Raw genomic sequence first — 127,315 nt, 5'->3', positions numbered from 1 at the left:
AACTGTTAAATCCACACCCTTAATCACATTCTCTCACCAAGCTCAAACGCATTATTTAACCCAAAAAAGAACTATTATCAAGAGATGGACACTATAAATTGAAACCCTCTAAAAAAAAATTATTAAAAGTTAGAAGAACATCATACTATAGCATTTTTTGTTTGGGTAAATTATACTATAGTAGTTAATTACTTATTATATGCCATAATTTTTTTTATGTACCATAATTTTATTGTTTACATAGCAAGATGAAATTTCGTCCATCCGTAATAGTCCAACCAAAAAAAAAAAAAACCTATAAAAAAAACAAAAAAAGATCAAAAGAAATAAAAACAGAACAAAATAATATTCGGAAGGGATACTTTCTAAGAAGAAAAAAAATATTCTGAAGAGATCCAATTCACAACTCATCATGATCAATTTCTAAACTGTATTAAAGATTTAGAAGTGATCTCCTTATCAAATTCGAAAAGTTTAAAATCTTATCAGTTATCTTTGACTCCTCAACTTTAGAGTCCTTAGTCATCTAGTATTCGACCTTGCTCTATATATATAAAAATATTCACGTATACCTTGCTCTACAACACATACACTGTTCACGTAACTTGCTCTACAACACATACACTGTTCACTTAACTTGCTTTCTCTCTAAAGCAAAATATGGGTTCCAAAAATATGAGTGCACTGTGGATGGTAGCTATGGTGTTTGTGTTGCTGAATATTGGTTTGTGCAATGGAGGGAAAACAAGCCCTTATGTTAGGAAACTATACGCCTCTGTAGACTTGCCAAAGGATACTTTTCCTTCTCCTCCAGGTTTCAATGCACCAGAGCAGGTATTATCATCAACCTTTTTCATGTTTTATTATTATTTTTTCATGTTTTTTTAGCAATCAAAAAGTTTCTTTATGCATTACAATGTTTTCGATCGGATCTCATATTTTTTATTTAAAAAGTACCGATTACATATATTTTTCTACTCAAGATTATCTTATTTAGTATAGATTGTTAGTGTTATTTACAATATGTTAAAACTATTTTGATATATGTATTAGTTAAATTTGTATTTTAAAATCATGACCTATTTTTTTATTGATCAGTTTATTTCATAGTTGTATATTTAGAAGTACCGATTGCATATATTTTTCTACTCAAGATTATCTTTTTTAGTATAGATTGTTAGTGTTATTTACAATATGTTAAAACTATTTTGATATATGTATTAGTTAAATTTGTATTTTAAAATCATGACCTATTCTTTTATTGATTAGTTTATTTCATAGTTGTATATTTAGATTTTTTACCGATTGCATATATTTTTCTACTCAAGATTATCTTTTTTAGTATAGTTTGTTAGTGTTATTTACAATTTGTTAAAACTATTTTGATATATATTAGTTAAATTTGTATTTTAAAATCATGACCTATTCTTTTAATGATTAGTTTATTTCATAGTTGTATATTTAGATTTTTTTTTTTTTTGGGAATATAGATTTTGTTGAATAACAAACTGATTTCCCATGTTCCCATCTTGGTTGATCTTTTTAAAAATAAAAAATTTTCTTTATGCCTTAGAAATTTTTGGATCACATCTTTTATAATAAAACTTGTTTATGATTTAAAAAGTGGCTTATTGCAAATATTTTTCTACTCTAGGGTTAATTAGTTTTTTATAATATATGTCAAAAGGTTAAATTCGTATTCTTTGATTTTTTTAGTTAAGTGGCTATGCATCAAATTACAATTAATCAATTATCAAATCATAATTATATATGTTTCTTTTATATTTTCAGTATTTATTTATTTGAAATATCATTATTTTAAATAAAAATTATAAATCGGTCAAAAATATTCCTATAAGATACACAATTTTGCATAAAATATAAATAATTTTTTTCATATTTAAAATTAGAAATTAATTAATTTTAAAAAAAATTCATATTTATGTAATTTTATGTGGTGTGCCTTTAATTTTTTGTTAGCTAAAAGATTTTTTATACTTTGAAGGTTCATATAACTCAAGGAGATTATGATGGGCGAGGTGTGATCATTTCATGGGTGACACCAGTTATGAAACACCCAGATGTTGTGTCTTATTGGGCTGCAGGAGCAGAGGGCAAGCACAAGCATAAGCATACAGTTCACTCTGTAACCACTACTTACAAATACTATAATTATAACTCTGGCTACATTCACCATGCTACCATTAAAGGATTGGAAGTAAGTGATTGATTTTCAAGTCTTAGTATGTTTGGATACTACATATGCATTGTGTTTCTAATGTATTTATATGAATTTATATTTATTTTTCCCATTGAAAAACCAATTCCATCAGTCTTGGTGGATTGGATTTACTTTGACATTGCCTATGGCAGCAAATGTTACTTTACATGCTTAAGTAAGATAGGTTCATTTTAGGCCATACTTGTAGTAGTGCTTTGGGAATTGACATGATTTTGATTATATTCTTGTTTGTATGATCCTCAGTATGACACCAAATACTTTTATGAGATCGGGCAAGGAAATTCAGCTCGTCAATTCAATTTCACGACTCCACCAAAAATAGGGCCAGATGTTCCATACACATTTGGCGTTATCGGTCAGTACCAAAAATTACATGTTATGAATTGTATTGTTGATCTATTTTCTTAATTTTGTGCTAGCTAGCTATAAGATGTAACATGTGTATTGTGTATTGTGCAGGTGATTTGGGACAAACATTTGACTCTTATGAGACATTGAAGCATTATATGGCCAATCCAAAAGGCCAAGCTATGCTGTTTGTGGGAGATCTTTCTTATGCTGATGATCACCCACACCATGACAATGAGAGATGGGATGAATGGGGCCGGTTTGTAGAGAAGAGTACTGCATATCAACCGTGGATTTGGGCTGCTGGCAATCATGAGATTGATTTTGCGCCAGAGTTGGTAAGAGCTTTATCAATATTTGCCTTCTAATATATAGATAATCTTGGTTTTAATTGTTGATTGTTGATGGTACTAATGATGGCTCCTGTTCATGTAATTTTTCAGGAAGAAAATGTTCCTTTCAAGCCATATTTGCATAGGTACCATACACCCTATCAGGAATCACAGAGTACATCGCCGCTTTGGTATTCTATTAGGCGAGCATCTGCACACATCATTGTCTTGTCTTCATACTCTTCATTTGGTAAGAAATTTTCCTCCAATTTGTTTATGATATTACCTACAAAGTGATAAAATTATTGAAATAAAGCAGTTTGATATTGATGATATATATCTTGTTTTACAGCCAAATACACTCCTCAATACACTTGGCTTGAAACAGAGCTCTCAAAGGTTAATAGAGCTGAGACTCCATGGCTAATTGTTCTTCTGCACTCACCATGGTACAATAGCAACAGCTACCATTACATGGAAGGGGAAGCCATGAGAGTGACATTTGAACCTTGGTTTGTTCAACACAAAGTTGATCTAGTATTTGCTGGTCATGTTCATTCCTATGAACGCTCAGTAAGTTGTTCTAATTGGCATTTAGTAGATTTGTGTCAATCAATGATTCAATTTTCTAAGTCATTCTAATGCATTGCAGGAGCGCATATCGAATGTGAAGTACAACATAACAAATGGACTGAGCACCCCCGTAAAGGACTCTTCTGCACCAGTGTACATAACCATTGGTGATGGAGGAAACATTGAAGGCCTTGCTTCTGGGTGAGCCTCATTCATTTAGTCTTAAAAATGATTTCTATGACCCACTAAAATAAAACTAAGTAGCAGTACTTATTTTATACATGATTATTTTTTGTGCAGTTTTGTTGAACCACAACCAAGTTATTCTGCATATAGAGAAGCAAGCTTTGGGCACGCAATTCTCGAGATAAAAAATAGCACTCATGCCCACTATACTTGGCACCGTAACGATGATAATGAAGCCGTTGCTGCTGATTCAATTTGGCTCTTCAACAGACATACTTATCCAAAAGAAGAGCATCATTAAACTATCACTACGATTTTGAAGTGACTTTCGGTGGTTCTTTTTAGTTTTGTCTAGCATTTAGGTGCAATAATGAATTATGAATTTGGTTTTAGAGTTTCTTTTTTTAGTTATTCATTTTAGTAGTTTGTCATCAATAAAATCATTTTTTTATACCCTAAAGCTGTCATACAAGTTGTGTTTATAACTGGCTATTAGAATTTTGGCTAGAAGGCACATTGTTCTACATTATTGCTTTAGCACTTTGGCAGGTAAAAAATTCACTTTTATTCTCAACCAGTTCTCCAGTTTGGTCTTCAGAAACTTTCTGTAGCTATTCTGTGATGCAAAGTGATAAGGTTCCCAATTCCTAAAATATAATTCAATTGTTTGGACAACAGAAAAAAAGAAAAGAAAAAAAGAGCCTGTTTTTTGACTAATGCAGTAAGCTAAACAAAGTTTACAGTCAAATAAGCACATGGATTAGTTCCATGACAACTAAGTAAAATTTAAAGATTCATTTGATTTTCATATGTTGAAAAGAGCCTGTTTTTTGAATCCATAGGACATGCTACTGAAAGAAGCAAGCAGTAACCTTATAATACATCCCTCACACAAAAAGAATTTCAAAAACTCATACATCCCTCATATGAAATTTTTTTTCAAAAACTATATAAGTTCCTTCATTACTGTGATCTAAAGCTTTGAAGTAAGCCTAACAAGTCTTCTCATTAAAGAATATGCTTAAAAGGAGAAAATTTTCAATTTACAAATTGGTAAAGTTTGGTAGGTAGTGTATGATCCTTAGGACTGAAGGGCAGGGCAATCACATAAGGAAAAGAGAAAGTGTTATGGCATTACGAAGTTCTTGCTTCGCAAAGTCTGTCAAAGGAATTGCAGATGCCTGTGGAGAAATTCAATATCAACAGTTAGCAAGGAAGTGGAGGCATTATCCTATTCACCAAGACCAAAAAAGAAATAAAAAACAGATCGTAGATCAGTGGCACATATTTACCTAAATTGAAATGAAGATGAAAAATAATTGTAATCACCAGATTTGCCAAGTGTGTTGAATTGCTTTGCCATTTACATGTTCTCACTGGTTCTGAACATCTATTATAACTGGTTAACCTCCTTTAGCTTGAATGACCAATGAAAAAATTTGCCTGAAATTTTACAAATAAAAATTAAGTAACGAATGACACCTTGGTTTGTTTTTGTTCTATACTGCTATGTGACATTTATGGACATAAAGGTACTGTGGGGTCTTGGGCTTCGGCTGAGAGCGTAGGGCTTTGGCCACGAAATTTCATTTCATACTATAACTGCTTTGGAACCAATGAATATAATTGAGGCTGTTTAGTGGTTATAATACCATAGAGAGTTTGTACAAGTATATTGGACTAGTGTGTTTATTCTTCCGAAGAAAGCGATCAGGGCTATTGAACCAAAACTATGCAGCTTTTTATGGATTGCGAAAATTCCACAAGGCTACTGTTGGGGATGGAGGAAAATACTAAGGCTTATAAACCTGGTGAGGACTTTTATACAATTCTAAGTGGGTGATGGTTCAAGTTTCTCCTTGTGATGATCACTAGCACCTTGATAGTCCTCTCTACCCAATTCAAGGTCATTGTGTGGCTTATGGTGCTGCTAGTTCCATCAATGCTAAGCTATAAAGGATAAAGCATGGTAGTGGAATCCTGCTAGGTCTGAAGACCTTGTCAAAATACAGAGTAAACTGTTCTTCGTTGAGTTTGGAGACTATGATAAGGCTGTGTGGACTGCTTCAAAATCAGGAACATACTTGTGCTGATACTTGGAATCAGTTAAGAACCAAGGCTCCAGTTGTAGACTGGTGGAAGGTGATTTGGTTTTCAAAATCAATCCCCAAACATGCATTCATATGTTGGTTGGCAATGAGGAATAAATTAACCACAAAAGATAGGAAGCTATTTATTTATGGACTTTCAATCAGACAAGGAAAATGGGTATAATCAAATCACTATCGGATCATTAAAAAAAAGTGTGATTCATTAGAGATTGTAGTGGTAACTATAGATTGAGCATTTGACCAATACCTTATATTTATGGAATAACTGCCAACTGCAGCAAAGATGACAATGCATCGATTATCTGTGCAAATCATATTCTTTGGCTGAAATGACAATCTCCTTGGGCATAGTATTAAAAATCCAACCAGCATTATGTGCATATCCACTGATCATCATGTCCCAAACCATGTTTCCTAACCTGCAATTATCAAATTCCACAATACAAAATCTCTTTCAGGCATTTCTTTGAACAGGTGTGTGTTCTTACATATAAAAGGTTCATATAATTCAACTAAATTACAAACTATAAGACATCATACTACCCAAAATTTAATGTACCTCTCTGTTCTGAAAATTTGAGAACAATTTTTAGGAGTTAGATTCCACAATCATATTTTTGCAATTACATACATAGAGTACTGATTTTGTTCTTTCATTTGGGTTTATTGTTTTAATCAGCTTTCTTCATCCACAATGCAATGAACACTATTATGTAAAAAAAATTTAAAATATTTTTTTCTTTCCTTTTTAAATGTTGTATCTGGAAGAAGTAAATATCTAGACTTCTTTTCGTCTCTGTTGTACTCAATTATAGCTCCTCCTCTTCCAACTCATAGACAGACCTGCCATCAATCTGAACGCGAGGGATGTGGGCGATCTTGTACCACTCTCGCCCTTTGCCTTTCTTGCAGTGTTTTTTCAGAATTGGACACCCAATAACATTAAGTTCTAGAAGCGAAGGAGGCAGACCCTTGTCTGGGAGGGTCTGCCTCCCACTCAAATAACACTTGCTTACAAATATTCATCCCACTCAATGAAAGTGATGTTAGGTTGGTGGAGTAACCCTCTTCTGGAAAGGATGTGATGCTTGGACATTCCCTTATTGTTAATTTTTCAAGATAGGTGAGGTTAGGTAAGGCCTCTAGTTTCACAATATGATATTGAAAGCTCTTTCAGGCTGGTGGGGAGTGTCCCTCCATCCAGGAAGGAAACAAGACTAGAACAGCCTCATATGTCGATTTTATTGAGATGGTAGAGTTCTTGTAGGCCCTCAGGTAAGGATTTAAGCTTTTCACAATTCCAGATTTCAATATGTTCAAGAGAGGCATTATTTTGTAACTTGTCAGCTACTGACTCCAGTTTTGGACAAATCCTTACAACAAGACGTTTAAGGGCTGTAGGTAACTGGTTTCTTGATGACAAGGATGTCAGCTCTAAGCAACCATGAATCTCAAGGTGTTTAAGCATGGTAGGTAAGTCCCATAAGCATTTTAGAGATGGGCAATCACTAATCTCCAAGTGCTCAAGAAGAGACCCATGGCTGTAACTGTTGCTGCAAAGATTCTCCTTGTTCATCAATATAGAAGGATGCAAAGAAGAAGCCTCTCCCTCCTCATCTACCACAAACAGCAATTTTTCACAATATTTTATCTCTAACCTTTTCAAAGTTGGAAGTAACTTTCCTCGTGAAATGAATGTCAAAGAACCACATTTCTCAATAGTTGCATTGTAACGCCCCAAAATCAATAGTAATAAAATCCTATTTAACCTGAAAAATTCATAAAAATATTAAATAAAAGTATTTAGTAACTTAAAAATTTCATCACAAATATCAGAGCTCTAAATTCACCAAAAATTAAAAAATATTTTTAAAATAATTCTCCAGTACAATGTTTAATACCATAAAAATAAAAATAAAATCTTCAGTCCCACAAATACTTCGTAATTGTTGACTCCCAGTAATCTTTAGTCCAATAATCCCTCTAATATATCTATAAGAGGAAATAAAGGGGGTGAGATAACTCAATAAGTGAAATTCACTAACATTGGGATGTGGGAACAACCTTTAAAAAATAATTCTTACAAACAATTTATTACTCATACCTCATCAATATTTTATCATCAAATATTTCATATAAAAGAAATAATAATCTTTAGATAGTGAGCCATCATAGTGTGTATATATATATATATATATATCAATACCATCACAAACACAATTTCCTAGGCTTTATTCATGGTCAATGTTTATGCCCCGTTGACAGGATTGTGCTATCCTTTTTTCCGGGACTGGAACCTCCTTTTCATTTCCTTTCTTAATATATATATATATATATATATATATATATATATATATATATATCAATACCATCACAAACACAATTTCCTAGGCTTTATTCATGGTCAATGTTTATGCCCCGTTGACAGGATTGTGCTATCCTTTTTTCCGGGACTGGAACCTCCTTTTCATTTCCTTTCTTAAGGATGGTTCCTTTGGAACCTAAAGGTGCACTCCCTTGCTAAGGAGTTTCCTTTTTGGATCCTCAATAGTATACTCCCTTACTAAGGAGCTTCCAAATGTGCACTGTCCCATTTTCTGGGATCGTCCCTTGTTAAGGACTAGCTGCAGTATGATTATCCCTTGCTAAGAACTAACACAATACTGAGCTTTTTAATCACAACTTGCCATAGGTTTTCAAAACATATTCAAGATGCTCACATAAATAATCCATTCATAATTCTCAAAATATAAATATATATTCACACATACAAGTTTAAATAAATTTAGGTTGTCCTACATGTTTTTCATAAAATGAATATTTAACGTGCACATCAAGCATTTATAAAGTATCAATTTATATACAATATCAACATATTTATTTGATATAGAATAGTTTAATAATCAAACACTGTTTTGAGAAAACTCCTAAAATTAGCAAACACCACTTACCTCTTAGTTGCAAATATAAAGGAAATCAACCTCCCTTGAATCACAACAATTCAGTAGAATTAGAATTTAGCAACACCAAAAATAAGTTCATCAATACACAATTTCCCACTTAAAAATCTATTTTTACGCTTAAATGGTTTTATCCTAGACAATATTGATATATCCAAAATCCTCCATTTATTCACTTAACTATCCAATTTAATATTGGAAGCCATGTATGACCCTAATTTATCCATCTAGTTGCTTAGCATCCCCACTTGATGTTGATGGATATCTATTAACTCTAATATTTTATATATATATATATATATATTTATATTTATATTTATATTCAATCTAACATGGAAGTCACGTACAAGCCTTACTAGTTGCCTATTGTCCCTTTTAAAGCAGCTGGACAAGTTTTAGAAAATAAATAAAAGGGTGATAGTTGATTTGGTCAACAATGAAGACTATGTGTGAATACATATTAACACAAGCACCCTTATCCCTTTAACATAGTCACAAAGTCCAAGCCTATTACTCTATTTGTTCAATTTCAAAGTCTATGGTGACCATATGGCTATATATATACAATTCCTACTACAATAATCATCATGGTCTGCTAGAGAAGCCAAAACTCCCTTTTAAAAACTTTAAATCTTCATAGTAAAAATTATATATACATATATATATATATATATATATATATATATATATATATTCAATCAAATATAGGAAGCCATGTAGAAGCCTTAACTATCAATCTAGTAGCCTATAGTTCCCATGATGCCATTGGACTTGTTTTAGCCAATAACAAAAAGGTGATGGTTGATTCGGTTAACAAATGGAGGCTGCACCCTTTTCTATTAGTATAAAGATAGTCTAGGTTCATAACAATTTCTAGCTATGACTATTCCAACTTCCTAAATTTAGAGCAAGACAAACCATACCTGAATATTTGTGCACAGCCGTAGAGAAGAAAAGAGAACAAAGCTCAAACGTGTGTTGCGGCTGAAAACAAAAAAAAGAACTTTCTTATCTGCATACATGTGTAACTTAAAAGGGTAAAAGGCTAGGGTTATCGAGGCTCATATTTTACTTATGCCACCTCACTTGGGCCTTATATCTCAAGCACTTATTTTATTTTTAATGTCTTAGGCCCAAATCAATTCAATCCATTTAATTGTAGGCCTCATTTTTAATTTAGGTATAATAATTAAATAAGTAATAAAATTATGGGGTGTTACATGCATATTCCAGACATGTACAATTAGACATCAGCAAGGTTTTCAAAGCACTACAATCTCCAATTCTTAGTATCCTTAAAGTAGACATCAAGAGTTGATGTTGACCAGACTTGGGCTTGATCTAATATCTAGTGTTACACGGGAATTAAGCCTATCTTGCCATAGAGATAACTCTTTACAATCCCTTATTGTCAGATTTTCTACCTTTGCTAATCCAGGCATGAGCTTCTCCACCAAGCTTTTCAAATCTGGAATAGAAAGAACCATCGACTTTGGCAAGTATAACTCAAATTTGCTTATATTCACCTCTTTGCATCCCACAATTTCAAATTTATGAAGCATTGGAAGGCTTGGGATTGAAACAACCAACTGCTCACAATTATAAAAAGAAAATTTTTCCAACAATTGGAGATGGCAGGGCAATTTTCCTTGCAATTTGGGGCATGGAGAGATAGAAAGCTCACGCAAGCAAATGAATTCTTTGAAATCATTCTTGCAAGGAATCCAATCTTGCCACTCTTGCATATCCTCAAAGCGAAGTGTCTCTAGGGATTGAAAAGACTTCAAGCAACCTTTCCCATAAAACTCAGGACCAAGCCTTTGCACCTTGGCCATTCTTGTAATGACGAGGTATTTGAGAAAGGGTAGTTGTCCTATAGCAGGTAAGGACACACATTTTCCGCATCTGTCAACCCTTAGCTCCACCATATTAGGAAAGGAAGGATCTCTTAACCACATTGGGAATTTCACACTAGCATAACCTTCAATGAAAAGTGTTTTCACTGTTCTATGAGGTTTTAGCATGTTACAAACATCTTCTGCAATTGTTCCATCCTGTAAATCATCTACCTCCCATTTCATCACCAATGCATCTAAACTCTTCTTACCATTTAAATTGGCCTTTCTTGCATTTTCAACATCAAGCACGTTCTCCAAGTTTGAAATACAAAGTCTTCCCTGAAGAAACTTCAAGTTCATCAAATCTCCAATCTTGGATCCAGTATCTTTCCCCACAACAAAATCATATAGGGTTTGTAGGCTCTTTAATTCTTCTATTCCCACTGGCATCTCTTTGATTGAACTCACATCTGAAATATCAAGATGTCAAAGATTGACTAGATTCCCAAATTTCTTTGGTAACGTTGTGAGAGAAGAACAACCTTTCAATATCAGCGTCTGCAAATTATATAAAAAATTTGTTGATTCTGGTAACCTTCTAATTGAAGTATTAGAAAGGTTGAGGTATCTTAGGTGTTTTAAATCACTAATTGAATTTGGTAGCTCAAAGATTTCATATCCACTTAAGGATAATACCCTTAAGTATCTTGATTGTGGCAACAAACAACTAAGAACATAATTTGCTAAATAGCCCCTCTTTTCAATTGGTAGTGGCAAGAAGGTTCGTAGATGCCTATCTTTGGGGAAAACTTCAAACTTTTTGATTTCATCAAACACAAATTGAATGTAAGAGAAATGCTGTACCATTGTAGAAATCTCGGATTGCTTATTACCGCTCATTGTATCTTCCAATCTATAGCACAAGCCTCTTGCTGCCAATTGAGCTATATCATTGATGAGATCATGCATGACAAAGAGTGACTCATTATTATTTGATCATTGAAAAAACAATCTCATAAGTAGATCACGAAAATACTCACTACCAATCTCTTCCATTGACTTGGTTGTTTTTGTTTCTTGAACCAAACCTTCTGCCATCCATAACAAGACGAGCTCTTGCTTCTCAAATTCATAATCCTTTGGAAATAGAGAACAATATGCAAAACACATTTTTAAATGTGAAGGGAGATATTTATAACTCAATTTAAGAATTGAAAGAATATTGCTTTTCTCTTCTGGAATATCCCAAATCTTACTTTGTAGCACATTTTTCCACTCATCATGATTGTTTGTAGTGCGTAAAAGACCTCCAAGTACTTTTGCTGCCAAAGGTGAACCCTTACACCTATATAAAATTTTTCTACCAATTTCTTCAAGTTCTGGATGCATGGTAAAATTTGTTGCCCCTAATGCGTGTTGGGTAAATATTCGCCAACAAGCATTATTTGACAAAACTTTTAACTCATAAGTTGGAGTAGTTCCCATTGTTGATGAAATGCCATAATTTCGAGTTGTGACAATAATCTTACTTCCTGGAGCTCCAAATTCAAATGGACTACTTAGTTTAGTCCAATTATCGCAGTCTTCATTCCAAACGTCATCCAAAATGAATAGGAACTTCTTGCCAAATAATTTCTCCTTCAATTTGACTTGTAGCTAGTTCAGATCATTAACATCGTAAATCTCTGGAGCAATAAGAGATTGTAGGATTACTTTTGTCACCCTTACAATGTCAAAATCATCAGAAACACAAGCCCATGCTTTTAAATCAAATAACGGCTCACAACATCGTCATTGTAAACTAGTTGGGCAAGAGCTGTCTTGCCCAATCCCCCCATACCAAGTATGGAAATCACAGAGAGTTGAGCATCACCCAATTCACGGCTCAACAGCAGCTTCACAATAGCCTTTTTATCTTCATCCCTGCCGTAAACATGACCCTCATTCACTAGAGAAGTTGTGGGCACCCATGATCTTGTTGTTCTAGTCCTTCTCCCAGTATTTTCTATCAATCCCAAACCATTCATCTCTGTCACAATTCTTTGCAGTCTTGCATCAACCTCTTCAATCTTGGACCGCATATTGGCATCGAAAATAACAGAACTTGGATTGAAACCCACGCAATAAGTAGGGATGAACTTTCGTACCTTACTTGTAGCAGCTTCTGCATTCACCTTACGTCGCAAGGCTTCAGTAGCACACTCGTCCAAGATGTTGTCTGCATCATAAGCCAAGTCTTCGAGCTCATCCAACCAGATCTTCGCCAACTTGCTTGTCATCTGCTTTTCTTCTGCGTCATCCAAAACTGCACGTATTTTCAGTAACATTGTCTTCCACTTCTTGAGGTCAGCATGAAGTCTCTCTTGCGCAAAGATCTTCAACACATCAGAGGAGGTTAACTTTTCAAACAGCACCTCAAAGAAAGCAGATAAAGCAGCCTCTCCGATAATTGACATGATTTGTTCGTGGGAAAGAAGGAAATATGGGAAATGAAGTAACCAAAGAGACTCCTCAGAAAATTGGAGTTAGGAGTGAAAGACTGAAGAGAGATTTACTTGGTTCTGCGAGAGTTCAAGAAAACTGCAAGTGTTTTTGTTATTTTTTGATTTCTCAATTGGTCTTGGTGCGAAACACTTTTTTCAGCCTACGCAGCTTTTAAAGCATAAAGCATTAAAGGGTGGAAAGATACCAAATGGAGTATCTGAGTCTGATTTTTTTTTTTTGGGTTAAAAAAGGAAATTTTATTAACCACAAAGGCTACATAGCCAAAATAGGCATTGTTTTGGGCCTTTTGGCATAGTGCCTTATACAGTACACACTACACACCATTAGCATCAGAAAAGAGGAAATATTAGGTGATGGGGGACTGTTAAACACTACAAAATTTTCCTCCCCAATCTAGCCATAGCATTCGCGTAACTATCCGGTCCCGAGCATCTGACTCTGATTAACAACACAAGCTTTTGGTCTAATTTAGAATATATATATATATATATATATATATATATATGAATTTTGCTAATGTGTGCCTTAAAGACACATAATAATTTTTATTTTTGAAATTTTTTTCTTGAGAATTGAAAAAGTATTGACAGTTTTTTCAATTCTCGAGAAATTTTTTCCAAAAATAGATGGCTTAACGTGTGCCGTAAAATATATATACACACACTTTTTAAAATATCCAACATTAAATTATTTATTTTATATTATGTTTTATTTAAATGTAATTTTAAAAAAAATTAATTATTTTTTTTTCTTCACACACAATAATAATATTAATTCTCTTCTTTTATTTTTTAAATACATAAAAAGATGTATAAAATAAAATACAAAATAAAAAATAAATAGTGATGATGTAAATTTTTATTGTTACTATTTTTAATTTTTTACACAACTTTATATAAGTGAATTTTTAACTTTTCCATGATTGTAGTGCTAACAAATACTGGGAAGGATCATGTAAAGGAAGAAAGAGAGAAAATGCAGCATGTTAAAAAGTGCAAACAAATACTGGGAAGGATCATGTAAAGGAAGAAAGAGAGAAAATGCAGCGAGTTAAGAAGATTGATTGTTTTTTTTGTTTTTTTATTTTTAAGATAAAAATTCTACTATAATTTAATCTAAGTGTATATGTGTGTAACGCTCCTTCGTAAAAACTTGAACCTTGGCCCTTGTCCCCTCTACACTTCACTTATAGAGTAATCATCGCATTAAGAGTGTGTGACGGTAAGATTGACTGCTTTATTGGTAGGAAGTGCTCAAAACTTCCGTAAGGCAACCCTAGTTTTGCTCACGGTAGGAAGCTTCAAAAAATTCAAAGTTTCTAAAACAATGGATATACTTAACCTAATAGAACCTTTATCTTTATCTTAACTTTTTCTTTTTTTTTTTTCTTTTTTTTTGGGAGAGAAAAGATGGGAGAACCTTTATCTTTATCACTTTGCGGCACTAGCTGACTGCTCCAGCAGTCAGCTAAGTGACTCACTGACAGAAATTTTTACCATTAAGATTGAGTTTGTGATTGCAATTGCTTATATTTAACAGGTTTTTTTTTTACTATTTAGCTAATTTTTACTAATATTTATGGATCTTATTGTATTTTTTGGTAATATTTATGAGTTTACTATACTATTTCAGTTAACTTTTTACTTTATTTACAATACTTTCAGTAAAAAAATTTCTAATTTCAGCTATATAAGCTGTTTCCAAACTGACTCTAAGTCTTGTTGCATGAGAACAAAAAATTTTGTGCATTTTGGACAAAAAAACCCCATAGATTGTGTTTGGCATTAGCTTATAAGTTCAGCTTTTAACTTTTAGTTTTTATGTACAGTTTCTTAAAACCTCACTTTTTCTTGCATTTTCTCACTTTTTAAAATTTTTTCAATGTACAAGTATACTTTAGCACACTTTCAACAAAATTTTTTTTAGCAAAAAGCTAGATAAGTTGTTTCCAAACGGATACTTAGGGTTTGTTTGGATACCGCTTATTTTACTGAAAACTGAAAACATTGTAGCAAAATAATTTTAAAATGCGGGTCCCAGTACATACATGACATGACAAGACAAATTGCACCAAAAATAAAATGGTTGGGTGTTGAGCCAAAAAGTTACTAGAATGAATAGCTGAAATTTACTTTGATTAAAAAATTATATTTCAATGAATGATTGGTGTTTAGTGTATTTGTGTTGTGGATATATAATAATATAATATTGATTAATACTGTTGAATATTTTGTCTATAATGCTACCTGTGAGTTTGTCTTCATTTATGTGCACAGTGCTGTGGGTCCTACTAAAAAAAGCGCCAACGCAAAACGTGCAATCAGTGCAATCCAAATGGGTACTTAATACACTTTTATACCATGAGTAATAATCCCCACGTTCTACCATGAGGATCCCTCTTTCTTAAAGCATCATGTTTTAAAAATATGCTATTTTAACATATAAAAAATGTTACTTTATTATTTTAACACATCATTATACAATTCATCGTACAATACATTTTCTATTATTTAATTCTACACATTAAAATAATATATACAAATTAAATGCAGACATGTAAGAGGGAAGAGAGAAAGTGAGGAATAAAAAATAAATTAGAAAGAGAGAGGGCCCACCAGGTGAATAAAAAAAGCAATAAAAATTTAAGATTTTGCTATAGTGCCATTATATTAATAGAACGGTATTGTAGCATGTTGGAAATTTTTTGAGATTTAAAACGCCTTATGAAGCTAAGATTTTAGTGTTTGGTGTGCCAAATGACATTTGATATACCTCATGCCAATATTCTTAGGAAAATGCTAAATTTTATACAAGTTTTACTAAAAAGACTTTAGTGTTAGGATTGATTTTTTTTATTTTTAATTTCAATAGCTTATTTGCATAATTTGAAATTAAAAATTAAAAGTTAGTTTATTTCAAAATATTGGAAACTTATATTATTAAAATAAAACTAAAACAGAAAATAATATAAGACCTGCAAACAGTGAATAATTTAAGGAAAAAACTAACTTTTTTTTAGGAACAAACTATGGCAAATTTTACTACAAAAACTTCCTAATTAATATGAAAGAATATAGTTGATACTACTTGAACAAACAATATAATAAATGAAGAGAAAGTGATGATAAGATAGGAAAAATTTTACTCTATAACATTTATAAAATAATGTGTCTAATCACATAAAAATAATTGTGAAATTATTTTATTATGTTTTTTACTTTTTTTAGGAACAAACTACAACAATTTTTACTACAAAAACTTCCTAATTAATATGAAAGAATATAGTTGATACTACTTGAACAAACAATATAATAAATGAAGAGAAAGTGATGATAAGATAGGAAAAATTTTACTCTATAACATTTATAAAATAATGTGTCTAATCACATAAAAATAATTGTGACATTATTTTATTATGCTTTTTACTTTTTATTTTTATATTTATAATAACATTCATTTATTATGTTTTTTATAAAATAAGAGTTGTAATATATTTAATATTTCTCAATCTTTGTACTTATTGATACAACATCCATATTGACTAATCCTTGTGCTAGGCAAGAGGCAGTGGCCTAATTCCTACATCCACATGATTGCCAAGTGATATCAATCTTGCATCCTAAGGCAACTCTCTTACCATATTCTTGGATAAGGCAAAAAATCTTACCATCTTCAAATATCAGTAGAGGATAACACAAAAAAACAGAGCCACACCCACCTACCCATCCAATCCCATGGCCACCATATTCTCACCCTCAGCCCTCTTCTCCTCCACCACCACAACCCCTACAAAACCACCTCAAACTCCACCTTCAACCAAACCTAACCTCCCTATCCCACCTTCCAATCCCAAATCATCCTTAACCACCACCTTAACAACCACTTTAACTGCCACAGTCCTTGCCAACACAATTTTAACTACCTCTCCTCCTTCACTAGCTCACTTCAACCTACCAGCTCTACTATGGCACTGCTGCTAGTGCTGCTAATTATGGTGGCTATGGTGGCAACTCAAGCAAGAAAGACTCAGCTGAGTACATCAATGAAGTCCCAGATGGTTGGAAAGAACGCTTAGTTTTAAAGGTTGAGAAGGGTACCAAACTACCAATGGACTGACACTCTGACAGTGAGTTCTACTACCCAAAGAGAAAGTCAGAGAGAGAGTACCTCACTTTCCTTGCTGGGTTTAGACAGGTAGCTCCTAAGGATGTGGTTTTGAACTACTTGGCATTGTCAGACGTATACTTGCAGGACTTGATAGCAAGTGCCGGCAGGACTTGACACCCCATTCTTCGGTTTGGTCTTCAGAAACTTTTTGTAGTTACTCTGCGATGCAAAGTGACAAGGTTCCCAATTTCTAAAATACAATTCAATTGTTTGGACAACAGAAAAAAAAAAATATATAGAAAAAAAGATGTATGAAATTTCAATTACAGAGCGTCAAAGCTTGTGGAGGTTAAAAAAAAAATTGTGTTCGGTAATGATATTTTTTTTAAAATAAACTGAGTTAACATTCTCAAATTAGGTTGTTTACAACACGTATATTAAGAACTCATTTTCCTTCTCAAAAAATAAAAAATAAAAAATAAAAAATAAAAAATAAAAAATAAAATTGAGAACTCATTTTTAGTTTTCAAGTAACATTATTGTAGTTTTTAAGTAACATCGTCGAGTGGTCTTTTTATAAATAAATTAAAGCCACACCTTTCCAACTTTATGGGAACAAAGAGGACTCAATGAATTGGCGATTATCTAAGGATGGCGAGTTCACCATGGCAACGACTTATAATCTCGTGAGGGCTGAGGAAGAACAAGTTTCGGAGTTCAAGGGTAGATGGATTTGGAAGATAGATACTCTTCCTAGAATTTGCCACTTTCTTTGGCTTTGCCACCACAACAGTGTGCCAGTTAGAGGTGTAGTTGCTGCGAGAGGAATAGATTGTGATGTCTTGTGCCCTGTCTGTAAGAATGAGGAAGAGTCCATTATTCATTTGTTGAGGGACTGCCCTTTTGCGAGGTACCTCTGGGGGCAGTTGGGAGTTCCTGGTTCACTTTCATCTTCATTCGGTGCAGAGCTTCAGAATTGGCTGCAAACCAATTGTATGTGCCACCCTCTGATCAAGGCTCATGGTTATCCGTGGAAAATGTTATTTCCTTTTGCAATTTGGACCTTATGGAAACACCGGAATAGAATAGTGTTTGAGAATACCACTATAAACCCAAAACTCCACGAATCATGTCTAAAGCAAACCATTGACTATTTATATTGTGTGGCAAAATCTTTTAGAACTAAGCAGATGGGCTGTGTCCAAGTTAGGTGGTACAAACCTTCTGAAGGGTGGTATAAACTCAACACGGATGGAGCGTCTTTTGGAAATCCTGGAAAAGTAGGGGCTGGTGGTGTTATCCGAGATCTTGAAGGAACCTGGATAAGGGGATTTTGCCGCAGCATAGGAGTCACCACGAGTGTCATGGCAGAATTTTGGGCCTTGCGTGATGGCCTTACTCTTGCTTTTCAATTGGGATTGCCTTGCCTAGAAGTGGAACTAGATGCTAAGATAGTTGTAGACCTGGTCCTCTCGAGCACAGTGACTAATAGAGACTACTCTTCCTTTCTAAATGATTGCAGGTACCTGCTCAAAAAATATCAACAAGTCAGGGTGAAGCACATATTTCAAGAAGCGAATCGGTGTGCTGATGATTTGGCGAAGAGGGGCTGCTTGCAGCAAGAGGATTTTGTAATTCTGTTATTTCCCCCTTCCCCTGAATTTGTGTCTTTTGTATGTATGGATGCTGCTGGTCAGTATGTATTAAGGCAATCTGCTTGTACTTTGCCTGTTGTGGCTGGTTTGTTTTAATGCAATTCTCCTTTTAACCAAAAAAAAAAAAAAAAAAAAACATAATTGAAACAATAGTTTCACCTTTCGACCTCTTTCTTTTTTCTTTTCTTTTTCCTTTATCTCCCATGTTCCCACATCTTCTACATCATCTATCATTCTCTCTCTTTTTTTTTTCTTTTTTCCCTCTTTCAATAAAATGGCATACTTTTATGGTATAGTAATCACATTTAAAAAAAAAAAAATACACCTACTAAACACACAATTATATTTTTTTACATTTTAAAATACTTAACACATTTTTTGCATTATAAGTACTTTAAACACATATTTTTACAATACTCATTTCGAACTAGTGCCTACTAATAGTTGGGCAACTGGGATTAGTTGCCAATTTTGGCCCAATTTTCACATCATTTCGAACTGGTACTTAAACACCACTACCAAACGGCCCTCAGAGACTAACTAATTGTTGGCACTTTAGACTTTTGTGAGAGAGAGGTCAAGCTACATGCACCGACTACTCTACTTGTATGTGAGTCAAAAAAAAAAAAAATTTATACATGCAAAAAAAATTTATATAAATAATCATTTTAACTAATATGTTATGTGACCACCTTGACTTGAAAAAAAATGGATATATATACTTTAAAAAAAGAATTTGAGTTCAATAAATATAAGAGTAATGTTATATCCACGACATTTTCACAATAATTTGACAATAAATTTTATGTAGTAAGCTATTACTTTTTAATTCGGGTTCAACATTGACATATTTTATCTAAAAATAACAAGCTAACAACTTGTTGCATAAGATTTGTTATGAAATTGTTGTGGTCACTTTATTATTCTTGTATCAGCATTTTCAATTTGCACTTTATCTTTTATTAGTTTTTTTTTTCTTATTCTCTTTTTTAGTACAAAAAAATTGTAATATTTCATGTATTCGCATTTTTGTTGTTGTTGTGACATTCATATATTCAAATTGTCTTTTTATTAAATTTTGTATAATTTAAATTTCTTAATGACTACCCTAAAAATAATTCCTAGAGCCGCCACTGGCTACACGTTATAAATCACCATTTGATTTAATTGCCCAACTATGTGATGTATGCACCTAAAGAGAGCCTTAAGCATTGTGATTCTGGTAACAAATAAAGAGAACCTGTATTGTTTACATAGCAATATGAGCTATCACATGCCTTTAGTCATAGGTACTTGGCTAAAAAGAGTAGGAACTAAATTACACAAGGTTTATAATACACCTTAATGTTAAACAAGATAGAGCGCAGTGTTCAACATAGACTGGGTGTACCTGTAAACATTTATGTGGTAAGCTAAACAAAGTTTACTGTCAAATAAGCACATGGAAGTTCCATGACAAAGTAAAATTTAAACATTCATTTGATTTTCATATATCAAAAAGAGCCTGTTTTTTGAATCCATAGGGCATGCTACTGAAAGAAGCAAGCAGTAACATTATAATACATCCCTCACACAAAAGGAATTTCAAAAACTCATACATCCCTCACATGAATTTTTTTTTCAAAAACTATGTAAGTTCCATCATTACTGTGATCTAAAGCTGTGAAGTAAGCCTAACAAGTCTTCTCATTAAATATATGCTTAAAAGGAGAAAAATTACAACTTACAAGTAGGTAAAGTTTGGTTGGTAGCTTAAGATCCTTAGGACTGAAGGGCAGCGAAATCACATAAGGAAAAGAGAAAGCGTTATGGCATTACAAGTTCTTGCCTCCAAAAGCCTGTTATAGAAAATTGCAGATACCTGTGGAGAAATTCAATATCAACAGATAGAATTGGAGGCATATCCTATTCAACAAGACCAAAAATGAAACAAAACAAAATACGTAGAGCAGTGGCACATATATACCTGAATTGAAATGAAGACCGAGAAAAATATTTGTAATCACTAGACTTGAAAAATGAGTTACATTGCTTTGCCATTTACAAGTTCTCACTGGTTCTGAACACCTATAATAACTGATTAGCCTCCTCTAGCTTGAATGACCAATGAACAAATTGCCTGAAATTTTACAAATATAAATTGAGGACTAAAGACCTTAGTTTTTTGTTCTATACTGCTATGTGACATTTATGGCCTACACTAAATTAAAACAAAACAAAAGAAAATCAAAGCATATCAGGGTCCAACACAAATTTCTAGTAGCTATCTCTAACTTCTTGTTCTTTTAAAAGATGGATAAGACCAAAGAAAGAGGCACTTTACTTGAACACACATGAAAAGTTCATTGGTTGATTGCCCTTTGAGACTTTCTTTCCTCAGCTATAAATTCACCGGAGATTGGACCACAATGCTGAGCAGACCATAAAATGTGCAGCAGAGAGAAACATGGAAACAAAAGGAAAAGAAAAAAAGGATTAAACAATCAGCTAATAATATGTGCCTTAAGCATTCTCCCAGGTCCATCATCAACAATGAAATTTTATTTTTAAAGATCAAAGAATAGTAGGGAAGGTTGTTTCCCCTGAAACATAATCATGTGAATCATCTCACCATGCTAAAACTAACTTAAATTCAAATAATGAGTAAAAATATGAGCCAAAGTTTTCCATTTCTATATAAATCTCATATCTATCCTATAATTAGACTTTGGTTTGGAAAAACTATGTATATTCAGCAAGATACAAATTCTTTCTTGGGTGTTGTTTTCGACATTATAGCTTCTGCCAGGGGGATGGATCCTTACAAATAGCTAGACTGCTTCTTTTCATTCAATGTCTGCAACAAAGTCCCTCCTATTAATTCACATTAACTAAATAGAACTATTAAATAAGAAAAAAAATTGATGGTTTGGGTAATATAGTGGGAGGGTCTAATATGTGCCCGAATACAAGTTAAGAAGTACTATAAATATAAATAAAATGAGATAGTAAATAACTTATGCAGGAATCAACTTTTCATAAAGGGCATGTGCAAACTGAGAAGAATGTTTTTGAATTATGGCACAAGCCTCCTTTTTTGTTGTGTCCCTTCTTTTATAGGTCCATTTTGAAATCTTTGAAAGTGAACATGATCTTTGTGGAAAATGATAAGAAACTATCAGCAATAGACCTTCATAGTTAACAATGATTACAACCTATCAGTCTATCACAACCCAAGAGTTTATCACCTGATCTTCAAATTTCGCTAATGCGACATTCTCCCCAAGATTCCAATAAAAATCAATGTAATGCAGGGTAAATATTTCACTTTACATCCAATTTCAATAGTAAAGTAGCTGAAATTCTGAAATGAAATTGATTTAGACAAAATTATCAAATAAAAAGCTAAAATTCCATGTTTCACTATGAATAAAAATTTAGGAGGAAAAAAAAAAAAATGAAGATGGGCTTACTAGATAGTTCAATTAATATAGTACTCACTATGGTGGTAGGTAGATCTTAAAGCTATGATTTCAAATTTTTATGTACAATGTGCAATGCCGAGTGATTCTTTTATTCTCAACCAATTCTCCGGTTTGGTCTTCAGAAGCTTTCTGTAGCTATTCTGAGAGCTCTCCCTCTCTTTGCGCCAGTCAGACTGATACTCCACCTGGTTGTAATTTTCCAGCTCTCAGCTCCAATTTCTCCTTCAATCTCCTCTCGTCATCTAATTTCAGAGTCCCCAAATCCTACTGATGCAAAGTGACAAGGCTCCCAATTCCTATAAACAATTCAATTGTTTGGACAACAGCAAAAAAAATTAGAAAAAAGATGTATAAAATTTCAATTACAGAGAGTCAGAGACTAACTAATTTTTGGCACTTCTGACTTTTGTGAAAGAGAGGTCAAACTACACGTTATAAATCACCAATTGACAACTATATGATGTATCCATCTAAAGAGAGCAACCCTGGACCTGTGTTGTTTAAATAGCAATATGAGCTATCTAATACATACCTTTAGTCATAGGTGCTTAGCTAGAAAGAGTAGGAACTAAATTAGCCAAGGTTACTCTTACAATACACCTCATAAAATTCTGCTAACAAAATAGAGTGCAATGTTCAACATAGACTGTTTATAGCCGTAAACTTCAATGCAGTAAGCTACGAAAAGCTTACTGTCAAATAAGCACATGGAGAGTTCCATATGTCGAAAAGAGTGAGTTTTTGAACGCCACAGGACATGCTACTGAAAAAGGCAAGCAGCAACATTATAATACATCCCTCACATAAAAATAATTTAAAAAACTAAAACATTCCTCACATAAAAGAGTTTCAAAAACAATAAGTTCCATCATTACTGTGATCTAAAGCTGTGAATTAAGCATAACAAGACTTCTCATTAAAATACATGTATAAAAGGAGAAAAATTACAATTTACAAGTTGGTAAAGTTTGGTAGGTAGTGTATGATCCTTAGGACTGAAGGGCAGGGAAATCACATAAGGAAAAGAGAAAGCACTATGGCATTATGAAGTTCTTGCTTCCAAAAGCCTGTTGTAGGAATTGCAGATGCCTGTGGAGAAATTCAATATCAACAGTTAGCAAGGAAGTGGAGCACTATCCTATTCACCAAGACCAAAAAGGAAAAAACCAAAACACATAGATCAGTGGCACATATATACTTAAATTGAAATGAAGACAAGAAAAATATGTGTAATCACCAGACTTGCAAAATGAGTTGCATTGCTTTGCCATTTATATGTTCTCACTGGTTCTGAACATCTACAATAACAGGTTAGCCTCCTTTAGCTCGAATGACCAATGAAAAACTTGCCTGAGATTTTACAAATAAAAATTAGGTGACAAATAAGACCTTGGTTTTTTGTTCTATACTGCCATGTGATTTTTATGAAAATAAAGGTACCATGGCATACACTAAGAATTGGCAAGCTTACAAGCATTACTGAGGATTCACCTAGGGACCTGATGAAAACAGTGCTTAGAAAATTGCAAACGCAGCACATCAATGCCTTGAAAGCTCGTATCTTGCAGGCTCACAGCTTGGTGTTTGCATTCCACAACAAAGGCTGCAAACCCATGTTCACGCCTTTCATAATTACACAGGACAAGGCTTCAGGAATTGTCTGACAAAGCTTGCAGCTGACCAGCAACTCTTTCGTTTGGTACTAACTTCCACTAAGATCAACACTTGTGACACTTGACAATAGGCAATCAACTATCAACAAATCATATCCAATTGCACACAGGAGGTTTACAACTTCTTAGAGAATGATTCCCAACCATTGCTTCTTGACAGATCGTGACCATATGGCTGCAGTAGTTAAGAGTTTGAGAAGCATTGACAACCTTCCCTTCAAACATGCCCACATTCTTGCATTTCCATATAGCCCAAAGAGCTGCTGCATTAACAAGAATAACAGAAGAAAAAAAGATCAGTATCAGTAAGACATCTCTCCTCCCAAATAGAGAGCCAATTACCAATGGAATTTGATTCAATAAATTAAAGGGCTGACGTTGAGATACGATCCAAACCAAAGGGCTCTTGCATTCTAATGAAATCAAGATATAATGTTGGTACACAATTTAATGAAACTGTGAAATTTCATTCAATACATTTATGGAATACCTGCCATCTGCGGCACGGATGTCAATGCATCGATTACCCATACAAAGCATAATCTTTGGTTGAAATGACATTCTGCTTGGGCATAGCATAAAAAAGCCATCAAGCAATTATTTGCATATCCACTGATCATGATGTTCCACAATTTGATATATATATACAACCTGCAAGCAGCAAATTCCAAAATTCAATATTGCTTTCAGACATTTCATCGAACAACTACGTGTCCTTAACATAAACAGTTTTCATATAATTAAAATAAATTACAAGCTATAAGAGATATTGATGAGCTAAAAAATCAAAGTGCCAGAAGTTCATGTAACTTTTGAAATTTTGAGAACAATTATAAAATCATATTTTTCTAAATCCACACAGGGATACTAATTTGTTCTTTCATTTGGGTTTATTGTAGAAATCAACTTTTCTTTATCAACAATGTAACCAGCACTATTATGTGCAAATTCTTATACCAATACGTTTAGGATTTAATATATATATATATATATATATATATATATATATATATATATATATATATCTTTTCCTTTGTAAATGTTATACCTGGAAGGAGGAAATATCTGTACTTTTTTGTCTCTGTTTTACACAATTATTGCTCCTCCTCCTCCTCTAGCTCATAGACCAACTTGCCATCAATCTCAACATAAGGGATGTGGGCGATCTTGAACCACTCTTGCCTTTTGCCTTTCTTGCAGTGTTGTTTCAGCACAGGACACAATCTAATATGTAGCTTCACAAGTGAGGTAGGTAGGCCCTTCTCTGGGAGGGATGCGAGTTTAGGGCAACTGACAATTGACAGTCGTTGAAGAGAAGAGAGGGTTTGAAAGTCCTTGGAGGATAGGAATACTATATTCTGAAAATTTACAATTCTCAGTTCAATGAGAGAGGTAGGCAACATCATCATTATCTTCCCGTCTTCCTTATCTGGAAACGACTGCCAATCTAGAAATTCACCATAAATGCAAAGATATCTGAGAGATATGAGTTTGTGGAATCCCCATTCAAATACTTGTTTACAGATATTCACACCTTTCAACCTAAGTGATGTTAAGCTGGAGGGGTAACCATCTTCCTGAAAGGACTTAAGGCTTTGACAATCACATATGCTTAACTCTTGAAGCAAGGTTAAGTTGTGCATGCCATTGGGCAAGGCCTCCAATTTCTCACAGTCTCTAATCGAAAGCTCTCTCAGGCTGGTGGGGAGCAACCCTCCATCTGGGAAGCAAACAACACTAGGACACCTATTTATATCGATCTTATTGAGATGGCACAATTTGTGTAGACCCTCAGGTAAGGATTTAAGATTTTCACAATTCCAAAATTCAAGCTGTTCAAGAGAGGCATTATTGAGTAACTTGTCCGCTATTGACTCTAGCTTTGGACAAAACCATACAATAAGGCTTACAAGGGCTGTAGGTAACTGGTTTCTAAATGATAAGGATGTCAACTCTGAGCATCCCCAAATGTCAAGGTGTTTAAGTGTGGCAGGTAGGTCGCATAAGTACTTTAGAGATGGACAATCTCTAATCTCCAAGTGCTCAAGAAGAGATTCATAGTTGTAGTTGCTACAAAGACTCTCCTCATTCATCAATAAAGAAGAAGGTGACGAAGAAGAAGCCTCCCCCTTGTTTACCACAAACTGCAAATTCTCACAATCATTTATCTCTAGCCTTTTCAAAGTTGGAGGTAGCTGGCCTCTTGATATGAACATCAAAGAATTACATTCCTCAATAGTTGCATATTCTATACATGTGCAATTGGACATTGGCAAGGATTTCAAAACACTGCAACCTACAATTTTCAGTGTCCTTAACGTAGACGTCAAGCAATTGATGTTGATGAGACTTGGGCACGATATCATATGTAGTGTTACAAGGGACATGAACCTATTCAACTCCTTGCAACCATTTATTGTCAGATTTTCTACCTTCGCTAACCCATGCATGAACTCCTCCGTCAAGCTTTTCAGATCTGGGATAGAAAGAACCATGGACTTTAGCAAGCATCACGCAACCGTGCTCTTGTTCACCTCTTTGCATCCCACAATTTCAAATTCGTGAAGCTTTGGAAGGGTTGGAATTGAAACAACCAATTGCTCACACTCATGAATAGAAAATTTTACCAAAGATGAGAGATGGCAGGGCAATTTTCCTTGCAATTTGGGGCATCGAGAGATAGAAAGCTCATGCAAGCAAGGGAATTCTTCATACTCATCTTTGCAAGGAATCCAATCTCGCCATTCTTGCATATCATCAAAGCAAAGGGTCTCTAACGATCGAAAAGGCTTCAAGCAACCATCCCATAAAACTCAGGACCAACAATTTGCACACAACCCATTCTTATAATGACAAGGTATTTAAGAGAAGGTAGTTGTCCGACCGCAGGTAAGGACATGCATTTTCCACATCTGTCAATCTTTAGGAGGCTAAGTCAGTCGTTGACTACCAAGCCTGGTTAGAATATGTTCCTGAAGACAGCCCTTCTCACGTTTTGCATGATATTCACCAATTGATTTGATTGCGCACCATGCAATGTATCCGCCTAAAGAGAGCGATTGCGATTCTGGTAACAAACAAAGAGGACCTGTATTGTTTAAATAGCAATATGAGCTACCTAATACATACCTTAGTCATAGGTACTTAACTAAAAAGAATAGAAGCTAAATTAGCCAGGGTTAATCTTACAATACACATCATAAAATTTTGTAAAACAAAATAGAGAATGTTAAACATAGATTGGTTATATCCGTAAACTTTTATTGCGGTGAGCTAAACAAAGTTTATTGTCAAATAAGCACATGGAGAAGTTCCATGACAACTAAGTAAAATTTAAATATTCATTTGATTTTCATATGTCGAGAAGAGCCTGTTTTTTGAACTTCCATAGGACATGCTACTGAATAAAGCAAGCAGCAACATTTTAGTACACCCCTCAAGTAAAAAATAAATAAATTAAAAACTATTAGTTCCAATCATTACGGTAATCTAAAGCAGTGAAGTAAGCCTAACAAGTCTTCTCATTAAAGTATATGCTTAAAAGGAGAAAAATTACAATTTACAAGTTGGTAAAGTTTAGTAGGTAGCGTATGATCCTTAGGACTGAAGGGAAGGGAAATCACATAAGGAAAAGAGCTAGTGTTATGGCAGTATGAAGTTCTTGCTTCGCAAAGTCTGTTGAAGGAATTGCAGATGCCTGTGGAGAAATTCAATATCAACAGTTAGCAAGGAAGTGGAGGCATTATCCTATTCACCGAGACCGAAAAAGAAAAAGAAAAGAAAAAAAAATCATAGAGCAGTGGCACATATATACCTAAATTGAAATGAAGACAAAAAAATATTTGTAGTCACCAGACTTGCCAAGCGAGTTGAATTGATTTGCCATTTACATGTTCTCACTGGTTCTGAACATCTATATATAACTGGTTAGCCACCTTTAGCTTGAATGATCAATGAAAAAACTTGCCTGAAATTTTACAAACAAAAATTAAGTGACGACTAAGACCTTAGTTTTTGTTCCATACTGCTATGTGACATTTATGGAAATAAAAGTACCATGGAACACGCTAAATTAAAACGTATTAGATTCCAACACATATTTCTAGTAGTTATCTCTAACTTCTTGTTATTTCAAAAGCTGATTAAGGCCCAAGAAAGAGACTCTTTACATGAACACAGATGAAAAGTTCATTGGCTGTTCGCCCTTTGAGACCAGAATGCCTTCTTTCCTCAGCTACAAATTCACTGGAGTTTGGGCCACAATGCCGAGCAGACCATAAAATGTGCAGCAGAGAGGAACATGGAAATGAAGAGGAAAAAACAGGATTAAACAATTGGCTAATAATATGTGCCTTAAGCATTCTCCCAGTTCCATCTTCAACAATGAAGTTTTATTTTTAAATATCAAATAATAGTAGGGAAGTTTGTTTCCACTGTGTTAGAGATATATTAGCCCATTAGCATAAGCCCAAGCCTAATTCTACTTTGTGTGCAAGCCAAGTTTCCTACTTGTACTAGAAGTCTATTAGTTTAGGGTTTAGTCTACTATATATACACATGTTATGGTTCATTGTAATACAGGATTTGTTCTACACTCTAATATATTATTGATGTAGCCCTTTAGGGTTTCCTCCGTGGATGTAGACCGTTAGGTTGAACCACGTAATTCTCTTGTGTTATTGTGTTCTATACTTTATGCTTTCGCTTCCGCATCCATAATAGCATATTCAACATGGTGTATCAATGCTAATATTTAACATGGTATCAGAGCTGCCTTCCTACGGCCATGGTTTTCTGTCCTTACGGTGTATTAAGAGCAATCTTTGTCTTCCTCGGTGTTTCTTTGCTGCGTTCATCTTCTTTGGTTTTCCACTGCTGCCGTCAAAATTCTCCGGTATAGTCATGTCACCGTTAGAAGTCGCATCAACACTGCAAGACCATTGTCTTTCTCAAGCCACCGTCACAGAGCCAAACTTCATTCAAGGGATCTTTTCAACCTAATCAAATCTCAAGATTTCATCAAGTTTCCATCTTGAGTTTGAGAGAGGGTGTTAGAGATATATTAGCCCATTAGCATAAGCTCAAGCCTAATTCTACTTTGTGTGCAAGCCAAGTTTCCTACTTGTACTAGAAGTCTATTAGTTTAGGGTTTAGTCTACTATATATACACATGTTATGGTTCATTGTAATACAGGATTTGTTCTACACTCTAATATATTATTGATGTAGCCCTTTAGGGTTTCCTCCGTGAATGTAGACCGTTAGGTTGAACCACGTAATTCTCTTGTGTTATTGTGTTCTATACTTTATGCTTTCGCTTCCGCATCCATAATAGCATATTCAACATGGTGTATCAATGCTAATATTTAACACACTGAAACATAATCACGTGAATCATCTCACCATGCTGAAACTAACTTAAATCCAAATGACATGTAAAAATATGAAGCTAAAGTTTTCCATTATTATATAAATCTCGTATCTATCCTATAACTAGAATTTGTTTTGAAAAACTCTGTCTATTAGCTAGATATAAATTTGTTCTTGGGTGTTGTTATCAATATTACACCTTCTGGCAGTGGCAGGGGATGGATCCCTATCAATAGCTAGGATGCTTCTTTTTTTTCAATATCTGCAACAAAGTCCCTCCTATTAATACACATTAACTAAATGGAACTATTAAGTTAGAAAAAAAAAATTCATGATTTGGGTAGTAAAGTGGGAGGGTTTTATATGTGGCTGACTACAACTTAAGAAGTATTATCAATGTAAATAAAATAAGATAAAAAATAACCTGAACAAGTATCAACTTCTCATAGAGGGCGTGTGCAAACTGAGAAGAATGCCTTAGATTTACTGCACAAACCTTCCTTCTCATTGTGTCCCTTTTATATGTCCGTTTCAAAATCCTTGAAAGTGAACATGATCTTTGAGGAAAAGAAAAAAAGAAGAAGATATGAATCAATTAAAACCTCTAGCCCAAATAGAGCAATTCAATCCAATTGTCTTCCTCATTGATAAACTTTAGAATAGCAATAGATCTTCATAGTTAACAATAAGAAATTATCTCAACTAAAAATGTTATAACCTGATCTCCGAATTTTGCTAATGCGCTTCTCCACAAGATTCCAATAAATCAATGTAAAGCAGGGTAAATAGTCCACTTTACATCCATTGTCAATGGTAAAGTAGCTGAAAATTTGAATTGAAATTGAGTTAGAAAAAAAGTACAAATCAAAAGCTAAAATTTCGTGTTTCAATATCTAGAAATTTTTTAAAGAGAAAAAATATTGATGATGACCTTACTAGATAATAAATTACAGTACTCACCATGGTGGTATTTAGATCTTGAAGCTATGATATCAGATTTTTAAGCACAATGTGTAATGCTAAGTGATTATTTTAATTTTGTTGGCTAAAAATAAAGTCTCAAACCACAATTTTTGGTCAAACTAGTTACAAGTCATTGGCATCACTAATTATATTCTGTAAGCTTGAGGGTTTTTTTTTTTTTTGGGGGGGGGGGGGGGGGGATACCTAGCCAAAAGGCAGAAAAAAAAAAAACACGCCATTAAGAGCATCCACAGCAGTGGAGCTAAAAATTTAGCAATTTAGCTCCACCAAAAGTTACTTTATCTATTTTATCTACACACATGCTGCAGCAGTGGATCTATTTTAGCTTTCAACACAATAAAATAATATAAACATCACAATAAAATAATATATTTACCACAATAAAATAGTACATCTCACTACAATAAAAACACCACAATAAAAAGGTAATGTGAACACAAAATAAAAAATTAATTTTTTTTTTAGCTCTCATGAACAGTGCACATCTATCTATAGATGTCTTATTTAGCAATTTTAAAAAAATATAGATTCATTTCATTCTGCGTCTTCTTTTTGGTGTTTTGGTAGAGCTAAAATAGCTATATAGCTATTTAGCTCCACTGCTGCAAGTGCTCTAATACATATGATGTTTAACATGACAGTTACGTTAAAAAAAAGAAAAAAGAAAGGCACAAGAATTGGCAAGCTTACGAGCATTAGTGAGAATTTGCCTGGGGACTTGATGAAATCAGAGCTTAGAAAATTGCAAATGCAGCACAGCAATGCCTTAAAAGCTCGAATCTCCCGGTTTGGTGTTTGCATTCCATAACAGCACTTCGTGTATTGTCTGACAAAGCTTGCACCTCAGCAGCAATTCTTTCTTTTAATACTAACTGCCATTAACATCAACACTTACCACACTCGACAATTGACAGTCAACAAATCAGATCTAATTGCACAAGGAGGTCTATAGCTTCTTAGAGAATGATTCCAAGTCATTGCTTCTTGAAAGATCGTGAGCATAGGGCTGTAGTAGTTAAGAGCTTGAGAAGCATTGACAACCTTCACTTCAAACATGGATAGATTCTTGCATTTCCGAATAGCCCAAAGAGATATTGATATACTACCCAAAAATTAATTTATTTTGAAAATTTGAGAACAATTCGGATTCCAGAAGCTAGCCTCTGTTACAGCACTGCAAGAATCTGCTAGGTTAGGGTTTTAAATTTCAAAATCAACTCTAAAAATCAGAGCTGCTTAAAATTTGAACATGAGGGATGTCGATGATCTTGAACCACTCTTGCCCTTTTCCTTTCTTGCAGTGTTGTTTCAGCACTGGACATTCCGCAATACATAGATCTAGAAGTGAGGGAGGCAGACCCCTCTCTGGAAGGAATGCAAGTTTAGGGCAATTGTAGATTGACAAACATTCAAGAGCAGAGAGGTTTTGAAAGCCCATGGAGGATAGGGATACTATATTTGGAAAATCCTCAATTCTAAGATAGATGAGAGAGGAAGGCATCATCATCATCAACTTCTGATCTTCCTCTTCAGGAAATGATTGCCAATCTGGCAATCCACCACCAATGCAGAGAAATGTAAGAGAAGTGAGTCTATGCAATCCCCATTCTAATATTTTCTTACAAGTATTCACCCCTGACAACGTAAGTTTTGTTAGGTTGGTGGGAAAACCCTCTCCCGGAAAGGATTTGATGCTTTCACATTCTAATATGATTAATTGTGGAAGAGAGGTGAGGTTGGGTAAGGTCTCCAATTTCTCACAAGTTGCTATACAAAGCACACTCAGGTTGGTGGGGAGCAACCCTCCATCCGGGAAGGAAACAACACTAGAACACTTCCATATGTCGATCTTATTGAGATGACAGAGTTTGTGTATGCCCTCCGGTAAGAATTTAAGCTTTTTACAATCCCCGATTTCAAGATTCTCAAGAGATGCTGGTAACTTATTTGTTACTGACTCCAGCTTTGGACATATACTTACAGAAAGGTGTTTAAGGGCTGAAGGCAACTCGTCTCTTGATGACAAGGATGTTAGCTCTGAGCATCCCATAATCTCAAGGTGTTTAAGTGTGGAAGGTAGGTCACATAAGCATTTTAGAGATGGGCAACCAATAATCTCCAAGTGCTCTAGCAAAGATCCATAACTATTGTTGTTGTTTCTGTTAAGATTCTCCTGGCTCATCGTCAAAGAAAAAGGTGTAGAAGAAGAAGAAGAAGAAGAAGAAGAAGAAGAAGAAGATTCTCCTTCCATGTCCACCACAAATTGCAAATTCTCACAAAATTGTATCTTTAGATTCTTCAAAGTTGGAGGTAGCTGGCCTCTTGAAATGAACGTCAAAGAAAAACAATTCTTAATAGTTGCATATTCAAGACATGTACAATCGGATATCGGTAAGGATTTTAAAGTGTTACAACTATCAATTTTCAATGCCTTTACCCTAGACGTCAAGCAATTGATGTTTAGGAGACTCTGGCACGATATGATATCTAGTGTTTCTAGGGACATGAACCTATCTTGCCATAGAGATCTCAATTCCTTACAATCATATATCACTAGTGTTTCAACTTGCGCTGACCCAGGCATGAACTCCTCTGTCAAGATTTTCAAATCTGAAATAGAAAGAAACATTGACTTTAGCAAGCATAACTCAATTGTGCTTCTGTTCACCTCTTTGCATCCCACAATTTCAATTTTTTTAAGCATTGGAAGGTTTGGAATCGAAACAACCAACTTCTCACATGCATAAATAGAAAGTGTTTCCAACAATGGGAGATTGCGAGGCAATTTTCCTTGTAGTTTGGGGCATCGAGAAATAGAAAGCTCACGCAAGCAAGGGAATTCTTCGTACTCAACCCCACAAGGAATCCAATCTTTCCATTCTTGCATATCCTCAAAATGAAGTGTCTCTAAGGATTGAAAAGGCTTCAAGTAACCTTCACCATAAAACTCAAGACCAACACTCTGCACCATAGCCATTCTTTCAATGACAAGGTATTTGAGCGAGGGTAGTTGTCCAATAGCAGGTAAGGACATGCATTTTCCACATCTGTCAATTCTTACCTCCACCATATTAGAAAACGAAGGATCACTTAGCCACATTGGGAATCTTGCACCAACATAACCCTCAATGAAAAGTGTTTTCACTGTTCTATAAGGTTGTAGCATGTTAAGAACATCTATTGCAATTCCTTCATTTTGTATATCATCTAGTGCATTCTCCCATTTCATCACCAATGCATCTATACTCTTCTTACCATTTAAATTGGCCTTTCTTGCATCCTCAACATCAACCACATTCTCTAAGCTTGAAATACAAAGTTTTCCCTGAAGAAACTCTAAGTTCATTAAATCTCCTATCTTGGATCCAGTATCTTTCCCCACAACAAAATTAGATAATGTTCGTAGACTCTTTAATTCATCTATTCCCACTGGCATCTCTTTGATTGAATTCACATTTGTAATATCAAGATGTCGAAGATTGACTAGATTCCCAATTTTCTCTGGTAAATTTGTAAGGCTAGAACAACCTTTCAATATCAATGTTTGCAAATTGTACAAAGAACATGTTGAACTTGGTAAACTTCTAATTGAAGTATTGGAAAGGTTGAGGTATCTTAAGTGTTTTAAATCGCTAATTGAATTTGGTAGCTCAGTGGTTTTATATCCACCTAAAGATAATACCCTTAAATATCTTAATTGTGGCAACAAACAATTAGGAACATAGTTTGTTAAGTAGCCATTCTCCTTTATTGGTAGTGGCAAGAAGGTTCGTAGGTGCACATCTTTGGGGAAGTTCTCAAACCTTTTGATTCCATCATGCTCAAATTTAATGTAAGAGAAATGTCGTACCTTTGTAGAAATGTTGGATTGCTTATCACCACCCATTGTATCTTCCAATCTATAGCACAAGCCTCTTGCTGCCCATTGAGCTATATCATTAATGAGATCATGCATGACAAAGAGTGATTCATGATTGCTTGATTGTTGAAAAAACGATCTCATATGCAGATCACGAAAATACTCACTAGCAACAACTTCCATTGGCTTGTTTCCTTCTGTTTCTTGAACCAAACCTTCTGCCATCCATAACAAGATGAGCTCTTTCTCCTCGAATGCATAATCCTTTGGGAATAGTGAACAATATGCAAAACACCTTTTTAAATGTGAAGGAAGATGTTGGTAACTCAATTTAAGAATTGAAAGAATAGTGCTTTTCTCTTCAGGAATTTCCCATATCTTACTATTTAGCACATTTTTCCACTCATCACTATTGCGTTTAGTGCGTAGAAGGCCTCCGAGTACTTTTGCAGCAAGAGGTGAACCCTTACACCTATGTAAAATTTCCCTACCAATTTCTTCAAGTTCTGGATGCATAGTAAAATTCGTTGCTCCCAATGCGTGCTGGGAAAATACACGCCAACAAGCATCATTTGACAAAATTTTCAACTCATAAGTTGAAGTAGTTCCCATTGTTGATGAAACACCCTGATTCCGAGTTGTGACAATAATCTTACTTCCTGGAGCTCCAAATTCAAAAGGAATGCGTAGTTTAGTCCAATTGTTATAGTCTTCATTCCAAACATCGTCCAAAATGAGCAGGAACTTCTTGCCAAATAATTTCTCCTTCAATTGAACTTGTAGTAAATTCAAATCATTATCACTACAAGTCTCAGGAGCGATGATAGATTGTAGGATTACTTTTGTCACCCTTACAATGTCAAAATCATCAGAAACACAAACCCATGCTTTCAAATCAAAATAACAGCTCACATCATTGTCGTTGTAAACTAGTTGGACAAGAGTTGTCTTACCCAATCCTCCTATACCAACTATGGGAATCACAGAGAGTTGAGCATCACTTAATTCATGGCTCAGCAACAAGTCGATAAGAGCCTTTTTATCTTCATCCCTGCCGTAAACATGACCTTCATTCACCAGAGAAGTGGTGGGCGCCCAGGATCTTGTTGTTCTAGTCCTTCTCCCAGTACTTTCTATCAATCCCAAACCATTCATGTCTGTCACAATGTTTTGCAGTCTTGTGTCGATATCTTCAATCTTGGACCGCATATTGGCATTGAACATTACAGAACTTGGATTGAAACCCACACAACAAGCAGGTATGAACTTTCGTACCTTACTTGTGCGGGGTTCTGCATTCAACTTACGCCGCAAAACTTCAGTAGCAAACTCGTCTAAGATGTCGTCTGCATCATGAGCCAAGTCTTCAAGCTCAACCAGCCAGATCTTCACCAACCTGCTTGTCATCTGCTTCTCTTCTGCGTCATCCAAAACCGCACGAATTTTCAGTAACGTTGTCCTCCATTTCTTGAGGTCAGCATGAAGTTTCTCTTGCTCAAAGATCTTCAACAAATCAGAGGAGGCTAACTTGTCAAACAGCCCCTCAAAGAAAGCGGATAAAGCAGCCTCTCCGATGATTGACATGATGTTCAAGGGAAAGAAGGAAATATGGGAAATGAAGTAATTAACCGAAGAGGAACTACTCAGAAAATGGAGTTAAGTGAAGACTGAAGAGGTTTAGTTTGTTTTGTGAAAGTTCAAGAAATCTGTGAGAGTTTTCTTTACTTTTCTTTCTTCTTTTGCTTTCTCAATCGTTGGCCTCGCTGTGTAACACTTTTCTTTACCCTACGCAGTTTCAAAAGCATATAAAGCATCAACTTACAAAAAGGAGAGCGTCAAGCTCAACTGCATATATTAGTGCTTTTACGTTCGTAAGGCAACCTGTCAGTGAAGAGTGCTTTTACAAAATGGAAGTATTAGTGCTTTTGTTATATTGAAATCATGTAAGTATTAGTGCTTTTACATAATGGAGAGCGCCAAGCTCAACTGCTTTATTAATGTTGCTTAATCTGTCGGTGGGAAGTTTTGAACATCAATTCAAACAATGGATGTACACACTGGCGGCGCCACATTGAGGTCAGGGTGTTCCTGGGAACACCCTGACCTGAAAAAGAAAAAATTTATATATAAAAACTTAAATTTTTTTATTTGTTTACCCTTACAAAAAAAAAAAAAGTAGGAACACCCTCAAGTAAAATCAGGAACACCCTCAAAATTTCTATACCAAACAAATTTTGAACTAAAATCTTAAAAAAAAAAAATGTAACAGAGAATCTAAAAAAAAAAAAACCAACCAAAACCCAATACAAATACGCGTCCGCCTCAATCATCAAATGGTAAAGCTAAAGCAAAACCTAAAATCAGAAGTCGTCAAACACCAGTCACAGCTTCAATCCTTGTCTTCTGCAACCTCCAGTCGACGACTAGTGAGCAATGTCTCTCACTGTTCTTGTTACTTTGCTAAGAACTCTCATCTCATTCTGTCATTTGCTTGTTGAAGACTTGAAGTCCATCTATCTATTTGGTAAAAGTAGTTTCCACTTTCTAGCTTAGGAAATGACGCCTGTCATTTTGTGTACTACACTCTATCAAGACCACAAAAATTCAGATTTTCACCAATATTTGTTATATTTAATTATTAGTTTTGTTGATATTTGTGTACCACGGTAGCTTTTGAATTCTCAACTCACCTTTTTAATATTTTAGTAATATTTTATGTTAGAGTTAAATTTGATTCCAGTGGTTTATTATTTGTTTACTTCAACAGTAATTTTTATAAATCAACCATGTTTCTTTTGCAAAATAATTATTGGTTGATATTGTAATCAAATAATACATTTAATAAAGTAAAGTAGGGGAAAGTGTACAATATTGAATATATTTACAAAAATATATATATATATATATATTATTATACACATTTATTTAGTTTATAAGGTAAATGTTATGTAAATATTACAATGTAAATTAATAATTTTCTTTTTGATAATTAGTAGATCAAATATGATATTGTTATATGTTTTATTTATTATGTTTGCTTAGGATTTTTTTATATATTTATTTTATGAAAGTTATGGTATAAAAAAAAATACATTTGAAAGATAGAATTCTATATTTACTTGGACTATTTTAGTCATTTTTTTCATTTTTTACTAATTTAATATATTTATTTATATTTTAAATAATTCTAAAATTAATTATGACGTTATCACGATTTGACCTCGGTCTGACTTTAAAAACCTTAAACTCTCTATTTTACGATTAATTGAACGGTCCGAGTTTCAAAACCATGGTGGTGTGGGGTCAGAGGTGGGATATTTGAATTGGGGAAGTAAAGACATGCAAAGGTAGGGGTGTGTGTAAACATGAGGTGTGTGCTAGTGTGTGCTAATGCACAGTGGAGTGTGTGCTAAACTGCTAGTAGTTAGTAAAAAAAATTAATGAGGCAACTAAACACCAATAATTAATAATTTAATTAACTAATACATTATAAAAGACAAACAAATTAAATTATGTTAAGCTAAACAACAATTAATAATTTAATAATTAATGAAACAACAATACAACAAATTATAATTTATAAAAGACAAACAAATTAATGAAACAACTAAACAACAATAATTAATAATTTTATGAATATTTCAAATGAACTTATAGTTTATTGTACAGGTACCTTTGTTCAATTCTTTTCTTTTCATTTTTTTTTTCCTTTTGAGGTTTTTCGGTGTACTGAATGCAAATTTATTTTGATTTTAAGAACATTTTTTTTAAGCACAAACTTCATGTTGGCCAAATCTTGAATTTCGGCCGGTATTTACCAAAACGTCCAGAAATAGAACAAAATGATCCGAAATTTTTTCAAAGTAGAATAGGAACATCCTGAACAAAATTCCTAGAGCCGCCACTGGATGTACAAAGCCTTCATCTTTATCTTTTCTTTTCTTTTTTCTTTTTTTGCCGAAAGCATATATCTGTACAAACAACTTTATATAGTATAATATAATAACGTAAAAGCTAAATAAGATTCTTTTTTGTTTTCTCTTCTTCTTTTTTTACGTATTAGTTTGCAACTTAGCACCAGATTTAAATCAAATTTTAATTACACTATTTTATGCTAATTTCTTCTCAAATTATATTTCAAATGTTTTAATATTATGTCCCGTGTCTTTAAATTTAAACAACTTTTAGCTCATCTCAAAGTACTTTCTGCCCATTTAAAATTAATGTAAATTTGATAATCACAATTTATTATTAATTCTATTATATATAAATTTCAATGAAAATTGTATCATATTCTAAAAATCGATTGTTCATTTCTAATATATTTCATAATATCTCAATTAATTGCATCACAGGAACAAAATTTACTTTAAGAAGTAAAAATTAAGTATATAAATAGGTTAACAATATATATATATATATATATATATATATATATATAATAACTAAAATGTGAATCAATTAACAATAAACAATTTGCATACTCTACCCTATGTTATCCTTACAAGATTTCTAAAAGAGTTGACAAAAGAAAAAGAAAAAGAAAAAGAAAAAAAGAACAATGATAGTGTTAAAATTTGCTTTAAAAAAAGTTGTTAAACTTATGTACAAATGTTTAATATATGTATTCTTAAATAATTTATTTTATTTTATTGAGAGATAGTTTCAATCTATAGCGTCAGTTCCTAATGATTGTCTTTTATCATTAGATCAAGACACCAACTAATTTTTTTAATAAAAGAATTTATGCTAATATTATACTTATACATGCTTCTTTGAAGTCGGTTAACAATTAACACAATCAGGGGCGGAGCTACCTTATTGCTTGGGCCCCCCCAAAATTTTAATTCTCTTCTACTATTATGGTAATTTTAGGCTATATGTCTGGTCCAACAAAGAAGTAATAGGCAATGGGCCCCCTCAATAGATTTAAGTTTTTTTATACATATGATAATGGTCATATGGTTTTGTTTTTTTTGTTTTTGTTTTATTATGATATGAATCTGACCATATGAATTTTTGCCTTTCTAATTAGTTTAATGAATATGTTTTGTTTATCAAGATTTTGTTCTTCAATTTTTGTATTGCTATATTATAATATATTTTATTTCTCTATGTCATCATTTTTTTAAGTTGATTTTTTTTTTTTTGGGTTTGAAATTAGGTGCTAAATAATTCATTAAAAAAAGAAATTTTCAATATTACAAATAATGATGGGTTGATAGTTTTTAAAATAATAGTGAAATTTTTTGTATATATCTATAGTGAACTAAATAATTGTTGAGAATGATGATATATCAAAATTGATAATTTTGAATTCAATAAATATTTGAATTATGATTATTGTATTAACACTACAATTTTTGTTGGGGAGATTCTAAAAAAAATTATAACAAACCGGCCCCACCAAGTGTAAATTCCTAGCTACTCCCCTGAACACAATAATACAAAATTTGAGAATTCTACAATATGAACTTAAACTTTCATAATCATTTCACTAATAATGAACCATTACATCAGAACTTCTCATAATACTTTTTGTTAATTTTTATAAATTTAAAAACGAACTCTACAACATTCTTAGTATTAAAAAAAAAAAGGGACGTTATTCCAACACCAATTTTTTTTAGAGATGAGCCCATCCATGTGAGATCGGAGGCACAGAAGTAAGAAAGTGAGTAGTGAAAATAGCATTTCCCTCAAAAATTTGGGCTAATAATTCATGGAAAGAAAAATGGTAGGATGAAATTTTTAGCTTTTGAATAAAGAACAAATTATAACCTTTCAAACTTCTCGGACAAAAATGGAGATTGGAGATTAGGCCAAATTTTTGGAATAAAAAGTATATTTCATCATTTTCTTTTTGAGGGTTTGAACTCCTTGAGTCTACCATTCTTGTAACTTGATTAGATGCAATCAACTTATTGAAGTGATAGACTATGAGTAGTAGACATTCACTTTTACATGGAATTATAACTCTCTTTTTTCTTTTTTTTTTTCTAACTACTCATAGTCAACCACTTATGTAAACTACGACAAAAGTTGTGTCTCTAGATTTATTTTTCATCAAATTATATTGCTAACATCATCTAGAGAAAACACTTAATTAATAAATTAATATCAAACTTTGGCACAAAAGCAATTTGTCAATTACAAAATAATTTTTTTTATTAAGAAAAAAGACAAAAAAGGAAGCCCCAAACATATATGAGAGTGATATTGCCAAATACCTTCTGCAAAATTTGTCATCTAGACCATACAAGTTCTCTTCTAAGAGCACTTGCATCAGCCTGTGTAAAATGAGTTAAATGTAAAACTTTGGCTAACAAACCCAAAAAAAAAATCACCCATATTCAACCATTTATATTATATGTTTCCTTCTACAGTTACACTACCCGTGTAAATTTACATAGGTATTATTCATGTGTAAAAGAATTATTTTATTCATTTCTTAGCTTTTCCATTTTTTTTATTAGCATGTGTGTGTGAGAGTGATGTGAGTGTTTTCAAAAAGTGGTTGTGTAAAATGAAAATAATAAATAATGAATGAAGAATGAATATTTTATTGAAATAACTTTTAAAATAGATAAGCTGATATGGGTGATACTTTGAGAGTAGAGGTTTGTGTGGAAAGAGGAGTTGTTTTATTGACAATTATGTCATATTTTCAATGTAATATTGGTAAGTTCCTAATAAAATTACATTTTTCTTATGTATTTAAAGTCTTGTATTTTTTTTTTATAATATAAGTTATGGATTTACGTATATTTGCTTCTTTTTTTAGGTAATTCAAATCGTATATTGGATGAACAATTTGTAAGGATTACGGAGCACAATAAACAAATTCCAACAATATATTACATTATTTATAATATATCTTGCCTTATATAATAATTGAATTTAAAATTTATTATGTTTCCTTGAAAAAAAAATTTCAAATAGCAAATTTATATAACTTGATTTAGAAAATTTAATATTTTTTGTTAGAAGATAATAACATCATTTAATTTTAGAAGAGTTTGAAACTAAAATTTATAAATCTTATTTATTATTTTTATTTTTTACTTAAAAAAATAAATTGTCAAATTTTTCCACAAAAGCAACTAGTATTGAGTATTGACTAATAGTTGTGCCAGTGGCCTAATTTCAACATCCACATGATTTGCCAAGTGATATCAATCTTGCATCCTAAAGCAACTTGAGCGCTTACCATATTATTGGATAAGGCAAAAATCTTACCATCTTCAAACATCAACAGAGGATAACACAAAAAAGCAGAGCCACACCCACCTATCCATCCAATTCCATGGCCACCATATTCTCACCCTCAGCCCTCTTCTCCTCCACCACCACCACCACCACCACCACAACCCCTACAAAACCACCTCAAACTCCACCTTCAACCAAACCCCACCTCCCTATCCCACCTTCCGATTCCAAATCACCCTTAACTACCACCTTAACAACCACTTTAACTGCCACAATCCTGGCCACCACAATTTTAACTTCCTCTCCTCCTTCACTAGCTGACACTCCAACCTACCAGCTCTACTATGGCACTGCTGCTAGTGCTGCTAACTATGGTGGCTATGGTGGCAACTCAAGCAAGAAAGACTCAGCTGAGTACATCTATGAAGTCCCAGATGGTTGGAAAGAACGCTTAGTTTCAAAGGTTGAGAAGGGTACTAATGGAACTGACAGTGAGTTCTACAACCCAAAGAAAAAGTCAGAGAGAGAGTACCTCACTTTCCTTGCTGGGTTTAGACAGCTAGCTCCTAAGGATGCGGTTTTGAACAACTTGGCATTGTCAGACGTATACTTGCAGGACTTGATAGCCAGTGCCGACAGTGTGACATCTGAGGAGAGGAAGGGTGAGAATGGACAAGTTTATTATGTGTATGAGATTGATGGGGTTGGTGCACATGGTTTAATTTCTGTGACTTGTGCTAACAATAAGCTTTATGCTCATTTTGTTAATGCTCCTACACCAGAGTGGAATAAGGACAAAGACATGTTGAGGCATGTTCATGAGTCTTTCAAGACTGTTGGGTCGTTTTAGGTTACTTTGTGGGATTGTTAATAAAGGGGAGAGAAAGGTTTTGGTGTTGTGTATGAATAATGAACTTGATACTAATTCAAATTATAAAGAATTTTCTTTTAAACTTTCATTTTGCCTGCATTTGCAGTTGAGTTTGGTTCAAAATGTATGTTCAATTAGAAGTTAGAACTTCACTGTGAATTTAACTCAAGGCATTCTATTAAGACATGAAAAATGTCCAACAATGATTGAATTGAGGCTGTCAAGGTGTCTGGTAACCTATGATGTATACATTTTATATAAGGTCCTAGGTTGAGCCATGTAATTGAAGATGGATCCTTTAAATGCATTTTATTCCTTTTAAGATTTGGTGTTTGATAACTGTGGTTGAAAATTTGTTTGTGCATCTGTTTGGAATTGATCAATTTATCCACTCCTTAGTTGTTTAGGGTCCAAAATCTGGAAATTTCAATCCTAATGGCATAATTTTTAGTTAGGATAAAGTCACATTTAATTGAGTCATTGTAGCACTGAAATATGGACCTATAGTGATTTTGGGTAATGGAAGAATGATCGACTTTGCACATATGCTGAAAGTGAATACCATTTTGCTTAAGACTTCTTTCTGTGATATTCAATTTTTGAATAAGGAATGGTAGAATATTTGGAAAGTATGAAAGTGATAAACTGAATTGAGAAAAAGAAATCTTGCTGCTTGAGAAGGATCTCAAGGGTTCACCCTCTTGAGACCTGCTGTCCTTTAAGATTTACAGCAATTTCACGTTGCTTTGTCCCCTTTTTTAGGCACATCCCTGTGTTTTCAATAGTAACAGGGCAAATCCCCTTTCCCCCAACTATCAAATTATCAAAAAAAAAAGGGGGGGGGGGGGGGGTGCAGTTTGGCTGCTTCAAATGCATGGGAGATAGGGGGAGTGTGCAAACGTTGGTGCAGCCAAATATGGGAGAAGAATTGTTGGCAAACACGCTTGATATGACACAAATATGCATGATTGCTTTGTAGCTGCAGGAAAGTCTTACAAATGCAGTAATGAATATCAAGGCTTTTCAGTTTTCAACTTGTATGATAGTCACCATTTGGCCAAAATCTTGAGAGTTTTCATATGTGGCTGCTACATCTTCTCTTAGCCATGCTTGAACTGCTAATGGAAACCTTAATGCCATTGATTATAGTGTAACGTGGTATAACTTAGGAAGCCTGGTTTGTTGACATATTGAGATGAGATGGTTTTATCAAACAAGCTTTCATCTCTGATTGAAAATACCAATTTGTACAACTTCAATTTTTGAGTATCAACCCAAATGATTCTACTAAGACATTTGTCTAGTTCATTGAAATGAAGTTTAGTTCCATCATCAGATGAAAAGAGAGTCTAATCTATATGTACTCTAATATGTCATCCTAATTTGGAAAACTTATGAGAGGCTCTCACAAATTGCTTAGCTGCCTTGCACATCCACAGGCCAAATTATACCAAGCAGAGTAGCCAGAAATGTATGAACTATGAAGTGCCAAGATATGTCTCATGAACAATCTATTTGAAGTAGCTTCTAGTGTCAATACATACTTTCTTTGCTCATAATTAAATAAAATTGTGTTCATATATTTGGGAGACCCCAAATGGGATCCATCATTACAAAACACAGAATGTAGATTCTAACATTCTAGTCAAATTGACCTGCTTTCCAGTACCCCCAACAAAACCAAAAAACATTCTGGATTCAAGACTCTTCAGCCTTATCAACTATACAAAACTATACAACTGATTACAATCTGGATCAGATGCATAACACATATCATGGTATTTAGTAAGCAATTATCAACACTTCTTGTTCTAATCTTTCACCTTGAGCCAAATGTAGCTAATACAAAGTGAACCCATCATCATAGCAAACATGCCACCCTTGTCGACAAGGTGGGGCATTTTCACCATACTCAGCACAACAGCTCCATCTTTTCTTCCAATTCGCACTTCCAGTGTTTGGTCTATTATTCTTTTCATTACATTTGTAAACAATCACTCCAGAGCGGTCACTCCACTCTCCATCAATTCCTTGGTGTGGCGGAGCCAATGCAAACAATCCCTTCTCTCCTACAAACATTACAAGCTTAAGATAAATATAAAAAACACGGCTTTACTTTTACATATGTTATAGAAACCCAGTATCAAATGAAAGCAGTTTTAAAATAAATAAAAAATTAATTAATTAAATGCGTAAAAGATTTGAGAAGTTGTGATCACATAATAAATTTCTATGTGAACTGTGATACATGAAAACATTAGGGGAAAAAAGGTGCAGTTTACAAATGGTACAGATGATGACTTTAAATTGTGAAATAAAATTTTCCTTATGGACATTTAGGCAAGAGAACTTAAAACAGGTTTTGTTTGTAGTTACAATTTCTCTTAGATCTTTTTCTTTGCCTTCTGAATTCCATTCTCATATGAACCAGACATAAAGGTTGCCGCTCCATCTGCAACATCTATCTTTAAGCCTTTTTGTTGATAGGGGCTCATATTTAGATTAAGAAAGTAACATTAGTCTTGGCATACAGGTCTCGTGGGTGGAGCGAGTGGAGGGTAGGTGCAGCATAGTGGACCAGAGCAGGTTAGGGTTATATATATTACTCTTGTGGATGTAGGTAACAGCAGAACCATGTGACAAATTACCAATAGTCCCAAATGTTTAAGCCATTAGTAAATCATGAATTTAATCATTTAACCATAATTCTAACACTTGTGTTATCCTACACATGAGATTGGCGGAGACAAAGTTCAAACTCAGTATCACCTGCTTTGATACCATGACAAATTTCCAATTGTCCCAAAAACCTACGCTAATAGAAAATTGTGAATTTGTTCATTTAACCATAATTGTAACACCATTTATATTCTTTATGTTGATTTCTTTCCCTTTTTCTCTTTACTTTTCACTAAACTGCATAGATCAACAATCATCAACACTTCTACATTTTCCTAGTAACCAAATTCCAATTGGGTGTAACATTTTCTTTTCTTTCACAGAGGGTAATTTCAAGCTTGATTATCTCAATTTAAAGCTTATACTCTGTCTATAAAAAGGAAACCTTGAAAAACAGTGTCATCAACTATGAAGATGTGCATTTTATAATAGTTAATTCACAACCATGTGCATAAGCACATGATAAAACATTATCCCAGAACAATGAATATTAGAATTTAGAAGGAATATTACACAATCATACATAAACAAAACATAAAAAAGCTATTGTTTAATTGAGCATGTGATATAGATATAGATAATAGCATATCTGATACATACCAGTGGTGTGGCCATGGAAGGAGCAAGCAGTTGGGGAATTATCTTTGTCTAAGTAAAGGGTGTTGCACCTTAAGCACCTTTTCTTTGTCTGTACTTGTTTAGTACTTGGTTCTGTCTGGTTGATGTTCAAGCAAGACCTGACCTTTCTCCCACTTATTATTAATGGCTTGTAATGGCTGAGGAGGCTTTGAGAAAGATTGTTAGCAAAAGCCATGTCAGTGTACCAATTTTGAGCAAGGAAAGTGGAATGGGCTACAAGGATGAGGTGGGGCTGTGGGAAATATATTAAAAGCTTTGGGGTGACTAAGAAAGCCCATGAATTTTGGGCTTTGTTATAAAGTGGGGTTAGAATTTTGGGGGCCAATTATTTTTTCCGGGCTTCGTGTTCATATGGATAAAGCATTAGAAATATTACGCATGTTTTGGTCAATGTTATTTTCTCGTCTATACTTGTATCATTTCATATCATATACTGTGTAGTATATATTAAAAGTTAGAATTAAAAGACGTGTATGTGCCAAATGATTGAGCCAAATTGAAAATTTTTGTTAATAAATATATTTTTTCCTTTATCAACTTTTTTTTACTAGTTTCTTGAAATAAACACAAAAACTAGTTATTATTATTATTATCAATTTCTATACTTTTTTTTCTTCTATCATAAAATAAATACAAAAAACAAAAAAAATTCTATGAGATGTGGTAATTTGTTTTTAAGCACAAGGCTTCTTCTTCTTTCTTTATTAAAAATTTTTTTTTTCTCTTTACCATTATCACTAATTCTCCTTCTCTTACGGCAATTTTTTTTTGGTGATAATCCACATAAGAAAATAAAACTTCAATAGTTAGCAAAAAAAAATTAACCTTTACCTTTAAAAAAATTCTCATTGGGTAAGACTTCGAAAGTCGAAGTATTTAGATAAGCATGTATGTTTGAAAAATGAGTTGAACTAAAACCGTACTTGAACTCTACTGTGCTCTATTATTTAACAATGCTAAAATCAATCAAAATAAAATTTAAAAACAAAATAATAATAATAAGATAAGAACTACAGAAGAAAGGATTTGGCTTTTTTTGTGAGAAGAATTTCTTATGCGAGAAGAGTTTTCGTTTTTCTTATTGCCTTCGATTCTTCTTCAATTTTTCTATCAATGTAGTTCAACTAATTTAACAATGCTTATCTCACAATGTCTATTGGGGAAAAATAAATGTCAATTCTTTTTTATGACATTAACCCTGGGTTTAATTCTAAGCAGTATTTTTTCTATGGAAATAAATTTATGATCAATTCCTTAGGTGTTGTATCTTAAGTTTCTCAATTAAATTCAACTACGTAATTGTATTAATCGATGCAAAAAAAAGAAAGTTTGTCCTTTCAAAGAACTACTAATTCAACCATACAATTCACTCTTCAATGCAATTACATAGTCAAATTTAATTTAAAAATCTAAGGTATAACATCTAAAGAACAGTGCCTTAGCTACAAACAATACTAGATCCACCTTTAACAAATATATTATATTAACTACTAAGATTGAAGGATTTTGACGTGGTTTAATTTCAACCAGTACCCCCACAAACCCAAAAAAACATTATGGATTCAAGACTCTTCAGCCTTATCAACTATACAACTAATTTTAACAGTTGCCACTCCTCTATTCTAAAGCATCAAAGGCTGATTACAATCTGGATCAGATGCATAACACATATCATGGAATTAGGAAGCAATTATCAACACTTCTTTTTTCTAATCTTTCACCTTGAGCCAAATGTGACTAATACAAAGTGAACCCATCATCATAGGAAACATGCCACCCTCGTTGACATGGTGGGGCATTTTCACCATACTTAGCAGTCAGCACAATTGACACTTCCAGTGTTTAGTCTATTATTCTTTTAGATAAAACTTAGATATAGTACCTCAGATGCTGTTTTTTAGGTTCCCCCTCTTAAAATTTAGCCACATGATTACTTAACTGAAAATATACTTCCATCACCTAAGAAAAAAATTCACATGACAGAATCTTAATAAGTAAACCTAAGAAACAGTACCTAAGTATTGTACCTAGCTAAGTCTTGCTCTATATGTTTTTTCATTCCATTTGTAAACAATTACTCCAGACCGGTCACTCTCCACTCTCCATCAATTCATTGGTGTGGTGGCCACAATGCAAACAATCCCTTCTCTCCTAAAAAAAAACTATTACAAGAGCTTTAGATCAAAATGAAAAACACAATGGGTTTAAGGACCGAACTAGATAGATGTGAATGGAAATAGACCAAATGGATCAAACTGGACCAAATGGACCGAATTTGGCAAAGTGGACCAATTTAAACGTAAATGGACCAAATGTATGAATTGGACTGAAATAGACATAAGTACACTAAATTGGACCGAATTGAACGAATTAGACTGAATGAGAGCGAAGTGACCAAATGGACTGAATTGGACGAAATGGACCAAATGAATGAAGTGGACTAAATTAGACCGAAGTGGACCAATTGGACTGAATTGGACCGAACTGACGACATGGACTGAATTGGACTGAACTGGACCTAAATGGCCAATTGGACCGAATGGACGAAGTGGACCAATTGAATTGAATTGGACTGATATGACCAAATGGACCAATTGGACCAAACTGGATTGAATTGGACCTAAGTGGATAGAAGTGGACGAAATGGACTGAAGCGGACCCAATTGGACTGAAGTAGACCGAACAAAACCAAATTAAACGAAAGTGAACCAAATGGGTTGAAGTGGACAAAAATGCCACGCTGATATGGCTTAACAGAATTGTAACAATAATAAATGCTACATTTCAACTTTTAAATATTATATAGTTACACTAAAAGTAAATACCATTTTGCTTAGAGTTCTTTTGGTGAATTTAAATTTTGAATTAGGAATGGCAGAATATATACAAGGAAAGTATGGAAGTGAAAAACCAAATTTAGAAAAGAAATCGTGCTGCTTGAGCGGGATCTCAAATGTTAACCCTCTTGAGACCTTCTGTCCTTTATGATTACAACAATTTTATGCTATTTTGTCAGTAATAGGCCTAGATTATAACCAATAACAATTTTTCATTTAGGATTTTTTGTGAAATTGTTATAAATAATATTCACATATGTCCATGTGTAAGAGTATGAAAGGTGTTGACCGATACGGACTGAAGTTTTGAGAAAGTGGTGTCTTAATTAACTTTTGACCAGATTATTCCACTTCTAACCCATAAAGACATCTTAAAAATCTCATGCACCAATAATGTGCATAGTAGACTAAACTTAGGACCTCTATGAGATCACTCCCCAGACCAAAATCTCCACCACTAGGGGTATATTACTACTATAGTTCCATATTGACAGTACTGCTTATCACATCACGACCAAATTAGAATTCCCCTAATCAAAGCCTTTTTTTCAATTAAATATCTGACTCAAAAAATGAAGTGGAAAAATAATTTTTCTCCCTTTATGTTTGGGATAATTCACAATTTTCCCCCTTATCTTTGATACTAAGTATGATTTTAAAACCTAGACCGTTTAATGAACCAAAAGAGGGAGAAGTTCAAGTTTTTGAGGTTGAATCAAAGTTGAACCGAGGTTAAACTGTGATAACGTCATAATTAATTTAATAATTATTTAAAATATAAATAAATACATTAAATTAATATAATTAGAAAAATGAACTAAAATAGTCCAAATAAATATAGAGATCTAATTTTCAAATGTCTTTTTTATATCATAACTTTCATAAGGCAAATAAGAAATATTGAATCTTAAGCAGAAATAAATATTTTTTTGATAAAACTCAATATTGAACTCTTTTAATCTTTTTATGAGAGCTTATGTCTAAGTTATCTGAAGTTATGCTCAAGCCCATTTGACTATCCAATAAATTGTTTTATGCCAAAGCACATTTGAATATTCAGCTACTTATTAAAAAATTTAAAATAAAAAATAAACAAAAGTTAGAGGAGTGGCCGGCTAAAACATTAAAAAAATTGATTAAATAAAGAACAAAACCCAATAAAATTTTGAAAATAGTGGTTGACAGTTGACAACATGTATTTAGTAAAATTTTAAAAATAAAAAATAAACAAAAGCTATAAGAGTGCTAGACCAACCATTAAGAAATGAGAAATAATATGTTAACAACATTTTACAACAAATTTTAAGTATCAAGTTGTTATTGGTTGATATTGTTTGGGCAAAAAAGTAATTTTAGCATTAAGTTCAAATTTGAAACAATAACAACTAACCACCTATGGTTTGTTGTGAAAATATTATGAAAATGTTGTGAACGTAATACTTCTATTAAGAAATTGATTAAACCCAGTAAAATTTAAAAAAGAGTGGTTGACAACATGTTTTTAGTGGGTGACAGAATGCAAGTTGTCAATCATCTTCAAAGAGACCAAAACACTCTAGAGTTCAAAGGAAAAACACGGGAAGGGAGAAAACTGTAGAAACAACAAACGAAAACAAATGCAGAGAAAGAGAAAATGCAAAAATAGCAGTTGGCAGAAACAACGCAAAGAGAGAAGGCGAGCGAGATCTAAAAGAAGAATAAGAACAAATAGTGGTTAGTGTGATCTCAATGTCTGAGGTTGAAGCTTTATCAATGGTTGAGCATATAAGTACCAAAAAAAAAAAACTCTGAATCAACTGAACCTGCAAGAACCGTGACAAATGTCCACGGTTTTCAAACTTGTGAGGTTGAACCACGATTCACACGGTTCGCTAAGTTTTTCATATATTCTGGTTTTTGAGGTTAAAAGAATCATTTTGGTGAACGGTTTTCGGTTAACCCGGTTTGATTGTATGGTCCGGTTTCAGTTTCACAATCTTGATTACTAACTAATTTCTCTTTCTATGTTTGAGAAATAAGCAAAAATCTTAAATCCATTACTTTTTTAGTTAAATTCAATGAAATTATAATAATTACAAATCATCTTCAAAGAGACCAAAAGACTATAGAGCTCAAAGGAAATACACGGGAAGGGAGAAAAATGCAAAAACAACAAACAAACAAAAAAAACCCAGAGAAAGAGAAAATGCAGAAATAGCAGTTGACAAAACAACGCAAAGAGAGAAGGCGAGCGAGATTTAAAAGAAAAATAAGATAAAATAGTGGTTAGTGCGATCTCAATGTCTGAGGTTGAAGCTTTATCAATGGCTGAGGTTGAAGCTTTATCAATGGTTGTGCCTGTAAGTACCAAAAAAAAAAACTCTAAATCAACTGAACCTGCAAGAACTGTGACAACAATCCACAGTTTTCAAACTCGTGAGGTTGAACCACGATTCGCACGGTTCGCTGAGTTTTTCATATATGTCAGTTTTTGAGGTTAAAAGAACTGTTTTAGTAAACGGTTTTTGGTTAACTTGGTTGGACCGTACGGTCCGGTCTGAGTTTCACAATCTTGATTACTAACTAATTTCTCTTTCTATGTTTGAGAAATAAGCAAACATCTTAAATCCGTTACTTTTTTAGTTAAATCCAATGTAATTATAATAATTACAAAAGCAATATAAAAAAATAACAGTGCAATTTTTAAATTTTTTTCTTTTTTGTAGTGTACAACTCATAATTTCTTTAAAAAATATTGTTAGATTTAACTAAGGAAATAACAAATTGGGAGCATTTGCTCATTTTCCAAATATAGAGGAGGAAATTAGTTGATTTCAAAGATATATGGGAGAATTGTGAACTACTCCAAACATAAAAGGAAAAAAAAAGTTTTTTCCCCTAAAATAAAAATATGGAAAATGAAGCTATATATAAGTGTACTAAAATAATATAATCTTATGAGATTTAATACAATATTCGTTGGCACTTGCCAAGTTAAGCAATGCTATCTCTCAAAATAAAGAGAGAAATTTTAAGCAATGTATAAGCAAATAAGTCAACGAAGCCACATTATATAAGTCACATTGTATTTGCATCCTAAACCCTACACTCCAAAAGAAAAACCAAACCAACAAATTGGTAGTAGCAGGAGTATACCAAGATGAAACAAATAGTTCCTTCCTTTTGTGCCTCCTCCTTGTTCATTTCTCTTTTACTAGCAATAATCCTATGCATTAGCCCTACACAATCAATAGGGCAAGATGTGCTCAATGATATATGCTCCAAGACTGATGACCCTTCTTTCTGCTTACAAGCCTTAAACTCCGATCCCAAAACCGCCACGGCCGACCTCCTTGGCCTTGCCGGAATATCAATAGAGTTGGCCAATACCACCGTCAGTGGCACTCACACATTTGTTAAGTCACAACTTGCTCAGACAACAGATCCCAAACTCAAAAAGCAGTACTCACAATGCAGTGACTCCTATGATGATGCCACTGGAAATGTTGACTATGCAAAGGAAAGGTTGGGGGCTGGTGACTATGGTGGAGTAAGCTCAGCAGCATCAGCTTGCATGGATGATGTTTCTGACTGTGAAGATGCAATCACTGGTGCAGCTTCCTCTCTCCCACAACAAAATAAGAAATCTAATGAAGTTTGTCTCATGACATTGGTTATCGCTAATCGTCTATCGGGAAATAATTAGTGTTAATTCTTGTACACCTTTTGATGAATAAAAATTTTAGGCCTCATTTTGAGAATTTTACAGCTCTTACTTTATTCTTTACTTTTTTTCTTCCTCCTAATAAATGGAATCCGTTTAACGTTTATGTTATATTATAATTTCTAAGTAACATGTTAATATGATTTATGTATATTGTTACATATAGGAATAAAATTTTCATAATGACAAAATATACTACATATATGATTTATGTATTTTAATTTCATTTTATAAAACATAAATAATAATAATAATGGATTCAATTTTTAATTAGACACTATTTATTCTATGGACAGTTTTTTTTGTTTGAGAGAATTTCAACCTATGGCGTTCGCTCCTGATGGTCGCTATTTATCATCAGACTAAGACATTAATCAGTTTTTGGTGTAGGCAGAGATTGAACCCCAGATCTCTTATACAACTTTCTATGGACAAAGTTTAGGTACAATGAAATTGACCGTTTCAACAAAAACATTATTTTTTTTCAAAGAATCACTAAAATCAGTTATACAATTCAATTAATCAATGCAATCACATTCTTTAAAAAAAAATTAATAATAATAATGCAATAACATGGTTGAAATTAATAATAATAATAATAATAATAATAATAATAATAATAATAATAATAATAATAATGCAATCACATTCCTGATAGTCGCTATTTATCATCAGACTAAGACATTAATCAGTTTTGGGTGTAGGCAGAGATTGAACCCCAGATCTCTTATACAACTTTCTATGGACAAAGTTTAGGTACAATGAAATTGACCATTTCAACAAAAACATTATTATTTTTTCAAAGAATCACTAAAATCATTTATACAATTCAATTAATCAATGCAATCACATTCTTTTCAAAAACAATTAATAATAATAATGCAATAACATGGTTGAATTTACTCTCTATTTGTTTTAGCAATGATGTTTTCTAGAAAATGAGTAATTTTTCACAAAAACAATTTCCATAAAACAATCTCATTTTCCTATGTTTGGTAGCAACCTTAAATGAGTTGAAAAACAGTCTCATAACTTCCCTTAAAATAATTGTGAGATAGTCTTATCGCCTTTGGTCAAAAAAAAAAAAGTGAGATAGAGTCGTTTTCCAAAATAAATTAACGGAAAACAATTTCTTAAAATAAGTCATCATAATTTTTATGTTAACAAAAGATAGTTTTCTTTTGATTCATTTTTTTAATGCTACCAAACAGTGGAAAATACAGAAAACTATCTTTACATAATGTTTTTCATCAAAACAAACAAAGCGTTAATTGGAAAATATCATAACATGAGGGGTGTTCGCAGTGCGGTGTGATTTTAGGCTATTTTTAGCAATTCACTCTGCAGTGCGGTTTAGCCAAAACTATAACTGCACCACACCTCATTTTTGTAGTCACATGTGTGGTGCAGTTTAGAGTTTAGCCAAAACCATAACCGCACTACACCTCATTTTTACGGTTACATGTGCAATGCGATGTATAAGATATGGTCTGAACGATTTGAAACGAATATATTTTTCAAATTTTGGACTTTTCCTGCCCAGTCCAAAACTAATTTTTCCCTTTGTTTTGAGTCAATTTTAAACTATTGAGTTAGTTTTTCTTTATTTTGGGTCGGCTTTCCTAATCAACACTTGCTATGGTTATTAAACTTTTTTTTATTTGAAAACTATGGTTATTAAACTATTAATAATGTATTTAATATTAAAAAAATAAATATATTAATATATAGAAAGGATGCAATGCAGTGCGATTTGTGCAGTTTTCTTATTATAAAACTGTAAACTGCATCGCACCATGTGTGCAGTGCATTATTACCTACAGTGCGGTGCAGTTATGCCATTTTGCATACGATTTTGGTGCGATTTTTGTGGCTTCGTCAACACCCCTTCTATAAAGTTAGGTCTTTTTTTTTTTTTTTTGGGAATAAGATCACTTATCTTTAGTCTTCTATATTTTGCATCATTAAGTTTCACCCTTTCTTCCTATCATTATCCCTTTTTATTTTTCCATGAGGAGAGGACACCCAAAGAAAAACAAAAGGAAGTGTCGATCAATTTTATGCAAATCTTAACCCTTGAGGATTGGAAAACACGTCATGATGCCTTGTGGATTTCGCTAAATTTCAGAGGCTATTCAACTTTCCAAATGCATATAAACTATATATAGTAAATGAGGCCAAATTAAAGGCTAACCCATGAAGATTCGACTCCATTACACATAAGGATTAATCTTCGTTGAAAATTTAATTTGGTTTGGCAACCCATGACTCTTTTGTTTTGTGTGTGTGTGTGTGTTTTTAATTATCTTGAAAATATAGAAGAAATATTAGGAGTTGCATCATTTTTATGAATTTGGGATTTTGTAGTAAATTACAAGTTGGTATTTTTGGCATTAGAGAAGAAGAACAAGAACAAATCCGAATGCAGTTTTTATGTGGTCAGCTTATGGTCGAAACTATTCACTTAATTTCTATATATTAACATTTTTTTTTTTTTTTGAGGAGGAAGATACTGAAATTTTATTAAGATAAACCGGCTAAATCAGCCTAAAAAATAGACGAAATATGTGGTGAAACATCCTTCATTTACACTATAAAATCTGGGATGTCTATCGCGCATCTTATCAGATTATGAGTCACAAAATTACATTCTCTCCTTACACGAGAGTATTGCAATTTAAAAAATCTGTTTGAGTAGACCTTAGCATCATCAATCCATGGACCAATTGAGGACAGAATAGGAGTATCCTGGGATAGTGCTGTGATAACCTCCAGTGAGTCACCTTCCAAGACTGCTCTGTTAACGCCAACATCAGCTGCAAAGGACAAAGCCGTGGCAGCAGCTAATGCTTCAACTTCAGCACTACCGTAGGCTTGCTGCAGCTTCTTTGAACATGACGCAATGACTAAGCCCGCACTGTCCCTGATTACGACGCCGATGCCTGACTTATTCTCGCCGGAAAAGACCGCCCCATCGAAATTTATTTTTGCCATGTCCTCCGGTGGAGCTCTCCAACGTTGCCTGCTTTGTGTTCGCCTCTCTGACAGAGGCATTGATTAACATTATTAGTGAATCATGGATTGATTGATATGAATCAATTATGAGATTTGAAATATTGATTTATAAATTTAAATTCAAAATGTGTATTATTTGACAGTTGATTTTGTACATGTTGTCCTTTGACTTTATTTTTTACTTTTAGTTTCTCAAAAAAAATTTTGACTTTTAATTTTAGTATTGTGGATATACGTCGTTGGTCTAAACCGCATTAATTTCTTAGATTATTTTATGGTATCTCAAATACTTTTAGGACTATGATACCCACATATATTGGGATAATTGACATAAAGAAAAAAAAGATTTATTGGAATAATCAATTTAATTTGTTTTCATAAATATGCACGAATGGTTGAAATTATAATAATAGAAATAAATGGCCAATAGCATTAAGGTATTATACCCCGAAAAAATGAGGGAGACAATAAATTATCCTAATTATTTGGAGCAACTCAACAACAGTGAGTATCTTTTTTTTTTTTGTGATTGTATCATCAATTGCTGCTAGGATTATACAAAAAGACCCTTAATTTTTATTTTGAATCAAATTGTGTTCTAAGTTTATAGTTTAGTCAACTAATCAAAATGATGGATTCAATTTCTATTCTCGATCTGGACAAAGTTTAGATTCAATTCCTCAAGTGCTAATGAAATTAATCAATACAATAAAAACATTATTATCTTTGCAAAGAAGCACTAATTAAACTCAATTAGAAGAGGATACCCAAAGAAAAACAGAAGGAAGTGTCGAGCAATTTTATGCAAATCTTGACGCTTGTAGATTGGAAAACACGTCTTGATGCCTTGTGGATTTCGATAAATTTCAAAGGCTAGATAACTTTCAAAATGCATGTCGACTATATATAGTAAATGAGGCCAAATTAAAGGGCTAGCCCATGAAGATTCGACTCCATTACACATTAGGATTAATTTATTTTTAAGTTGCTTCATTGAAAGATTAATTTGGTTTATTTGGCAACCCATGACTCTTTTGTTTTGTGTTTTGTGTGTTTTTTTTTTTAAATAATCTTGAAAATATAGAAGAAATATTAGGAGTTGCATCACTTTTATGAATTTGGGATCTTGAAGTTAATTACATGTTGGTATTTTTGGCATTAGAGAAGAAGAACAACAAATCTGAATGCAGTTTTTATTTGGTCAGCTTATGGTTGAAACTATTCACTTAATTTCTATATTAACATTATTATTTTACTAAAAAAAAATATTAAAATTATTAGTGAATCATAGATTGATTGATATGAATCAATTATGAGATTTGAAATATTGATTGATTTATAAATTCAAACTCAAAATATGTATTAATTGACAGTTGATTTTGTATATACTGTCCTTTGACTTTATTATTACTTTTAGTTTTTCCACACACACACACAAAAAAAAAAAAAAAAAAGATTTTCAGTTTTATTATTGTGGAGTCTTTGTGTGTCTAAACCGCATTAATATCTTCTTAGATTATTTTATGGTATCTCGAATACTTTTAGAACTATGATACCCACATATTGGTATAATTGACATAAAGAAAACATATTCATTGGAATACTCAATTTAATTTTTTTTTTTTAATACAAGATAGAATTCTACTTTAGTCTAATTTAAGTGTCTATGTGTGTGAAACTCCCTCTTAGAGACTTGAACCCTGACCCTTGCTCCCATACTCTAAAAGTACTTATACTTGTGGAGTGATCATCGCACCAAGAGTGTGCAGTGGTAATTTAATTTGTTTTCAAAATATTCACAAATGCTTGAAATTATAATAGTGAAATAAATGGCCAATAGCATTAAGGTATCATTCCCCGAAAAATGAGGGAGACAATAAATTATCCTAATTATTTGACATCTTTGATTCTTCTATATTTTTATTTTATACTCTTTTAAATAAAATTATCCTAATTTGTTGGCATCTTTGATTCTTCTCTATTTTTATTTTATACTCTTTTAATTAAAATTAAAGGAGATAGTAAAATTATCCTAATTTTTTGGCATCTTTGATTCTTCTATATTTTTAGTTTATGCTCTTCCAATTAAAATTAAATTAAGAGGTCAATCAAAATTTGGGCCCTTGACAATTGCGGGGCTGCGACTGAGCAAACTGGGCCAGGCCGTGATTGGGTGTAAGACAAAATTGTTTCATTATGGATGGCTATTGAATTTAACTATTGAACCCAATTATAAAGTTGCTTCATTTTGGATCGGCTATGCTCATTATATTGCATTTGGCATTATTATCTAACAATTCCTTAGGAATTAGGATAAAAAAGTGATTGAGCCTAAAATAAAAATCAAGGTCAACTTGTAAATATCATCGTTAATTAGCCTTTGATGAAAAAAAAAAAAAAGTTAACTTGTCAATGCAATCTAAGTCAGCAAAAATTATATATATTATGACATTATCAAGAGTATTGTAATTTGGTATTATAATTTGGGTTACCAAATTTTTTCAATGGAGATCCTTTTAGGGACACTTGGGTGGTAGGCTCAATAGACACTAAGGATGTGTCGCGAACCCCAATGGCCACATATTAGCCCATAGGGTTTGGAGGTATCTCATTGACAAAGAGCGAAATAGTCATGTTAACAATTGAGTTTACGACATTTAAATCAAATAATAAGTTTTGAAAGATTCACAAGTCACATTCCACCAAAATCTAAGCATTGTGAGTGGCGTGCCTATACCGATTCACTATCAATGAAACAAAACCTACAACGTTGACATGTGGAGATTGAGCATTTATGCAAATTGTTTTTTTTTTTAGAATACTAAGTATTTTTAACATACACGCGGAAAGATGGAGGAAGGTCTTAAAAATAATAAAATGTATTATTTTTTAAATTATAAAGTACATGTATCTTGGATAGGGAGTGGAATAATTTGCTAAAGGCTCCAACACCATTTTCCTGTATAAGAAAAAAAAAAGTGTTACATTCACAATATTTTCACAAAAAATCATATGTGGTTAGTTGTTATTGGTTCTAATTTAAAACTATCATTGAAAATTTTTTTTAATCCTACCAATAATAACCCGAAACAACTTGCCACTTATGATTTGTTGTGGACATAGCATTTCTCTAAGAAAAAAGTGCATATCATATTTGGAGTTTTAGCATGTTATTTCTCATGCATATAAAATGTCCAAAATGTAATAAATAAGCTACCTTGTTACAAATAGAAGATTACTTAGTACTCTTAAAAGTACAATTTCCTGGTGTTCCCTCTACTCACAAGAATTATAGATCACACCATGAATTTAATTAATACGAATTATATTAAGAGTTGTTGGGCCATTAATGAGTAAAAAATAAATTGATTTGCAAATCTGTCATCATAATGTCTCTTCCTGAAATGTTAAACCTAAACATATGCATCAACCATTATATAAATATAGGTCACTCAATGCATCCTAGTCCATACCCTCCCAAGAAATCAAACCCCAATTCCCTGGCAGAAGAACCCTTTAAACATGAAACAAATAGTTCCTTCCTTTTGTTCCTCCTCCTTGTTGATTTCTCTTCTACTTGCCATATTCCTATGCATTAGCCCCACACAATCAAGGTTTAGTGTGAAGATAGGCAGTGATGTGCTCTCTCAAATATGTGCCCAGACAGAAGACGCTAATTCTTGTTTGAAAGCTTTACAATCCGACCCCCGCACAGCCTCCACTGACCTCTATGGCCTTGCTCAAGTCTCAATTAACTTGGCCAATGCCACTGCCACTGAAACTTAAACGAAGATTAAGTCACAACTTGGTAACACCACAGACCCTAATCTCTATAACCAGTACGTACAGTGCCTAGACTTTTATGTCAATGCCGTTAGTAAAATAAACTATGCAAATGAGAGGTGGAGCATCAAGGACTTCCTTGCCCTCGAAGCTGCAGCATCTGATTGCCTGGTTGATATTAATACCTGCAAAGATGTAACAACTCCGGCGTCACCCTTTCTTCCACAACAAAATGATAAATCTCATCTGCTTTGTAATATAATGTCGACTATAGCGAAAAGTCTAGCTGCAGGGAACGATTAGTTTTATTTTAGATTTTGTTTTTAATAGATGGGTAGTAGGAGAGGGGGAGGTAGGGTTCAAAGTCTGATTCATAAAGATTAAAAGGCACTACAAATAATTAATGCCTTTACGATTAGGCTATTACTTGAAACTCTTTTTGTACACCTCTTTTGTCACTAAATAAAAATAAAAGTGAAATTTGAAGTTTCTTTTTTGATTGTATCAACACATGCTGCTGGGATTATACAAAAAGACTCATAATTTATACTTTGTTTCAAATTATTTCCTAAGTTTATAATTTTGTCAATTAAACTTCCAAATTTCATAAAATATTTTCAATCTGAATCCCATGTTCATCTTTGTTCTTCACCTTTGTTATTCATTTATGTTATTTTAGATAGTAACAAGCCAAGGAAAAGATAAAAACTTGTTGATAAAATTATGTTTTATCTAGGACTTTTTTGTTCACCCTTTTTTCCCGTCAAAAATCTGTGACCTAACCTAAACTATGAGTCTTTTGATGTAATTTACTTTTTCTTTTTTAAGTTGCTTCATTGACTAGTTGAAAAATTAATTTGGTTTAGCAATCCATGACTTTTTTTTTTTTTTAAGAAAATGCTCACACATTACAATTTGGTATTTTTGGTAGTTACAAATTACAAATCGGAATGCAGATTTTATTTGGTCAGCGTATGGTTGAAATTAAGAATTCACTTTCAATAATAATATTAGTGGATCATGGATGGATTGATACCCTTCAAATATGAGATTTAGAATATTGATTTAGAATTCAAATTCAAAATATGTATAAATTTGCATTTGACTTTGTGTACAGGCCATTGACTTTTAGTACTATGAACATAAATTAATTTATGGTATCTCAAAAATTTTGAGGAGTACTTATTGAAAAAATATTTTTAGGATTATATATGATATCCACATTATCGTAATCATTCGTTGGGATCAATCTAATTTGTTTCCATATATTTGAATGAAAGGTTAAAATTATATTTATTTTTTTTAGAAACAAACATACACACAAGAGAGAGGAAAATGGGTTCTAAATAAATAAATTATCAAGATCATACCCAAAAAATCAGGGACACAATTAATAAAATGATCATAATCTCTGTTGGCACCTTTAATTCTTTTAGGGCATTTTTGGTAGATTATAATAAACATTATAATATAATAGTTATTTCTATATTTTATCAATTCAGTAGTTTGATTATGTTTTTATTACATGAAATAGTTCTTTATTATAAATGGTTATTCTTTAAAATGAGAAATAATTATTCATCTCTAAAATGGTTTTAATAACTATTCTTTAGTAGGTGAAATAATTTCTAACACTAATATATTTCCAAATAAACAAACCTACTATGTTCACGTAACAATTATGGAAAAAAAAATCATAAAAAATAACACATATCTCTCTCAAATTTAAAAAATATTATTTTTTAATAAATACAATTGTATGAGTAAAATATTTCCTAAAATAAATTTTAAATTTTATATTAATATTACTATTCATAACCAAACTTATGATGAATAGGTTTATTTATTTCATTATAACACATTTTATTTCTAGTAATAAAGATTACTATTCCTATTGTAATTCTCATATAGTGTACCAAGGCGTGCCCTTATAGTTTTATTTTACTAGTCACTAACAAATGCAATGTATGAGAAAGTTTTGTAATTTTTTTTTGTCTTAATATGATTTTTTTTTGGAGGAAAAATCTTTACAATCTATGACATCTACTCCTGATAATAACTCGTCATGATAATAGTTCTTTATCATCAGATTATGACACCAATTGGTTTTTGGTATAGGCGGGGATCATATAACTAAAACATCAATCGGTTTTTGGTGTAGGCAGAGATTGGACCCCAGATCTCTTATTCAACCATAAAACAGTTTACTAACTGAGCTAACTGGAACTCACAACTTAATATGAAATTTGATCATTATGGTAGCTATTAATAAATATTTATTATGATTGCATTTATATATAAAATATAAAATATTCATATAAAAAAGTAATACCACCGCACACCTTGGTACGATGGTCACTCCATAAGTATAAGTGCTTGTGGGGTGTGGGAGGTAAAGGCCGAGGTTCAAGTCTCCAAAAAGGAGTTTCACACACATATACACTTAAATTAGGCTAGAGTAAAATTTCTATCTTGTATATAAAAAAAAATTAAATATGAAATTCAAATAATTATGGTAGTTATTAATAAATATTTTTTTATCATAATGTTTTTATTTTTATATAAATTTGTTAAATGAAATTATTAAAGGTCAAGTTAACAGATGCCCTTAAACAATTATTAATAAACTATAATAGGAAAATATTAATACCACTTTTATGAGAAATATAAAAGCTGTCAACAACATTTATTATTTTATCATTCTCCCAATAAAATGTTCCTAAAAATAGTTCCTAAACTAATGCTCTTAGGGCATTGGTTAAAAATTTTCAATTATTAATATAGGTATTTACCATGATTGTATTTGTATTTTTATATAAAGTATTAAATATGAAATATGATAATTATGGTAGTTAATAATAGGTATTTATTATCATTTTATTTTTATATGGAACTATTCTTACCACATTTGGCATTATTACCCATCAATTCGTAAGGGTAAGGCCGTGATTGAGCCTAAAATAAAAATTAAGGTTAACTTCTTTTTTGAGATAAAAGATAGAAAATCAAGGTTATCATATCATAGAGAGAGAGAGAGAGCCACGTTTTTAAAAATGTCTAGCTAGTGTATTATTATGGGAGAAGAGAAGAAAAATCAGTAACTACTTTATCATCTCATTATTATTAAAATAATAATTTCTTTTTTCATTTAGAATTTAAAGAAAAGAATATATCTTTACATTTCAATGAAGAAAACGAGGCATGATAGACGAGTGCAGTCATGCATGGAAAAGTGGAGAATATATATATATATATATATATATTTCATTAAAGTATGGTAGAAATGTTATATAAATTACTGAATATCTAAAAGACTAGCTAGGAAATATGGTTTTAAATTAAAGATCTGTTTGAATACCGCTTATTTTGCTGAAATTGAAAACTTATTACTGAAAGTACTGTAAATAAAGGTAAAAGTTAGCTGAAATAGTATAGTAGGACGCATGAATAATACCAAAAAGTACAGTGGAGCTCATGAATAGTAGCAAAAATAAAATGAATAGTAAAATAATTTATAATTTTCATTACTTCCCAAATGCACACTAAGCAGGAGTTTTCTTAAGTCTTAACAATTTTTTTTTTTTTTTACGAAACAAGATATTTAACCACACATTGATTTAGGAATACTTTAATTAATTAGTAGATTGACAAGTCAAATATATAATTTCAAAACGGGAAATTATTGTGTACTCCATGAGTACCATAAATACGTACTCTCTCTCACATGAATGGTAAGTCCCACTAATTAAATTCATAGTGAGACCCACCATTTATATGAGAGGGGAAAGTACGCATATATGGTACTCCAGGAGTACTTAATAATTTTCCTTTGAAAACACGGAAGTTTGGGACTTGATCTAAATCTAGAGATTTTAGGTTCAATTCAATATGATTGGTCCAAGGGTTTTCGAGATGTCTCATTGATTGGAAATAGAATAGTTTGTTCAAAAGATATATAATACACCACTTCCTCATATATAAAAAATTAAAGTAAATATAAAAAATTGTTACGTCCACAATATTTTTAGAACAAATCATAAGTGGTTAATTGTTATTGGTTCAAATTTGAACTTACAACTGAAAATACTTTTTTGTCCTAACAATAACAACTAATAACAATCTGCCACTTAAAATTTGTTATGAAAATGTTGTGAAAACGTCGTAAACATAACATTTTTTTGTAAACATAAGAACCTGTAAATTAGTGTAATTGATGCCATATGAACAACATAATATATATATATATATATATATATATATATATATATATATATAATTAGAAACAATTTCTTAATTATTTTTTTGATTTGCATTTGAGAAACTAACTCATACATTGAATATTTGAAATATTTCTAACATCGCCCATAGTATTTTTATATCACTGATGGAATATTTACACAGCCCCTATGTTGGCACCTGTTCCAAGTCTTACGCTTCTTTACTAATCCTTAAAAACGGGTTGATTTATAGTGCAATCTGTAAGTGAAGATAGGTACCATTAGGTGCAAAAAAGGTAACAAAAAAACGAAACAAAGGCATAAAACAACTTTATCATATATCTACCATAAGTGAAGCTATATATGTCGGATCAAGTGATGAGAAAATTCACCTAGAGTCACTATTTTCACTCATTTGGCATTGAGGAATCACCATCATGTTCAATATCGGATGTAGGGTCATCCACTTCTTGTAGGCAATCAATACCAAAAGCTCCATGACCATTGCCAAAGGCCTTAATGTGGTCTTTTAGAGACCTTTTATGCTTAAAGTCAGACCCACAAATGCAATACCAAATTTTGCCACAGTTCTTCTCATGAGTTCTCCAGTCACCTTTCACTGCAAATGCCTTGCCACATTTCCTGCACATGAAAGGTTTAGTCCCATGCTTTCTCTTGTAATGTGTTTGGAGAGTTCTAAAATCTTTGAGAGGCTTTGCTCTTGGGTGCTCAATATTGTGCTTGCATCCTGGTGCACAGCAATAGCATGGGAGTCTTAGCATGGCTGTTGGTTGAGCTCCCTTTAGAGAGTCAGGTCCTTTTCTATATTGAGATCCATGTCCCCACATATGCATCTGCAGTGCCAAGCAAAATGCATATTGAGAGAGAGAGAGAGAGAGAGAGAGAGCTTAAGATTACAAGCATAAATTGCATAGACAATATGTGCATTCTAGAAAAAGGAAACTACTTGCACTTAACAAATTTTCAATATCATAAAGCATCTTTTGTATCATATATATGGGTTTTCACATACTGTAAAAGATATGCTGCATATTTTTTATTGTATAGAAGAATTATTATTTATTACACAAAATGAGACCCCAATTTTACCCAAAATGAAAATGCATACACCCCTAAGTAACACAGCACATTTTGGAAAAATCAGGATCCATTTCAATTGAGTTAAATTCCACCCTTTTTTTTATAGCCAAATGTACTACAAGTGGAATTTATTTGATTTTTAAATGCTCCATTTCTTAAATCTAAATAAAATAAGAGAGAATTGAAATATTTAATTGGAGGTTGAGGGCAATATTGTCTATGCATATGTTGTGAGGTGACTTAGGGTCCGTTTGGTAAAAGATTTCTATTAACGTTGTTATTGTTTTGTAAAAATACGTATAATGTTCTTTAAACACTAAAAACTGTTGCATAATCATCTGTATCCTTTACTGACTTATATTTATTGTTTAATACAATGATTGATGGGCTTCAATTATATGGTTGGAGGTGTGTTGGGCCTATACTGGCTTAGTTGTGTTGAGGTTTAGGGTCTATGGTAGTGTCGGTGTTGGTACAACTAATGGGATATTTTTTAAAAACCAAAAATGCATTAGAAACCCTAGATGTTATTTATATTTCTCTTGTGGGAAACCCTAAAACTATAGTACTTAAAATAAAATAAAATCATTTATAGTAACCTAGTACAGATTCATTTAAGAGGTTGAATATTATAATCCTTATTAAATATAATGAATCCAAGAGTTATTGAGTTTTTATTATACACAACAAGAAAGGGATAAAATAAAAATAGAAGTATAAAACATTAGGGACTACAATTAATATCCGACCTCCCCTAAACTTAAACAGGTTATATGGATTTGCAAAAGTGAGAAATCCACTTATTAGTTATGCAAATAGAAGTCATGAAAACATGTAACTTTACAGCCCTTGTGGCTGGTACTTAGTTTGTTCTTAATATAATCAGTGTTTACCCAAAAAAAAAAATGAATAGAGGTCATAAAAACCACAAATTAACCAGTGATATAGTATAGAAAATCGATATCATGCTTACACAAGTATATTTGCAGGGTTGTTCATCAAAAAAGTATATTTGCTGGGTTAAAGTTAAAACTCAAAACACAGGCCAGTTAAGAGAGAATCGAGAGGAGACAACCAAAACCTATATGACATTGACAGTCTTGTTTAAAGCAGTGAACAGATTAAGATAAAAAGTCTAATAATTTGCCACTAAAAAAGTACACTAAGTTAAAGTCAGTAAGACAGTAACCCTTCCATTCACAAACAGTAAACTGTCTGCATCCAAGTCTCGCACAACATGTTAGTATGTCCACATTGTGAGGGAAAAATATCTTTGTACTATTTAGAGAAATCCAGACATTATTTATTACTTCTACTATTCTGTTATCCGTTTTAGGTTGGAGTGTTAAGATTCAATGGATTGGTGCTTTGTGTGCTTTTTCAGCGCACATAAGAGAAGTCTTCGAAAAAATTTCATTGTTTAGTGTCTAAGGTACATTTAACAGACTGGATTGTTCAGAATGTGAGCACAGTATTGATGAAGATCATCAGAACTTCTGAAGCACCATAAATCCTTTTGTTTTTTTTTGGGTAAAAAAAATCTTGTTATTTGTTATTGTTGTTTCAACAGACTTACAACTGACAGCAGCACAGTCTTCGAGGTACCAAGAGTTCAAGTAACATTTTCTTGAATTATCAAATTAATGAAACAAAGAAAACTATACCCAGTTGAGTCTCTTGAGACATAGCCTTGTTCAAGCAAAAACCATGCGGAAAACCTTTTAGTGTATGTGTATATATACTCAAGTGCTCGTTTGGAGGAACTTGTTGATTTATCAAGCTTAAAAAATGAACTGAGTAAAAGTATAATTATACTAGATAAAAAAAAAAAAACTAAAATCTTAAAAAAGTTGTATATATATATATACACGAATGTATAAATTATTATCAAAAAAATTGATTTTGCGTTAGTGATACCTGGAGATTGTTGTATCTGTTAAAGGTCTTGAAGCAAATAGGACATGAGAACTGAGTAGGACCAATGAGAATCTGAGAAGGGGTTGGAATCCAATACTGACCCTTGTTGAGTGTACCCAAAGGGTACCATGAAACCTCTCTCGCTCCATCTTTAACTGTCACATCTGAAAGAGGAGAGGTCAGCCTAGAGTACCCCAGATCTGTATTAGAGCTCGGAAGGCCTATGTGTAGGGCTACAGTAACAGTCTCATCACCATCATCTTTGTTCATGTTTTTGTCCTCTTCCTCTTCCATTGCACTAGTACTCGAGGACTCATGTTCCTCTTGTCTACTAGGGCTTAGGTTGTTTATTAAAGGAAGAGCTTCTTTGAGAGGAGGTGAGGAAGGTGATGGTGATGATGGAACATTAGAGGGTTGGCAATATTGAATGGAAGGTTTGTTGTTAAGGATATAGTTTGAGTTGGAATATTGAGGAGGATAGGAATTCAAGATTGGGTTTGAATAAGAAGGGAAAGAAGAGTAGTGAGAATGGATAGGCATGAAGTTGAACCATGATCTTGTGAAGAAATTGGAGTATGGGTCTGCCATGGTTGGAAAGACTGGATAAGAAGAACAAAGATGTGATGGTTTGGTCCTTAACGACCAGAGTGATATATAAATATTGAGAGACAGAGAGAGAGAGAGAGAGAGGAGGTGAATGTGAGGTTCGGGAACATAATATCAGTTTTTGACCTGTCATAATTGATAAGTGAAAAAAATAGTAGGCAAATTCTTTGTAAAGTACTATAATGTAAATTTACGTAATTAACATATACATAAAAAGTGTTAAATATATAATATATACATTTACAAAAATTGTAAATATATTATAAAATATAATATAAACATATGAAGATTCAAAATAATATTAGTAGTCAAATATATAAAAGTTATGTTCTAATCACAAATTCACAATATGACATACGCTACGATTAAAAAAAAAACAAAAAGTAGCATAAGAGCTATAAACTATAGATAATTTTTAAGTAAAAAGAAATCTTATAATTGGGATTGTTAAAGGTATATTTGTGTTCGTTTGGAAACAACTAATTTAACATTTGGTTGAAAATGTGTTAAACTATAAAAATATGAGAAAATGTTATTAAAAAAAAAAAAAAAGAAAGAAAGAAGGTGGTGATTAGAACTGTACCTAAAAACGTGAGCTTATGAGACCAGAAACACACTTAATTATGAGTGGAAAGTCAAGAAATTACCTCCTGCAGACCAAGAAGGGAAAAAATCAAAGCCAAAGTCAGAGATTAGACTTGCAGGTTGTCTCCCAATAGAGAAAGAGATAGGAACATTCTGTCTCTCTCTCTCTCTCTCTCTCCAGCTACATGTGGTTATTTCACACACTAATGACTCAACCCATACGGCATTTACTTCGGTAGGCGTGTTTAGTGTTTCATATACAAACTCTTTCTGGTTTGCTACAGTCAAACATATTCATCAAACCAGTTGTGGTCCTTGTGAAGATAGCTAGGGTGTGAACTTTTATAGATCAAGTAATCACTCAATTTTGTTTCTTGTGTATGTATATGCATTAAAAAAGAAAAAATTTGTTTCCATACTGCATGCGTTTTTCTTTTCCATGGTTATTAGTCAAGAACCTTGTTTTATGTTTCTTGTATTTATGTGGAGTAATAAAGGTTTATATATCAGTCATATATGGTTTCTCTCTCCTTTTGTGTGGGCACCATGCCAGCATTTTTGTGTGCCCTATTAGGTAATGAGGTAACCTTGACAAGTTTCAGTTTATTTGGAGACACATTGAAAAGTTTAGGAGTCCAATTATGTTTGTCACATAGTGTCACTAAAAATAAAAATAAAAATTTGTTTAAATATAGGAGTGCCTTATTAATACAAGAATAGGGAAAAATGATTTTAGATTATTTGGTCATGAGTAAATGACAGGTATTAGTAAACGAGTGAGAAAAGAATGCTTTGATTTAAGTTAATGTAACAAAAAGAAGCAAAGAAATACCTAATAACATTAGTAAAAATAAATGGATTGTTATTTAAGAATGTGAGAGTATTACAATTTGGTCCTTGTGAATATGATAGAATGACAGAAAAAAAATTTATGGTCATGGCCAAAAATCCAATTAAAATGTTGATAATTTATATAATTAGACTCCCAAATTTTGGAATTAAAGTTTTATTGTTTGTCATGGTTGGAGGTTGCGACTAATTTGTTTGTTAGCATCTTTGATATAATTTAAGGTATATAATTGACAACATATAATTTTTGAACTCTCCAAAATACTTGACCAAAAGTATTAAGACCTTATAGAAAAAGATTTATCTATAACATTTTTACATTGTCCTATGCCCATTTTTGTCTCCTGATGTTAATTAACTTTCCTCTCAGTGGGTGACACTCCTGTGAAATTTGAATCCCATTCCTACTCCAAAGTACCTACAGAAGTTTCCGGCATTGACGCAATTTTGATATTTGGAACTCATACTAAGCACAAAAATTAAAAATAAAATGTTGGTATCAGACTCTGAGAGTGTGAAAGTGATAGCTAGGCAAATTTTGAGGTAGTGGCTGGAAATAAGTACTTGGCAATGAAGCTATATATTGCTGTGCCGCTGTGTTATTCATTGAGGAGCAAATATTGGTGGGGGTAAAACACATTGTACATAAGAAACATTAATGAGGTAATTAATCTCAAGGAAGTACTATAAGCAATATAATGGGAACCCCTCTTTTTTGGTTTTTAAAAGGCGAAACTACACTATTGGTTCCTGAAGTTTACTCTGTGTGCGCAATTGGTCCCTCAAATTTGAAGCGAGCACAATTAGTCCCTTAAGTTTTAAAACTGAGTTGTATTGGTCATTTTACTAACTGTTATTAACGGTGTTACTTATGTGGCTAATAGAGTAATGACTTGACATTTTTTTAATGACGTGGCATGTTTTTAATTAAAAAAATTACAAACCAAATTTAGATGTGGGAAAAAAAATTTCTGGGTAAATTAAAAAAATTACTTTCTCTATCTCTCTCAAGTAAACACCATGCCTTCTCTCTCAAGATTTTGTTTTCCATTTCCTCTTTTAGGTACTCACTCACTCACTCTTTCAATAAATTTCCAAATCACAAATCCATGAAATTTTTTCACACTTTTCCAATTCCTACTACTTCTTAGAATGTTGAAGGATTTCAAATTCTTGCGCCGGAATTCCGGTAAGAGCGAGGAGATCGAGAATGTGACTGTAAACCCTAAGGATTCGGCGCCGATTCAAACCGGCACCTACTCGTCGAGGCCTCCACTCAACGCAATCCAAGAACCGGTTCAAAACCCTAAGCAAGAGAGTAAGGTTGACAGGAGTCCGACAAAGGCGAACAAGGGCAGAAGCTTTGACCCTTCGTTGCCGCTTCGAACTCTAGACAAGCACGACTTCGTGGGTTTCAATTCTTGGGTTGTGGGTTGTTTCAGTGGATCGTGGGTTTCAAATCCTCGGTCGTGGTTGGGTTGTTTCAGTGGCGATGAACAGAGGTGGGTTTTGCTTCGGTGGTGGTTGTTGGCTTGTTTCTTCGGTGGTGGGTGTTGGGTACTTAGGTCAGGTTATGGGTGTTGGTTCAGCGGTGGGTTTGTGGTTCAACGGTGGCAGGTGTATCAATGGTGGCAGTGGGTGGTTCGATGGTGGCTGGTTGCATTTTGCTATGTTTGGGTGGTTGCATTTTGCTGGGTTTTAGTTGTTGACTTGTTGCGTTTTGCGTTTTGCGTTTTGAATCATGTGGGTTTCAGTTGTTGTGTTGTGCATAGAGAGAGAGGGGTAGAGATCCACATGGTGGAAAGTAGCAAAGCTTATAAGCTCTGGCCATGGTGATTCGGCCATGAAAGGAAGAGAGAGCTACGGTGGTTGAGAAAGAGAGAGAAATGGCATGGGAAAGGAGAGAGGGTAGATAGTTTTCATCTAACGTGGAAATTATTTTTTAAAAATCTTTTAATTAAAAACATTCCATATCATTAAAAAAAATGACAAGTCATTGCTCCTTTAATCACGTAAATAACACCGTTAACAACAATTAGTAAAAGGACCAATACAACTCAGTTTTAAAACTTAAGGGACTAATTGTGCTCGCTTCAAATTTGAGGGACTAATTGTGCACACAGGGTAAACTTCAGGGACCAATAGTGCAGTTTCGCCTTTCTAAAAGCAGCAACTAGAATCTAGATCCTTCTAAGCGGTGGCACATGCATAGACAAAGGGAGAAGCTAAGGGCCATCTTTCATGTGAAGAAGCAGGAGATGAACTATGAACAATGTGTCACAAAGGGAAAGGGACAAGACTAGGGACAATTTGAATTATTCTGCGTCTTCTATGAAAAGGGAAACAAGAAATTATTGCATATTCAAATAATACTTGTCTAAATTTCCAATAGTTGATCACCATCTACATATAGTCCAAAGTGTGGGAATTCCCTAATACTTTCTTCAATTGTTGAAAAGTGTAAGAAGTGAAAATTGGAAATCTAAGGACAAATGGGGTTGACATTTATAAGACTCTTGAGCTCACATTTGGCATTATTGTTCAATAATTGAATTTAAAATAATTACCAAGTGTTTGAATTTTCTAATACTTTCTTCAATTGTTGAAAAGTGTAAGACATAAAAATTGGAAATATAAGGACAAATGGGGTTAAAATTTATAAGACTCTAGAGCTTTCATGTACAATCTATGATTTTCTTCCTAGAAAGTACTGCAATCTATCTTTTATTAACTAGCAATGTTTTATTTTAATCTTTTGGTGTCCATTCATGTATATTCTTTTCTCAGCAACTAGAATTTTTTTTTTTAAGATAATTATAATAGGCTACTAATTTTGTATCTTAAATTTTTTTCCCCTAAACTTTAAGTATTTTATCCATAAAAATATATCAATCCAATTACAAGATTTTTAGCATAGCTAGAATCACATTGGTTATTGTTCTCAGTGAACCAACACTTACATGTAAAGGATGTGTACTATAAAAGAAATAAATTGAGTCCCAACAAATTAAAAGTCCCAGTCCTAGTCCTAGTCCCCTAGAAACTTTGACAAATGTACACATATATATATATATATATATATATATATATATATATCACAGAGAGAGAGAGAGAGAGAGAGAGAGCTGATATACTTCTCGAATTAATTTGGGTCATTGGAACACTATAACTGGGAAATTGAAACTTTATTAGATCTCTTTACTACAGATCCATTAACTCTCTATTATAAAATTCACTTGGTGATAACCATTATTTGGGTTTGCTCAAACCATAATGACTACTTATAATGGATGAAGACCTTCTTGAGTGCTATGTTGACCATCAACATGCTGAAAAAGCACTAGTGAATTTGATTTTCAACTTTTTAGCTTATCTCGAAACCCACTTGTGAGTTAATCAAAGCAAAATTCATGGGGAAATTGGAACATAGTTAGTAGCAAAAATATTATGAGGACAAAAATTGCTTTTCCCAAATCATTCTGAATTTCAATACACAAAGAGCTTAGTTAAGGGACAAACAAATGTATCTGTAGTTCTGTACTTCTAGGATTAAATTTGCAAATACATAATAAATCGGGCTGTGTATGGAAAAATATATATATGCATCTGTACTTCTAGGGTTTCGTTTGCAAATAGTACATAACAGATTAATAGTCTAACTAGCTAGACTCTCTGGCAAATTAAAATTTAATGTAACTATATAACAAAGAACTTAAATATGAAATGATGGGTAACTTATGGGATCCCATTTTCCTGACAGTTTCCGTGCTAATAGGTTTTTTTTTTTTTTGAGAAACTACTAATAGGTGAAATAGTGAGATTTTCTACTTTCAACTGAATGTCAGATTCAGAATTGATCTTTCTAGATGGGAGACCTCTATGGGAAAACAAAATCATTTTCTGTGTTTTTATGAAGAGATTATTATTATTATTATTATTAATATTATTATTACTATTATTGTACCTCGGTAATAACTTTTTGCAGCGATATTTTGTGAGAGCATTTCACCTTTGTAAATAGACATTTTTTCTTGTAGTAAAAGTTTATTTATGAACAATTTATTTAGTTGAAATTAAATTTTTTACTGAGTAATGTATATAAACATAAAAACTAGTTGAAATAGTGCAGTGAGGTTTATGAATAGTACCAAAAATATAATGAAACTTATAAATAGTAATAAAAATAAGCTAAAAATTAAAATAAGCTGACTTTAAATTCTAATTTCAAACACAACCTAAGAGCTCCCACTCTTAGGATAATTCCATTGTACCTTATAGTATTGGATAATGTTAATGTAAGTTAACTAAAAAAACCAATTTAGATCCCAAATTTTATGGCTAATGTTGATATTATGCTAAATAAATAATTTAAGCCCAATTTTTTTATTAATTAACCAATTGAGATAAGCATGCATGGATAAATATAAAAGCAATCCTAATTACAAAAATTCAATCAACCATAAGAACACCAAAGTGTTTACGAAAAGGAAAATCTGATGAGAATTAGACAAAAAACTTCTTTGAGGCATAACGGTACTAAACGATCCACTAATAAGACATTCTTCTTCCAAAATACTCCAAACTAAGAAGTAACTATACACTCAAGACTCCGACTCTTATTAGCAACCAATTCCTCAGATCATTTCTTCTCACTAATCTGTAGATTTGCAATTGAAACTCCAATTGTAATCTTCAAGTCTCCTTGGAAATTTTAGGACTACTCTAGTGATTCCCAAGCTCCACTCAACAACAAAACTTTGAAGATAATAATGGGTATGATGATCTTGTCTCCTATCAAGAAATTTGACATTTAGAGAGGGAGAAGGTATAGAGATGGAATGGGCTTTTGCACTAGGGTTTTATGACTCTCTCTAGCTCTTCAATATGGAGATTAAGTCTATAAAATTCATGGAAAATGAGGCTTATAAAAAGAGGCTAAGAATTAATATTATAGAGAAATTTGTAACTGAATCCTCTAAAGTTCTAGCATTTTTGCTTGAGCCAATCTCCTAAGACAGAGAGAGAGAAAAAGAAAAAAAAAGAAAAAAAAAAAAAGAAGGTTGTCCTAACTGCTTTTCAAAATCTAAGTTCGCTTGACATATAGCCTGACCCTCCTTATTCACTCGTGCAAAATCCTTCAATTTGCAATTCCAAATATCATCTTCTAACCTCCTCAACCCATTACAAATTTAAAGCCACAACATTTTACAAATACAATGTACAATTTAAATCCAATGAATACATCCAAACTTGTCATGGAATTTACCAACACACTAAAGATCCTAACATTAGCTAACAATATTTTAACTACCTTTTTTAAAAAAAAATAATAACAATTTGATAGTTAGGGGTTAGGGGATTTGATCACTAAATGCTTTAATTAAAAAAATACTAAGAGATGTCAATCAGTTAAGTTATAAGACATTTAGCATTTTAAAACCCTTTTTTTAGAAAGTTTTTAAAACCTATTTAAGATATTAATGATGTGATAAATCTTAACCATGTATCAAAATATTAAAATGAATGGTTAGTGTTTTAAGAATTCTTTAGTGGTTTCTCAAAAGAGAAGAGAAGAGAAAAGAGAATTCTTTAGTTAAGTTATTCAAATAAAGGGAGACAAGAGGAAAGAAAAGGAAAATGTGCCACAAATTAAGTATACAAGGACCATATTTCCCTATTCTCTCCTCTCTACCCATTTTCCTTCGTACCAAAGATATTAATTTCAGTATATTATTTGTTCCTCTCTCTTTTTTCCTCTTTTTGTTTTTAGAAGTATGAAACAAGTTAGAACTTAGAAGTGAATCATCTAATCAAAACCCAAATCAAGTATTTAATAAATTATTTCTTGTCATTAGAGGACAATCATGCCTTTGAAATTCTCATTATTAAAAGCATAGTATAATTTTTTTTTTTTTTCTTCTAAAGCTCTCAATGGAGAGTCTTCCTTTTGACCAGAGTCCAAACTTATACTTTAATGTTTCCAAGAATGCACGAGTGTGTGTTTGAAAACTGAGCTTGAGGCTTTTGAAGTCTCCATGTCCAAGAAAAATTTTGAAAATTTTAAACAACTTTGCCTCCTTGATTGGAAACCCCACAAAGCCAAATCACAATTGTGTTTTTGTTTTTTTCCCTAAACAACTGACGGGATAGGCCAACATAAGTCAGGTTTTCCTGCTGCACACGGCCACATCTCCCATATTAAACAGCCCTTGTAAAGAGTTGACAACCCTTTGTGTTAGACAGCCATTGTAATTAAAAAAATAATGATAACGTTAACAGCTATCTTTAAGGTAATTACAAATAAACTATTTCATGAAAATTTTGACATTTTATTTATAAAAAATAGTCACAACAATTAATTACTTTTTTTCATAAAATATTTCAAAAAATAATTTTTAAGCTAATTCTTATATTATTTATTAACTTTTCCTAAAATATAAAAATCCTTTTAGGATGAGACTTAGAGCATCTACATCAGTGGATGGATAATCATGTATAATACAAAATTTTTTCAATTTTACACATTTTGAGCTACATCAGTGGAGCTAAAACTGGGTAAAATAGTGTAAAACCATCCCTGAGCTATAGTACCGTGTATATTTACATGGTTACTGTAGCTCGTTTATACAATATTTTATCATTTCTCCTTTGCTCCTTTTTTTCTCTCTATGATCTGTTTTCAACAGACTCATTCTCTCATCTTTTTCTCAACACAGAATATACAGAGATATACTTTGCTCAAAAAAAAAAACACAGACATACACAAACAAACACGGATCGGTGCTTGACTAGTCGGAGCTCGTGAGTCTTGCCGTGGATCGGAGCTCGCAGACGCTGGATCGGAGCTGGCGGATCGGCGATCGGAGCTCGAGGATCGGCGATCGGAGCTCGCGGATCGGCGATCGGAGCTCGCGGATCGGCGATCGGAGCTCGCAGATCGCGATCGGAGCTCGCAGATCGCGATTGGAGCTCGTAGATCGCGATCAGAGCTCGCGGATGGTGATCTGAGCTGGTGATCGGAGAGGTAGTTGATGGAGAGGGAGAGGGAGAGGGAGAGGGAGAGTCTGAGAGATGGGTTTAGAGAGAGAGAGCAAAAGTAAGAAATGAGCTGGGAGAGAGAGAGAGCGGTAATTTAAGAGGTAGTTGGGGGAAAATAATAAAATATTAAAGAAAATTAATTATTTAATTAAAAAGGGTGGTAGGATAGATGAACTGATGTGGAGGTTTTGTAAAATTAAATGTGTAAAATAGAAAAAGTGGGTTTTTAGTGTAAAAGTGAATGTGTAAAATGGAGGAGCTGGTGTGGATGCTCTTAGGGATGGCAATTTTGCACCGCCCCGCTTAACCCGCCCCTCCCTCGTTTCGCCCCGCACGGGTTTTCCCCATCCCACAAAGGTGATGAGGCGAGGATGGGGCAAAATTTTAGACTCGCCCCGCGGGGGCGGGGATGGGTTTAGACTTTTTAGACCCATCCCGTCCCGCCCGAGTTGCTAAGGGTTATAATTGTAAATTTTTTATACCCTAAAACCATACTATTTAAATAACATATCAATATTAGCTTATTTTATTCTACCCAATGTGGTTCTCTGCCTTTATTTTGTTATGTGTTATACTATGAGGTTTTTTTTTTGTGGTAATTGTCTTGTTAAACGCTTGAATATATTATTCAATTTTTTCTAAAAATTGATTTGATTTGATGAGATAAATTTAATTGTAATTTCAAGTATATTTTTATTAATGAAATAGGTTTCATTAAAAAAATTGTACTAATTGTAGGGAAAATTAACAAAAAGTAGAGTTTTTACGGGGTGGGGCGAGGCTTTGCGGGGCCCCAAGGGGCAAGAATGGGGTGAGAAAGTTTTTCCGTCATGCGGGGTGGGGCGGGACGGGGATGAGGTAAGACAAAACCATGCGGGGTGGGGACGAAGATCCTATCCTTCGGCCCCGCCCCATCCCATTGCCGTCCTAACGAGACTTGAGACAATGAGTGGATTGTGAAAATCATACTTCTGTAAGACCAAGGCTAGTGTCCATATAGCATAATAAATGTTCACCTCACTCATGGCATAAATGTCTAGCCCATTTTTGGATACAAAGTTGCTCTCCAACAAATTGTTATCACTTACCACCGTGCATTCTTGGTGCCGTGGTTACTCTACAAATATAAATATGTGTTAGGTATAGGGACAAAGGTCGAGGTTCAAGTCTCTAGGAGGGAGTTTCACACATATATACACTTAAATTAAGTTAGAGTAGAAATTATATCTTGTACCAAAAGAAAAAACAAAAAAACAAATTGTTATCACTTAATATGGTAAAACAGAAAGGGTGGGGGGCTTAAATTTCGAAGAATGCACTTAATAAAAGTCACATTTTGAAAAAATAAATTTGTATTAATTTCGCATTCAACCAATATTTTGATGGTGCATTTGTACGTAGTGAGTTATATAAATTAATATGTTTATTAATTTACATTTATATGGTATATGACTATACGTACGTAAGTCACTGGATTGTGAGTTGTAGATGGGTGGATGCCTAACACAACCATCTCTGCTGATTATGGAAATGAGTAATGTTACAGATACAAACTACTTTACAATACTTTTACAAACTGCTAATGTAGCTTTAGTAATTTTTAAATAATAATTTATAAACATAAATGTGATGTAAGTGGTAGACCCATATTAGAACTAATAAGAATTTGTCACATCAATAATTTGTAAAAATATTGTAAAAAAATTTGTGGCTGTAGCTTTACTCTTATAGGAATTGGTTAACGAGTGTTCTTATGATATTTTCTTTCTTTTTTAACTCACTACGTACAAATGTACCATCAAATATTGGATGAATGCAAAATTAATACAAATATATTTTTTCAACTTGTGACTTTTAATGTTATTTATGTAGTAATTAAGTGCATCCTTTGAAATAGAAGCCCCCCACCCTTTTGGTTTTACCATATTAAGTGATAACAATTTTTTTTTTTGAGAAATAATTACAACATGTTGCTAATCCTGTAACTCAAACATTTTTTCCCCTAGACCCCTAAGCACTTTGTACATGGGAAGATGTCAATTCAGCTCCAAGGCCTTTGACAAGTAATAACAATTTTTTTTTTTTTTTTTGAGAAACAAGTAATAACAATTTGTTGAATGAGCAACTTTGTATCCAAATATGGGCTAGACATTTATGCCATGAGTGAGGTGAACATTTATTACTCTTATGACATTTTCTAATCGATCATTTTAGAAAAATTTTAATATTATTTTCATGGAAATATAAAAAACTATAAATAAATAAAAAAAACAATTGCTTTTGTCTTTTCTTATAAAAGTTTTTTAAAAACATTATTTAAAAAAATTACCCTTGAAACATCCATTAACTTTTCCCTTAATTACAAAGCGAAAGATTTTTTCATTATTAGTGAGGGCAATGTTCACCTATTATATGATTGGGTGAGAAATGGAGCATCAATGCATAATGAGATATGGAAAATGCTAAAGTCATAAGAGATCTTGGGTTTCATTTATACCTACACCAAAAACTAATGGATGTATAAGAGATATGAGGTTCAATCCTCGCCTACACAAAAAATTGATTAGTGTCTTGGTCTAATAATAAAGAGCTATTATCAAGAGCAAACGTTATATGTTGAAACTCTCTAAAAAAAACTATTTTATAAACTTTTTATAAATTGTTGATGTGATGAGTTATATAAAAAAAATATAATAATAAAAAAAAAACAATTGCTTTTGTATGTTCTTATAATTTTTTTAAAAAAAACATTATTTAAAAAATTACCCTTGGAACATCCATTAACTTTTCCCTTGATTATATAGCGAAAGATTTTTGCATTAATAGTGAGGCAATGTTCACCTATTATATGATTGGGTGAGAAATAGAGCATCAATGCATAATGAGATATGGAAAATGCTAAATTCATAAGAGACTTGGAGTTCAATTTTTACCTACACAAAAAATTGACTGGTATCTTAGTCTGACGATAAAAAAACTATTATCAAGAGCAGACAGTACATGTTGAAACTCTCTAAAAAAAAACTATTTTATTAACTTTTTATAAACTATTGATGTGATGAGCTGTTACTAATAAGTAAAAATGTGATATTAATAATGAGTTTAGATGAAAACTAATTAAAATTTATCATATTAACTATTTGTCAAAATATTATAAAATAATTTGTGAGTGTGACAGTATATTCCTCATGCATATGCATAGTAGCCAACATGGTGATATTATTCCCCCTACAAAAAAAAAAAAAATGGTGATGTTATTATCATTAATGAGTAGAAAGCAGTTTTGTGAGATGGCTTGTTCTGTTGATCAACAAAAAAAATGAGTAGAAGTCTGTAGTAGGAAGTAGATCTGACTTCTGAGAATGGTAGGTGAGGACCAGCTGCATGGGATGTTATTGTAAGAAAAACATGATTGCTACTCACTATTCATGCATAAATATGACGTTATTGCAAAAAGAAATCCTCATATTTCTCTTTTCTGGCAGCTGGATGAAAGGGGACGTGGGCTTTATCTCTCTTAATAGGTTTCTTGAAAACCCAATGACTCTTTTGCCTGCTTTAACTGAATCAAATTAAGAGTATATATTAATAATTTATTTTTTAAAAAAATTTATAAAAAATTGAAAAAATTATTAGTAAAAAGTTAATCATTTTTTCATTTCTTCATAAAAAAAATTAAAATTGTTTACTAACATATGTCCTGAAGGCATACATCAGTAAAATCCGCTTTGGTTTAAGTAGCTTAAACTTAAACAATTACATCTTTACTATATAGTTGTCTTATAGTTGATTCTTAAAAAATAAAATAGTTGTATTAATTTAATGGTGTTCTCATCAAAATGTATAAATACAAAATATAATAGAATATTGTTGACATCTTATTTTGCAACCCGCATTTAACCTCACATAGAAGGTAAAAGGGTAATTTCGCCTTGGAAATATGCATCTTGATTCTGATCATTAGATCCTTAATCTCATTTCACCAAAATGATCTTGATGTTGTAATAATCAAATTGACTGGTCATAAGCCCCAATCAAACCATCAAATTGAAAATTATCATCAAATCAAGTTTTAATGGCCGAGATGCACTATCATAAATTGAGTCCGACTATATGTGATTATGAAAAATTGATTCCAATTTGTTATAATTATAATCAATTTGAGATTAATAATGTGTTATAATTTGATTGGTTAGGACTACATTTTATGGTAAGGTTGCACACACCTAAATAATTAGATAGTTAAGCATTAATTATTCAATGAGTAATTTGTGCAATTATCTTTTAATTAAAGTAAATTTAGAACCAATTAAGTCTGAAATGGGAATGCTTGGAGCCATTTAATGTTAATTGGGAGCTAATTTGGGACCTATTAATGTTAATTGTGATGAAGCCATTTTCTAACAAATGACCTCTGCTCACTATTTCATCGATATCTCTCAGAATATCTTGAATCTGTGAATGAGGTTAATTTTCCTAGAAACTAGACATCCGGGATTTCAATTTGAGTACAAGAACAAGACAATTCCGATTATAATTGAGTCAGATATGATTTTTCTAAGTTGGCTCTACAAACTGTTATAGCAGCTACGAGAAAACCGAATTTTGGCTTACTTCTCACTCCCACCAATCTCTACATTTAATACACCAGATTTTCCCTAAGGCTAAAATGAGGTCTAAGTTCATGATTTTTTGTCAACTCTCATTAAATGGCTTTCCATTCATATTTCCTACCACTACTATATAAACCCCCCCTCTCCTTCATTCCAAGACAAAAAAAAAAAAAAACCCTCTCTTCTCCTCTCTTGAGTTCTAGGAAGTTGAGTAGTCTTGTCATATCTTAGTCTTATTGAGACTCAAGGTATTGAGTGAGATTCACTCTTCCTTTCCTAAGTCTTCTTTTCCTCCACCCTTAGGATCTCCTTCAAGAGTCTCCTCATCCACCATATGAATCTTGCATGAAAGTATAATCCCTTTCCCTAATTGTTTTATTGTGTTTCCATGATGAGAGTTTAAGATTAAAGCATGATAATAATCATTTAAATTCATTTGAATATGTTTGAATATTCTTAATTGTTCTTATATGTTCTTCACGTGTTTTTGGTTGTTCATCACATGTTTATTTATAACACTAGTTTTGATCTTAAATTCACAAAAAAAAAAAATGAAAAACATGTTTGTTTCATAATTCTTTCAAATCTTTGAATCTAAGATATCACCATCCATACACATTCACTAGAATTCATTTTTCAATCCAAATGCAATGCTTAATAAATTGAATTAGGGTTTATCACATGCACACACATTAAATTCAACATGTAAATTGATTGACATATTTGATGATATGATATGAATATTGGCCACCATAGTCTAGAAGACCGGTTTCACCGGGCAAGGTGGGTGCCTAACACCTTCCCACCTTGTAACATAGCTTCTGAATTTAGGTCAAGGGTTGATAGACCAATGTTTATCCTTGTAATTTTCAATTTTTAGATTGTAACTAGGAAACAAAGCTATGTACTTTATCTTAGATTGTATCTAGGACCAAACCATGTAATTTTCCTATGATCAATGTAAGTTCAATTGAAAATTAATAAAATAAGGAATTTTTCAATTTTGGTTTTCTTATTTATCCTAATAATTAAATAAGTGGCGACTCCATTATAAAACCCTTAATCTAAAGGGAAAAATATAATTAGTCGAACCTTCATTTTGAGAAGCAATAACACGACTTCACCCATTCACATGGGTTTGGCCCAACACTCTATAAAACGGGCCGGGGGCGCGGTCTCTCACAAATATATATGACAACCTTAAAATCATTGTAACATATTATATTATAAAATCTCGGTAAATATCTTATGTGTTTAAATACAGTTTTTTAATACCTAATTTATTTTTAAGTTCAACTGTACCTTTGTAAATTTAAACAGATTAAAGTTTCAAAGCTCCATATGATAGGCCAAAAATGTATTGATCTCTTGTGATGAATTAATTGATTAATTATCCAAGTTTATTAATTAATCAAATTAACATGCAATGTACGTGGCAGCACAAACAAATCACTAACTAAAATAAAATGTAGCGAAAAATAAAGTTATCATGGTGATTTGTTTACGAATGGGGAAAACGTACATGGCAAAAACTCCATCGAGTGATTTTAAGGTCACCACTCCCGAGAATTCACTATTATCACAACAAGCGGTTACAAGTAAAGGAATTACGGTATCTTATACCAACCTACAGTTGACTCCTTACTCCAATACCCAATTGGACTTGTTCTGTAGTGACAATCTCTTCTTTTAATACACGACTTCCAGTACGTGACTAACCAATAGATGCGCGAATCTTAATACGCGACTTGATTACCAACTTGAGAAGGATGTTGGCTACAAGGTTCTTTAGTTCATCACACGATAAAGATCACAAAGTTTCTTGGTCACAAAACCCTACGTTGTACAAACACAACAACTTCTTCAAGAGAAATAAGAACTAGGACAAATTATATCTCCGGCCACAATTTGTATAAACAAAATTTTGCTACACGCATGAGCAATTTGAGCAACCTTTGAAGGCCATTAAAACAATCCTTATATATGTTTAGGGTTGTGAGAAAAGAAGGCCCAAACATACATTCACAGATTGGAATGAAATCAGATCTGAAAAACTAATTTTCATAAATCTCAACAGATACCCTATTTATCGAGCAGCTGTCGAGCCCAAGCTGAAACAACTTTTAAACCTCGATAGATACTAGCTATCGAGCTAGTTGTTGAGCTTTAAAATCCAACACTTCTTCACTTGATTCTTGGACAGACTTGCATGGTTTTAACACTTGAACTTAAAACCTTATTCCTTGAAATATTAAACACATCCTAGATCTACCCAAATACAAGTAAAGTGTATTTTGTCAAATGATTAGCCAATACATGATAGCATATGTTCCCAACATGAATCACATATGTCCTAACAATCTCCTCCTTTGGCAATTCGTGACAAAACCACAATAAACAAATGAACATATGGAAGAAGTCATAAATCACTCAATTCATACTCACTTGTTGAATATAATAAAATCTATCATAATGCAAACTCTTGAAAAACTTAGCAAGAAGAGAGCTTATGGCAAGGAATACTTTGATAACTTGTATTTTTGAAATACTTTAAACAAAACTCATTACGGCATCTTAGTGTGAAATATAAATAAAAAAATTGCATACAAGAAGAAACATGTGTATAAGGATAGAAAATAAACAATACATGTAGAGGTAGGTGAATAAGATACACACACACACACACACACACACACATATATATAATAAGCACAATGTATGTAAACATGGTCACAATACCAGTGTACAAAAAGAAGATGCTAAAAGAACCTCCTACAATAACAAGGAGGTAAACACTCCCCCTAACAAGATGAAACGCAATTCCCCCTTACAAGGGCATGTATTTCTCTCCCTAACTTGTAGATTCTTAAAAAAAAACTACAAATTCTCCCCATTTTTGTCATAATTGACAAAGGGTAAAGGAAGCTAAAAAGCTTCACCCGAGAAACATAAAGATGATCAAAGATGATCAAGGGGGCAAAAGAAATCCATATAAATGCATGAATGTAATGAAACAAGATACTATGGATGACAAGATAATAGAAACATGCAAAACATGTGGAAAAAATAATACATGCAAGAGGCTCTCGACAGATCGAGAAGTTGTTGAGTAGCTATCGAGCAAAAGCCAACTTCGATGGTTCAAATAGCTATCGAGCAAACAGAAACTTTTTCGATGGATCGAGAAGCTATTGAGACAAAGTCTAGAAATCTCGATGGATCAAGATTGCGTTAACTTCTGACGATACAAGAAGAAAGAGGGTCTTGATTGATAGCTAGTTGTCGAGAGGTATCGAGAAACTGTCGAGATTGCATAAAAACAGTTTTTCAAAGAAGAGAAAAACACAAATATGAATGCAATCAAGCATGCTACTCAACCAAAGATCTAAACAACAATTTTAGCTCTTAAAAACATCTCTCAAATAAGAAAAATGTCAAGCATTTAGATTCAAAACACACATACACACATTAAACGAGTCTAACTAATTTTATATTTAAAAAACAAGTCAAGATAGTTTAGTGGGTATACACTAACACATGTATTCCTTGTGATGACCAAATCACATTGTACCTGTACATGTATCGAAAGTAGCAAAGAGTATTACGTGTTGTGTGTGAAAAAAATTGCAAGATTGCTTAAGTGTCTACATATTATGACGATTTGAGATATGAGTAAATCAATTTAACTCACACATGATCATAACTGCTTGATGGGGACTATCACCTTCGAGATACACCCTATAACTCCTACATCTCCTAGAATATATGCTTGCAATCATATTTTAAAGCATTTTGAATCTTTTTGCTTTAATTTTTCTTTACATATTTTCTTTTAAGCTTATCATGTACGGGCATATAAAAAAGAGAAAAGAAATATCCAATTATATTAAGTTTTTGACATTGCACTTTTGCTATGCCGAAGCATACCAATGTCATTCTATGATTAGCGGGTAACAGTGGTGAGATAGTTATTTATGCCTTTCTCTTAGGAAATGTTAGTCATTCCCATCAAAAAGAGTAATACGAGTATTAAGTGCAAGAAATAACTTAATCTTACTCATCACAAACACGAGCCACAAAACTCACTTGCTTAGCTGTGCATAGAGATACTTATCTAAGTTACAAAAGATACAAAGTTTAGAAAATTTTGTTTTATTGGCCATTCAAGGTACACAAGTACCAATATACACAAATACACACTGTTTTTGTATTTTTCTAATTTTTCAATATTTTATTTATTTATATGGAGGAAAACAAAATAAAATAAAACTGAAAACAAACAAACAAAAACATGTTAAGCAAAGCAATGCATAGAAACTAGACTGACTCAAACTAATAAAGCAAAACATTCAAATAATGCAAACACTCAAGTAATGCAAACACACAAAATGAGAGAAAAAAAAAAGTGACTAAATCATTTGGAGCCTCTTTCCTTCCACACCTTGGAAGAACCTTTCCTTTTAGCAAATCCTTGAGCCGGCGGTGAGGGGGAAGAATTGCAACCATTCAAGCTTGAAAGGAATATAAGGGCTTTGAGAAGATCTCCAAGAGAAGCAAGAGAGGATGGAAACTGACTCAAGTTTCCTGATGAGACCATATTGTTGCTATGTTGAGTGGCTTGACACTTGTAACAATTACGTTGAGTATGTCCAGTTGCTCTACAGTGATGATAAAGATGTTGCTTCTTCTGTTTAGAATTTTGAGTATTTCTCTTCTTAGCCCTAGGGTTTTTGGTTTCTTTTTTAGCAAGTTTAAGTTTTTTATCAAGTTTAAGGGGTGCTCCTAAGATAGATTTACCCTTGTCTGTGTTCTCACTAGATATCACAGTTTTAACATTATTGTTCTCTGATTCAACATTATTAGCAGGAGAAACTAAAACAGTACTACTAGAAGAAGTAGTATTAGGAGATGAGAAATCATACCCTAAACCGATTCGATCAGAAGCAAATTTCTGAAGGCTGAGCATCTCATCAAACTTTGCACTTAAAGTCCTCTCCAACTGAGTTCTGACTTGAAACAGCTCCGCTTCAAGCTTCTTGGTCTTCTCAACCAAGAAATTATTTTCAAACCTCAGTACTTCTATAGTCTGATTGGCTTCATCAAACTTTGTGGAGAGTTCTTCTTGTTCAAGCTCCACATCACTAAGCTTCTTAGTGGCCAACCTATACAATTTCTCATGCTTTTTCGAGACCTTGTATAACTTTGCATAGGTAGTGTGGATGTTATCTTGTTCATCCATCTTCTCGAACTTTGACTCCACCAAGTCTTCTTCTTCATCCACATCTTCTACCCCCTCAATAGGATTGACAGTAGCAGTGAAGGCATTTAGGATTCCATCATCTTCATTTTCAGAATCATTCTCAGGTTCAATGTCACTTAACATTGCAGCAAGTGCCTTACTTTTCCCAATGGACTTGAGATAAGTAGGGCACTCCTGTTTCATGTGACCAAAGTCTTGACACCCGAAACACTTGGGTTCTGAGTAAACAGTGTACTAACCACCATCTCTAGCATCTTTCTTCCCTTATCTTGGCTCTTAGACTGAGAAGAACTCGACTGCCTACGGTCCTTGTTGAAGCCCTTTGCATTGGCATTTTTCATAAATTTCTTGAATTTCCTGGTGATGTGGAACTTCATTTTAAATCTCCATTATCGGAAGACTCATCCATGTCATTGCTCTTGGCCTTTAGTGCCATGCTTTTTCCCTTACTAGATTTTTTTATCTTTGTCAACCCCAACTCATAAGTCTGCAGATTGCCAACCAGCTTTATCAAATGAATTTTGTCAATGTCCTTTGATTTTTCAATGTCCATTGATTCCTCAATAGCGGTGATCTTGGCATGAAATCTCTCGAGTAGAGATCTGAGCACCTTTCTCACAAGTCAAAATCTTGGGTTTGGGAATGGTTTCCCCAAGATTAAAGGCTGAGTTTACTATGTCTTTGAGCTTGGCTTAGAACTTATCAGACAACTCATCCTCCTCCATCTTGATCTCTTCAAAGCTTGTAGTGAGCCTCTGAAGTTTTAAATTCTTGACAGCCTTAGTTCCCTCATAGGTTATTTAGAGGATGGTCCATGCTTCCATCGCAGTTTCAGTGGAGGATATCTTCTTGAATTCCTCATTTGTGACCACACTGAATAAAGCATTCAATGCCCTGCTGTTGAAGTTTGCTGCCTTGATCTTAGCATCATCCCAATTGGTCGTCGCTTCCTTTGACTTGGTCCAGCCAATCTCTACAGCTTACCACACCTTCTCATCTAAAGACTGCAACAAAGCTCTCATGCATACTTTCCAGTATGCATAGTTAGTGCAATCAAATAAAGGAGGTATAATAAGAGCCTGTTCTCTATCCATGACAAACAAGGGTCAATGGATCACACAACAAAGATTAAAACCTAATCAAAGTGTGTTTGCTCTGATATCACTTGATGGGTAAAAAATGTATTGACCCATTGTAATGAATTAATTGATTAATTACCCAAATTTATTAATTAATCAAATTAACATGCAATGTACAGGGTTGCACAAACAAATCACCAACTAAAATAAAACGTAGCGGAAAATAAAGTTGACACGGTGATTTGTTTATGAATGGGGAAAACTTACACGGCAAAAATCTCATCAAGTGATTTTAAGGTCACCACTCCCTAGAATTCATTATTATCACAACAAGCGATTACAAGTAAAGGAATCTTAGTACCTTATACCAACCTACAATTGAACCCTTACCCCAATATCCAATTGGATTTGTTCTGTAGTGACAATCTCTCATTTTAATGCACGGCTCCCAGTACGTGACTAACCAATAGATGCACGGATCCCAGTACACGACTTGATTACCAACTTAAAAATGATGTTGGCTGCAAAGTTCTTCAATTCATCACACGATGAATATCACGAAGTTGCTTGGTCACAAAACTCTACAGTGTACAGACACAACAACTTCTTCAAGAGAAAGAAGAACTATGGCAAATTCTGTCTCTGGTCACAATTTGCATAAACAAAATTTTGCTACACGCACGAGCAGCTTGAGCAACCTTTGACGGCCCTTAAAGCAATCCTTATATATATTTAGAGTTGTGAGAAAAGAATGCTCAAAAATACATTCACGGATTGGAATGAAATTAGATCTGAAAAACTGATTTTCATAAATCTCGACAAATACCCTATCTATTGAGCAGCTGTCGAGCCTTGGGCTGAAATAGCTTTTTAAGCCTTGGGCTGAAATAGCTTTTTAAGCCTTGGGCTGAAATAGCTTTTTAAGCCTTGATAGATACTAGCTATCGAGATTTAAAATCTAGCACTTGATTCTTGGATAGACTTGCATGGCTTTAACACTTGAACTTGAAACCTTGTTCCTTAAAGTATTAAATACATCCTAAATCTACCCAAATATAAGTAAAATGCGTTTTTTCAAAAGATTAGTCAATACATGATAACAAATGTTTCTAACATGAATCACATATATCCTAACATTATGAATTACAAGTTTACAGCATGGCATCACAAATGACCTAGAAATTTTAGTTTGGACCCTATCCCTACAATTAATTATAGTCTTCTGCATGCGAAAACATGTCTTGCGAACCATCAATTCTATGGCAATTTATCCAAGATTTCCTTAAGAGTACTCCAGCACATTAGTACGAAAGAAGCTTTTTTCTTTTTTTTTTAATTGATAATCAGAAAGAAGCATAAGGCAATGCAGCCCAACAGAGACAGAGCAACACCACAACTAAACTAATAGAGAGAAAAGTTTAGACAAAAACCCTAATTATTACATAAATACTATACCAATTCCTCCATTGAAAAATCTTGCTCAATGAGTAACCAGTTACCACTGTGTTCCATATTTTATTAACATTATTTAACATTTGGAAAAAAAAAATTATAATAAATTAATATAAAATAAAATTGCACAGTAGTTATGACTGATGATTAGCATGTATATCAAGAGAGAACTTCATAAACATGTATACTTAAATTATACTAGAGTAAAAAATTTTATCTTGTTAAAAAAAAAAAAAAAAGTAATGCCCTACTTGAACTGGCTATTTGTTCAGCTTGAAATAAACAAAAAGATTTACCTGAGGAAGTGATTTAATTGCCAATGGAGCATTAAATGAACATATATGGCAAAGAAGTTAACTTCTTCACCACTGAGAAAAGACTTGCTAGAAGTCTACAAAAATGACATAATCTTGTGAACAAGATAGAAAGTGACCTTAGTCTCTAAAACCAGACAGAAACTATAAATCTTCAAGGGGTAGCAGTGAGATAGTGTGGCAGAAATGGACCTTTCGGTGAGCAACAATATAGTGCAGAGGTGATAGAGACAGCTTCCTTATGAGCTGCAAAGCCATTTGATGAGCACTTTGTTATATCAATTTTACTAGCATGCATGGAGCTATCATAAAACTGTAATGAAGAAACAATAATAATAATAATAAAGCAAGTGTAGGAAAATGGCTTCACCAAACTCCCACTAGTACAGTTCTTTGGGAGTGGCATAAAGTAAATCAATAACGTTTTGAATAGTGGCAAAGTGGGCTACTTCCAAAATGAAAGCAAATTGGTCTCTAAACAAATTAATTTCCAAGACCAATAAGAGTAACAAGAACAAAAAAAAAATCACAACTAATATTGACAAGAGACCTATTGTGATAATGCATGATAATATAGTGTAGCAATAGTCAGTTTAAGTGAACATGTTATTCTAATTTATAACAAATCATGTCAATAGTTGTGAAGCGGACTTGCTATACATGCATTATATGTATCATTTGAGGCATAACAGCCTGAAACAGTATTAGCCAGCATCATTTGCAACACCAGCACATAGATTCAAGGCTTAGAGCAATGTGCAAAACTTCTATTTTCTTTAGCTTAATATATACCAAAAAAAGGCAAATCCCGAAAATCCAGTGAGAAATGGACTTTTATTGTAGAGCTCATAGACCAAATTAAAATGACAAACACAAAAAGACAAGCCTATCCTGCATTAGATTGAATGGTCATTGTGGCAATGGGCCAGACAACCCACCTGTAAAATTAATGGGATAGTATTTCTCTTTCTTTTTCTTTAAGATGAACAGTCACTGAGAATACTAAACTAAGATTCCTTTCCTTTGGTTGCAAATTGACTTTCCCATGCAAATTCCAATCAATCCAGGTTGTCCTCCATCAATGTATATACGTTCTATTCAAAGACCAATTACTAGGAAGGCAAATAATGTGGCTCACAGGCAAAGCTTGAGGATCTATCACATTACACTTGATATGACCTCCATCACGTACAGGAGAATAAAATGAAGTAAAAAACAAATATAGGGTTTGTATGGCTGAACCAAGTGATTTTGGAAATGCTTTGTTGACTTGGACTTCAAGTACGGCAGAGAGATATGAAACAAAAATAGGTTAAATTAAAAATCAAAAAGAATGAGTCACAATAAAAATTCACAACAATTTTACACCACCCTCAAATTGCTTATCACCTCACACATGGGACTAATTATAAATTATACCCTCTATGTTAGACGTGCCTTCAAAAAACAATTTTAGGTCTTATATATTTTTTCATTTTGCTATTTTAACGTCCATTCATTTCTAATGCAGTCTTTTCATCCAATCCACACCATTAATTTCATTAAAATGATACTGTTTTGGAATGTGAAAAATACTAAAAGTTTCAATGAGATAGAATTACTAGTTAAATCGATCATATACTAAAGTTAAAGAACTATATTGAAAAATGTCCAAATTAGAGAGGGGCAATTTATAATTTAGCCATAAAAATATTTGGTCCTGACCAATCAAAAAACCTTTAAATTGTTCAAAAGTTGGTCATGGTGAGGTAGAAAAAAGATAAATGAATGATATAATAAACCATTTACAACGAGAAAGAAACAAATAAACCCACAAATTCAGCATATAGAGATCCTAACATACATATATACGAAGCAAGAGCAGTAAGTTTTCTCTTTTGCTAGGCCAAAAAAAAAAAAGAGGTCCATGCTAATCTTCTCTTTACTGTTTGGAAAAAACAGTAAGTTGTATAAAGCTAACGTGACCAAAAATGCAAAAGGACCTTTAATGCCAGGGCCATGCATGGTCCAATGAGAAAGATCTTTTCCCTGGTGCATATGTGCAGAGGCCTCAAGTCAAATTTGATGATAAAGTGATGATACGAGTAACAAAACTATAAAGACCAAAAGAATGACGAAATCTAGGCTTTGATATTGCCAAATGCCAATGCAGGTTTGAAACAGTAAAAAGATGAACTGCCCAGTATACGGATAATTGGACAAAAACAACTTCTAAAGCTTCTGGTATGACACTCAGAAACTTTTAGATAATTCAAAGACAGATTTGCATCATCCCATGGGACCACAAAGCTAGAAGGCAGTAAAGGCTCCAAGTTTGCAAAATTTTGGTCACAAAAGTCAAAAACTGAACTTGCCGGTTCTTAATTACTATTTTTAAATTTCAAAGACTTCTAATTCTAGTAGATGCAATAGCCTGTTTTGAAGTGTTTTCATCATCTCCTTTTTATAAGTAATTATTTTATCCATTCAATATATGCATTCTTTCTCGCATATCGTGTGGAATAAAAAAAAGTAGCTTATAAAACGGTCTCATACGACCTTTTCTCACATGTATAGTTCACAAAACTGAAATTAGCAGTTTTTAATTCATATGTTCTCAAGACTTCTAGTTCTAGTAGATGCAATAGGCCGTTTTGGGGGTGTTTTTTCTCCTTTTCTTTATGCTTCTAGATAAATCATTAATTATCTTAGCCATTCAATATATACATTCTTTTTATCACATAATGTGGGGCAAAAAAGTATCTTATGAAATGATCTCATATGGCCTTTAATTTACAACATGAAGAGGGTGAAATTAAAGTAGGCGGTCAGAATTTACAAAGACCTATTATAGGTAACTTCACTAGGACTACGGACAAAAAGATGAAGTGACAAAACTCCTTGAAGGTGGACAGATAATCTAAAGAGAACGGGTCACTTGCAATGGACGGATAACGGTCCGGACGGATATTGAGGTTGACGGTGGCAAAAAAGCCACGTGGCAATGACATGGCTTACTTAGCCTCCAAGAAACTTCAAATGACAATAACTTGAGCTCCACGATTAACTCTAGTCAATAGAGCTCCTATATGGAATGAGTCCCTTAAATTATGCACATTTATGAGGATCTTTTCTACAAGAAAATATCTTTCTTCGCCAAGGCACCAAGGTCAGTTCCTCACCATTACAAAAATGCCAAAACTTTTAGAAAACGAGGTATGCATAACTGACTCCAATTCTGGCACTCTAGAGTTGTGATAATTTTCTGACTTAACTTTCGGAGGGTATTTGGCTAGTACCACACCGGTACTCTTTTGAGGTCTTCTTTTTCGGTGTTGTGCAGGTGTTGTTTCGGCACATAAGGGCTGTGCAGCTCACTAACAATATTCGGCATCATTAGTTAGCGCCATCTGTGGGAACGAGAAACAGAACGTAGGTAAGCTGCGTTGCTGCTACCCGAACAAAGAATTGCATAGCGCTTACTTGCTTGATGGCAACCAACAACAACCAAGGAGACGAACCACGTACTGCAACCCTTGGGAGACAGGTTCAGATACTCACTGCGGCGGTTGAACGTCTCACCAAGCAAAACCATGAGCTAGAAAAGCAGCTATGCCAAAGGGACAACGGTTTCCAAGATCAAGAAGGGGAGTAGGAGGGCGACAACCTTCCACTCGCGAACGGTAGACAGGATAGGGAAGGACCAGAAAGCAACAATGCTGTGAGTAGGCAGATGGCCATAAATATCACCCCACCAAACCTGGCCGTGGATATGCTAATGATGAGGGAACATATGGACCTGATGATGAATGCCTTTAGGGGACGGGTATCAAGTGACCTCGACAAACTGGTGCACCAGACGGATTCGCCCTTCACTGCACCTGTTACTTCATTCCCTCTCCCACCGAAATTCCACATGCCGCAAGTAGAAGCCTACGACGGGTCAAGGGACCCTCTGGACCACTTGGAAACCTTCAAAACCCTATTGCACCTACAGGGCGTAGCAGATGAGATCATGTGCAAGGCTTTCTCCACTACACTGAGGGGACCTGCAAGAGTTTGGTTTAGCGAATTGACGTCGAACTCCATCAGTACCTTCAAGGAGTTGAGTGCCAATTCGCCTTACACTTTATCGAGGGACACAGGTATAAGAAGTTGACTGCATGCTTAATGAACATCAAGCAGCAAGAAGATCAGACGCTAAGATCTTACATCACCCGTTTCAACAGGGAGGCACTCTCGATTGATGAAACTAACGACAAAATACTTGTGGCCGCGTTCACCAATGGGTTACGCAAGGGTTTGTTTTTATTTTCCCTTTATAAGGATGACCTGAAGACAATGTCGGATGTACTGTACAGGGCTACGAAATACATGAACGCTGAAGATGCGCTGCTTGCATAGGAGGCGAAGCCCAGGAAGAGAGAAAGGCCAGAAGAAACTCTACAAGAAAGGGAACGGAAGGCCACAAGGACGGAAGACAAGCGAGAGGACAGACGCTCCAAGCCCCTCACGAGAAGATTCGCAAGCTTTACCCCATTGAACCTCCCCATTGATCAAGTGCTCATGCAAACTAAAGACAAAGGATCTCTAATGTTCCCTGGTAAGCTGAAGGGTGACCCCAACAAGAGGTCTAGGGACAAGTACTGCCGCTTCCATCGAGAGCATGGCCATAATACGTTCGAATGCTATGATTTGAAGCAATAGATCGAAGCCTTGATCAGAAAGGGAAAGTTGCAGAGGTTCGTAAGCAAGGAGAAGACGGACTAGCCACAAAAGCCTGTCCCCCAGAGGGAAAACGAGCGTCCTAAACTGCCCATTGGGGACATAAAGACGATTATAGGGGCACAGCGATGTCCTGTTCAACACGGAAGGTGCGTAAACTTACCTTCGAATGGTTCAGCACATCCAATTGACAGGTTTGGTCTCGAAGATGGTGCGACTTGACAACCTTGTAATAGGGTTCTCAGAGGAAGACGCTCGATGCCTCCACCATCCACATGATGACGCACTTGTCGTGAGTATACGGATCAGGGACTACAACACTCACAGGGTCTTGATAGACATCGGAAGCTCAGCCGATATACTATACTACCCGGCTTTCCAGCAGATGAATATTGAGAGAGAAAACAATTGGTTCCAACTAACTCACCTCTTTTCAGATTCGGGGGGATGAGGGTGTACCTGCTCAATGCGGTCACGTTATCCGTAACCATCAATGATTATCCTCAATAGATCACCAGGGACGTTACATTCCTGGTTGTGGACTGTTCATTGGCTTACAACGTCATCCTAGGCTGACCAACCTTTAATTTGTGGAAGGATGTAACATCCACTTACCACCTAATGATGAAGTTCCCCACTAAGTACGGGATAGGAGAAGCATGAGGACATTAGGTAGCGGCACGCGAATGTTACATCGCTACGCTAGAAATGAACGACCATGCATCCGCGATGTGCATTGGAGAACATCGAACTATAGTGGAGCCATTGGAAGGGCTAGAAGAAGTACTCCTCAACGACTCAAAACCTGAACGGAAAACAAAAATCGGTACTCTTGCTAGCCCGCCATTCCGTCAGGCCCTAGTCTCATTTTGAAGGGAGAACCAGCACGTATTCGCCTGGAGCCACGAAGACATGCTCGGGATCGACCCATCAGTTATAGTTCATAAGCTGAACGTATCACCCTCTTTTCCTCCCATCCATCAAAAGAAGTGGGTATTCGCTCAAGAACAGGACCGTGCTATAACAAAGGAAGTTCGCAAGTTGCAGGAGGCAAAATTTATACGAGAAGTACACTACCCCGAATGGCTAGCCAACGTGGTGATGATCAAGAAAGCCAATGGGAAATGGAGAATGTGCATGGATTTTACAGACTTGAATAGGGCATGCCCTAAAGATAGCTACCCATTCCCCAGGATTTACATTTTGGTGGATTCAACAGTAAGACACCAGCTGCCGAGTTTCATGGACGCATTCTCTGGATACAACTAGATCAAATTGGACAAAGCAGATCAGGAAAAGACTTCTTTCGTCACAAGCCAGGGTCTCTTCTACTATAAGGTGATGTCATTCAACCTTAAGAATGCAGGCGTGATGTACCAAAGACTAATGAACAAGATGTTTGCACACCAGATCAGGAGGAACGTCGAAGTATACGTTGACAACCTGCTTGTAAAGGGCTCACAGGAGGACAATCACCTAGACGACTCAAGGAAACTTTTGAGACCTTTAGGCATTACAACATGAAGCTGAATCCAAATAAGTGCGCGTTCGGAGTGATGACCGGGAAGTTCTTGGGGTTTATGGTGTCCCAAAGGGGTATTGAAGTCAACCCAAACAAGGTACGGGCCATCATGGAGTTGGCTCCACCAAAAACCACCAAGGAGGTATAGAGTTTGAACGGCAAGATTGCTACCTTAAACCGATTCATTTCGAGATCAACGGATAAGTGCCTTCCCTTTTTCCGAGTGTTAAAAAAGGCTTTTGAGTGGACGACCGAATGTCAATGCGCATTTGAAGATCTGAAGGCATACATTTCTTCTCCACCCCTACTAAGCCCATCCAAATCAGGAGAAGAGTTGTTCCTCTACTTAGCCGTCTCTCCAGCTACTGTCAGTGCCGCCTTAGTTAGGGAAGAGAACGAGGTCCAAAAACCCGTATATTTCACAAGTCAAGCGCTCCGAGGTGCGGAAGAAAGGTACCCACCTATGGAGAAGCTCGCCTTTGCATTGGTAATCGCAACACACAAGCTCAAACCGTATTTTCAGGCCTACACTGTGGTTGTCTTGACAGAGAAGCCATTGCAGAAAACAATGAGCAATCCGGATACAACTGGATGGATGGCGCTATGGGCAATCGAGCTGAGTAAGTTTGACATACAATATCACCTGCGACCAGCTATAAAAGGACAAGTATTGCTGATTTCATTACTGAATTCACCAACACGGATGAATGGGGGGCAGAAGGATGCCCCAAATGGATGATCCACACAGATGGGTCCTCAAATATACATTCAGGGGCTGGGGTTATACTCCGCAACCTAGAGGGAGACGAGGTCGAGTGCATGATCTGACTTGATTTCCCCACAACAAACAATAAGGCCGAGTAGGAAGCCCTGATAATAGGAATAGATCTCACATAAGCTGTAAGGGCCACAGACATAATTGTGCATTGCGATTCCCAAGTGATCACTAGTTAGATTAACGGCAGTTACAAATGCAGAAAGGAACGGATGAAAGATTCCCTCGAGCAAGTGAAGAATCGGATGCATAGTCTTAATGCAAAGTTCGTCCAAATCCCAAGGGAGGAAAACAAGCGAGCTAACCGTCTTGCTAAGGCGGCATTAGCGGAGCATATGTCTTTTCCTTGTCAAGTACTCTTCTTTGTCCAAAACTCACCAATAACAAACACCATTAGTGTGCAGAAGGTAGGCACCGAGAATAATTGGAAGACACCAATCATCTTCTACCTAAAGGATGGTGTGTTGCCAGATGATAAAGGACGCTGCAAGAAAGTTGAGAATTTACGCCTCAGTTCGTACTACTCAAAAATGTCTTGTACAAAAGAGGTTTCTCCCGCTCGTACCTAAGGTGCCTTATCCCAGAGAAAACGGACTATGTCATGAGAGAGGTCCACGAAGGAGTGTGCGGGAACCACTCAGGATTGCGATCCTTAGTTCACAAGCTAATTAGAGCCGGGTACTACTGGCCCACCATGGAAAAGGATGCGCAGATATATGTAAGAACTTGTGACAAGTGCCAAACGTTTGGCAACCTTATTATGCAACCGACAGAGGAACTCACCCCAATGACGGCTCTATGGCCCTTCGCCCAATGGGGGCTGGATATTATGGGACCGTTTCCTACACCAGCCTGGCAGTTGAAATTCCTCTTAGTTGGCATAGACTACTTCACCAAATGGGTAGAGGCCAAAACCCTGGTTGCCATCACGGAAAGAATGTACGTAGTTTTGTATGGAGAAACATCATTTGTAGATACGATATACCTACATTCCTAATCTCGGACAACGAGAAACAGTTCGATAACTACGTATTCAAGGATTTTTGCTCGCAACTAGGAATTAGGAACCACTATTCATAGCCTGCACACCCTCAAACCAACGGATAGGTTGAGGTCACGAACTGATCCTTACTAAAAATCATTAAGACTTGGCTCGAGGGTGTAAAGGGTATCTGGCCGGAAGAGTTGGCAAGCGTACTATAGGCGTACAGGACGACGGCGAGGGCACTTACAAGAGAGACACCGTTTTGACTTGAGTATGGCAGTGAGACGGTCATCCCAGCTGAGGTAGGTCTCGCAAGCTACCGAGTAGTGAACCATGACGAGGAGAAGAATGATGAGGCGATGCGCCTACAGCTCGACATGGTAGATGAGGTCAGAGTGACGGAAAAAAAAGGTTGGCTTGATATCAAAACCTCATGGCCAGACACTATAACTCCCGGGTGAAACACAAGGATTTCCCAATTGGAGACCTCATCTTGAGGAAAGTAACGGGCACCACTAAAGACCCTTCTTATGGGAAGTTAGAACCCAATTGGGAGGAACCGTATTGAATCGTGTCATGGCATAGGAAAAGGACCTACCACCTCGAGACACTGGACGGAAAAAGGCTGCAGCATCTATGGAACACGGAACACCTGAATAAATATTACCAGTAGATAATGGCGCAGGCAATGACATTCCTCATTTCCAGTTTATCTTTTTTAGTTTACCCCTTTAGTTTTTGTTATCTACAGTACTTTTGAAGCCCAAAGGGCAATTTTCTTATTTTCATGAACAAATTCTATTTGCATATTTATCATCATAAGAGGAGTTTATTCATAACACGATTGAATGTTTTTCTACAGGATTATAATCACAAAGTCCACAAGAGTGGATGATTCATCCTAAACGAATGAGTTTTATGTACTAAATCCACAAGAGTGGAGTTTTATTTACAAAGTCCACAAGAGTGGATGGGTCATCCTAAACGGATGAGTTTTATGCACTAAGTCCACAAGAGTGGACAAGTCATCCCAAACGGATGAGTTTTATGTACTAAGTCCACAAGAGTGGACAAGTCATCCTAAACAGATGAGTTTTGTGTACTAAGTTCATGGGAGTGGACGAGTTTATCCTAAACAGATGAGTTTTATTTACAAAGTCCATAAAGGGGACAAATCATCCTAAAAAGGATGAACATTAATTCTCAAGTCCATAAACTCGACAGGTCATCCTAAGAAGGATGAAAATTAATTACCAAGTCCACAAATTGGAAGAATCATCCTAAGAGGGATGAAAATCGTTAGACCATAAACAGGATGGACCGTCCTAGAAAGGATGAAATTTATTTAGCAAATCCTCAGGCTGGACGGATCATCCCAAAAGGGCAGTTCATTCACAAAATGAAAAGACAATTCATTCAATGTACGAATGTATTTAATGAGACATGTAGTCAAATATCGTAAAGGAATATCTACATAAAAACCTATGATAGGCGACGGTTAAAAAGGGGTACTGTTCTCCCATACATTTCAAAATCTAAACAAAAATAAAAGTAATAAAACTACTCCAGGACGACAGGGGTTTCCTCCTTATCATCAAGCATCTGGACCTCAAGCTGACGGGTGCCAACCTCGACGGGCTCTTTTGTTCCTACTTTTTGAGCATCTCCATAGCTGGGGTTATCGCCAAAAAGCTCGTCCATCGCTTCAGAATCAACAGGGTGGGCAGGAGTCTGGCCTTCAGGATCTATAGTAATGTGTGAAAGATTCAAGTCTGGGAAAGAAGCCTTGACTTGACGGAGGCAGTCGTCGAAACCGTCAGCAAAGGATGTGCCCAGCTCGCTTAGAAGATCATCAAAATCTCAATACTCTTGAATAGCATCCATCTTTGCCTGACGGAGACTATCCTCCTTGTCTTCCAGGACTTTTCCCAACTCCTCCACTTGCCTCTCCAGCTTACCTCGGAGTTGCTTCGACGCTTTGAGCTTCTCTTCCTAACGAACCTTCCCTGACGGACCTTCTAGGCTTTCAGCTCCGTTAGCTCCTCCTCCATTGCTTTCGCCTTTGCACGAACGTGCTCCAATACCGTCTTATGGGAAAGGCAGCGCTCCATCAACCCCTTCATCATTAGGACTCCTTGCACCAACAACAAAATAAGATTGGGAAAGCAATAAAATACGATGGAAAGATAACGGAACGGATACAAACCTGTGCGAGGTTGAACAGACCCATCTCCCACATAGCTTCAGTGGCGTGGTTGCCAAGGTCCTCATAGTCCTCGTCCTTATAATAGATGTGATTTTCTTGAAGGCGTATCGGGAGTCCTCACGGAGAAGGACGAGTGGTTTCTCGTTAACAGGGTCCGAGCTAACCATCAGGTCCTTACCCTTCCCCAAGCCAAGCTTGGAGGGGGTATTTTGAATGCGCTGAAGGCTTGCTTGGCAGCTAGCCCCGTCACCACTTTGGGCTTCTTATCTTGACAGTCCGGTTTTTCGGACGGAGGCCTTTTAGTGGACGGGTGATTAGAAGGAATGCTCCCCTCCTATTTTTTCTTAGCAGCAATTTACTGCTTAATATAAGCTCTTCTCTGACTATCTTCCATTTCTGCATGAAAGTGGACGGGTAAGAATCTAGGTAGTTGACAAGAACACAAAAACATATAATGGGCAACGGACTTATGTTTGTGAATTCGTGCGTCGTATCAACGGGTAGCGGTAGTACGTTCAAGATCGTCACAATACTAGTGGAGAGTATCCAAGGTAACTAACTTAACCCAGGTTCTCTTCAACAGCTTGGTGGTCCTGAAGATTTTTTCTAAAAAGCCAAATTGCTCGATGGTAACCTGTGGATGAGCTGCAAAAATAGACGGTTAGAGCAATTAACCAAATTGAAAAAAATTAAACCTAAGGAGGATGGACACCTACTAGACGGGGGCATTATACCCCATGTCTTGTCCATGAGCATGTATTCATGGTCATTAGGGTGACACATCCAGTTGTCCCCTTGGAGGAAAAAGTATCAACCCTTCCAGTTCCTATTGGAGTCCAGGGTCTCGCACACTAATCTAAGTAACAAACTCCTCGGCAGGAAACTATCCATCAGCTTGGATTGGGCGATTTTAGATGGGCGGTAATAATGGAAGAACTCCTCCACTGTCAACCAGCGTGCCCCGTTGGACATCACCCCATACGAAACTTCTACACCCAAGAAGACCCTCCAGGCATTCAGGGAGATCTGGGTGACGGCCAATCCCAAGTACTAGAGAAGTCGACAGTGAAGAGCATTCAATGGGAAGCAAAGCCTTGCTTTTAGCATCTACTCATACACTCCAACGTCTTCAAGACCCCTATAATAGCATTTTTCAAACTTAAAGGGTAGATGGATGGATATGTTGTTGGGTATCTGGTACTTCTCCCTAAGTGTATTGAAGTGTGTTGGTTTGATAGTGGAAACGAAGTCATTAACCGTCCATAAGGGAAGTAGGATAAATTCCCTAAACCAATCAGGACCTATGACGGATTGGATAGAAGGGTCTACACTGTCTAGATCATCATTTGAATCATACTTTTACTTGTCCTCACCCTGCACTTCATCCTCCATATTGGAAGGAGAGTTGGCTGACGGAACCCTTTCCTCATTGGAGGTGCCGAGGTTTACTTGACCTGACGGAAACACCTCATCGTAGCCCACTCCTTCGCAGATAAACGATTGACCACTTGATGCCTCACTAGACATCTAACACCTACAAGTGACGGGTAAAAATTCTAAGACTCTAGGTCTACACTGACAACGGACAAGCGAATCGAACGAAAGAGAAAAAACTTGAGATAAGAGGAAGAATACTTACAGCTTGATGGTATAAGAAGGGCGATGAGAAGATTGTAGAGAATAGTGACACCAAATTGACGGGGCAACGGCTCTAGAAGGGTGGATGGTAGCGCTCTAATCAACAAAAATTTCTTGAAATGTAAAAATGAAAGGGACGAGCAGCATATATATAGAGGGAACGGCGCAGAAGACGAAGGGACACTTCGATCCAAGCAATCAACCACTAAAAGCTTGGCACATGTCCCTACCGCATTAATGGCCCTAGGCTAACTTGTCAATCAACACACACTTCTCGAGGATAGGGGAAAATCATCACTCCATGGATTCATACAAAGATAGGCAACGGGTCCATGGAGTGAGGGGGCAACTAAAGAGGGTGAAATTAAAGTAGACGGTCAGAATTTACAAAGACCTACTATAGGTAGCTTCACTAGGACAACGGACAAAAAGATGAAGCGACAAAACTCCTTGAAGGTGGACGGATGATCTAAAGAGAACGGGTTACCTACAATGGACAAATAACGGTCCGGACAAATACTGAGATTGATGGTGGCAAAAAAAACACATGGCAATGACATGGCTTACTTGGCCCCCAAGAAACTTCAAATGACAATAACTTAAGCTCCACGATTAACCCTAGTCAATAGAGCCCCTATATGGAATAAGTCCCTTAAATTATGCACATTTATGAGGATCTTCTTTATAAGGAAATATCCCTCTTCGCCAAGGCACCGAGGTTGGTTCCCCACTACTATAAAAATGTCAAAACTTTCAGAAAACGAGGTACTCATATCTGACCCCAACTTTGGCACTCTAGAGTTGTAATAATTTTCTGACTTGTGCAGGTGTTGTTTTGGCACGTAAGGGCTGTTCAACTTACTGACGATTTTCGGCATTATCACAACATATATATAGTTCACATATGTATGGGCCATTTATGAAATCGTTTCATAAGATACTCATTTGTGTGGAATCCAAATTATATAAAAGTGATGATATATATATATATATATATATATATATATATATATATATATATATATATATATTTAATGCAAGAGATTTCATCTTATTGGTAAAAGGATAATAACTTTAAAGGGTGAATGACCCAAGCTTTAATTTACTCCAAGTTATTTGATCGAGGTTTATGTCCTAAGTTTGAGCCCTTGGGTGAGGGAATGCCTACCATCCCTATTGTTGTCTAGGCCCAAATATTAATGCCTCAGTGTGAAGGGCTGCTTTATTTTAATAAAAATGATCTTTCAGGGGAAGAAAAAGTCCAATAAAACAAATTAAGCATTGACTGCTTCGTGGTGTTTTCAACGGAGACTGAATGTTTAAAACTTCTCTCCCTTATTGAAATTATTGAATTTATTAACCAAAAAAAAAAAAGAGTTACTTTACTCCCCATTTGGCAAAAAACTGATGCACTTGAATTCAACCGAAGGCAAGAAGAGATATTCATACTAGAAATTAAATTCAAAAGGTACCTGTGATATATTTGATCTTTTTTTTTGGTAAGATCTTACCAACATATATTTGATCTTTGAACATTGCGTTTATGATGTAAGACAAAATATGGGGTTATTTTTTGTTATTTTATATTATTTTTGAAATTTTAGAATTTATAATTTAGGACTTGATTTTAAGTGTTTTAAGACTATCCTAGTCAAATTAGAGTTATATTATGCTATTGTATCAATTATAATCTGTTTTTTTTTTAGAAGCCATCAATTTTAATCTGTTTAAGAAGGTTTTTAGTTGGAAAAAATATATATTTGAAGTCTTTAAATAGGCCTCCAACATATAAAATGAGAAATGAAGTCTATTAGCAATAAATTTCAATCAGTTAATTTCTGTCATGAGAGAGAGAGAGAGAGAGAGAGAGAGAGAGAGATTTATTTTTTTGGATTCAAATCTCTTATAAATAGGCATGAAAGCTGGCATGCAGCACATTATAGATCAGGGCCCACTTTTCACACATTGTCTTGGACACAAGGCCCAGTAAAATTCGAGGTTCGAGCTATATTTGCCTTTGAAATATGGCCCAAATCCTTAGTGAAAGTTGGACATGTCAACTCTTCCTTAATTTATACTCAAAACAAAAGCCCATCCTTTTTATTTTCTATTTAGGTAATTGACTAAAAGATACGAGTACCTAAGGTCCATTGCCCAAAAGAAAATACTCAACAAAATTTGTCCTCAATTAGTGAAGCAAATGGTTTGTATATGATGCTTAATTGCTTATATTTATAGCCGTTGGTATCAATGTCATGCCAATGATATTACATTTCACGCAACTTAGGAACAAAATAGTACAGGAATATTGCTTGATTGTGTAGGAATTTTGAGAAGATTATATATATGCCAAACAAAATGGGACAAGAATATTGGGGAAAATGTAACTTTACTGGGGGAAAGTGTATTAGAGGCAACTCATATTCTGTATTCCCCAAATGGTTTCCCAACATTTGGTTGATTTCTCACCCTGGGATATGGGACTTTTAGAAGTCAAAGAAAATATTAATAGGGGACTTGCAAAGGTTTTTAGATGAATTCAAAGTCAACAACTTGTGTATTCCATGGAAAACTAATAAATGATGACTTTTAAAAAGGCAATTCAGAATTTCAGAGTGCCCAATTAACAATAGCAAAGGGAAACTTCTCATGTTTCTAGAAGGCTATGGAGTTGCCTTTTCTGACTGCCAATTTGCATACCAACGCAATGGCCTACTGCTTCTCTCTCTCTCTCTCTCTCTCTCTCTCTCTCTCTCTTTATTTTTTTAGGGAAAAAAAACTATCATGCACAAAAGACCGAAAGAGAAACATTTACATCGTAAAACAAAGTCGTAAGCCTAGAGGAGGATGAGAAGGATTTTTCATCCAAGTTACATCATTAGAGATGGATTTAGCAAACACAGCTAAAGAGTGGGTCACTCACCGAGTTACCAAATTGGACACATGAAAAAGCCATTGCAAAGACCAACCATCAACATCTTTGGGGGTGTTTGGTATATCATTCAAATACTTATTTTCAGTTTTTAAATAATATTACACGCATTTTCATACACTTTTTCACACACACGTATTTCTACACATGATTTCAAATACACGTACCAAACACCTTTTATTTCTTGAAAACTTTGCACAAGTTGTGAGCAGTCTATTTGCTAATAACTTTAATACTCTCACCTTCAAAGATGAGATCACAGAATCCAGCTTCAATATATAAAAAAGTACAGCCTTCCTGTATGATTTCCACTTCTTCAGCATCACTCACATGGGGACATTTTGCACTTAGACCTTTTAAAAAAAAAAATACTATATGTGGACTAGAAAATGAGAGTAAAAATAAATGTGAAAAAATATCTCTTTTTATTTCCTGTAATAGTGTTGAGATGGCTGAGAAAGGCAGGAACTTAGCCTAATATGAAATCAAGAAGGGCCTTACAAGCATCTTTATATTCTATTGGTTCACAAACCAACATCAATAAGGCAAAGCCAGTTAATAATCCCCCATAAGTCATAACCAAACTTCCCTTAAAATTTCTGGGTTATCAGCTAAGAAGCTTGTTCATGGAATTCCACTTTTTTACTGGCCAGAAGTCTATTTACTTTGCAACAATCATAAATGTCAAAGTCAAACTACAGGCTGAGTGCCACAACTGAGAGGTGCTTGCTTGTAATTTTCTGTCTTTTCAGTATATGCAATGGTTGCTTGAGTTATAGCTGATTGATTGGTCACTTCGTATCCAGTTTATATCTGAACAGTGAATATACAGTTTCTAAGTGATGGACATGTGTCTTAGGGGAGCAGGGGTTAAATTCAGAAACTATATATGAGCTCTTCCAAACTCAACTCTTGATCAATAGTGAATTTGATTGAATCATGCTTGACATCATTTATAATATTGTTTCATTTGATCATTTTGGTTGTTTTACGTAAACGAATTTATTAGATTTTCCACATATCATTTCAAAGATAACAAATGGATCGCTGTTTTGGACCTTCTGGTGGTTTCTAGTAGATGTTTTTGAAGTCCATCTCTAGAATGCTTTGTTGTTATAAACTTATTGTCCAAAGACAATTAGGGCCGGTTTTGTGGCTGTGTTTAAATATTGGTGTTTAAAATGATGTGAAAATTATGATTTAAAAACTGTTATGAAAATACGAGTTTAAAGTATATTCATAATGCAAAAAAATGTATTTTGTACCATATCTAATAACATATTTTAAAATGTGAAATATATAATTGCGTGTTTGATATGTGTAAGTGTTTTGTTTTTTTTAAGTGATGCTTGTTTAGTAAAAGAATACTATTTTATCTAAAGAGAGAGAAAAAGAAAGAAAAAAAAAAAGAAGAAGAGAGAATGACAAAGAGGTGCGCCCGTGAGAGAAAAAGAAAATAAAAAGTTTGGTCTTGTCGATGAGCCCCACAATTTTTAACTTATTTACAAAAAAAATAATTCAACAATGTTATTTGAAAACTAAAAATTGGTATGGATGAATTTTCAAAATATAAGTTTTAACTTTTAAACACTTTAAGTTGAGAATTGTAACTCAAACACCCATAATAAAACATTGCTACCAAATATGCTTTTATTTAAGCTCATAATTTTAAGTATTTAAACACTAAAAACTTTTGTTTAAATATTGCTACCAAACAAGCTTTAAACTTTCTAGTTCTGTCATAAACTATGTTGCTTTGATTTAACTTGGCCACAAAAAGTTGAATGATGTATTAATTAAATAGTCTTTAAATGATTAAATATTTTAAAAATATTAAAATAGGTTGACAAGAAAATACTTTGAATAAAATAATAAAAAAAACACAATCAATCTATTTGTGACTAGACTTCAATTCATGGAATTTGTGTTCAAGTTAAACTCAAATTCTTAGAGCCTTGTGAGTGATGGTATTGGGCCATTGTTCCAAAAGAAAACCAAGATTCCCCATATGTTACTAGGAAGTGATTTATTCTTAACTACAAAATTACTCAACATGTTTGGTCTATTTTGAGCTTTAGTGAGCCTTAAACAGAAATAGTAGAACTCACTATAAATTAGAACAACATGAGCATTTTTTGTGTGTGGTATACGTAGATAGTCAAAATTGACACTGATAGGGCTGTGGGCACTACAGTACAGCGCTGAATGGCACACGTCCCAGTAAAGCCCAAACCTCTCTGTCGGTAATTACGTGGAAGGACCTTCCCTCCCATGTTCCCATAACGAGTCCTTTGCTTCCACGACATAGCAATGACAAACCACTTTCACATTAAAAAGGTCCATTCCCAACAAGTGTCGGGACTTTGGGATGGAGCCTCTACAACTAAATGTGAAGCGGTGTTGTTTATAACTATTCTCTACTTTAAACTATTCAAATATAACAGGTGAATTTATCACCGGTTGGGAGTAATTCACCAAGGAGCAGGTAGAATGTTATTATGATTGTGCTTAGGTAGGGAAGATATATTAGTCGCCCTTTTACCTAATTTTTGTTTACCAAAAATAAAAAAGTCCATTCATTGATGAATAGATTCTATTACCACATTCACTCATTATTTTTTCCACTACCTCAATAAGTTATATAATTAGACGGGAAAAATGGTTAAGTATCTTTTATTTTTTAAAAGTATGTAGTAAAATACTTTTTTTTCAAAGTATTTAGCAAAATGCTCCTATTTTGGAACTTAATTTTGAGGATATCAAGTTTTATAAATAACTAAATTTTGTTAAAATCAAGTTTAAAAAAACGTGAGTATTTTGCTAGATACTTTGAAAAAATAGGTGTTTTACTACATACTTTAAAAATAAAGGATATATAGCCATTTTTCTCAACAAGGTGTATCAATAGGATTGTTAAGTCAAAATAAAAATAATAAGAAAAGTTATATCGAAACCCACCATAACTCAAAACAAGTTTATTATAAAAATGTTAAGAAATTTTGTTGTGTTCATAAACTTTGAGTTTTTATTGTTATTCTTTCAACCCATCACTAATCTCATTTTATTATCTACCATTAACTCAAAAGGGAAAAAAAATCCAATTGTACAACAAGTTTTATTTTAATAATTGGTGTACAATAAAAATAATGATAATGATAAAAGTTAGAAATTTTTTTTGTTCCAAATATGTTTGTAACTATCTTTTTTCAATCTATTACGTGGCGATTAAAGAAACAATTCATGTGTAATTTTTAGTCATATGACTTTGTTAATAGGTCATATAACTTTTTTAAATAACGCACATGGATAGTTTTATAAATCGTCAGTTAATAGTTTAAAAATGATAATGCCAAATCGGTTTAAAGCTAAATTTTATTCTAAAATTTATATTACATCAATTATAAGTTACCTCACAAATTATGAAAAGTAAATAGATAGTAGATTCTAACATTTCTCGACACATGCTGCCAGCCAGTTGCCTTGTTCACAAGTGATGACTGCTCCACAGCCAAAGTCACATTTTTCTTCCTTTAAAAAATGAGTGTTTAAAATTTGACCGGCAATTAGACTAAATATTATGACATGTTTTGCATGGGATTTGAATGGATTGTAACAAAGGTACATCAATTTGCTTTTTAGCCCTCGAAATTTTACTAAATTAAGATGAAAAGCTTTTGGTCCATACTTCTAATTAGAGTTTCTGATAAAAGGAAATTGCATACTACAAAAGTTTCAATTTTCGATTTGACTTTGTATACATTTTAAATATATATATATATATATATATATATATATATATATATATATATTACTATTAGAATCCTTGCTTTGTATACTTTAATCCGATTAGTAATAAACCCCATAGGTTTTATAGGCTTTATTCATTCCATTGTATAAAGTGAAAGAGTAGTGTTATGGTTACCACAAATTATAAAGAGTTTGTTTCTATAATATATATATATATATATATATATATTTTTTTTTTTTTTTTTTTTTTTGCAAATATAAATTATTTTACAACATTCCTACAAGTTGTTGATATGACCAATTCTTATTAGATTTCATTTGTACTCATCATTTACATTATTGTTTTATTTAAGCTGTGTTTGGATACAGCAGATAAGCTGCGTTTTGGCGTTTGCATTTTCTTTTTTTCTAAGAAGTGCGTTTCAGCGCTACTTTACTGAGTTCCAGTGGGTCTCGTGAACTGTTCACAGGACCCACAAATCTCTTTTTTCAACAAAATTTTCATTAAAAATGAGTACCATAACACTATTCACATATTTAAAAATTATTTTGTTACAGTGTTTTCAGTTTTCAGCAAAATAAGTGGTATCCAAACACACACTAAGTGTTCATTTGGATAGCTTATGTTTTTGTTAGCTTATTTTACTATTCAGCTTAGTTTTTGCCAACTTATTTTACTATTCAGCTTATTTTTGCTACTATTCATGGACCACACTGTACTTTTTGGTACTATTCACGTGTCTCATTGTACATTTTTAGTTAATTTTTACCTTTATCTACAGTACTTTTAGCAAAAAAATTTCAGTTTCACCAAAATAAGCGGATTCCAAACAGATTCTTAGTAACTACTAACTAGCCTCGATGAGGCTATTTCTTTAAAAAAAATTTGAGTTTAATGTATTTTTTCAATTTGAATTTATCTATTATTAGTGAAGTTATACAAGAATGAATTTTTAAGAAATTAAAATTTAGGATTTGAAATGGAATAAACTGTGTGTTAATTTTTAGAAAAAATGTATCAAACGTTCATGAGATATATTTAAATAGAAAATGTGCTAATTTTTAAGAAAAAAGGTTCTTAGGTAGTTTTTTTTTTTTTTTTATAAAATTTTTGTTGAATTACCATTTTAACTCTATTTTTTATTTTTTTAAGAATAAGAATTATCTAATTATATTAGGGGTATTTTTTACTTTATCTATAGTACTTTCAGCAAAAAAATTTCAATTTTAGCAAAATAAGCAGATTCCAAACAGACCCTTAGTAACTAGCCTCATCACACACACATACACACTCTGCACATGTTGTGAGGCTATTTTTTTTTTTTTTTTTAAATTTGAGTTTAATGTAATTTTTCAATTTAAATTTATTTATTATTAGTGAGGTTATACAAGAAGGAATTTAAAAAAAAATTAAAATTCAAGATTTGAAATGGAATAAACCGTGGGTTAATTTTTAGAAAAAAATGTATTAAACGTTCGTGAGATATATTTAAATAGAGAATGTGCTAATTTTTAAGAAACAAGTTTCTTAGGTAGTTTTTTTTTTTTTTTGAATTACAATTTTAACCCTATTTTATATTTTTTTTAAGAATAAGAATTATCTAATTATATTAGGGTTATTTTTGACTTTTTTTGAAGTCAAAACTAACTTTCTAAATTGTCTTAATATATAGAGATAACCACTTATCACATTGGCAATTGTTATTATCTTACTTAATTTTCAACTTAAAAAAAAAGAAAAAAAGAAAAAGGCAATCAAAGAGTACAAGTGAAATATATCATTTGTTACTGTCTAAATAATTTTTTTTAGAAGATTGTTTAAATAACTTGACTATCTCACTTCACTGGTGTTAAGTAACATCAATGACAGCCAATCTACCATTCAAAAATTTCAAACCTTACATGCCATTACCAAAATAGACTCTTCTATTCCATCATCCAACAATGTATAGAGCATCATGTTTAAAATTTTAAATAAAATAGTATTTAATTTTTCCTTAAAAACTAAAAAAATTTGTAATTTTTCTCAAATTGTTTAATATTTAATTTAAACCATCTAATGGAAAAAGTACCACTTTTTTTGTCTTCTATAGAGAATGCTCTTTTAAAATGGAAAGAGTCCATTTCAAGAAAAAATTTGGTGGTTAACATATATAAAATTAAAAGTTAATCTAGTGTCACATGTCATTTAAAATCATCTATCGTATGTGGTAGAATATAAAATCAAATTTCTATACATTCTTGTTCAAAAAAAAAAATCTTAATCATAAAATGAACCATTTGACTTGCATCAAAAAATAAACAAGTACTCATATGCATAGTGGCAACATGACATGTATCTCTATTACCTCATAATCAAATGATAAGAGAATCCTGATTCATAAAACAAATTAAATTTTTATCACCAATTAATGCATCACGCAGTGGTAAGAAGTCTCTGTGTCCCATTAAATCTACGAATTTAGAAAAATGAACAGTCCAATGACCACTGGTATGAGCTTTTTTTTTTTTTTTAATTATAAAAAAATACTACGTCTACAATATTATTACAATAAATTTTGTGTGACAGATTGTTACAAGTTGTTATTAGTGAGATAAAAAAATTATTTTAGTTGTAATTAATTATTTATGATTTGTTGGAAAAATATTAAGAATGTTACTTTTTTTTTTAATTAAAAAAAAATACAGGCAATCACCCGCATTGACCACACCAAACGCCCAACGCAACAATACACTCACGCCGCACGCGGAAAGAGTCAATATAAACGCCTCATTTCACTTCAAAACCCTCTCACCTCTCCGCCACACACAACACTATCAAAAAAAAGCTCCCATTTCCTCGCTCTCTCTCTCTCTCTCTCTCTCTCAGCCTTTCGCCTCTCTCTCTTTCAACTTCACAGCGAAAGGCGGAGACTTCAACAGGTAAAAAAAAAAAAAAAAGCAAACACAAAAAATATCTATTTCTCTCTGATTCTATTTCAAATCTCTTTAGATCTGATATCTATATATATACACATGTATTTCTCTATGTTTGATTCAGTTTTTTTCGTTAGATCTACCTGTTTACACGGTTTCTGTTTCATTTTTATCAATAAAGTTTAGCTCAGTTACACGCTAGTACTGAAATGTAGACTCGTTGTTACAATTCGCGTTTTATGGATCTGATTCGTTTTTTTTTTTTTTTGTTGTTATATAACCGTTTTTCTATTCTGCGTGTTCTAGATCTGATTATTTTTTGGTCTAAATAGTTCTGATATATTAGATCTGTTAGTTTTTGTGCTCATTTCAGCTCGTTTTTAACTATATAATATAAAAAAAAAATTCGATTTTTATTGATTTACTGTTAGTTTAAATTTTTAGTTTAATTTTACCTGTGACTTTTTTTTTTCGGATCTAGATTTGTGTTAGATCTGATCAATTTTTTCACTTTGTTTCCAATTTTGATATTACTTTTGCTAGCTTTGTTTTTAAAAGTATCTAAAAAAAATTATTTATATTCGGATTCGCTTTTTTCGCTTTCATTTTCAGCTACTATCTTTTTCCGCTTTTGGAGTTTGATCTTATAATTATTCACACATATATATTTGATCGATACTATGTTTTACAAAAGACTTTTTTTTTTTAAAAAAAATTGTATTTATATATGGAAAAAATTAACCGATGCACAGGGCATTGGTTTAGAAAATATTTATAGAAACTTTTTATGTAAAACGAAAATGTAATTAATTTTTTGACAGTTTTTTTTATATAATAAATGTCCTAACAAATGTCGGTAACAGGATCCTTTTATATAACTATGATCCATGATTATGAATAATGTCAACAATTTAGTAGCAATTTTTAAAGAGCTATTCGGATAATTATTTGTTGAATTTAATTGAATTACTATTAAACATTTTTTTTCAAAGCGATCGGTTTTTTAGTAACAATACATGTTTGTAAATTATACGTCTTGCAAGATGTTGTCTTTTTAGAACTTACGATGTGGAAGTAGAGATTGGTCATATGTATTACGTGGTTTTATAATCGTGTTTACCAATCGTATTAGCAGCATGTTAATTGCTGTTTGATGAATTCAATTCTGGTGTGGTTGTATCAATCAATTTATTGTGTTGAGATTTGTACTCGTTTATACTGTGAAACGTGGTGTCGGACTGAGCTGCTTATTGTGTTTATTTTTGCTGGTTGTACATTCACTATGGCACTTTGCTACTAATTGTAACATGCCTTCCCATTGGGGGCTTGTGTAACTTACAATTTTGGGGTTTTATGCAATACATTCCATGTACTATACTGATTGGATGCTCGTGTCACTTGCCCAAAAAAAAAATTGTAACATGCACCAATTTTAGGCATTTATGTAATACATTCTGTGTTCTATTTTGATACCACAATAAAACCTTATGAGGGTTTGGGTAACTTATGGTTCTGTTTTACTAATATGTGGTTTTGTTACTGAATTCAAGTAATTACTTTGTTTGAGAGATCCTTGTCTGCATTCCCAGTTGTGATCAAGATATCATTGAACAAGCATTGGAGTGAATTTTTCAAGTTTGGTCTTCTATTTATGACTGACCAGTTTCAATATTCCAATGTAATTTATTGTTAGTGAGACTGCATGTATTGTCTAATGTTGCACAATTGTAAATCACTGCTATTTCTTAAGCATCATTGGTTGGAAAAGCTAGAATGATATCTTTTGGATGATTATTATCTTTCTTGCCTATGTTGATTTTTATTGTCATGTTGTGTTTCCTTGTGGTATCGGCTATTTTTGACGTTAAAGTGTTCATTTCTTGTAGGGAAAGTGAAAATGGTTGATCAGGTTCAACACCCCACAGTCTTTCAGAAGGCAGCTGGCCAGCTCCATCTCCGCTCTGGTATTTCCATGGATGTTCAGAGTTTTGATGGTGCTTACCGTCAGGCAGCTCTGTACCAAAGGCGTGCCACATTTGGAAACTACTCAAATGCTGCCTTCCAGTATCCCATAATGCCAGCTTGTGGAGCTACTACTGATCTATCTGCTGTTGCATCGACTGCCTCCCCAATTTTCATTGCAGCCCCTAAAGAGAAAGGAAACTTTCTCATTGATTTCCTTATGGGTGGTGTATCTGCTGCCGTATCCAAAACAGCTGCTGCTCCAATTGAGCGTGTTAAACTTTTGATTCAGAACCAGGATGAGATGATTAAATCCGGGAGGTTGTCCGAACCCTACAAGGGTATTGGTGATTGTTTCGGCCGAACAATTAAGGATGAGGGATTTGCTTCATTGTGGAGAGGGAACACTGCTAATGTCATCCGTTACTTCCCTACTCAGGTTAGTATTTTTATTCTCTTTTTTCCCTTTTTTGTTGTCTGAAAAAGTAGTATTTGTCAAGCTTCTAATGCCTCTGTTTGCTCTATGAAACTTGTACCAGGCCTTGAACTTTGCATTCAAGGATTACTTCAAGAGGCTTTTCAACTTCAAGAAGGACAAGGATGGTTACTGGAAATGGTTTGCTGGTAACTTGGCCTCTGGTGGTGCAGCTGGTGCTTCATCCCTTCTCTTTGTTTACTCGCTGGACTATGCCCGTACCCGTCTGGCTAATGATGCTAAGGCTGCAAAGAAGGGAGGAGAGAGGCAATTCAATGGTCTGGTTGATGTCTACAAAAAGACACTGGCAACTGATGGTATTGCTGGTCTCTACCGTGGATTCAACATTTCATGTGTTGGTATCATCGTGTACCGTGGTCTTTACTTCGGAATGTATGATTCTTTGAAGCCAGTTCTCCTGACTGGAGACTTAGCGGTAAGCAGTCTCTTCTATGTTGTTCCTTGTACTTTACAGAGCTTGGCATTACTTATTCTTTGCATGGGCCATGATTTAATGCTACGACTGTGTAGTGATGACATATGATCTAATGAATTTATCTTAATGCCACTTAAATGTTACATCACTTAGATGGATATTTTTACATGTCTGATTACTTATAACCCATTTGAGTCTGGCCTAGTGCTGGGAGGCTTGAGATGAGCTGTGTAGACCCATACATCCTAGGTTGGAATCCCCACCTGAGGGTCCCTTGGGATACTTGATACACAGTTTTGGCTGGTGGGGTCATGTATCTGAGGTTTTCTCCCCAGGAGTGTCTAAAGGGCCTTGCCTTTTATGAGGTTCCACATCATAAAAAAATTAAGAGGTCTTCAAACTTCTACAATTTAAATAAATTGATCTATTATTGGCCATTTGTCAAGTGAGCTTCTTGTTGATAAAAAGCCACATATATTTACCATTGCTCTGTTTAATTGTGTAGTGAACTGCTGTATCAGTCTGGCACATGAGTCAGATTTCTGATTCCTGACATCTTCCCCTTGTATTTTGATGATTACAGGATAGTTTCTTTGCTAGCTTTGCCCTTGGTTGGCTCATCACCAATGGTGCTGGTCTTGCATCCTACCCAATTGACACTGTTCGTAGAAGAATGATGATGACCTCCGGTGAAGCTGTCAAGTACAAGAGCTCATTGGATGCATTCTCCCAGATTTTGAAGAATGAGGGCCCCAAGTCTCTCTTCAAGGGTGCTGGTGCAAACATCCTCCGTGCTGTTGCTGGTGCTGGTGTCCTTGCCGGTTATGACAAGTTACAGTTAATTGTGTTCGGAAAGAAATACGGATCTGGTGGTGCTTAATTAACCAGGGGTATATTTCCCTGCTTGTGCCAATTTTAGTTTTTAGATGGTGATGAAAATCTTTTTGAGTTCCAAGAACTTATTCCGGCGAATTTTTGCTCAAATAATTCAGTTTTAGAGGGAGTTAAATCCCAAACCAAATTTAAAATTTTGGATTGATTCTGATCCTATAAACCTGATTTATTGAGGTGGCTGTCAATGCCTCGGTTACTTCTTTTGAGCTTCAGCTCTCTCTATAATTTAAGGAGGGTACTTTCATATATGTCCTGGTACTTGTTTACGAATGAGTTATTCATTTGATGCTGGATTTTGCGTCTTTTCTTTTGCAGTAAATGATATGAATATGTTGAATGTTGAGATGAATTTTTATCATAGATTATTGGTTATCAAATGCTGTTTTATGAGTATATTTCATATTAGTGGTTACTGCTAATTTAATTCGAAAACAAAGAATTGGAAGCAATACTGCAGATATCATAATTACTAGTGGACCTTGGCACGCACGGTGCAATGATGGATTTTGATGAAAGAGCATTGCTTTGTGACAGAAATACCAGGCAATTTGTAACAAGTGAATGAGTGAATGCTATGCAATTCAACTCTATGTTCTTTTGCAAGGGTTCACTCATTGGTTTCTTCAATGGTTGATTTGGTATCTCGATCATAAGAGATGCTTTCTCTTATTACAGTTGAGAATCAACCAGAGTCGATTGGTGCTAAAGAAATGTAGAGTTTACACATTGGTTTCTTACATTGGTTGATTTCTAAATTAGGATACTATAATTTCTTACCTGGCATTGTCATTTTTACTGGGCTGATTGGATTTTCCGGGATCCAGTTATAGTCTTCAGGATTGGAAAAGTATTACTGTTCTGTCGGGATTCTAGCAAATATTCACCGGCTGTGTTTTAGGCTTTTATCCAAAACTTTGCTTTTATCTCTATATGTGTGAACAGTTTGGTTGGACTGTAGTCTTTAAACGCATCTGATATCTGAAGTTGCAGCTTTATTTTTTTGGGTGAACGGAAAATATATGCAATTGATTAATAATCAGGACAAAAGAGCTTTAGGTAAGTTACGCTACTTTGTATAAACCTCATTTTTGGCTTTGGTACACAAAAGAAGGGTGGGAAAGAGAGTTTGTAACTTTCTTTGTAGACGGTAGCCAACTTTCCCAACGAGATCCATGCACACTGGATTCTCTGTGTGTGTGTGACTGGCGTCAATGATAGGAGTCTTTAAGTCTTAACTCAAAGAATGTACATGTAATGAGATAAGTGCTTGAAGTAGATAAACTATCTTCAGCAAAAAAAGATGAAGAAGATAACCTCTCTAGATTGTAAAAAAGTCTATTTTACATAACCTCTCTAGATTGTAAAAAAAAGGTCTATTTTACAATCTAAAGATATTTTACAATTTTATTTACTATACCATTTTACTTTATAATACACTCAAATTTTGTGTGTGGGTAAATATGGAATTAATTTATGGGAAATGTTAACAAGTACCGTGCGGTATTTGTTAAGGTTTTCCTATATGGGTCTCACTTGATAAAAAGGATGAAAAGTTATTAAAATGATTGTTAAAAATGATAAAAAAAAAATTGCTAAAAATTGTCAAAAATGACAAAAAGCTGCAAAAAAAAAAAGTTGTTAACGGGTATTGTAGGGTGCCCATTAACACAGCTATTAACTTATAGGTTAGCCAAGTTATTTCCACAAACAGTAGGACATAGCCTATTACGATACATTCCCAAGAAATCAAAATGTAAAACGGGAAAACATGGTGGGGTTGGAGCGCGCGCGCGGGGGGGGGGGGGTGTTTACAAAACAAGTGTTGTCATCAGAGATAAAAGCTCCCATTTTTGCTAAAGCATCGACGCAAAAGTTAGCCTCTCTGAAAGAGTGAGACATCTTAACATGAGACAACTATAGCAGAAGATCCCTGTAATCATCAACAAAGTTAGATAAATCCCCGGTTAGAATTGATATTGCTGGAAATTAAGGAAATTGTTATTGTTGCATCAAGTTTGACTTCTACTGCTTGGACAATACACTTAAATATCCCAATCTTTATTCTTTCACCCTTTCATTAAAATATATATTTTTAATTTACTATTTACTTGAGAGTTACTTGAGAGGGAGAGAGTGTGAAGAGAGAGAGAAGAGTAATAAAAAAATGTTAATAATTGTTTATTAGAAGAGAGAGGCAATAAAATATAATATATTAGTTTTACCATCTAGCTACAGTAATTTGTATATATACACACTTTATTATTTATGGTTGCCAAAAAATTTTAACAATACACACCCAGGTAAAACTTTAGTCTTAGCAGGTGTGTTGCTAAAATCGCAATTTGGGGTATTAAATTTAAATCTCCCAATGCCCAATGCTAAGGAAGTAGATCAAAGGATGACTTTAACATCGACCTCGATTTTCAGATTCTTAATCCTTAACTGCATAGCAAGTTGTACACAATCTCGAATACCCCAAGTTTGAGCTGTTTTGAAAGCAAGTGTACTGGGAAGCATGACGGTATATCTAAAACTGGCAATAGGGACAAATCACAAAACTGTTTCACACAAGTGACAAAAAACTATAGCATCATTCATTTTGTTAGCAAACGGACTAGAAAGGTGTATTATTTGCTTTTAAAAGCCTCACCAGAAGGGCCATAAAACCAATGCGAAACATGTGATATCATCATATATGGCATTTCACACAGAATTGCGGTTTTAGGTGCCTTGTGTTGTGTGGCATGGCAACTAACATGTTAACTATAAGGCTTTCCACTTGCATTTGCAATTTTCTTTAATGTTCTTGCTATGTTATATGTCGTGTGTAGAAATGGATGAATGAGTTTCATGGTCCTCTAAGGCCTTGTACTTATTAAGGCAAATAATTTATTGATCACGAAGCATAAATTTTATTTGTCTACTACAAATTGGAAGAATGGAGATTCGAATCCAAATTCTCGCAATGACACTATGTTACGAGATTTTTTACTATCACAAAGCATTTTGAGACATCTACATTATGTATATTATCTTCTAAACAACTTTGGCATGAATACTAAATATAAATGTTGAAATTTTAATCAACAAAAAAAGAAAAAGAGAGAAAGCAATTGCTTGTGTAATTTTTTTTTATAATAAAGTTCAATTATTAGTAGAAAATGACTTGGGTAAAAAACAAAGTATCCCTCTATGCGTATATATTAGTGGCACTATTTAAGGTTACCCACAAGTCATGCTCTGTTTAATCTCTGAAGGAGACCATAGGACAACGATTCCAAAATGTGCTTAGCTTAAGACTGTTGTGTACTTGAGTTGAATTACTGGTCGTACTCAAGCTGACAAGCAAACATGAATACATTATTATGAATAGTCTAATCCAACTTTAATGTTTAATCTGTTGATTCAGAGCAAATCTCTTTGCAATAATTGCTGCTTTACAAAACATTAACTGGTAACAGATGCCTCGTTTCATCTTTTTGTTAAATTTTGACCAACCTTTTGAAGTTCCATATTCTCTCTCTCTCTTTCTCTCCCTCCTTGCAATACATGTGTGTTTGCAGATTGAAAAGACCAATTCCTTGCTTGCAAACAAGGTCTACTTTGGTCCCATGTATCTCATGACAGTAGCATCTACTTATTTGATGGCTTTATTACAGGTAAAGAGCTTATTCTATTAATTTGGTCACATAGAGGAACTTGCCTGGCTTCTTTTTAATTGCTTTTTCATTTTTCAAATAAATTTCTAGGTATTTATGTGGTCCCAAGCCCTGCATTGTCCATTTATATAACTATGATATACATAGAAACTTAAAGTGCATTGTCACAATATTCCTGTGGGATCCCAATTCAACTTTGTTAAAAAAAAAAAAAAGGTCTTAACAGCCACAAATTTATTGGAATTCAAAGTATAGTTTCATAGAATTGTACAATTCTAAATGAAAACTTTTGATTCTTTCCCCTTTTATAATGGGTGTTCAGGAGACTTGAATCCTTTGAGAGTTTTAACTAGGATGTGAATCGAAGATCTCATGAATAACACGAACCTTAGAAATCATTAGATCAACCTCTTGGAATTAAATGAAAATTACTTTCATATGATGATCATGCTTGTACCAATTTGCTCTTACACCAGAAGAGATCATTTAACTTTGCTCCTTGCTTCACCTTGTGACATGTATCATAAGAAAGTGACTTAAAAAAGTTGCCTCACAGCTACAGATGACCTAATTGGGCATTATTTATCAAATTGCCTATCAATTGACTAGGCTTGTTCTTAACTAAGACAATGTGAAGCAGCATAAAAAGTCAGCTGTTTCTGGTGACCTATCTTCAACTATATTTGATTGCTTACATTATAGGGAGACCAACTTTCTGAAGAGAGTAACAATACCATTACATCCTACCAAAATCATTAGAGAGATGGGGAAAATTTTCTTGCAATCATTTTCTACAACAAATCTTTTTTTTTTTTTAATTTTTTTTTTATGAACATTTTCTACAACAAATCAACGACTAAGATGCATGGACTTTGAATATACTAAATAGTATGTACCATCAATACCAATCATTTTCAACAACGTATCAACAACCAGAATAGAAGGTCTTGGAGTCTACTAGTAACTTGTACTAAATGAACAACTGAAATAGCAGTTATAGCTAAGCTCTCCTGAGGACATGTTTGCACCACAGTGATTAATTCAAGGTCCAAATTTGAGTTGCTTCATCAAGTCAATGACAATTGACACATAATATTGAAGTTTTAATTGTCTTCAACTCTCCAAATGAAAAGTACTTATTGCCCCAGTTGGGTGTTATTTGACTATTCCTAATAATGATTTACCTCACCAAATATTAGACCATGCCAACTTGTTCATTTGTTTGAATTTAATTGATTAAATGAGGCATAACTATATGTGAGTGATAGAAATTAAAATATATTAACTGAAAAAAGGGGAATATATATATATATATATATATATATATATATGTGTGTGTGCGCGCGCGCGCGTGTGTGTGGGGGGGGGGGGGACTTTGAGAAGACTTCTCTTCACAATAAATGTTGTAAGTTGTCTTTGAGGGAGTTATTATTGTTTATAGTAGGCATCTATGGTAGTATCAATTACGCATAAGAGATTGCAGTTTAATTATAGGGATACTTGAACTATTTTACATGTGATGATCTTGACAAAGATTCCTTATTCAATTTTAAATTCAAAGAAAGCATACAGTGGGTGGGGGTCGCCCAACCCCAAGGGTGAGGGGTTTGGGCTATAAACATAAACAAGCTATAACAACCATTCCACATTTAAGGTAATATTTACATAGTTTTAGAGTAGTGTTTTGGGCTCTCACATAAGGAGCGTGCCCATGGGAGATCCACGCTCACCTCTATTTGAGAGCTTAGAGTACTGCTCTGTATTTTCTCCATATTTAACCTTTGATTCCACATAAATTCAACCACTTTAATATCTCACTTGGTGACAAACAAGAGTTTCCAAGCTTAGCAAGATCGCTCCTTTTTCATGGAAAAAGAGAAGATAAGGATGATAGAAACATGAAGTAATTACTAGTTAGAAGAATATGATTTTCACATTAATAAAGTAACTAGTAAACCGTGTGCTTAAAAAAGATTATATATTATCAAGATTATCGTGAAAATATATTTCTCAATTTTCTTTTATTTGCAATGGAAAAATTTTAAATGCCTTTACAAGATTCTTACCATTTGCTTTTGATTTTTAAGCCTTGTTAGGAGTTTACAATGGCAGTCGATTTTTATTTTATTTTTTTATTTTATTTTAATTCCTAGATAAATAGGGGAGAGTGAGGGAGGTGTCGTAATCGAATTAGTGGCAAACACAAATGCATCATGTTCATACAGAACACTGTATCTATGATTCTATGGACAAAAAATTAAAAAGTACTTGGAAGATATCAATTTGACAAAAATGAATTCACCTGCCTCTGTATTTCAACCACTATTGACTATATGATAAATAGATATTGTTTTCCCTTGAGTTCATGTATCATTGCCTTGCAACTTTTTTCTCTCTCTCTCTGTCTCTCACTCAAAATGTTATAAACAAATCAATTTTTATGACAATCCAGTTAACAAATTTCACTAGTTCTCATTTGAATCTATCACAAATATCACATTCTAGGGTCTCTAAATTTTTTGATTTTTATTTTTTGGGATGTAGTAGTTGGAAGTTTCAAACATTTTAGGTCAGAACATTTTTTACTTTATATGATAAATAGATATTGTTTTCCCTTGAGTTCATGTATCATTGCCTTGCAACTTTTCTCTCTCTCTCTCTCTCAAAATGTTATTGACAAATCAATTTTTATGACAATCCAGTTAACAAATTTCACAAGTTCTCATTTGAATCTATCACAAATATCACATTCTAGGGTCTCTAAATTTTTTGATTTTTATTTTTTGGGATGTAGTAGTTGGAAGTTTCAAACATTTTAGGTCAGAACATTTTTTACTATATATGATAAATAGATATTGTTTTCCCTTGAGTTCATGTATCATTGCCTTGCAACTTTTCTCTCTCTCTCTCTCTCTCTCTCTCTCTCTCTCTCAAAATGTTATTGACAAATCAATTTTTATGACAATCCACTTAACAAATTTCACTAGTTCTCATTTAAATCTATCACAAATATCACATTCTAGGGTCTCTAAATTTTTTGATTTTTATTTTTTGGGATGTAGTAGTTGGAAGTTTCAAACATTTTAGGTCAGAACATTTTTTACTTTATATTAAATGAACCTTATCTTATTTTACCATTAAAGCTGTTATAGTTGCTCGGGGGACCAAACTACCTTTCGGAATCTTTAGGTGAACAATTTGTAGGGATCAGAAATTAGAACCTTGAAGATTGTACAGATGTACGGCAAAGATTGTGCAAAGACAGATTTATTGTCAATGCGGCTGTCACAGATCTCACAGCCTGTTGAAAATGCCTTTTTTTTTTTACCTCCCTTCTTATTCTTGGTCAATTATTCTATATCAAAGATTCAAAGTTTTTATTTTTACTTTATATATATATATATTTTCTATATTATAACCTACCAAAATTAAAATAATAAATTTATGGTCACACACATTCATAATCTTTTTTTCATGTTTCTAGTAAAAAAAAATTCTAATAATCGTTTTTCATAATTTGATGAAGTGTTTTGTACTTTTGATACCATAGACTCATTTAGCTCATTTCATAATTTTTATCTTTTACAATAAGGTCATGATAATAATGAATTTTGTTCTTTAATTTGAAGGCAAAAAAAAAAAAAAAAAAACTTGTTGAACTAATTGAAATCTACAAAAAAGAAAAAGAAAAAGAAAAATCTTCAGGCCACGTTGAGATATATAAACAACTTCGAGAAAAACTAGAGTGCTACTAATTTGCTATAGTTATGCAAAGGTAGGAAATTCACATTAATTACACCCTCTAACCATTTTTTCTAACCAAAAAAAAAAAAAAAAAGCAAAACAATACCTCAAAGATTTTAAGTCCACATTTAGAAGTCAGTAGTAAAATATATACTACAATGAAAAAAGTTAATATGTGTTTGGAAATATTCCAAAAGCAAAAGTATCATTTTTTCAAGCAAAGATCTCTATTTCCTATAGATTGATGCTTCAATAGAAAAGGCAACACTGCAGCAACAGAGTTACTTTAAATTTCACAAAAGTAGTCAAAACTTGTATTACACATACTTTCCTTTCTAATGAACCAAAACAAAACCACCTAAACAAAAGCCTTCAAAATGATTTTGTCCAAATGCCATTTTTTTTTGACAATCATAGTTAATTTGACATTATTTGTTTTTATCTCTCATTATAAAAGAAGATGGTACAAAAAGTACCAATTATATATATATTGAACATAATAAGTTTCTCAAAAAAAAAAAAAATTATAATAAATGATTTGCAATGTAGCAATTATAGGTTGACAAAAACAGGAGAGGTATGCTTTTACAGTTTTACATGACAAAATAGTTGGCATATTTATAAAGGTGTTGTCCTACTATAAAATGATAGATTTACTTTTTAATTTATGGCTATAAAATCTTTATCTACTCTGTACTTCATAAATTAATTAAGAAAAAAAATATACTTATATTAATTAGCTTAACCCCTCAAAGTAGCTGTGTTCTTCTATATTAACAACTAAAATGAATAGCCTTAAGGGGTTGCTTAATGATTCTTAAAGTATCATGATATTTATGAAATCCCAAGTTTGAATCATTAACATCTTGGGAATATCCTTAAGAAATTGCTCCCTATAATTACTTAGTTCGTGTGAAACGTGTGAACTACGTATTAAAAAAGGTTTAGTTACCTTTATCAAAAAATTAAAAAAAAGAAAAACTATAAGGAATAGAACAAAATTATTATTCACCACAGTCCATACTCCAACAAAATTGATTGGCTCTCCTTTTACTTCGTAGCCTTGATGGCTGTGCCTGTAGTAGCACTAAACTCAAGATCCGTAACGGAAAGTAGAATAGGAACATCGAAAAAAATCAATTAAGATAAATAAATAGAAATTGGAATATATTTAAGATTTTTTAGCGAGTGTTCTTAAGGATATGGTATTTAATAGTATATTTATATATATGTTTATTCTTTTCTTTTAAAGTCTAATTGTGTATAAAATATTTTAAAAGTATAATTAAATTTCTGTGTGCAAATCAATAAATCATTAAAATTTATAGGAAAATTCTTCTAAGTGATCGATTGAATACGTCAGCGTTTGCATTGAAGTTGGCATTTGGCATTTTGTGTGGGTCCTGTGCATTGTTCACGGGATCTACAAGTACATTCATTTAGTAACTTTTTCTTTAAAATTGAGTCTTACGGCATTATTCACACATTTAAAAATTATTTTGTAACAGTATTTTCAATTTTTAACAATAAGCGGTATCCAAACACATCCTAAGTGTATGTTTGAATTGTGTTTTAGGAGGTGCGTTGGGCGTTTGCGTTTCACTTTTGTGAGTCCCGTGCATTGTTCACGAGACCTGCAAGTACGGAATTTGGTAAAATTAACTTTAAAATTTAGTCTCATGGCATTATTCACACATTTTAAATTTATTTTGCTATAGTGTTTTTAGTTTTTAGCAATAAGCGGTATCTAAACACACCCTAATCCAATATGTAGCTATTAAAGTGAACATCACATGATTTATGTAAAAATCAACTGAAAACATCCTAAGAATTTTCTTTTTAAATCAATTTATAAGAAATTATACTAAATAACTATTAAATGAACATCACATATATTTTAATCATATATATGTGTGTGTGTGTGTGGCTTTACATTCTATTTATAATGCTAGTTCTCTGATGTGATGAAAGTGAGATGTCCTTTTGTTCGATACACCAGTGGAGTGAGGGGCAGCGCGGGGGGGGGGGGGGGGGTTGGACCGCCCCTAGGTTTGGAAAAAAAATCCTTCCCCCTCCTTGCAATTTCTATGAAAATAAAAAATATATATTTTGACTTTTACACATTGCCCCCCTAAGAAAATAATCTGACTTCACTATTGGTTTGATAGTGGAAATAATGGAATATTGTTAGATTTTTTTTTTTTTTACATGATATGATGGAATAATGTCTTGTCTTATTTAGTTTTTTTGGAATATATATATATATATATATATATATATATATATTTATATATAATAAGATAGATAATATTGACAACAATTCCTGGAGTTGGAATCTTGACCTGGTGATCATGGTTTGGTACAAGACAAGAGCTTAAGTTCAAGCTTTCGAAGACTCACGGCATCATGCTAGTTTGGTTTAAGGATTATGTCTAAGTTGCTTAGATATTGAATCTTTAGTAGATCGAGGAGGTATAATGTTCATGCACATATAGGGTTAATCACAACTTGCTGTGACAGATTTATACTTGGACTTGGGAGGGCAGTGGCCCCCCCCCCCCCCCCAAATTTTTTCAAATTTTTTTTAGTATATATAAATACGTATTAATTTTAGCAATTTGTTTTAATAAACTTGCACTTTGCCTCCCTCAACAATATTATTGATCTTTTTAAAGGCTATAAATTTTTTTATTGATGTAAAATCTGAAATAAATTTAACAAGTTCAGCAACAAAATTTACCAATAACAAACTTAAGTCCAAACAACACCCCAAAACAAACCCAGACAAGACAAAAAAAAAAAAAAAAATTCTAAGCCAATTCTAACTAGTCTAAGTGAACACCCACAAAAATATGAAAACACACACACCCAAAAAAAAAAAAAAAAAAACTTCACTTGCTAAATTGAGAAGTGCTACGTTCACAATATTTTCCTAACAAATTGTATATGGTAAGTTATTATTGGTTTTAATTTGAATTCATAACTTAAATTACTTTTTTGCCCACTCATAACAATCAATAATAACTTACCACTTACGATTTGTTATGAAAATATTATAAAAATATTGTGGATATAGCATTTCTCTTCTCAATGAATACTAATTTGGAGTTTCAAAAAAAAAAAAATTTGTTTATACTTTTACCCCTTAACTTCAAGTCCTGATTCCGTCCTTGATCACAGCTCACTTGAGAGATGCAATATAAAAGAAAACGATGTTCTAGTTGTTGCATAGACTATTTCACTCCTACTCCTTACCTATTCAAAAGACACCCCAAAAATTTCTGCGAACTAATAGTGTAGTAGATTGAACTAGCGAGTTCTGAACTTACGTTACACCTCAGACCAATGAGTTGGGCACTTGAGCGCACCCTGTAGGGTACAAATTTAGACGGAAGGTTAGTTAATCTACAACTAAACGACACCGTATCATCCTGGTGGTTAATGTGGCAAAGTCCCTGAAATCCAGCATATAAAACAAGCACCAGCAATATAAGAGAGAGAAAATTGGATATATCACAGAGAGAGAAAGAGAAACTCACACTAACATTTAAAAAAAAAAAAAAAAAAAAAAAAACTAAACTCTCAGAAACTGAACAAAACCCATTTTTTCTTTCACTTTCAGTTTCACTTTCTTTCTCTCTCAGAGACTCACATTTTGTGTTCTAAGCTCCAAACTCTCTTTCTCTCTCTGAAAATGTAAATTTTTTTTTTTCTTCAGTGTCTGAATTTTGATTACTCTAAATTATTTTTTCAAAGCTATGGTGATTTTCAACGTTTTTGTTTTGCTGTGATTCTCTCAGATTTTCGAAGAGTTCGAGAGATGCGACTGCGAAGGTGTTTTTCTTGAATGAGCTTTCTTCAGCTGGTAAATTTAGCATTTTTTTTTTCTGGTTTCTCTGTTTGGTTGCTGAGAAAGTTTGAGAAAATGCAAGAATATAAAAGAGAAAAGAATAAAGATATGGAATTTAGTCAATTTACGCTCTGTCCTTGGTGAATTTTTGGTGGAATACGGTTTCGGAAAGTTTCCGTTATCTGCCGTTTGGTTGCTGAGAAAACTTAGTGGAAAAGAAAGTAAAGCAAAGGAAAGGAGATTTTTTTTTATTTTAAAAATGAAAATGCTGAAACTTCGTTTATTATCTTAACCAAATTTTCTTGTTTTTAGGCTCTATGGTGTGAAAATTCAAAATTTTCTCAGAAAGTAAGCTGAGTTTGAAGTTTAAAAATTTAATTTTTCTAATTTCTTCTTGGTAAATGCTGCTTCAGTTTCTGTTAATTTGTCCAAAACTTTTAGAGATCCTCTATGTTTGTGTGTGTGTATTCATGGAAGTAATATTTTGTTGAATTTTCATTTCTTTTAAATTGAGTTTTTGGGTTTAGTTAAAGTTGCTCGCATTTTTGATTGAATTAAAGACCAAAAGTCTGGTATTGTAGTTACAATTTTTTCCTTATTAATTTGTTCTTTTGGTTATATGTGAATTTATTTTATGGTATTTTGCAGCTTGTTTTGCAAATTGGATTCTGCATTTTCTATTGGAATTTCAGGGGTAAGTGAAAGTAGCTCTTATTTTGATTGAATCAAAGACAAAGCCTAATCATGTGGTACAATTTTGTTTAATGTTGTGTTTTATGATGATTTGCAGCTTGTTTTGCAAAACTGGAGTCTGTATAGTAGTGGTTAAATATGAATGCGAATGGACAAATGGAGGTGCATTACATAAACACCGGTTGTCCTTACACGGTTACAGAAAGTTTTATGAACTTCTTCGAAGGCCTTACTCATATGCCAGTCAATTATGGTCATGCTGTACCTATGCATGATCAGGTATATTTTCTTTTTTCTTAAAAAATCCTCCAATCTGGATATTCATATATTTGATATTTCCCATTAGTTTGTTCATGCTTTTGGAAGTTTTTAGCTGTGTGGTGGTTATGTACTTGATGGTCTCATGAATGGAGGATGTGGGTGGTTGTCAAGCTGTTGCATTTATTTTCCTAAAAAAAAATATATATTTTGAGATATGAATTTTTTCATTCATAAGGAATGGGTGAGTGTGCTATTAAATGATTGTTAAAAAAAAAATACTGACTGTTTGTTTTTAGAATTCAAAGGAGTTTATGCAGTAAGGGAAACACTGAAATTAATGGATGATGATGTCATCTGTTACAAAGATGTGTGAATCATATGTGTGATTGACAAAATCTCATTTCTATCAAGAATGGCATGAAATGATATTTTCTTATTTCCTGTCTGTCCAGGAAAGTGTATACTGGTCAATGAATATGCATTCTTACAAATTTGGATTATCTGGACCGGGGAATACTTATTATGGTCCTTATGAGGTAAATGACCATTTACCAAGAGCAGAGGTCAGCAGGAGTGCTTGGGATTACCCTTCAACGATTAATGAAGAGCCTGCAACCACAGACTCACAATCTGAAGGAGATGCAGCCATGGGTGTGCACGCTATCCCTGAAGAATGTAAGTATAAGTTGAGCTGTTATATCCTTTAATCATTTAGTGAAGCTATTATTTTCAATTTTGTAAGCATCTAATCAGAGATTACAATACTTAGTTACTGTCATAATCTAAAGTTCATTTATTTATTTGTTTTTGCAGGCAGTCCAACTCATCACAATAGTAATAGTCCACAGGTAAAAGCTTGCTTGCTTGCTGATGGAGCCTGATGTGATTGCTTTTCACTGGTGGTAGTTTATGCTTGGGTGATTTAATCTAGGTTTAAGAAGTAGCACACATCAATATGCGTGCACACACGCACATAGAGTACTAGATATTTCTTGTGCATGAGGTAATCCAAAGAAGAAATTGGTATCATTTTGTCTTTATATCGTTTATTTTGACATTTTAATCTACTTATATAAAATATTTTATTTTCGAACCCAACCTCTTTACCCCCATCTATGACATGCATCCTCCTAGACACCAATTTAGAATTAGGCCCAGCATTGGCTCAAATTCCCTGCATTCTTTTCCCAGATTTCTGGCATTTGGTTGTTCTTTCATCATATTTAGGTGTTTGGTTTTTCCAAGATAGGGGATTAAAGACATGGGAGAGAAACAAAGTGTAGTCTGTAGGGCAAATGGGCTTCCGGTGGACCCAAGAAGATAAACCAAAAATAAAATAATAGCTTTGTAGTTTTTGGAAGATTTGTCAAATTGTCAATAGTGCAATTCCTGATACCCTCATAATGCTTTTAGAAGCAAATATGAGCTAACATCCTGTTGTCTGGATTCTGGGTCATCTCCACAATGATCCCTAATTTTGCGTCATTTTTATAAGCTAGCATCCTATGTCCAAAAAAAAAAAAAAAAAGAGAAGAAAAAAACAGCTTGATTCTAGATCATTTTTGGTCTCTCTCAGACTCTACTTGTGGCTTTTGAAGCAATATGAGCTAACACCACTTCTCTTCATATGGTTGTCATCAAAATCCTCATCTGCTCAGTCATCCTCAGTGTCTTCTCTTTCTCTAGTGTAATACCAAATTTAGAATCATGCCTGTAATTCCACATTTATGATCATACTGTTGTCATTTTCTGTTGTTTTCTATTTGAAATCTTATGCATTCATTCATGCTCAATTGCATTTGCTAACTTTGTGTGTAGAATCTGTACTGCCCTGATGCTAAAAACTAAGTAAACATTTTGTCTTCTATGTTTATCGTTGCAGGTTGCATGGCAAGACAATGTTGATCTGGATAACATGACCTATGAGGTTGCTACATATAGT

General features: G+C 33.6%; 8 protein-coding genes, 1 long non-coding RNA gene and 1 pseudogene across 13 annotated transcripts in view; 5 read left to right on the top strand and 5 right to left on the bottom strand.

The window, feature by feature from the left end:
- The first annotated feature begins 654 nt into the window (after positions 1–654).
- On the top strand, positions 655–3,982 carry LOC142617001 (purple acid phosphatase 5-like). The gene is made up of 8 exons (XM_075789716.1): positions 655–834; positions 2,006–2,218; positions 2,486–2,597; positions 2,702–2,928; positions 3,034–3,172; positions 3,275–3,495; positions 3,575–3,696; positions 3,796–3,982. The coding sequence occupies exons 1-8, from the start codon at positions 661–663 to the stop codon at positions 3,980–3,982; spliced, it is 1,395 nt and encodes a 464-aa protein (XP_075645831.1). The 5' UTR covers positions 655–660.
- Positions 3,983–6,679: 2,697 nt separating this feature from the next.
- Positions 6,680–13,046, bottom strand: LOC142614448 (putative disease resistance RPP13-like protein 1; annotated as a pseudogene).
- A 3,768-nt stretch (positions 13,047–16,814) lies between these two features.
- Positions 16,815–42,369, top strand: LOC142614528 (thylakoid lumenal 19 kDa protein, chloroplastic). 2 transcript variants are annotated; one of them, XM_075787062.1, is made up of 2 exons: positions 16,815–16,864; positions 41,561–42,369. In XM_075787062.1, exons 1-2 carry the CDS (start codon positions 16,830–16,832, stop codon positions 42,264–42,266), a joined length of 741 nt encoding a protein of 246 aa, XP_075643177.1. In that variant the 5' UTR covers positions 16,815–16,829; the 3' UTR covers positions 42,267–42,369. The 2 variants fall into 2 exon arrangements, with proteins under 2 accessions (XP_075643177.1, XP_075643176.1); XM_075787061.1 differs by lacking the exon at positions 16,815–16,864 and having other exon boundaries at positions 41,364–42,369.
- Positions 20,428–36,092, bottom strand: LOC142614727 (putative disease resistance RPP13-like protein 1). Of its 3 annotated transcripts, XM_075787283.1 has the most exons (10): positions 31,632–36,092; positions 25,043–25,176; positions 24,485–24,645; positions 23,793–24,257; positions 23,559–23,671; positions 23,270–23,410; positions 22,338–23,084; positions 21,181–21,268; positions 20,824–20,976; positions 20,428–20,718 (listed from the first exon to the last, which is right to left on the bottom strand). In XM_075787283.1, exons 1-2 carry the CDS (start codon positions 35,789–35,791, stop codon positions 25,089–25,091), a joined length of 4,248 nt encoding a protein of 1,415 aa, XP_075643398.1. In that variant the 5' UTR covers positions 35,792–36,092; the 3' UTR covers positions 20,428–20,718; positions 20,824–20,976; positions 21,181–21,268; positions 22,338–23,084; positions 23,270–23,410; positions 23,559–23,671; positions 23,793–24,257; positions 24,485–24,645; positions 25,043–25,088. The 3 variants fall into 3 exon arrangements, with proteins under 3 accessions (XP_075643398.1, XP_075643397.1, XP_075643396.1); XM_075787282.1 differs by lacking the exons at positions 20,428–20,718; positions 20,824–20,976; positions 21,181–21,268; ... (4 more) ...; positions 24,485–24,645; positions 25,043–25,176 and adding exons at positions 26,675–27,082; positions 27,551–27,691; positions 27,809–27,961; ... (1 more) ...; positions 29,789–29,921; positions 30,083–30,186 and having other exon boundaries at positions 31,039–36,092; XM_075787281.1 differs by lacking the exons at positions 20,428–20,718; positions 20,824–20,976; positions 21,181–21,268; ... (4 more) ...; positions 24,485–24,645; positions 25,043–25,176 and adding exons at positions 27,250–27,691; positions 27,809–27,961; positions 28,164–28,239; positions 29,789–29,921; positions 30,083–30,186 and having other exon boundaries at positions 31,039–36,092.
- A 1,414-nt stretch (positions 42,370–43,783) lies between the features above and the next one.
- On the bottom strand, positions 43,784–45,817 carry LOC142617712 (uncharacterized). Its single transcript, XR_012841027.1, has 2 exons — positions 45,567–45,817; positions 43,784–44,356 (listed from the first exon to the last, which is right to left on the bottom strand). It is a non-coding gene; the product is annotated as an uncharacterized LOC142617712 (long non-coding RNA).
- Positions 45,818–51,581: 5,764 nt separating this feature from the next.
- On the top strand, positions 51,582–52,127 carry LOC142617000 (pectinesterase inhibitor-like). The gene has a single exon (XM_075789715.1). The coding sequence runs from the start codon at positions 51,582–51,584 to the stop codon at positions 52,125–52,127; it is 546 nt and encodes a 181-aa protein (XP_075645830.1).
- Positions 52,128–54,731: 2,604 nt separating this feature from the next.
- On the bottom strand, positions 54,732–55,199 carry LOC142616999 (uncharacterized). The gene has a single exon (XM_075789714.1). The coding sequence runs from the start codon at positions 55,197–55,199 to the stop codon at positions 54,732–54,734; it is 468 nt and encodes a 155-aa protein (XP_075645829.1).
- An 8,093-nt stretch (positions 55,200–63,292) lies between these two features.
- LOC142617508 (zinc finger protein WIP2-like) lies at positions 63,293–66,832 on the bottom strand. Of its 2 annotated transcripts, XM_075790397.1 has the most exons (3): positions 66,179–66,831; positions 63,553–64,014; positions 63,293–63,419 (listed from the first exon to the last, which is right to left on the bottom strand). In XM_075790397.1, exons 1-2 carry the CDS (start codon positions 66,764–66,766, stop codon positions 63,568–63,570), a joined length of 1,035 nt encoding a protein of 344 aa, XP_075646512.1. In that variant the 5' UTR covers positions 66,767–66,831; the 3' UTR covers positions 63,293–63,419; positions 63,553–63,567. The 2 variants fall into 2 exon arrangements, with proteins under 2 accessions (XP_075646512.1, XP_075646513.1); XM_075790398.1 differs by lacking the exon at positions 63,293–63,419 and having other exon boundaries at positions 63,478–64,014; positions 66,179–66,832.
- Positions 66,833–109,222: 42,390 nt separating this feature from the next.
- LOC142615772 (ADP,ATP carrier protein 1, mitochondrial-like) lies at positions 109,223–113,468 on the top strand. The gene is made up of 4 exons (XM_075788598.1): positions 109,223–109,405; positions 111,286–111,800; positions 111,901–112,272; positions 112,856–113,468. The coding sequence occupies exons 2-4, from the start codon at positions 111,297–111,299 to the stop codon at positions 113,150–113,152; spliced, it is 1,173 nt and encodes a 390-aa protein (XP_075644713.1). The 5' UTR covers positions 109,223–109,405; positions 111,286–111,296; the 3' UTR covers positions 113,153–113,468.
- A 10,607-nt stretch (positions 113,469–124,075) lies between these two features.
- The window catches only part of LOC142615234 (E3 ubiquitin-protein ligase BIG BROTHER), a 5,866-nt gene continuing 2,626 nt past the window's right edge, over positions 124,076–127,315 (top strand). The window contains exons 1-7 of the mRNA XM_075787950.1: positions 124,076–124,265; positions 124,370–124,434; positions 125,068–125,113; positions 125,210–125,391; positions 125,826–126,048; positions 126,187–126,221; positions 127,256–127,300. Of these exons, the coding sequence (XP_075644065.1) occupies positions 125,251–125,391; positions 125,826–126,048; positions 126,187–126,221; positions 127,256–127,300 (444 nt within the window). The 5' untranslated portion in view covers positions 124,076–124,265; positions 124,370–124,434; positions 125,068–125,113; positions 125,210–125,250. The remainder of the gene's footprint in view (positions 124,266–124,369; positions 124,435–125,067; positions 125,114–125,209; positions 125,392–125,825; positions 126,049–126,186; positions 126,222–127,255; positions 127,301–127,315) is intronic.

This window comes from Castanea sativa, chromosome 11, assembly GCF_040712315.1.
Source record: "Castanea sativa cultivar Marrone di Chiusa Pesio chromosome 11, ASM4071231v1".
NCBI classification, from domain to species: Eukaryota; Viridiplantae; Streptophyta; class Magnoliopsida; order Fagales; family Fagaceae; genus Castanea; species Castanea sativa.
This window is presented reverse-complemented; position numbering and strand designations above follow the sequence as displayed.

Coding starts and splice junctions, on each gene's coding strand:
- LOC142617001 (XM_075789716.1), top strand. CDS start 661: ATGGGTTCCAAAAATATGAGTGCACTGTGGATGGTAGCTATGGTGTTT. Junction 2,219..2,485: donor CTACCATTAAAGGATTGGAA/GTAAGTGATTGA, acceptor TATGATCCTCAG/TATGACACCAAATACTTTTA. Junction 3,173..3,274: donor GTCTTCATACTCTTCATTTG/GTAAGAAATTTT, acceptor CTTGTTTTACAG/CCAAATACACTCCTCAATAC.
- LOC142614727 (XM_075787283.1), bottom strand. CDS start 35,791: ATGTCAATCATCGGAGAGGCTGCTTTATCCGCTTTCTTTGAGGGGCTG. Junction 25,177..31,631: donor CACTGCAAGAAAGGAAAAGG/GCAAGAGTGGTT, acceptor GAAAGGCAAAAG/GCAAGAGTGGTTCAAGATCG.
- LOC142614528 (XM_075787061.1), top strand. CDS start 41,514: ATGGCCACCATATTCTCACCCTCAGCCCTCTTCTCCTCCACCACCACC.
- LOC142617000 (XM_075789715.1), top strand. CDS start 51,582: ATGAAACAAATAGTTCCTTCCTTTTGTGCCTCCTCCTTGTTCATTTCT.
- LOC142616999 (XM_075789714.1), bottom strand. CDS start 55,199: ATGCCTCTGTCAGAGAGGCGAACACAAAGCAGGCAACGTTGGAGAGCT.
- LOC142617508 (XM_075790398.1), bottom strand. CDS start 66,766: ATGGCAGACCCATACTCCAATTTCTTCACAAGATCATGGTTCAACTTC. Junction 64,015..66,178: donor ACAGATACAACAATCTCCAG/GTATCACTAACG, acceptor TTGGCACTGCAG/ATGCATATGTGGGGACATGG.
- LOC142615772 (XM_075788598.1), top strand. CDS start 111,297: ATGGTTGATCAGGTTCAACACCCCACAGTCTTTCAGAAGGCAGCTGGC. Junction 111,801..111,900: donor TCCGTTACTTCCCTACTCAG/GTTAGTATTTTT, acceptor AACTTGTACCAG/GCCTTGAACTTTGCATTCAA. Junction 112,273..112,855: donor TCCTGACTGGAGACTTAGCG/GTAAGCAGTCTC, acceptor TGATGATTACAG/GATAGTTTCTTTGCTAGCTT.